The sequence below is a fragment of the Hyla sarda genome, chromosome 4, assembly GCF_029499605.1.
Source record: "Hyla sarda isolate aHylSar1 chromosome 4, aHylSar1.hap1, whole genome shotgun sequence".
In the NCBI taxonomy this organism is placed as follows: Eukaryota; Metazoa; Chordata; class Amphibia; order Anura; family Hylidae; genus Hyla; species Hyla sarda.
Window position 1 is genome coordinate 29,721,332 of NC_079192.1, and position 144,179 is coordinate 29,865,510.

The following is a 144,179-nucleotide window of genomic DNA, read 5'->3' on the forward strand; positions in this document are numbered from 1 at the left end:
GAGGTGCAAAGTGAAACAATACATTAGTGGGCATACGTTGCCCGTAGGTAGTGGTGCTCACCTTGTGTGAGTGGAAAACATGCATATCAACCCACAAATAGGGTTATAAACACATACACTGGAGGCAGCTGCTGGGCCCAGGGTGCAGGAGAAAGAATCGGCCCGTCCTGGCTTAAGACGTGGAAGAATAGAAGCAAAATACTCTTTAGAGAAGGTGCTGCTGGTGTAGATGGGAATGACCAGGCCAGAGAAGGATTTATCAACCAAAGCTGGACCAATTTATTGGAAGAGAAAAAAGGGAGTAACAAACAGGATAACGCGTTTCGGGGGACAGCGCTCCCTTCTTCAGATCAGTGATCTGAAGAAGGGGGCACTGTCCTCCGAAATGAGTTATCCTGTTTGTTACTGCTTTTTTTTCCCCCCAATAAATTGGTCCAGCTTTGGTTGATAAATCCTTCTCTGGCCTGGTCATTCCCATCTACACCAGACACAAGCAGCGCCTTCTCCAAAGGGTATTTTACTTCTATTCTTCCACGTTATTAGAATAAGTATGTGAAAGCCTTTAGCAGAAGACCAGCTTGTCCTATTCTTCTATACAGACCTGCTATAACTCATGTTCATGGACATTATTGCTTAAATGGGTTTTCCGAAGAAAAAATATCCATTGGCGGGGTGCCCACGCTGAACTGACAACTGGGTCAGAAGCACCTAGCGCTGTAGTCTGTGCAGTGGCTCCGCCAGGGTACTTCAGCCTCAGCTCCTATTCACTCCAATGGTAGCTGAGGCTACAGTGCCCTGGTGCCGCCACTAAATAGGTTTTAGCTCCATTCTGGGTGTACTACCGATCAACTATTGATGACCTATCTGTCAGTCAGGACCAGGGACAGACCGATGACTTTCCATTCCCGGCCCAAGTTCTAACTAGGATTACACTAAAACAATGTAACCATTTAAAGTACATATTAGATCACTGTGTTAATGGTCCCTGTCAGTGTTTCATGCTGCATGTGGTACGGGCAGCATGAAAATAGTATCTGTTCCCTTGTTTAGGAAAACATTTGTGACACTGCATTCCAGGACCCCATATTTTCCTCACCGGTGACGTGTGTGGGCCTGTCTTTGGTGGGACGACCTGTAATTTTCATTAATGCTCTATTGTGTTTAAACTGGAAAACAAGTCTGTCTTGTTTCTACTGTAGCTTATATGCAGACCTTCATAGTACTAGAAAACAGAGTCTGGAATATTTGGTCCTGTAGTCTTACTCCATGTTTACTCGATTTTTTACCTACCAAATGTAAGTTAAAAGGGTTATCCAGCGAAAACCAACTTATCCCCTATACACTGGATAGTGGATAAGTACCGTATTTTTCGCCGTATAAGACGCACTTTTTCTTCCCCAAAACTGGGGGGAAAAAGTCGGTGTGTCTTATACGACGAATACACCCCTATCGCGGCGGTCCCTGCGGCCATCAAAGGCCGGGACCCGCGGCTAATACAGGACATGACCGATCGCGGTGATGCCCTGTATTAACCCTTCAGACGCGGCGATCAAAGCTGACCGCCGCGTCTGAAGGGAAAGTGACACTAACCTGGCTGTTCAGTCGGGCGGTTCGGGACCGCCGTGATTTCAACCCGGCGGTCCTGAACAGCCCGACTGAATAGCCGGGTTAGTGCTTACAGGACACCGGGAGGGACCTTAATTGCCTCCTCGGTGTCTTCTCCGTTCAGGGATCCCCTGTATGGCCGGCGCTCTCCTTCCTCGTCATCACGTTGTCGCGTACGTGCGTCGGCGTGCGTAACGACGTGATGACGGCGACGGAGAGCGAGGATACCCGGCCGGCAGCAGAGACGTTCCGGAGCGTCGGGGACACGGCGACAGCGATGGAGCGACATCCAGGGCAGCGGTGACGGGTCCGGAGCGGCGGGGACACGTGACTATTACCTCCTATGCAGTGGTCTTCAATCTGTGGACCTCCAGATGTTGCAAAACTACAACTCCCAGCATGCCCGGACAGCCAACGGCTGTCCGGGCATGCTGGGAGTTGTAGTTTTGCAACATCTGGAGGTCCGCAGGTTGAAGACCACTATTGTGTTCAAAATCTTTATTTTTTTTAGATTTTGCCCCTAAAAATTGGGTGCGTCTTATACGCCGGTGCGTCCTATAGGGCGAAAAATACGGTAGCTGATCGCTGGGGGACCCCCTGCCATCTCTGGAACAGGACCCTGGCAGTGAGGAGCGTGTGTGGTAGACAGCACGTACTCCTCGCTGAGAGCCGGGACCCGTTCTGGTGATCGGCACCCCCTGTGGAAAGGAGATAAGTTAGTTTTGGCTGGACAACCCCTTTAACAAAAACTGATGACAGATTGTTCTGCATAAGAGCTGAACCTACTTCGTATAGCAAAAGACAGTTTACATTAAAAAAAGAAGAGCAAAGTAGAATAGTTTTTATAAATTTGAAATCATGAGGGAGAACATTATCTGTAATATGAAAAGAACATTTTGTTTACAATAAACATTTATTTGCTTTTCTAATTAAAGTGATAGTGTTTTCATTATTTGGGGGGTGTATATATATATATATATATATATATATATATATATATATATATATATATTATAGAAAGAACATTGTAAGAACCCAAAGGGTTAACCATCATCCCTGAGAGTGTTTGTTTATCTGGTTGCTGTGGCTATGCCTAGCTCTGGGCTGGTCGGCTGACCTTGTTAGTTCACCTTTGTGTTGCCTATTTAAACCTGCAGTCTGCTTTCAGGCCTTGCCTGTGAAAGAGCTCGCGCAAGTAACTAGCGTTTATTATCTGTATTCCTGATCTTCCAGTATTTGTGATTTTCTGGCTTGGCTTCTTGACTCTTATCTGTTTTTGCGACAAGGCACTTCTGATAAGTCCTGGTATTGACTCTGGTAGTTGACTGTGACTTATTATGTGTGTTTGTTTAGATATTATTTCTGTTAGTCTGTGTGCTTCCTTACTGTATCCTGACCTGTGTCTGTATTGTAGTTTTTTTTTTGTTGACAGTGACTTTCATCACATATTCAGGGAGGGACTGTCACTATGGTTGTCGATCCGCTATTTAGGGCGGATTGGCAAGTAGGCAGGGCTAGAGGGAGTGGGTGAGATCAGTACTGCACTCCTTCCCTTACATGACAAACATTATCCGTGATATGGAGGAGAACATTATCTGTGATGGAGGAGAACATAATCTATGTGATGGAGGAGAACATAATCTGTGATAGGGAAGAATATTATCTGTGATGGAGGAGAATACGATCTGTGATATGGGGGGGGGAGAAAGTACTATCTGTGATATGCGGGAGAGAACACTAATAGGAATCGGATAAATAAATGTCAGGACAGATCTGAGAGAACAGAAACCATAAACTACTGTAATACCAACAAATGGAGCGCGGCCACAACCAAACTAAACAGACCTTTTTCCTGCAGCGCCCCTAGAGACAGAAATGCATATTGCTCTACTTATTACTCTAATTGTATTCTCTGTATTTGAATGGTGTTCCAGGATTTGCTTGTCTTAAAGGGGTACTCCGGTGAAAAACTTTTTTATTTTTTTTATTTAAATCAACTAGTGCCAGAACAGATTTGTAAATTACTTCTTCAATTAAAAAATCTTAATCCTTCCTGTACTTATTAGCTGCTGAATACTATAGCGGAAATTCTTTTCTTTTTGAAACACAGAGCACAGTGCTCTCTGCTGACATCTCTGTCCATTTTAGGAACTGTCCAGAACAGCATATGTTTGCTCTGGGGATTTCCTTTTACTCTGGACAGTTCCTAAAATGGAGAGAGATGTCAGCAGAGAGCACTGTGCTCATGATGTCAGCAGACAGCTCTATGTTTCAAACGGAAAAGAATTTCCACTGTAGTATTCAGCAGCTAATAAGTACAGGAAGGATTAAGATTTTTTAATTGAAGTAATTTACAAATCTGTTTAACTTTCTGGCACCAGTTGATAAAAAAAAAAGAAAAAGTTTTTCACCGGAGTACCCCTTTAAGACTGGAGAACTTGCAAAGATTTTTCAGATGTTCCATAAGAGAGGTGGGACTGATCTGTAAGGAAAGAATAGTTTAAAGAGAGGTATTAAGGCAAGACTTAATATTTTAGAATTTTTTGGTATTCAAATGAGGTAATCTGCACCTACAAAGCAGCTCCAAAAGGTGTCATCTGCAAGCTTCCCAAACTATGGTTCCCTTTCAACATTTATTTGCAGATTGACAAAGGATCCTTGAGGTCGGAAATAGAGATGAGCGAACTTACAGTAAATTCGATTCGTCACGAACTTCTCGGCTCGGCAGTTGATGACTTTTCCTGCATGAATTAGTTCAGCTTTCAGGTGCTCCGGTGGCTGGAAAAGGTGGATACAGTCCTAGGAAAGAGTCTCCTAGGACTGTATCCACCTTTTCCAGCCCACGGGAGCACCTGAAAGCTGAACTAATTTATGCAGGAAAAGTCATCAACTACCGAGCCGAGAAGTTCATGACGAATCGAATTTACTGTAAGTTCGCTCATCTCTAGTCGGAAACATCATTTGCTTACTTTGTGCTATTTTACGATTTAAATAACTATGATAGTGTATGTGATATTATAGCTAGGTGTATACGTTAGTATGTAGACCTTGCTGTGTCTGCACATCAATCGGCATCCCCCTTGGGGTGACAGTACTCCCTCTCTGGTCCACCACTATTTTTAGCAGCATCTGGAAAGCTAATAGAGCATCCGTCTCTCCCAACGCATTCCAGTCTAACCAGTGAAACCTGCTAAAAACTTGCCAGGCGCGCTCGGCATGCAAAAGGAATTCCCGTAAATCAGGATGTAGCATCTCTAGTGTCTGCGGGAATCACGTAAACTACAAAGAGGAGAGACAATGCTTTGTATTAGCGATGTCAGACCAGTCAGGAAGCCAAACCTTCACCTCCCGTTGTCTTTAGAACAACTTCTAATATATCAATAAAGAGTTGTCCATAGTCTAAAGTGTAAATTGTCCAGTATTATATTCATTATATTTGGGTGACAGTGTTTATTGGGGTTCATTTTATACAATATTAGAGGGATGCTTCACCATGACGATATTGTTGGTATTAGGGATCAACCGATATCATTTTTTTAGGGCCGATAATCGGTGGAGGTTAGGGCCGATAGCCGATAACTTAGCCGATAACTTATACCGGAATATCGGTATATTTATCCCACCGCGACACCGCTGCAGATCATTGATTTAAAGCGGGTGCTTTAAATCAATGCACTGCAGTGGCTTTTGCGGTGCCATAGGCCGCCGCCGCCACCGCCACCACCCGCTTCTCTCCCCCTACCTGTCAGGGTGGTCCGGGCCATCCTTCCTTCCTGTAGTGTCCGGCGGCATTCCGGGTGGAGGGTGAACCGGTCCGGGCTGTCCTTCTCCGGGGGTCATCTTCTCCACTCCGGGCAGGCTCCGGCCTAGTAACGCAGCATAGACGCCGCTGCGCAGTGACGCCCGTGCGCAGCGACGCACCTGACATCACGGCGTAGCGGCGTCTATGCAGCGTACTAGGCCGGAGCCTGCCCGGAGTGGAGAAGAGGACCCCCGGAGAAGAAGGACAGCCCGGACCGGTTCACCCTCCACCCGGAATGCCGCCGGACACTACGGGATGGATGGCCCGAACCACCCCCATTACGGGTAAGTTTAATTTTTTTTATTGACTCGGAGGGTGGGGGAGGGGCCCGACTGGTATAGCGGTATGGGCAAAAATCCATACCATGGGAGAAAAAAAACGGTATCCCGTTCATACCGGTATACTGCCCAGGATTACGGTGGGGGGTGCGACGCGGTGTGGTGGGTCGGGGGGGGGGGGGCGGTCACGGTGTGGGGGGCGGGGCATTATCGGCTTATCGGCAAGGTAATTGCCGATACCGATAATGCCCAAAATCGTGATTGTCGGCCGATAATATCGGCCATACCGATAATCGGTCGATCCCTAGTTGGTATATATTTGCCAAAAACAGAAAAGTCCTAGATGGTTTAGAAAAGAAAACTTTCCTGTGATAAAGACCTCAGATGCTTGTAGAGGTGTGAGGGCAATCTGTCTACGTCAGCGGTCTTCAAACTGTGGCCCTCCAGATGTTGCAAAACTACAACTCCCAGCATACCCGGACAGCCAACGGCTGTCCGGGTATGCTGGGAGTTGTAGTTTTGCAACATCTGGAGGGCCACAGTTTGAAGACCACTGGTCTACGTGATGTTGTGAATGCTGGAGAACTATGATGACGCACAGGAAATATCCGATGGTGAATACAAGATGTCACCTGGGAAAATTTCCTTTCTTGTCTCCCCAGCTTTCAGGACATGAGCAGAAATGCTAAAAAAAAAAAAACTAATAATGTCTTTAAATGGGGTACTACAGGCAACTAAACCCTCTGCCCATCCTTTCCCTCTCATCAACCTATTTAATTGTCTATATATAATTTATTAGCTTTATAGAGCAGTTCCCCCTCTTTGGTCATCACTTACATACATGAAGTGAGGAAAGGACATCATCCAGCCACCCACTATGTCTCTGTCCAAATCCCTCTCTGAAAGCAGCCCCCACCCTCCTGAGATAGACATATCATGTGGTTTCTGCCCTGCACTGATGAGTCGTGCTCTCTTTAGTGCTGTGAACTGGGAGGTGTGTTCGGCCTCAGCCAATCAGACACTGAAACTCTCTCTACTGCTCAAAACAGGAGGGTGGGGGCTGCTCTCAGAGAGTGAGCTGGCTGGCAAAGCAGAGCTGCAATGATTTCTGGGAGATGTAGACAAGAGGAGGGAAGAATGACAAATAATTTCAAGCTGCCAGAGAGGACAACAGAGCTGGAGGAGCCATGCATATCAGGCTGGATGTTTACAGGGGACATATTCAGGTAGCGTGGTGGCTTTGGAGCTTTCGAGTACGACCCATATACAAAGAGAAAGTACACAACATGCTAATGGGAAAAGGTTAAAGGGGTACTCCGGTGCTTACACATCTTATCCCCTATCCAAAGGATAGGGGATAAGATGCCTGATCGCGGGAGTCCCGCAGCCTGGGACGCCCGGATCATGCAAGGGGCACCCCGTTTGTAATCAGTCCGTGTTCGCTCCGGGTCTGATTACGGTCGACCGCATGGCCGGCGTCATATGACGTCACGCTCTGCTCCTCAATGCAAGCTTACGGGAGGGGGTGTGATAGCTATCACGCCCCCTCCCATAGGTTTGCATTGAGGGGCGGAGCGTGACATCACACAGGGGCGTGATTTAAGAGTACCCCTTTAAAGATGCTGCGCTTACACGGTATTGAAAAGAGGAGAGGAGGTAGGGTGAGTTGTAGACGGGAGAAGGGAGTAGAAATGAAGGAGAGAGCTGACTGGGGGGTGAGAGTAAAACAAGAAATTAAGTCCCGAACTATTACCCAACTTTTTACAAACCAGGCACAAAGAATGAGAGAGGGATATTACATCCTAAAGCAGAAATATAAAAATCATACACAAAAAATAAATGAGATGGTAAATAGTTAACAGATTAGACAGTGAAGGCTAGCTAGTAAATGGGATCCATCGGGACCCGTTGTGCCCCGTCCCAAAAACGTCCGTTAAAGGCTAAGAAAAAAATAAGAGCCTAATGGCCGTTTAAGGGCTGGGTACAACGATAGTGTGAAAGTAGCCTAAGGGTGGAACTGGGGGTTTGGTGCCCAGAGTAGGAGGAGTGATGCGGACATAATTTTAGGGCAGGTGAGCCAGATATGGGATAACATTCCCAGTTCGGTGTTGCACCGCCAACAGAGGTTATTGCTCATTAGATTAAGGAGGATGTGTGATACCACCTAGTTAGGAGCAGGGGCAGACTGACAACACTCAGGGCCCCCAGAACATAAAAAGCAAGGGCCCCCTGTGAGGCTTCGCCACTGGTCACACTTCTGCCATGCCTCTATTCCACCTAAATCCCTCCTCCACCCCTACACACAAAATAAACTAAAATGTATATATATAGTGGGGCAAAAAAGTATTTAGTCATCCACCAATGGTCAGTGGGCAATCATGCTTTGGGGCTGTTTTTCTGCTAAGGGACCAAGATGACTGATCCGTGTAAAGGAAAGAATGAATGGGGCCATGTATCATGACATTTTGAGTGAAAACCTCCTTCCATCAACAAGGGCATTGAAGATGAAACGTGGCTGGGTCATTCAGCATGACAATGATCCCAAACACACCGCCCGGGCAATGAAGGAGTGGCTTCATAAGAAGCATTTCAAGGTCCTGGAGTGGCCTAGCCAGTCTCCAGATCTCAACCCCATAGAAAACCTTTAGAGGAAGTTGAGTCTGTGTTGCCCAGCGACAGCCCCAAAACATCACTGCTCTAGAGGAGATCTGCATGGAGGAATGGGCCAAAATATCAGCAACAGTGTGTGAAAACCTTGTGAAGACTTATAGAAAACGTTTGACCTCTGTCATTGCCAACAAAGGGTATATAACAAAGTATTGAGATGAACTTTTATTTTTTACCAAATACTTATTTTCCACCATAATTTGCAAATAAATGTTGTTGGATTTTTTGTCTCATTCTGTCTCTCATAGTTGAGGTTATAACCTATGATGTAAATTACAGCCTCTCTCATCTTTTTAAGTGGGAGAACTTGTACAATTGTTGGCTGACTAAATACTTTTTTGCCCCACTGTATGCAACACTTTATAATCATTCGGGAGGCTCACCGTGGACCTGGAAGGGCCGGCTAAGCAGAAAGGTATTTGACCCACATGGTGAAAAGGTGGGGTAGAGGTGTTGGCCACATCATGACCCCACCGCCATCTTATGTCCTTCTGTAGATGTAGGAAAACTACAACTCTCAGCATGGCCAGACTGGGTTTGCTGGGAGTTGTAGTTTTGCAACATCTAGAGGCACCTTGGTTGTAAAATACACTGCACTGAAAGGCTTCCAAGGCAGTGTTCCACAACCAGGGTGCCTTCAGGTGTTGTAAAACTACAACTCCCAGCAGGCCCAGACAGCCAAAGGCTGTTTGAGAATGCCTAGAGTTGTAGTTTTGCAACAGCTTGAAGTGCACTAGTTGGGGAACGCTGCCTTAGAAGCCTTCCCAGGCAGTGTATCACAACCAGGTCTATCACACAGTGGACACCAGTAGAGTCCATTGAGTTTCTGTCGATTTACTAGGAAAAATAGAGCAGCATGTTGCTAAATTCTTTCTACTTTTTATATGTAATCTGTACCGTAGTATTGTACTATTGAAGCTTCTAAGGTATGAACAGAGCCTTGATGTAAAGATGGCGTCATAAGGCACCATTGTGATCACCAGCGATAGGGTGGTCAATCTACCACTGTTTAGATCTACGTCCGACATTTATCATTGTATTTAGACTGCTTTTTTGTGTCTACAAAAGGCACAAGCAGGGTTCATTTGCACCTTTTTTTTTGCAACTTTTGGTTTACACATTTCTGCTGATTTTGAGTTGCAATACACTGATGTTGGCAATACACATGATAGTGAAGGGTTTTATGAACTGTGAAAAGGCGCAAAAAAGGCACAAAGCCACTGCAAAGTCTCTAAATCTACACCAGCCCAGACTTAGCTTAGCTTTTTGGTGTATGTGAAGAGATAAATTTCAGAAAACGTGACCTGCACAAAATTTATCAATTGCTCTGCGACCATTTGATACATTTGGTGCTCCTACACATTACCGGCACACACAAAAAAGGTGTAGAAAAATGCTTCACTTACACCTACAATGATAAATGCTTCACTTACACCTACAATGATAAATGCTTCACTTACACCTAACATTGATTAATGCTTCACTTACACCTACAATGATAAATGCTTCACTTACACCTACAATGATAAATGCTTCACTGACACCTACAATGATAAATGCTTCACTTACACCTACAATGATAAATGCTTCACTGACACCTACAATGATAAATGCTTCACTGACACCTACAATGATAAATGCTTCACTGACACCTACAATGATAAATGCTTCACTGACACCTACAATGATAAATGCTTCACTTACACCTACAATGATAAATGCTTCACTTACACCTACAATGATAAATGGCGGCCTATACATCAGGAAGAATTGAGGATTTATATATTGTGTCAAATCTGAAATATAAACTTTCTCCTATGGAGAGTAAATTGATGGATTATAATCTCACAGACAGGAATTTGTGCCCACACTAATGGCTATTGATTAAATAACAATACAGTGGTCCCTCAACATACGATGGTAATCCGTTCCAAATGGACCATCGTTTGTTGAAACCATCGTATGTTGAGGGATTCGAGCAATGTAAAGTATAGGACAGTGGTCTCCAACCTGCAGACCTCCAGATGTTGCAAAACTACAACTCCCAGCATGCCCGGACAGCCAACGGCTCTCCGGGCATGCTGGGAGTTGTAGTTTTTGGCTGTCCGGGCATGCTGGGAGTTGTAGTTTTGCAACATCTGTAGGTCCGCAGGTTGAAGACCACTGGTAGAGGAAGTTGTACTCACCTGTCCCCGCCGCTCCGGACCCGTCACCGCTGCCCTGGATGTCGCCCTCCATCGCTGTCGCCGCGTCCTGGGGTGTCGCCGACGCTCCGGCAAGGACTCTGCTTCCCCGTCATTCTCGCTCTCCGTCGCCACCATCACGTCGTTACGCACGCCGCTCCTATTGGATGACGGGACGGTGTGCGCAGCGAAGTGATGACGGCGATGGAGAGCGCCGAAGATGCAGAGGATCCAGAAGAGGATGTGCCGGAGCCCCGAGGACAGGTAAGTGATCATCAGCGGACCACACGGGGCACCGTAAACGGCTATCCGGTGGTAGCTGAAGCAGTCTGCGCTGCCGGATAGCCGTTTATGCGATGGCCCCGACATACAAAAGCATCGTATGTTGATGCTGCCTCTGAGAGGCCATTGCATGTTGAAATGATCGTACGTCGGGGCCATCGTACGTCTGGGGGGGGGGGGTCACTGTATAACAATTTTATTAAGTTGAATGGTTTGAGAATTTTTAGATGTTATTGGAATTGATAGCCGATTAGGCATGAAGTACTGTTAGCCTGACCACAGTATAACCAGGGCCCTCAGTAAGAACCAAGGTAAACACAGACATATATATGACCCTTTATGGAAGAGATACCGGATGGCGCTACTATGAGCAAAGAACATTTAAAATATGGGACGTTTTGGCAGGAGAATGGGATGGAGAAGTTTACTGTAGTCCAGAATTTGAAAAAAAAAAGGGAAATATCATAGATATGCAGCGATCTTGTAATTCCTTAAGAAGTAATAAATCTACATGTGGTGTGGAGAGACAGACAAAGGAATTGGAGCTGCTGAGAGCCAGAGATGCACCTGGGACACAGAGAGACAAATGGATGTAACTAGTCATGGAAGAATGGTCAGAATGGAGATCAACAATCGGAAAGAATGAAGAACCTGAACAACAGGCACAAAGGGATCGTAAACAGACATGTTGTACTAGACGACAGACATGGGGAGGAAGCCATATCAGGAAAAGGAGGGATCAGGGAGATCTCTGCTGGTGGGGACGTTCGTAATTCTCTCTACTGCGCACATAGAAGCTGTTGTCACAGGGGCGGACTGACAACACTCAGGGCCCCCGGACCAAATAAAGTAAGGGCCCATGCAAGACTCGGCACCTGGCCACAGCTCTACCATGCCCATATCCCACCCAAATCCCTCCTCATGCCCCACCCCTACACACAAAATAAAAATATATATATTTGTTATATATATAACATATTTACATAGGTAAGATAATTTTCCATGACTAATACTACCGGTATAAAAGGAGGAAATATATACCATCCCACAATGACTGGATAGTACCGCCATACTGTACTGAATGAAACCATTGTACACAGGCTAGTATTCCCCCATACAGTGTCCATATAGCGGTAGATATCAGCTATACACAGATCTGTATACCAGTCTATATACAGGACCAGGGCAGCCATCAGAAATGTTGGGGCCCCTTACACAGCTCAAGGCCTGCCTCTCCTCTGCTCGCTATTCCCATTATCTATGAAAAAAAATATTTGATACTGTTACTGACCAAATCCTGTATACTGAGACCAATATCACTAATAATACCAGTATGCAAGGAGGAATATTATCACCATACATATTACCATCATGCTGTTACTGACCATATCCTGTATACTGAGACCAATATTACCAATAACACCAGTTTACAAGGACGAATATTATCACCATACATATTACCATCATGCTGTTACTGACCATATCCTGTATACTGAGACCAATATTACCAATAATACCAATTTACAATAAGGAATATTATCACCATACATATTACCATCACTGTTAGACCAAATCCTGTATACTGAGACCAATATTACCAATAATACCAGTTTATAAGGACGAATATTATCACCATACATATTACCATCATACTGTTAGACCAAATTAGAGATGAGCGAACGTACAGTAAATTCGATTCGTCACGAACTTCTCGGCTCGGCAGTTGATGAATTTCCTGCATAAATTAGTTCAGCTTTCCGGTGCTCCGATGGGCTGGAAAAGGTGGATACAGTCCTAGGAGACTCTTTCCTAGGAATGTATCCACCTTTTCCAGCCCACTGGAGCACCTGAAGGCTGAACTAATTTACGCAGGAAAAGTCATCAACTGCCGAGCCGAGAAGTTCGTGACGAATCGAATTTACTGTAAGTTCGCTCATCTCTAGACCAAATCCTGTATACTGAGACCAATATTACCAATTACAAGGACGATTATTATCACCATACATATTACCATCATGCTGTTACTGACCAAATCCTGTATACTGAGACCAATATCACCAATAATACCAGTATACAAGGACAAATATTATCACCATACATATTACCATCATACTGTTACTGACCAAATGCTGTATAATGACTAATATTAACAATACTGCCAGTATACAAGTGAGAATAATACTTCTACACCATGACCACTACCATTATCACCAAATAGAGGTAGATTTATCAAAACTTGTCCAGAGGAAAAGTTGCTGAGTTGCCCATAGCAACCAATCAGATCGCTACTTTCATTTCTCAGAGGCCTTTTCAAAAAAATGAAAGTAGCGATCTGATTGGTTGCTATGGGCAACTCAGCAACTTTTCCTCTGGACAGGTTTTGATAAATCTCGCCCATAATGACTGTATAAAAGCCACTGAATATAAACCAATATCCCCCCCATACACACAAGTGCTGTAGACTGTTTAAAGGGGTACTCCACTGCCCCAGCGTTCGGAACCTTTAGTTCCGATCGCTCGGTGCGGGCTGCGGGGTCATGATGTCATGGCCACGCCCCTTGTGCCATCATACCATGCCCCCTCAATGCAAGTCTATGGGAGGGGCGTGACAGCCACCACATCCACTCCCATGGACTTACATTAAGGGGGAGTGGTGTGATGTCAAAGGGGTGTGGCCGTGACATCATGACCCCACAGCCCGCACCCAGCGATCCGAACTAAAGGCTCCAAAGGCTGGGGCAGTGGAGTACCTCTTTAACCCCTTAATGATGAAGTTATGATCCTCCTTACCTTTAAAAAATCATAACTCTTTCAATTTTGCACCTAAAAATCCATATGATGGCTTATTTTTTGCGCCACCAATTCTACTTTGTAATGATATCAGTCATTTTACCCAAATATCTACGGCGAAATGGAAAAAAAATCATTGTGAGACAAAATTGAAAAGAAAACCGCCATTTTGTAACTTTTGTCGCACTTCTGGAAAAAATCATAACTACATGCAGGAAAATGTATACGTTTGAAATTGTCATCTTCTGACCCCTATAACTTTTTTATTTTTCCGTGTATGGGGCGGTATGAGGGCTTTTTTGCGCCGTGATCTGAAGTTTTTAGCGGTATGATTTTTGCATTGATAGGACTTATTGATCAATAATATGATATAAAAAGTGACCAAAAATACGCTATTTTGGACTTTGGAATTTTTTTGCGCGTACGCCATTGACCGTGCCGTTTAATTAATGATATATTTTTATATTTCGGACATTTCCGCACACGGCGATACCACATATGTTTATTTTTATTTACACTTTTTTTTTTTATTGGAAAAGGGGGTGATTCAAACTTTTATTAGGGAAGGGGTTAAATGATCTTTATTCACTTTTTTTTGGCAGTGTTATAGCTCCCATAGGGACCTATAACACTGCACACACTGATCTCTTATACTGATCATTGTTATCCCATAGGGACCTATAACACTGCACACACTGATCTCTTATAGTGATCATTGTTATCCCATAGGGACCTATAACACTGCACACACTGATCTCTTATACTGATCATTGTTATCCCATAGGGACCTATAACACTGCACACACTGATCATCATTGATCACTGGTTTCTCATAAGAAACCACTGATCGATGATTCTGCCGCTTGACTGCTCATGCCTGGATCTCAGGCACTGAGCAGTCATTCGGCGATCGGACAGTGAGGAGGCAGGTAGGGATCCTCCGGCTGTCATGTAAGCTGTTCAGGATGCCGCGATTTTGCCGCGGTGATCCCGAACAGCTCCCTGAGCTAGCCGGCATGGTTTTACTTTCACTTTCGACGCAGCGTTTAACTTTGAATGCCACGTCTAAAGGGTTAATAGCGCGCGGCACTGCGATCAGTGCTGCGCGCTATTAGCCACGGGTCCCGGCCGTTGTTAGAGGTCGGACCCGGCCGTGGCCCCGCATTATAGATCGGAAGCGGACTCATAAGGTACCGGTACGTCATGGGTCCTTAAGAGGTTAAGTGATTACAGTGCAGTGTTACATTTACTGACTCACAGGAAGAGTCTTCTTGGAGCCGGTCTCTTTCCTTTTCTTCTCTGTCTTCTTCCAACCATGACTCGTATTCACAGAATCTGCCAGACAGCAAACATATTAGGTACCAGACTTTTTCAGCACATTCCCCACCTGTTCCCTGCCCTAAATGCCCATAATAATTCCTCCCTTGCTGCCCTGCATAATATAAGGGAGTAAGTATGTGTGTTGGGGAAAGGGTAGGGGGATTGGGTGGTTGGTAGGTAATTTCCCATCCCCTATTAGGTAGTGCCCCTAATAGGTAGGTATGGGAAGGTAGAAGCCCCCATTAGGTCGGTAATGCCCCCAGTAGGTAGTAGGAAATGCCCCTATTAGGTAGGTAGTAGATAATGCCCTCAGTGGGTAGGTTGTAGGTTATGCCCCCTGTAGGTAGTATAATGTCCCCAATTAGATTGTAGGTAATGCCTCCAACAGGTTGGCAGTAGGTAATGCCCCCAACAGATAGGCAGTCGGTAATGCCTCCAGTAGGTGGTAGATAATGATAGAGGTAGATAGTGCCCCCCAGGTAGGTAAGGCCTCCAGTACGTAATGCCCCCAGTAGATAGTGCCCCTCCCCAAGGTAGGTAATGTAGGTAGTTCCCTCAGTAGTTACTGCCGCAGGTAGGTAACGCCCTCAGTAGATGGTACCCTAGGTAGGTCCTGCCTCCATTAGGTAGTTCCCTCAGGCAGGTATTGCCCCCAGGTATGTAATAGTGGCTACCCCTGGCAGCCCCTTTGCAGATTTTAGAGAGCCAGCAGGTTTATGTTGATTTGCTTGTACTCTGGACAGTTCCTGAGACAGACAGACAGGTGTCAGCAGAGGACACTGTGGTCAGACTGAAAAGAACAACCTAACTTCAGCAGCTGACAACTATTGGAAGGATTAAGATTTTTTTTATAGAAGTCATTTACAAATCAGTTTAACTTTCTGGAGCCAGTTGATATGAAAAAAATTGTTTTTCACTGGAGTACCCCTTTAAACAATGGTCACTAATGGTTTGACAGACCCCCCAGTAACTTACACTGTGTTCACACTACGGTCAGATGTTTCGAGCCTCTATGGATAGAATGTGGCTGCATTGTTTATGTCACAATGACAAGGACAAAGCCCATTATAACACAACAGGGTCTATTCTAATGCACTTGTTACAGTCACTTTTTTTTTTTAAAACTCAGTCTGACTTTAAAAATAAAAGCATAACACTAGTCCGCCCCTATAATTATTGATTTTATGTGTACCCTAAAAATCTGCCATGGAGAATTACATTTACTTGCCTGAAACTTATGTTTCCATTTAAACCATTTGCAGCACAGTATCCATCCCTTAAAACGTATACATGCATGTTATACGTGGTGTCCCGTACCTTGTTTGGGGTAGAGTATTTTTTTTCATTAGGGTACGTTCACACGTACGCAGATTTGATGCGCAGGATTTTCTGCTGCAGATTTCAATGTAAACTAAATGACTGATCACAGCTTCTAATCTGCAGCTACAAATCCTGCGCATCAAATCTGAGAAGGATCCTGTATGTGTGAACGTACCCTCCTTAAATAGTAGCTCCCACCATCTTTTTTTTTTTTTTTTTTTTCTTTTTTCTGTCCCTGCCTATTACCCATCTATCCCTAACCCCCTCCCTGCCTTTAATTTTTTTTTTTTTACATATTAAAAATGCCTTTTGTCTGCCTGGCAGTGTGCTCACTATCAGACAGACTTCTCCAGCAGGCACGACGTCACCGATCCCTGCTGGGGCCGACTTCTGCCCCTTAGGGAGCAGGATGTGCACGGCGATCAGATACTGTTTTCAGCTATACAGTGTACCTCCAGCTGTTCCACCACTACAACTCCCAGCTTGCCCTGACATCTATTGTCAGGGCATGCTGGGAGTTGTAGTGGGGAAACAACTGGAGGCAGACTGTATAGCTGAAAACAGTATCTGATCGCCATGCACATCCTGCTCCCCCGAGCCCCGCCACGCAACACCCCCTCCCCCCCTGCCCGCAAAAGAATAAAGTGCATAACAGTCCTAGCGCAGATGCTGCGCATGGCATTTTGCCTCTCACCGGTAGTCGGGGCCGGCGTGCAAGGCCAGGGAGCCTGCGGGCATCCTCTTCATTCCAAGCGCTCGCTCCCGTCTGTCTGATTGACAGGTAGGGAGCGAGCGCAGCCTGACTGAATTCGGACCGATGCCCGTCCAGCATCAGTCTTAATTCAAGCATGACGCCAGGCTGCAGTCGGCCACTAGGAGGGAGACCCCTAGTGGCCTGTTTTTAAATGTAAATTAAACTATTTTAATGGAAAAAAAAAATAATGAATGTATATTAGAGATATGTTGTAGTAAGCAAGTACTACTACACATCGAAAAAAAAAAAGGTTTGGTGACAGTGCCCATTTAAAGCACCAGAGTCCACGATAAAAAAATTAAATAAATCTATTGCCGGAATACCCCTTTAACATCAACGTGCTGCTAGCACATTGCCAAACCTGCTCTCTGCTCCACAAAGCATACATGCTGCCTTATTTTATATGCTTATTTTTATATGCTCCAGTATTTTATATGGTGTGGACTTACTTGTCCCCAGAAACTGAGGTGGCACTAAATTGTCGGCATAAAACGGGGAAAGAATCCTTTCTCCATCTCTTCCCTCCATACATATTAGATCTTAAAAGGGTACTCCGGTGAATTATTATTTATTTTTTCAATCAACTGGTGTCAGAACGTTAAACAGATTTCTAAATTACTTCTATTTGAAAGTCTTACTCCTTCCAGTACTTATCAGCTGCCGTATGCTCCAGAGGAAGTTCTTTTCTTTTAAAATGTATTTTCTGTCTGACCACAGTGCTCTCTGCTGACACCTCTGTCCAGGTCAGGAATTGTCCAGAGCAGCATAGGTTTGCTACGGGTATTTGCTCCTACTCTGGACAGTTCCTAACATGTACAGAGGTGTCAGCAGAGAGCACTGTGGTCAGACAGAAAAGAAATTTAAAAAGAAAAGAACTTCCTGTGGAGCATACAGCAACTGATAAGTACTGGAAGGATGAAATTTTTTATTTTTTTTTAAATAGAAGTGATTTACAAATCTGTTTAATGTTCTGGCACCAGTTGATTTTAAGAAGAAAAAAAATAGTTTTTCACCGGAGTACCCCTTTAAGGTGGAAAACTCCCTTTAGGGGCTGTAGAGGATCAATGTATATGTCATTCTAAGCCTCTGACATCGATGAATTCCAGAGATAGAAGGATTTGGGCTATTGTTCAGATATGTGAAATATTCAGACGGAGCAGCGGCCAATTACATCCGGGCACTGCCCACACTGAACATCTGTAAAGAATGATAGAGATGCTGGCGCCGTGGACCACGACCAGATCAGGCTGCAACACAGGGAAAATACTTAAAAAGACCTCATTTTAATACTTGTTCCTCAAAACGTAATAAAAAAACAACAACAGTTACTTAACAAATCACATGGGAAAATGCCACACCATCTTTAAAGCCACCCGCGCGTCCTCTGCACCAAGCTCACGCTACCAGGTTCAATGGCAAAGATGGAGCCCATTGTGTGGGGGTCCTATAGTGCACATGGGAAGCTGGTCCGAAACGTGTCATTCCTTCAGGTAGAAGTGCATTTTGTCATGTATTGTCTTGCGGTCGGGGTTGAGTCTCTTCAGAATCTGCGCGAGTACATTTACAGTCTGCTCGCTGCTGAGACCGGTCTTCTTGGTTTGGAATTTTTTCAGTAAGTCCTTGGTCGTCATGGGTTTGCGGGTCAGATACCTTCTAACCGCCTCTTCGGTCAACTGAATGTCCCTGTGAGAAGAAGGTGCAAGGGGGATTATATATCTATATTTTTAATATTTACATGCAGACTTTTGGTTATATAGAACAGTGGTCTCAAACTGTGACCCTCCAGATGTTGCAAAACTTCAACTCCCAGCATGCCCGGACAGCCGTTGGCTGTCCGGGCATGCTGGGAGTTGAAGTTTTGCAGCATCTGGAAGGCCACAGTTTTAGACCACTGATATAGAAGGCCACAGTTTGAGACCACTGATATAGGTGTGGATGTAAGGAATTCCCCTGAGGAAGTTCAACAGAGCGAAACATGTAGGGGTTCGGCGCACAATATGCTAAGGCTTGTTATGTGACTGGTACTGGGATTTTTATCGCTATTTCTACCCCTCAGTCTAGTTACCTGCTTCTAATGTGTAATATCGTATAAAGTGGTCCCTCAACATACGATGGTAATTCGTTCCAAATGAACCATCGTTTGTTGAAACCATCGTATGCTGAGGGATCCGTGCAATGAAAAGAATAAGAAGTTATACTCGCCTTTCCCCGCCGCTTGGACCGTCACCGCTGCCCTGGATGTCACCCTCCATCGGTGTCACGGCGTCCCCGCTGCTTCGGACCGTTTCTGCTGGCTGGGAACATCGCTCTCCATCACCGTCATCACGTCGCTCCTATCGGATGACGGGACGGCGTGCGCGGCGACGTGATGACGACGACAGAGCGACGGCGATGCAGGGGATCCCGAAGAGAACGGTCTCGAACGTCGGGGACATGTAAGTGATCGTCACTGGACCACACAGGGCACCATAAACGGCTATCCGGCGGCAGCTGAAGCAGTCTGTGCTGCCGGATAGCAGTTTATGCGATGGCCCCGACATACAAAAGCATTGTATGTTGATGCTGCCTTCAACATGCGATGGCCACTGAGAGGCCATCGTATGTTGAAATTATCGTATGTCGGGGCCATCGTAGGTCGGGGGGGGGGGGTCACTGTACTATGCTACCTGCTGTTACTATTATGAGTGGGTTATTTTGGATATATTGAACATTATAAGTTGTTACCTTGCTAGCCTTACAGTCTGTGTTTACTACAGGGATTGTCAATTATACAATTATTTTTATGACCCTTTAATTGATATTTTTTCTGTCAAATAAAGATTGAATTGTTTTTCTACCTATTTGTAGTGATAGTGTTTCCTTCCTTTTTTGGGGGGTTTATTATCTCTATTTGGACACTATTGTATTTATATTTTTCCTTGCAGTTGGGATTTCCCTGCAAGATGTCTTTTTGAGTATATACCACTGATCTAGAACAGCAAAGCCCATTATTAGAGAATAATGTAGAGCTTCCAGTGTATGCCTTGTGCTTACCTGTTTTAGCAGATGTGGCAGGCTTGTGGTTTAAACTATATATATATATATATATATATATATTTATATTTCGGAACAGAAAGGGGGAAACCACCTTGGGCTAGAAGAAGGAGGCCGAAAAACCACCTTATCCTGATAAAGGACCTAGAAGAGAGAACGACGAGAGCCGCCAGCTCGGAGACCCTCCTAATGGAGGTAATGGGATGAGGAAGGCGACCTTCCACGAAAGGATGCAAAGAGAGGCATTCCGGGGAGGTTCGAATGGAGCCTCCCTCAAGGTGCTAAGCACCAGGTTGAGATCCCAAGGAAGAGTGGGAGACTTGAATGCTCTGCAGGAAGGTGCGGACGTGAGAATTGGAAGCCAACGGCCGCTGAAACATAATAGAAAGAGCCGACACTTGACCTTTAAGATAGCTGAGTGCCAAGCACTGATCCAGACTGGATTGCAAAAAGGCAAGAAGGCGCGGAAAGGAAAAAACGACTGGGGAGAGGGACTGAGCCTCTCACCACTGGAAATAAGCCTGCCAAGTGCGGTGGTAAATCCTAGTGGAGGAAGACTTCTGAGCCCGAAGCATGGTGCGAATCACCACGGAAGAAAACCCCCAAGCTCTCAAAACCGCGGTTTCAACCGCTACGTTGTCAAATGCAGCGACAGTAAACTGGGGTGGCAGAGAGGACCCTGGGAGAGAAGATCAGGGCGAACTGGAAGACGCAGTGGTACCACACGCACCTGGGCCAGTCTGGAGCCACCAAAATGCCGGGAACGCCCTACGCCTTGAGTTTCCTCAGAACCCTGGGCAGGAGAGGGAGAGGCGGAAAGAGGTAAGGGAGACGGAAGGACGGCCACAGGATGACAAGCCAGAGACACGAAGAGATCCATATCCGGGGTACCCCATAGATAACAGATCTGCGCAAACTCCTCTGGATAGAGAGCGCACTTCCCTGGATCTGCAGAGGAGTGGCTGAGAAAGTCCGCTTCCCAATTCTCCACACCTGGAATGTGGATAGCGGAGAAGGCGGGAACTTGAGTCTTAACCCAGAGCAGAATCTTGGAGACCTCCTCCATCGCCGAGTGACTGCGCGTGCCACCCTGGTGGTTGATATATGCCGCAGCCGTGTCGTTGTCCGATTGGACACGAACCGGACGACCCTTTAGGAGGATCTCCTAGTTGAGGAGGCAAATAAAGATGGCATGGAGCTCCAGAAGATTGATGGGAAGGTGAGCCTCCTGAGGGGACCAGCGACCCTGGACCGCCAGGTCCTGAAACACACCTCCCCAACCCTGGAGACCCGCATCGGTCGTGAGGACCTGCCAGTGGAGGGGAAGAAACGACTGCCCCTGGAGAAGGAGGAGAGAGTGGAGCCACCCCAGAAGGGACCGATGAACGGAGGGGGGCAGAAGAATCCGGCGATCCAGAGTAGACGTCGACTTGTCCCACCGGGCCAAGATGGCCAGCTGGAGAGGGTGATAGCGGAACTGGGCGAAAGGGACCGCCTCTATGGCCGCCACCATCCGGCCCAGTACCTCCATGCAGAAGCGAATCAGAAGAGAGGGGCGTCGTAGGTGATGGACACCCTCCTGCAGGGAGTGCCGCTTGTCCAACGGAAGACTAACACGGGCGGCTGCCGTGTCAAAAAGGAGACCCAGAAAGACAAGAGACTGGGAGGGAGACATGTTGGACTTTTCCAGGTTGATCACGCAACTGAAGGCGGACAGAGTCTGTACCGTGAGATGAAGGTTCTCCAAGTTTTGGGACCAGGACAGAGCTTTGATCAAAAGATCGTCCAGGTAAGGGAGGACAAAGATCCCCCAGGCCCGAAGGATGGCAATCACCGCAGCCATGACTTTGGTGAAAACCCTGGGAAACGTAGCTAGGCTAAAAGGAAGGGCCACGAACTGAAAGTGACCCGCAGGGACAGCGAAGCGGAGGAAACGCTGATGGGCAGGGAAAATAGGGATGTGCAGATAGGCATCCTGGATATCCACTGAAGAAAGGAACTCCCCTGATCCAGAGAGTGGAGGGACTCCATGCGAAAATGATGTAGCCGCAAATGAAAAATTAAAGGCCGTGCATCGGGCTGACTCCAAAGCCGCCGAACAGAGGAAGTCCCTGGCCTGAGAGAGCTGACGAGCGAGGTCTGCCAAGACCTCCCAAGGGGCGCCTGACAGGATGCCCTGCCGCAGCTGAGAAGCCCAAACCAAAACTGCCTTGGACACCCAAGTGGAAGCGAAGGTGGGTAGCAAGGACAACCCTGCCGCTTCAAAAGGCAAATTTCACCAAGTTCTCGGTCTTCTTGTCTGCCAGATCCTTAAAGGATGCTGCTTCTGGCAGCGGCAGGGTAGTAGATTTGGACAGACAAGCAACTGGAGGATCTACGGCAGGTGGTGCTGTCCACTTGAAAACCAGATCCGGAGGAAAGGGAAACCGAGCTTGAATCTTCCTAGATCTCTGGAAACGTTTGTCTGGATGCTTCCAAGCCACGTCCAGTAAGGCGTCAAATTCAGCATGAGAACAAAGCCTTGGGGGAATGCCAAGAACGGCAAAAAGAAACTTCAGGATCAGGATCCGAAGTTCTTGGATCCTCCAGATGAAAAGTGTCCCTGCTGGCTGACACCAAGCTGTCCAACATATCAGACACGGCAGAGTGGTCCTCATGATCGAGGTGGATTCTGACCCGTCATCTGCTACTTCCCCAGGAGAGTGGGAGCATGCGGTGGTAGCCTTAGACTGGGGCGTGTGAGACCTAGATCGAGGAGTCGGGGACCTGGGATGGTCACCGTGGGAGCGGCCCCTAGAGTGGGGGCACTGCCGGTTAGGAGAGGAGCGTGACCTATGGGAAGAACATCAATCCCAAACACGAGACTCTGGAGAAGAGCTGGTGGAAGGAGAGTGACACTCTCACCCTAATCTGCCATACTCGCCTAAGAGGTCTTCAGCCAGCTATGGTCAGGTCACCTGCATCATGTCAGGCTAAGACAGCGGGACGAGCAGGGAAGGTAGGGGGACCCGGACCAAAGGTACAATCCCAGGCGCTGGCGGGAAGGGGTTAACTGTGCATACTCTATTCCCCTTGCCCCTTAGCTGCATATGGGGGAACAGGAAGCACCATGCTCCTGAACCCCCACCTACAAAAAATAGAAAATAAAAACGAGAAAAGAACCTACAACAGGCCCTAACCATAAAATAAAAAAAGAAGACCAGGTCTGGAGAGCTCCAGACCTGTGTCTGCCTCCTACTGACACTAAGCTAAAAACTGATTAGCTCAGGGTCAGTAGACAGGGTATATCCTACCAACTTTCTTTTGTATGCCTAGTGTCCGCCTCCTAGTGGCAGCAAAATATACCCACGGTCTCTGTGTCCCCCCAATGGAGCTGACCGAGAAAGCACATTTTTTTGGAGCAGTTTTGGGGAAATCATGGCCAAAAAAACCTGTAAAAATGAAATGTGTGAACACAGCCTCAGGGAAGGTGTATAACTACTATATATCCTGATCCCACAGAGAAAGCAGCAGCAGTATACAGATAGAGCTGGAGGCGAGGTATATAACTACTATATATCCTGTCCCTATGGAGATAGCAGCAGCAGTATACAGATAGAGCTGGAGAGGAGGTGTTGTACTGCCCCCTTTGGCAAGTATCACAGCTTGTAAATGCTTTTTGTAGCCAGCCAAGAGTCTTTCAATTCTTGTTTGAGGTATCTTTGCCCATTCTTCCTTACAAAAGTCTTCCAGTTCTTTGAGATTTCTGGGCTGTCTGTCACGCACTGCTCTTTTAAGGTCTATCCATAGATTTTCAATTATGTTGAGGTCAGGAGATTGTGAAGGCCATGGAAAAACCTTCAGTGGACTTCGAGGTGTGTTTAGGATCATTATCCATTTGTAGAAGCCATCCTCTCTTTAACTTCAGATTTTTCACAGATGGCATCAAGTTAGCATCCAAAATGTGTTGAAATTTTATTGAATCCATTTTTCCTTCTACTCGTGAGATGTTCCCTGTGCAACTGGCTGCAATACAACCCCAAAGCATGATTGATCCACCCCCATGATTAACAGTTGGACAGAGGTTCTTTTCATTAAATTCTGTTCCCCTTCTTCTCCAAACGTACCTTTGCTCATTCCGGCCAAAAAGTTCAATTTTAACCTCATCAGTCCACAGAACTTGTTTCCAAAATGCATCAGGCTTGTCTATATGTTCATTTGCAAAGTTCAGACGCTGATTTTTGTGGTGAGGACGTAGAAGAGGTTTTCTTCTGATGACTCTTCCATGAAGACCATATTTGTACAAGTATCTCTTTATAGTGGAATAGTGTACCACAACTCCAGTGTCTGTCAGATCTTTCTGGAGGGATTGTGTAGTCAAATGTGGGTTTTGAATTGTTTTTCTCACTATCCTGCAAGCTGTTCTGTCTGATATTTTTCTTGGTCTTCCAGATCTTGCTTTAACTTCCACTGTTCCTGACGACTGCCATTTCTTAATTACATTCCAAACAGAGGATATTGACATCTGAAAACATTTTGCTATCTTCTTATAGGCTTCTCCAGCTTTGTGAGTGTCAACTATTTTCAGTTTCAGATTTCTAGACAACTGCTTAGAAGAACCCATGGTGCTGATTGTTGGGGGCAAGGTCAGATGAGTCTGGGCATTTAAAACCTCTGATATTGACATCACCTGGTCTTCCCAGATGATGATTGAGAACAATCCATGACACTGGCAGGTCTCAGCTTTGCAAAGGGGGCAGTGCATGCTATAAATTCTGCAGGGTGCCCAAACTTTTGCAGACACCATTTTTTTTTCCTGTTATTTTGAAAGTGTAAATGATGGAAATAAAATTTACCTTTAGTTGACATATTATAAGAATGTCTAATCTGTAATTTGATGCCTTTTGGAGATTTTTCCATCTTTCCTTGGCTTCTTTATGCACATTAATAACATTTTTTACCTGGGGTGCCCAAACTTTTGATCCCCACTGTATATCCTGATCCCATAGAGATAGTAGCAGTATAGAGATAGAGCTGGAGGGGAAGCGTACTACTATATATTCTGATCCCATAGAGATAGCAGCAGCATAGAGATAGAGCTGGAGAGGTAGTGTATAACTACTATATATCCTGATCCCATAGAGATAGCAGCAGTATACGGATCTGGTTGGGGAGGAGGCTGTAAGCTGCCAAGAGAGCTCTGAAGTTATCTGAGCCAGGCCTGACCACTTCCTCTGACACATTTAACACTGATTTTCTGATTTTCAGACTGGTGATCAAGTGACCCAGGTACAGTAATTAAATGCATGGATTCAGCTGTGCTGGAAAGAAACAAATTTATAGGCATATAGATGCATTTATAGGCATCTACAGAAATGCCCCCCCCCCCCCTTCCCTATACCAGCGTTTCCCAACCAGGGTGCCTCCAGGGGTTGGGGTTGCAAAACTAGAACTCCCAGCATGCCTGGACAGCCAAAGGCTGTCCAGGCATGCTGGGAATTGTAGTTTTGCAACATCTGGAGGCACCCTGGTTGGGAAACCCTGTCCCATATAGTACCAGATATGGCTTGCCGGGAAGGAAGATGTAATGATTCACAGGTCACACTGCCAAGGGGTCATATTCGCAAGACCCCCAATACATAGAATGGAATGTAGCCACAGAGTGCTGCCTAGCTCCTTTGGGAATGGGGCAGATGCACACTGCACTATAATGGCACTTACCCACTGCAGGGAGTGGACTTTCCAGACTGGGGCTGCGGGGTTGATTTTCCCGATGTATTCTGCGGTCCAGAATCCATCTTTAAACGTTTTGCCGCTGGAGTATGACTGGCAGCACCACGTTTGCCTGGTGGCAAAGCAAATACAATGTTACTGATAAACGTTGACGCTGGTTAGGAGGACGTATGGACAGACGACCCATCAACCACCGCACCTTGCTCCAGTTTATTGGCTGCAGCCCTGAGGGTATTAGACGTGTTCCCCGCGTCAGGAGAGGGGGTGCCGGGTCTGCTATTGGCACGGGAGCTGTTGTTGGAGCCGCCTTTCTTATCCTTCTTTGGAGGAGTCTTCTTTTTCTACAAAAGATCAAATGAGACTTAAAGGGGTATTCCGGCTTTATACATCTTATCCCCTATCCCGATCTCTGTGCAACTCCCAGCATAGTGTGGCGGGCGCAGCCTCTGAGACGGGGACTTCACGCCCCCTCCCATAGACATGAGTGGAGGGGGTGTGATGTGACGTCACTAGGGGGCGTGACCGTGGTGTGACGTCACTAGGGGGCGTGGCCGTGATGTCACGTCCATGTATCGGAGGCATAGCCCGGCACAGAATGCCAGGAGCTGCACCAAGATCGCGGGGTTCCCCAGCGGCGGGACCCCTGTGATCATACATCTTATCCCCTATGCTTTGGATAGGGGATAAGATGTATAAAGCCGAAATACCCCTTTACGTTTCCAGAATAGAATCACAGGAAATCCATTTTATTAGGATCCTGTTCATGTTCAGCTGCTTATATTCCTTCTTACCTGCATAAAAAGAGCAGAGGAAGCCTCTCCATCTATATCACTGTCCTCAGAGGTCTCAGACTCTTCACTGCTGTCTACAGGGAGAAAACAAAGAGAAATTACCTGTATATCATTGTTAGTTTGGGTGTTTTCATCTCCTTATGTCACATGTGTCTGTGATGACCACCACTAGAAGTGTCTCCAGGCCCCAGAGGGTAGCACAATGGAAACATGGATGTCTCTGAATTACAGCGGGAGCTTCCCTGTCCTGCATCCTATTAAAGTGCATCTGTCACATGATATATACCGTATTTTTCGCCCTATAGAACGCACCGGCGTATATGACGCACCCAATTTATAGGTGCAAAATCTAAAAAAAAAAAGAAAGATTTTGAACCCAATAGTGGTCTTCAACCTGCGGACCTCCAGATGTTGCAAAACTACAACTCCCAGCATGCCCGGACAGCCGTTTGCTGTCCGGGCATGCTGGGAGTTGTAGTTTTGCAACATCTGGAGGTCCGCAGGTTGAAGACCACTGCATAGGAGGTAATACTCACATGTCCCCGCCGCTCCGGACCGTCTCTGCTGCCGGCCGGGTATCCTCGCTCTCCATTGCCGCCATCACGTCGTTACGCACGCCGACGCACGTACGCAACGACATGACGACGAGGAAGGAGAGCGCCGGCCATACAGGGGATCCCTGAACTGAGAAGACACCGAGGAGGCAGGTAAGGTCCCTCCCGGTGTCCTGTAAGCACTAATCGCGGTGGTCCCGAACAGCCGGGTTAGTGTCACTTTCCCTTCAGACGCGGCGGTCAGCTTTGATCGCTGCGTCTGAAGGGTTAATACAGGGCATCACCGCGATCAGTGATGTCCTGTATTAGCCGCGGGTCCCGGCCGTTGATTGCCGCAGGGACCGCTGCGATAGGTGTGTATTCGCCATATAAGACGCACCAACTTATATAGCGAAAAATACGGTAATTGTTAAACAGGGTTACCATGTATATGCCAGGCACACCATTTTGAGTAGAATTGATTGCTTTAATACCATTTGAAATTATTTTTTTTACTTCTATAGTTCAGGAGTGTCAGAGAGGCCCAGGATCTACAATGCACCAGGGCCGCATTGTCTCTGTCAGTTGACGTCATGCTAATTCCTGTATGTGATTAACACATAGGACTTGCCTGCGCATGAGCAGTCAATGTGTATTACAGCGCATGCACGGTGAGTGTACATGGCAATAGCTATAGGGGCAGGTGGCACGTGTAGGGAGACAAAGCTGTCACACTATGGTCTGGAAGCAAACAAGCTCTCTGCCTCTAGCTATTACAATCACACACTGGAGATGGTGTGACGTCAGTGGAAAGGCGTTGCAGCCCCGGGGCATAGCCGACCCCTGGCAACGCCTTTCTGACACTGTCCGATCCAAAAACTTTTTATTTGTTGTTACTGATGAAAGTTAAAGACCTTTTGTAATATGGTTTTTTTGAACATTTAATGAAGAAAACGGCCCATGAAAATCCCACCACTAGGGGTCCCCATACCTGTTGGGACACTAATCAGTCCTGCAGCAGCATCAAGCTTGTCCATGAGTCATGGACAAGGCTGCATGAGCAGACACACTAATCACCTCCCACCACCACAAGGAGGGACAAGCCCCCTCCCACCACACACCTATCACCTCCCACCACCACAAGGGAGGGACACGCCCCCTCCCCCCACACACCAATCACCTCCCACCACCACAAGGGAGGAACACGCCCCCTCCCCCCACACACCAATCACCTCCCACCACCACAAGGAGGGACATGCCCTCTCCCCCACACACCAATCATCTCCCACCACCACAAGGAGGGACACGCCCTCTCCCCCCACACCACCACAAGGAAGGGACAGACCCCCTCCCACCACACACCAATAAACTCCCACCACCACAATGGAGGGACATGCCCCCTCCCACCACCACAATGGAGGGACATGCCCCCTCCCACCACCACAAGGAGGGACATGCCCCCTCCCACCACCACAAGGAAGGGACACGCCCCCTCCCACCACACACCAATCACCTCCCACCACCACAATGGAGGGACATGCCCCCTCCTACCACACACCAATCACCTCCCACCACCACAAGGGAGGACACGCCCCCTCCCACCACACACCAATCACCTCCCACCACAAGGGAGGACACACCCCCTCCCACCACACACCAATCACCTCCCACCACCACAAGGGACATCACCTCCCACCACAAGGGACAGACACACCCCCTCCCACCACCACAAGGGAAAGACACGCCCTCTCCCACCACAAGGGACGGACACGCCCCCTCCCACCACACACACTCATCACCTCCCACCACCACAAGGAACGGACACGCCTTCTCCCTACCAAACACCAATCACCTCCCAGCACAAGTGACGTACATGCCCACTCATACCAAACACCAATCGCCTCCCACCACCACAAGGGATGGACACGCCCCTTCCCATCACACACCAATCACCTCCCACCACCACAAAGGAGGGACACGCCCCCTTCCCTTCTAACACTGTGAGCTAATGAAGAGAGGGATTTTTATAATCAATACTGCTTGGCTCGTTTAACAATCATATATCATGTTAGATGCACTTTAACGTGGCCAAGTAAGGAGACGCACAGTGAGACACCATCCAAATCAGACTAGTCCCACCCTCACTCGTGTCTTAAGGCCATTCTGACCATTGAAGAAATGCTGTTTCACACGAGGCAGGAAAGTTGCCATGGAAAAATCCAGAAGCTTGTCAAATATCCTGCACCTGAAATACATGTTGGGCATCGGTTGGTCGGCTCATGAAATGTCCCATCTGACTGAAATACGTGAACTGTCCCATCTGACTGAAATACGTGAACTGTCCCATCTGACTGAAATACGTGAACTGTCCCATCTGACTGAAATACGTGAACTGTCCCATCTGACTGAAATACGTGAACTGTCCCATCTGACATGCAGCAGGTGAAATAGAGAGAATCATCGAAGAAACATAGTCCACCTCTCTTCTTCTTCCGTTCCTGGGGTGTAGGTGCTTTCTTCTCTTCCTCCTCCTCTTCCTCTACCTTCTCCTCCTCACTCTCCTCACTGCTCTCACTTCCTTCATCGATGCCTATAAGACATTTGGGAATTGCAAAGTCTCAGATCTTACAAAAGGTCAAGTCGTGTGTAAAGAAAATATAAAATATGCAAAGCTGTGAATAGCAGCTGGATTCCAGCAGTGCAGCAGAAATCTCATTGCCTGTATGGGCAATTGCTCCATTTATTTTGTTAAGTCTCCCCCCCCCCCCCCCCAATGAGCTGGCACACAATACTGGAGAAGCTTAAAGGGGTACTCCACTGCCCCAGTGTCCGGAACGTTTAGTTCAGAATGCTGGGTGCGGGGGGTCATGACATCACACCCCCTCAATTACAAGTCTATGGGAGGGGGCGTGACGGACGTCACGCCCCCTCCCATAGACTTGCATTAAGGGGGCGTGGTGTGACGTAACGACCCCGCAGCCCATACCCAGCATTCGGAACTAAATGTTCCAGACACGGGGGCAGTGGAGTACCCCTTTAAGTAGAAAATAAATTCAGACGTCCTCTCTAAAGCGTCACATAGGAATACATTCTTAATTTCTTACCTTTTGGATGCTCATCCTCCTTCACAGGTTTTGGTTTCCCAGGAAGTTCTTCATCTGAGCTACAGGTGGAAATATCATCATCAATCATCATGATCAATCATCAATCATTATGATCAATCATCAATCATCATGATCAATCATCAAGATCAATCATCAATCATCATGATCAATCATCAATCATCATGATCAATCCATCATGATCAATCCATCATCATCATCCTCATCAATATCAATCATCCTCATCAATATCAATCATCATCCATCCATCATCATCCATCCATCATCATCCATCCATCATCATCATCATCATCATCATCATCATCAATCCATCATCATCATCAATCCATCATCATCATCAATCCATCATCATCATCATCATCATCATCAATCCATCATCATCATCATCATCAATCCATCATCATCATCAATCCATCATCATCATCATCATCATCAATCCATCATCATCATCATCATCATCAATCCATCATCATCATCATCATCATCATCAATCCATCATCATCATCATCATCAATCCATCATCATCATCATCATCAATCCATCATCATCATCATCATCAATCCATCATCATCATCATCATCAATCCATCATCATCATCATCAATCCATCATCCATCATCATCAATCATCCATCATCATCAATCATCCATCATCATCAATCATCCATCATCATCATCCATCCATCATCATCATCATCCATCCATCATCATCATCATCCATCCATCATCATCCATCATCATCATCATCATCCATCCATCAATCATCATCCATCCATCATCATCCTCCATCCATCATCATCCTCCATCCATCATCATCCTCCATCCATCATCATCCTCCATCCATCATCATCCTCCATCCATCATCATCCTCCATCCATCATCATCCTCCATCCATCATCATCCTCCATCCATCATCATCCTCCATCCATCATCATCCTCCATCCATCATCATCCTCCATCCATCCATCATCCTCCATCCATCCATCATCATCATCCTCCATCCATCATCATCCTCCATCCATCATCATCTGGTATCTCCTGTCGATGTCTCCTGTACCATTACCTGCTCTCATCAGACATATAATCCACCTCCTGGCCCTCAAAGTCTCCATCGTCGCTGTCCTCTATAGCCTCATCATCAGACTTAGATCCTTTTTTCTTCTTCTTCTTCTGAGCAGTTTTCTTTTGTGCCTTGGGCCGACCCTCTTCTAGAAACAGAACCACAAAACAAAGAAACAAAGGGGTTATCCAGGAAAAAAACATTCTGGCTCCAGAAAGTTAAACAGATTTGTAAATTACTTCTATTAAAAAAAATCCTAATCCTTTCAGTACTTGTGAGCTGCTGAATTTGAGTTCTTTTCTGTCTAAGTGCGCTCTGATGACACGTGTCTCGGGAACTGTTCAGAGTAGAAAAAAATCCCCATAGAAAACTTCTACTCTGTGCAGTTCCCGAGACAGGCAGAGATGTCAGCAGAGAGCACTGTTGCTAAACAGAAAAGAACAACTCAACTTTAGCAGCTGATAATTATTGGAAGGATTAAAATGTTTTAATAGAAGTAATTTACAAATCTGTTTAACTTTCTGGAGCCAGTTGCTATAAAAAAAAAAAATAAAAAAAGTTTTTTCCTGGAATACCCGTTTAACCCCTTGGGGACGTGAGGGTTTTTCCCTTTTTGCACTTTGTTTTTTTCCTCCTTACCTTTTAAAAATCAGAACCCTTTCAATTTTCCACCTAAAAATCCATATGATGCCTTATTTTTTGCACCAATTCTACTTTGTAATGATATCAGTCATTTTACCCAAAAATCTATGGCAAAATGGAGAAAAAGAAAATCATTGTGCGACAAAATTGAAGAAAAATGTAATTTTTGGGGGCTTCGGTTTCTACACAGTACATTTTTGGGTAAAAATTACACTTTATTCTGTAGGTACCATTTTTGTATTGATCAGACTTTTTCATCGCTTTTTATTCATTTTTTTTAGGATATAAAAAGTGACCAAAAAGACGCTATTTTGGAGTTTGGAATTTTTTTGTGTGAACGCCATTGACCGTGAAGTTTAATTAACGATATATTTTTATAATTTGGACATTTCCGCATGCGGCGAAACCACACGTTTATTTTTATTTAAAATTTATTTATTTTTTTTATGGGAAAAGGGGGGGTGATTCAAATTTATTAGGGAAGGGGTTAAATGATCTTTATTCACTTTTTTTTTGCAGTGTTATAGCTCCCATAGGGACCTATAACACTGCACACACTGATCTTCATCATTGATCACTGGTTTCTCATAGGAAACCATTGATCGATGATTCTGCCGCTTGACTGCTCATGCCTGGATCTCAGGCACTGAGCAGTCATTCGGCGATCGGACACCAGGAGGCAGGTAGGGACCCTCCTGCTGTGTCACAGCTGTTCGGGATGCCGCAATTTCGCCGCGGCGATCCCGAACAGCCCACTGAGCTAACAAGCATTAGTTTACTTTCACTTTAGACGCGGCGTTCAACTTTGAACACCGCGTCTAAAGGGTTAATAGCGCACGGCACCACCATCAGTGCGGCGCGCTATTATCCACGGGCTCCTGGCCGTTGTTAGAGGCCGGGCTCGACCCGCTATCATTCGGGGGAAACGGCGTGGCCCCGCGTTATAGAAAGGGAGTGGGCGAAAGGTGCACAGGTACGCCCTTGGTCCCCCAGTCTTATCATCCAGCTGTCCAAAGTGACAGGAACCTCAGCAGAACCTGTGCATAGTATTACATCAGTGGTCTCCAACTGTGGCCCTCCAGCTGTTTCCAAACTTCAACTCCCAGCAGGCCTGGACAGCCAACGGTAATGCAGAGAGTTGAAGTTTGGCAACATCTGGAGGGCCACAGTTTGAGACCACTGTATTACATGATTCAACAGGTATTATTCAGTGCATCATCCTGGGAGGCTGTAGTGCAACCTGGATCTAACACGAGAAACTTCAAAAGGAAGTCCTGCTCCTTGTCAGCAGACATGTGCATCTGATAAGACCCCCACCCTCCACTCACCCCCCACCTTCTCCACACTCACCCCCGCCTTCTCCACACTCACCCCCCACCTTCTCCACACTCACCCCCCACCTTCTCCACACTCACCCCCCACCTTCTCCACACTCACCCCCCACCTTCTCCACACTCACCCCCCACCTTCTCCACACTCACCCCCCACCTTCTCCACTCACCCCCCACCTTCTCCACTCACCCCCATCTTCTCCACTCACCCCCACCTTCTCCACTCACCCCCCACCTTCTCCACTCACCCCCCACCTTCTCCACACTCACCCCCCACCTTCTCCACACTCACCCCCCACCTTCTCCACTCACCCCCCACCTTCTCCACTCACCCCCCACCTTCTCCACACTCACCCCCACCTTCTCCACACTCACCCCCCACCTTCTCCACTCACCCCCACCTTCTCCACTCACCCCCCACCTTCTCCACTCACCCCCCACCTTCTCCACACTCACCCCCACCTTCTCCACACTCACCCCCCACCTTCTCCACTCACCCCCCACCTTCTCCACTCACCCCCCACCTTCTCCACTCACCCCCACCTTCTCCACTCACCCCCCACCTTCTCCACACTCACCCCCACCTTCTCCACACTCACCCCCACCTTCTCCACACTCACCCCCACCTTCTCCACACTCACCCCCACCTTCTCCACACTCACCCCCCACCTTCTCCACACTCACCCCCCACCTTCTCCACACTCACCCCCCACCTTCTCCACACTCACCCCCACCTTCTCCACACTCACCCCCCACCTTCTCCACTCACCCCCCACCTTCTCCACTCACCCCCCACCTTCTCCACTCACCCCCCACCTTCTCCACACTCACCCCCACCTTCTCCACACTCACCCCCCACCTTCTCCACTCACCCCCCACCTTCTCCACTCACCCCCCACCTTCTCCACTCACCCCCCACCTTCTCCACTCACCCCCCACCTTCTCCACACTCACCCCCCACCTTCTCCACTCTCACCCCCCACCTTCTCCACTCTCACCCCCCACCTTCTCCACTCTCACCCCCCACCTTCTCCACTCTCACCCCCCACCTTCTCCACTCACCCCCCACCTTCTCCACTCACCCCCCACCTTCTCCACTCACCCCCCACCTTCTCCACTCACCCCCACCTTCTCCACTCACCCCCATCTTCTCCACTCTCCTCGCTCTCGCTGGAACTCATTTCTAAATCGTCTTCGAGGTCGTGAATCTTCAGGTCGTTTTTCTTCTTTTTCTTACTCTTCCCACCTTTCTCTTGTTTGCCTCCACCCTCCTCTTCCTCGTCATCTAGTCCTTGGTCCTTCAGGCGACGCTGCTGCATGATGCTGAAGTGGTTGAGGATTTTGTTTCGTCTGCAGAAAGTGAATAGGTTATAATAAGAAGGTGGCTGATATGTGTAACACACATGGGTGGTAATATGGAGGGACATGTTTAGGATTATAGAAGGTTTTCTGTAGTCCTGATATTAGAGATCTAACACTACAGTCAACCCTCTTTCCTCCCTGGCTGATACCAGTAGACCAGTGTTTCCCAACCAGGGTACCTCCAGCTGTTGCAAAACTACAACTCCCAGCATGCCCAGACAGCCAAAGGCTGTCTGGGCATGCTGAGAGTTGTAGTTTTGCAACAGCTGGAGGCACCCTGGCTGGGAAACACTGCAGTAAACAATACAGTGGTCCCTCAACATACAATGGTAATCCGTTCCAAATGGACCATTGCTTGTTGAAACCATCGTATGTTGAGGGATCCGTGCAATGTAAAGTTTAGGACAGTGGTCTACAACCTGCGGACCTCCAGATGTTGCAAAACTACAACACCCAGCATGATGGGAGTTGTAGTTTTGCAACATCTGGAGGTCCGCAGGTTGAAGACCACTGGTATTTAAGGTTATACTCACGTGTCCCCGCCGCTCCGGTCCATCACCGCTGCGCTGGATGTCGCCTTCCATTGCTGTCGCCGCGTCCCCGACGCTCCGGCAAGGCCTCTGCTTCCCCGGCATCCTCGCTCTCCGTCGCCGCCATCACGTCACTACGCACGCCGCTCCTATTGGACGATGGGACGGCGTGCGCAGCGACGTGATGACGACGATGGAGAGCGCCGACGATGCAGGGGATCCCGAAGAGGACGCGGCCGGAGCCCCGAGGACAGGTAAGTGATCGTCAGCGGACCACACGGGGCACCGTAATCGGCTATCCGGTGTCAGCTGAAGCAGTCTGCACTGCCGGATAGCCATTTATGCGATGGCCCCGACATACAAAAGCATCGTATGTTGATGCTGCCTCTGAGAGGTCATCGTATGTTGAAATGATCGTATGTCGGGGGGGGTCACTGTAGACTCTTGTAACTGGAGCTGTTGTGTTGCGAGGATAAGGAGCCATCATCCTTTGCATTCATTACATAGGAGCAGTGATATGTTCTCTGTAGGTTCCATCCTCTCTCACCTTTCCCATTCTTGCTCGGCCTCCTCAGCGGTCAGGGTGCGATGTTTGGCCACCGGAGTAAAGTTGTACCAGTTGGAAACTGGAAAAGCTTCAAATGCTCCATCTGGACACTGGGTGAAGATGAAGTAAGAGGCGTTCTCCGTCACTCCGCCTTTCTTCACACCTTTAAACCTGTTGGAGGAGAAGACGTTAAAGGGGCACTCCCGTGGAAAACCTTTTTTTTTTTTTTTTTTTTTTTTTTTTTTTTTTTTTTTTTTAAATCAACTGGTGCCAGAAAGTTAAACAGATTTGTTAAGGATTTTATTATAAACACAATGGAGAGGCTCCTGTCTATCTGACAATCACCGAGGACCCGAGCAACCCAACACACACCTATACCCACGGTGTATAAAAATAGGATCAATATGGAAAAAATAAATGGGGCTCAAGGGTCAAAGATATCTGGTTTAAGTTGATTGGTATTTATTAATATAAAATGCAAAAAAGAAGAAGAACTAAATAGGGATGTACAGGGCCCTTGTACCTCCCTAATTAATTAAATAACAATAAAAATAAAAATAAAATATGATAATCCCAATATAAAAACTAAAAATAATAACAACTATAAAATTGATATGCAATTTGAGCCTGTAATATCAATATAGAGATCTTCTGATCTTGAGGAACAGCACAGTATAAAAGTTCATTCAACAACTCTTGTTTCCAGAAATCTTCAATATAAAAAAGATAAAATGTATCCGCTACAAATATTCAATTGATGCGGTGGTGCTGTATCCATCCAAACCTTGGCAACAGCACCACCGCATCAATTGAATATTTGTAGCGGATACATTTTATCTTTTTTATATTGAAGATTTCTGGAAACAAGAGTTGTTGAATGAACTTTTATACTGTGCTGTTCCTCAAGATCAGAAGATCTCTATATTGATATTACAGGCTCAAATTGCATATCAATTTTATAGTTGTTATTATTTTTAGTTTTTATATTGGGATTATCATATTTTATTTTTATTTTTATTGTTATTTAATTAATTAGGGAGGTACAAGGGCCCTGTACATCCCTATTTAGTTCTTCTTCTTTTTTGCATTTTATATTAATAAATACCAATCAACTTAAACCAGATATCTTTGACCCTTGAGCCCCATTTATTTTTTCCAGATTTGTTAAGGACTTCTATTAAAAAATCTCAATCCTTCCAGTACTTTTTAGGGGCTGTATACTACAGAGGAAATGCTTTTCTTTTTAGATTTCTCCGACATCATGACCACAGTGCTCTCTGCTGACATCTCTATCCATTTTAGAAACTGTTCAGAGCAGGATAAAATCCCCATAGCAAACATATGCTGCTCTGGACAGTTCCTAAAATGGACAGCAGAGGTCAGCAGAGAGCACTGTGGTCATGACATCAGAGAAATCTAAAAAGTAAAGAATTTCCTCTGTAGTATGCAGCCCCTAAAAAGTACTGGAAGGATAGAGATTTTTTTTTTATAGAAGTAATTTACAAATCGGTTTAACTTTCTGGCACCAGTTGATCTAAAAAAAATAAATAAATAAATAAAAAAAACGTTTACCACGGGAGTACCCCTTTAAATGGTATTCCAGGCAAAAACTTTTTTTTATATATCAACTGGCTCCGGAAAGTTAAACAGATTTGTAAATTACTTCTATTAAAAAATCTTAATCCTTCCAATAGTTATTAGCTTCTGAAGTTTTCTATCTAACTGCTCAATGATGATGTCACGTCCCAGGAGCTGTGCATGATGGGAAAATATCCCCATAGGAACTGCACAGCTCCTGGGACGTGAGTCATCAGAGAGCAGTTAGACAGAAAACAACAACTCAACTTCAGAAGCTAATAACTATTGGAAGGATTAAGATTTTTTTAATAGAAGTAATTTACAAATCTGTTTAACTTTCCGGAGCCAGTTGATATAGAAAAAAAAGTTTTGGCCTGGAATACCCCCTTTAAACAGATTTGTTAATTACTTCTATTAAAAAAATCTTAATCCTTTCAGTACTTTGAGCTTCTGAAGTTAAGGTTGTTCTTTTCTGTCTAAGTGCTCTCTGATGACACGTGTCTTAGGAACCGCCCAGTTTAGAAGCAAATCCCCATAGCAAACCTCTTCTAAACTGGGCGGTTCCCGAGACGGGTGTCATCAGAGAGCACTTAGACAGAAAAGAACAACCTTAACTTCAGAAGCTCATAAGTACTGAAAGGATTAAGATTTTACAAATCTGTTTAACTTTCCGGAGCCAGTTGATATATATGAAAAAAAGTTTTTGCCTGGAATACCCCTTTAAGTATATACACGGCCTACAGCAATGGTCTCCAACCTGCGGACCTCCAGATGTTGCAAAACTACAACTCCCAGCATGCCCGGACAGCCAACGGCTGTCCGGGCATGCTGGGAGTTGTAGTTTTGCAACATCTGGAGGTCCGCAGGTTGGAGACCACTGGCCTACAGATTCCTGACCCCGGCGTTCCCTTCCACGTCACTCACTTGCGCCCGGCTTTGCCATTAACCCTTAGCATCCAGGGTTGGTCTTCATTCTTGAACTCTTTCAGCACAATGCCGTACTTCCGCCTCCTGGACTCCTCTTTCTGCTTGCGATTATATTCGCTCCCAGCCCCGGAGTCTGGCATTTCCTCATCCTGATACATCTTCTTGGCGCTCAGATCCCGCTCCATACGTGCCTGGTGGAAAGGCGGATTAAATAAAATAAATAAATAAAATGTATAACATTTAAAGAGATGCCCCGTGTTGGCTGAGTAACCCTACAGTAAATGATTCCCATCCTTGGTCAGGATCCAGCCATATTGTGCACATGAGAGGATGTCTGCCGAACAGCTGTGTTCTTACCGAAAACAACCTGATCCACCCCTGACCCTAGAGGAAATGCACTTCCAAGAACCGCGGTTACTAAAGCGGGAACCTCTTCCCACACGCCACATGCACGCCCCCGCGCCGTCTGTCTGGCAGCTGCACCGGTGTGTAGTCATCATACAGAGGAGAGCCCTGCTCTACCCTCAGTCTCATTCCCCATAAAAGGTCTTAACCCAATGGGGAAATTTGGTGTACAGGTACGCTCTTGCCTCCTGGGCCTTAACACACCAGGGTATACCTCTTTGCCCTTAAAGGGGTACTCCACTGGAAAACATTTTTTTAAATCAACTGGTGCCAGAAAGTTAAAGGGAACCAATCATCAGATTTTACCCTATATAATGCTTGGCAAAGTGTTATATAGGGTAAAATTTTTATTTTCGCCATTCCCGGGGGACGCTCCTGCCCCCAGGGATGGTGAAGATATGAAGTTATAAACTAGTCACCGCCGTAAGTAGTCACCTGGGCGGGGAGCTCTTCTCACCTACTCCCGTTCTTCTGCCGGGAGCGACGCCCCCTCCGCTTGATTGATGGGCAGCGTCATCGTTCCGCTCACTGAACAGACGGAGCAGAGCGATGACGCGGCCCATCAATCAAGCGGAGGGGGCGTCGCTCCCGGCAGAAGAACGGGAGTAGATGAGAAGAGCTCCCCCGCCCAGGTGACTACTTACGGCGGCGGCGGTGACTAGATTATAACTTCATATCTTCACCATCCCTGGGGGCAGGAGCGTCCCCCGGGAATGGCGAAAATAAAGATTTTACCCTATGTACCGCTTTACCAAGCATTATAGAGGGTAAAATCTGATGATTGGTTCCCTTTAAACAGATTTGTAAATTACTTCTATTAAAAAAATCTTATTCCTTCCAGTACCTATCAGCTGCTGTATGATCCACAGGAAGTTCTTTTCTTTTTGAATTTCATTTCTGTCTGACCACAGTGCTCTCTGCTGACACCTCTGTCCATTTTAGGAACTGTCCAGAGTAAAATTGGTTTTCTATGGGGATAAAATGGACAGAGGTGTCCAACAGAGAGCACTGTGGTTAGGCAGAAAGGAAAAAAAAAAAAAAAAAGAACTTCCTGTGGATCATACCGCAGCTGATAAGTACTGGAAGGAATAAGATTTTTTTTTAATAGAAGTAATTTACAAATCTGTTTAACTTTCTGGCACCAGTTGATTTAAAAAATATATATTTTCCAGTGGAGTACCCCTTTAAGCGTTAAGTAACTTTGAAGCAAGTGCAGAAGCTGCGATTGCTTCATTGCGGTGAGTATCGGCTACTATCAGCAGCTGGACACACATTAATGATAGGCAGCAGGTATTCCGTGTTTAAAAGGGGGAGGGGGGTTACATGGGAACTAGTGGCAGGCGGGGGCCTCTGGTCTAATAGGTTGTCTGTAGTGCTGACTAGCAATTGCACTATAGAATATTAGGAGAGGGGGAAAAAAAAAAAAAATAAAGCATGAAGTTTAAAATTTTTTTAAATCAAATGATTAAGGCTGCAAGATTTCGGGAAAATTGGCGATTGCGATTATGAAGGTAAATATTGCGATTTCGATATGTGATTGTGATATAATAAACAAATGGTGAAATCCCTCCTATTTCATGCCCAATCCCCTCATTTCATATAGCCAAAATAAAATGGGGGGGATTGGCGTACTCCAATGTAGTAAAACTTATCCCCAATCCAAAGGATAGAAGATACATTTTAGATAACAGGGATTACGACCACTGGGACCCCCCGCGTCGTCCTGCACAGCACCCCGGTGATCCCCAGGAAGGGGACGTGCCGACCCGCGCAGGAAGTGGTGATCAACACGCCCACTCTATGTAGTTCTATGGGATACATGGAGGGGTGGGTCAGCAGCCGCTTTGTGTAGAAACCGGCACGGCCCCCTTTCCCCTGCAGGAGGACGCGGGAGTCCCAGCGGTCGTACTCCCCGTGATCTAAAACTTATAAAAGTTTTACTGCACTGTCCCCTTCTGACTAGAGATGAGTGAATTTACAGTAAATTCGATTCATCACGAACTTCTCGGCTCGGCAGTTGATGACTTTTCCTGCATAAATTAGTTCAGCCTTCAGGTGCTCCGATGGGCTGGAAAAGGTGGATACAGTCCTAGGAAAGAGACTTTTCCAGCCCACGGGATCACCTGAAAGCTGAACTAATTTATGCAGGAAAAGTCATCAACTACCGAGCCAAGAAGTTCGTGACGAATCAAATTTACTGTAAATTCGCTCATCTCTACTTCTGACCCTTAAAACTTTCCTATTTTTCCATGTACAGGGCTGTAAGTGGGGTTATTTTTTGCGCTGTGATCTGTATTTTTTATTGGCACCATTTCTGTTTTGATGGAACTTTTTGATTACTTTCTATTTTTTCTCTGCTATATGAAGTGACCAAAAACCAGCAATTCTGGACTTTTTTTTTTCTTATATTCACGCCATTGTACGTGCGGTTTCATTAACATTATATTTTAATAACTCGGACATTTATGCATGCGGCGATACCACGTGTATATTTTTGTTTATTTTATTTGAAAAACGTGGGAAACCTTTCACATTTATTACCTTTTTATTTAATTTTTTTCCACAAATTTTTTTTAGTCCCCATGGAGCAGTGTTTAGACACAGTGTAAATAAATCTCCAATCCCCTTCAGGAGGGGAAACCCCCCCCTTTTCCGGGGAACAATGCCCTAACTTATAACCCAATTAAAATTTAACTTTTATTGTGATTTATTAAAATAACATGGAAAACGTGAAAATCAAATGTGGTGATTTTAAAACTATCAGGAAATACAGGGTGTCTTCTAATAATGGCCCACTAGGTGGTGCTACAATTTAAGTTATGGAGTTCTCCTTTTCCCCTATGCCGGTTCACTACCGTTACATAGTCACTCCACACTTAAACACAGCCTGTATTCCTGTCTAAAAAGTGTATAGATGCTCTAACGTTTCGTTTGTGACCAAACTTCTTCAGAGAGCTGCCTAATCTGCTGAGCCAACTTCACACACCTGCCGAACGGCTGCGTCGTATACATTTGGCAGCCTGTCATGGAAGGGTTAAGTCCCCTCCTCCCAACGCTGAGCACTGCTGGGAGCAGAGACAGTGACAAGCAGGCTGGAGGGGTCGGACCGAGCCGCACGGTAGCTGAGCCTGCCGCTGTCCAGCCTCTTCAGCGTGCATCTTACGGTTTCTTCCAGTGCTGTGGAGTCGGACAAAATTTTGGGTATCTGGAGCATTGGTCTTTATTCTTACAGTAGAGAAGTCATTAATTATAACTTTTTGTTAAATGGTACATTTAAACTTGCTTATTTTTTTTTATTTTTTTTTTACTCCAATCTAAATTTAGTAGAAGTCGGAGTTGGTGCATTGTTTGCCGACTCCGACTAAATTTAGATTGGAATAAAAAAAAAAAAGCAAGTTTAAATGTCCCATTTAACAAAAAGTTATAATTAATGACTTCTCTACTGTAAGAATAAAGACCAATGCATGCAGTGCCTCACGTAACTGCAAAATTAACACGTTAAGTGACCGTGACAAAGCTTTTCATGTGGTTCACTATATGGCACGCAACGCACAATTAGGAGCGGCAATACTTATACTTTCCATAGTGTTGTGTTCTGCTGTTACAGGGAACCCATGGATAACCTAGCCTCTCACTGATAAGTAAATACGTTTTTTGCAGGACTAGAGACACTTGTATAAGTGAAGGGAATGGAGGGTCAATAGTTCAAGACTGAAGCTGTAAACCATTGGAAAAACTGCTGCCATTCAGCTAAGGCTATAAAAACTTGTAAACTCCGATTGTTAGCTTAAACTTTAAACATGACTATGGGATTCTACTAGGGAAATCATGTTTTATAATAAATGCCCCTTCCTGGATCCTCCCACTGCCCTATCTTCAGCAGCAGATCAGCACACAAAAAGGAGAAGGCAGCAGCTTCTGCCCAACTACCTCTCTCTGCTAGAAGAGCTTAGAAGAACTTGGTGGAACAGCTTCTTGGATTCAACTGTAAGTGTTTATAAATACATTCGCATATTAATACAGAGGAGTCGGGAGTACAAAAAACTGTGGAACATTTATCCACCGACCCCACAGCCCTGGTTTCTTCTTCGATTTCGCCCTTTCTTTTGAAAGGGGGAAATCGCATGATCGCAATTAACATTTTTCATATTTTCTCTGTTTTGTTTAATGCTGCGAGACTGTCAGAAAGCTGCAAAGTTTCCCTAAGCTCCTGCTTAGTACCTGGTTCCATGTAGAGAAGTCAACTTTATCCGCTGCATTGAACGCCATAAGGTTGTATCTTTTACTGGGGTTCCTGGGAAAGACAGAATTATCCAAACAATACATTAGACAGGGTTTATACTTTAGATAAGTGCCATGTTCTTACACAACATCCCACTACATCTTGCTCTGCTCTCTGAGGCCAGGATTATCCTAGAAGGCTGCCAACATCTTATTTCCAACCTCTAGGGGGCACCACTTCAGTATAATGCAAAAACATTCTTTTAAAGGAAATCTGTCACCAGTGTCATCTGCACTAACCTGTGGGCACTGACAGATGGTGGAGGTGACACTGATGACAACAGTTCTCACCTTGTCCCGTTCCGTGGCGGGGATCTTCGGTAATCTCCTCCGTCAGCTCCGGGCACCCGGCATGGGCGGAGCTTAGTGATGTCACCGCTGCTGTTCTCTCACAGCAGGACCCAGCAGGGAGCAGCAGCAGTGACGTCACTTAGCTCCGCCCGTGCCCCAAAGCGGGTGCTGGGACTGGAGCTAACGGAGGAAGTTACCAGAGATCCCAGCCAAGGTGAGAACCATTGCCATCAGTGTCACTTACCTGTCGGTACCCACAGGTTAGTGCAGGTGACACTGGTGACAGATTTCCTTTAAGACATTATTAGAATATGCCCCAGTGGGGTCAGACTGCTGCGACCTTCACCCATTGCTTGAATAGAGTGGCAAGGATGTTACAGCATTGGGGCACAATATGGGTAAACATGAGCCAAAGGGGCACTAGGCTTTTCTAGTACCGCTGCCACTGCAGTCAGACCCATACCTGTGTACATACTAGTGCCCTCAATAGGGGTTATTTCAAGGTTATAACTTATCACCTATCCATAGAAGAGATGCTGAGTATCTCATTGGTGGGGGTCTGACCAATGGGACCCCTACTCATCACAATAGCAAAGGTCCCCTGCCCCCCCCCCAGGTGAATGAGGTGACAGTGTGCACGCTCAGGCTCTACTGCTTTTCACTCTCGATGTAGGACTAGGAACTACAGCATCTCTGTGTATAGGTGATAACGCCTTTTAAAGGGGTACTCCGGCGCTATGCTTGATGGCTGGGGTCCCCCGTGATCTTTCACGCCGCACCCCGTTAGAATCAGTCCCCGGAGCGTGAACACTCCAGGTCTGATTACTGGTGATCACGGGGACGGAGCATAGTGATGTCATGGCCCTGCCCCCTCAATGCAAGCCTATGGGAGGGGGCGTGACAGCTGTCACGCCCCCTCCCATAGTCTTGCATTGAGGGGGCGGGGCGTGATGTCACACGGGGACGGAGCCGTGACGTCACTATGCTCCGTCCCGGTTGTCGAGATGGACTCAGTCTGAGGACTTCCAGCGGTTCCGGAAGCCGCTAAACGTGGGTGCTGCATGGTAGATCCCGGGGGTCCCCAGCAGCGGGACCCCCGGCGATCTGACATCTTATCCTCTATCCTTTGGATAGGGGATAAGATGTCTAGGGGCGGAGTACCCCTTTAAGTAGAAAAATAGCTTTATGGAGAAAATATATGCATCTTACTGCTGCCTGAACAAGGGCCATATACAGTACTGTGCTCAGTACATCCCATGTTAGGGAGCCATAATATTTTCATTTAAAATGCTGCTGCCATCTAAAGGTGAAGATCGGTACTGCCGAGACTGAAATCCAATTTCCAGGGATATTTTGCTAGAGATCTAGAGGATACCAAAACATACATGACCCCCATGTGAGCACTTACCTGGGTACACGTACGACATATTCAGTGACAGACTGCCCGCCGCCTGCCTGACTGCTGCCACCCTGTAACATATCAAGCAAAAGGGTCACCCCATAGGAAAGAAAATCCTATGAAAGCATCTTGTACACTGAGCGGACACTCACCAGAGACGTCATGGCCAGAAAGAGAACAACAAGGTCATCAGATGCCTGAAAGACAAATATTCCCAAACATCAGGAATACATGGAGAGACCCCCTGTAGGTATTACAGGGGGTCTACTGAGGTCTGGTGTTATTCAGGAGGATGTTAGGGTCTGGGGCAGAGGTCTCCAACCTGCGGACCTCCAGTTGTTGCAAAACTACAACTCCCAGCATTTCCGGACAGCCAACGGCTGTCCGGGAATGCTGGGAGTTGTAGTTTTGCAACAGCTGGAGGCACCCCTGGTTGAAAAACACTGACCTATACTATATACTACTATATAGTCCATGCTGGGAGTTGTAGTTTTCCTTTGGGGCAGCTGCTGAACCATAGGCTGTATCAGGGCATGCTGGGAGTTGTAGTTTTGCAACATCTGGAGGTCCGCAGGTTGAAGACCACAGGTCTGGTGGGTATTAAAGGGGGTCTGGTGAGGTTTGAGGTGATAAAGGAGGATGTTGGGTCTGGTAGGTATTACAGGGCAGTGTAGGGGTCTAGGGGGTATAACAGAAGGTCTGGTGAGGTTTAGGGTCATACAGGAAGATGGAGGGTATTACAGGGGTCTGGCGATATTTGGGATCATACAGGGAGATGTTGGGTCTGGTGGGTATTACAGGGGGTCTGATGAGGTTTGGGGTGATACAGGAGGATGCTGGGTCTGGAAGGTATTACAGGACAGTGTAGGGGTCTGGTGGGTATTAAAGGGGGTCTGGTGAGGTTTGGGGTCATAGTGTGGGATGTTGGTGTCTGGTAAGTATTACAGGGGGGTCTGGTGAAGTTTGGGGTCATACAGGGGGATGTTGGGGCTGGTAGATATTACAAGGGGGTCTGATGGGTATTGCAGGCAGGTCTGGTAAGGTTTGGAGTCATACAGTGGGATGTTGGGTCTGGTAAGTTTTACAGGGGGTCTGGTGATGTTTGGGGTCATACAGGGAGATGTTGGGTCTGATGGGTATTACAGGGGGTCTGGTGAGGTTTGGGATCATACAGGGGGATGGTGGGTATTACAGGGGGTCTGGTGAGGTTTGGGGGTCATACAAGGGGATGTTGGTGGATGGTAGGTATTACAGGGGGTCTGGTGAGGTTTGGGGTCATACAGGGGATGTTGGGTCTGATGGGTATTACAGGGGGTCTGGTGATGTTTGGGATCATACAAGGGGATGTTGGGGATGGTAGGTATTGCAGGGGGTGTGGTGATATTTGGGATCATACAAGGGGATGTTGGGGGATGGTAGGTATTACAGGGGGTCTGGTGATGTTTGGGGTCATACAGGGAGATGTTGGGTCTGATGGGTATTACAGGGGGTCTGGTGAGGTTTGGGATCATACAGGGGGATGTTGGGGGATGATAGGTATTACAGGGGGTCTGGTAAGGTTTGGAGTCAAACAGTGGGATGTTTGGTCAGGTAAGTATTACAGGGGGTCTGGTGAGGTTTGGGATCATACAGGGGATGTTGGGGGATGGGAGGTATTACAGGGGGTCTGGTGAGGTTTGGGGGTCATACAAGGGGATGTTGGGGGATGGCAGGTATTACTGGGGGTCTGGTGAGGTTTAGGGGTCATACAAGGGGATGTTGGGGGATGGTAGGTATTACAGGGGGTCTGGTGAGGTTGGGGGGTCATACAAGGGGATGTTGGGGGATGGTAGGTATTACAGGGGGTCTGGTGAGGTTGGGGGGTCATACAAGAGGATGTTGGGGGATGGCAGGTATTACAGGGGGTCTGGTGAGGTTTAGGGGTCATACAAGGGGATGTTGGGGGATGGTAGGTATTACAGGGGGTCTGGTGAGGTTGGGGGGTCATACAAGGGGATGTTGGGGGATGGCAAGTATTACAGGGGGTCTGGTGAGGTTTAGGGGTCATACAAGGGGATGTTGGGGGATGGTAGGTATTACAGGGGGTCTGGTGAGGTTGGGGGGTCATACAAGGGGATGTTGGGGGATGGCAAGTATTACAGGGGGTCTGGTGAGGTTTAGGGGTCATACAAGGGGATGTGTGGGGATGGTAGGTATTACAGGGGGGTCTAGTGATATTTGGGATCATACAGGGGGATGTTGGGGGATGGTAGGTATTACAGGGGGTCTAGTGATATTTGGGATCATACAAGGGGATGTTGGGGGATGGTAGGTATTACAGGGGGGTCTAGTGATATTTGGGATCATACAGGGGGATGGTAGGTATTACAGGGGGTCTAGTGATATTTGGGATCATACAAGGGGATGTTGGGGGATGGTAGGTATTACAGGGGGGTCTAGTGATATTTGGGATCATACAAGGGGATGTTGGGGGATGGTAAGTATTACAGGGCGTCTGGTGAGGTTTGGGGTCATACAGGAGGATTTTGGGGTCTGATGGGTATTGCATATGGGTCTAGTGATGTTTGGTCAGGTAAGTATCACAGGGGGTCTGATGAAGTTTGGGATCATACAAGGGGATGGCAGGTATTACAGGGGGTTTGGGGTCATATACAGGATGATATCGGGGTCTCCTTGTTATTACGGGGGTCCGGGCTCATACTCGGGGTGTACCCGGGCAGCCGGACCCCAGTGACGGGGCGCACACACATGTCACAATAAGGTTTTCTCACCAGCTCACTGATAATCCTCGACTTCCTGTCCACAGCCGACCACTTCCGGGTTATCTCAGTCAAGAACCTGCGTTTGCGTTGACGTCAAGCTGCGTGCTATTTTTGTTGTGGCCATTTTGAGCGGCCATGCTTGTTGAGGGCGTTTCCAGACAGGATGCCCTCATGAGTTGTAACCGCTAGATGGCGCCACACTGTGATCAGATCTAGATTTCATAACCAATATAGCGATATCACTGTTGACAGATCTACTTTATTCCGTGTATTGTGGAGGAGCCATCAGCAGGTGACTATGTCAGTGAAGACCAGTGTTTCCCAACCAGGGTCCCTCCAGCTGTTGCAAGCAAAACTACAACTCCTAGCATGCATATTTGTGAGGCGAAAAAAAAATTAAATAAAAAAAAAATTTGTTTTTACTCTGTTCACTTTCTATGAAAGTGTATGGGGCCCGTTTTTTGGGGTTTGTTTTTGCGCCACAACTTGTATTTTTGATCTCTACCATTTTGGCATTAATTTTGATCTCTTTTTCTTACATTTTATTGGGGGATGTGACAAAAAATAAATAAAATGCCATTTGGTATTTTTCTTTTGCTTATTTTATTTTTGTTGCGGTTTCATTAACATAATTTTTCAATGGAAAAATTGTGATTTCAAGTTTTATTATGGGTTAATTTTTATTTCTAAATACACTTTTGGACTTTTTCTTCACTTTTTTAAGTCACCGTAGGAGACTTGAATGAGCAATCATGTGATTGCTGATACAGATCAATGCAATATGTACGTACTGCACTGAGCTACAAGTCCCAAAAGCCACAGGGGCTTAAGAAAAGGCCCGGGCGCCATGACAACAGAGCTGGCAGGCCGGCGATCCGGACTACTGCACCCCCAACGTCATATGTAATGACCGCTTAAATGTCGTCAATTGCTGCACGCTGGCTATTAGAGATGTTGTTCTGAGCATGACTACCCTCTCTCCTTGTTCTTAAAGGGGTATTCCAGGATTAGTTTTATTTGACTATGGTACAGGGGCTGTAAAGTTAGTGTAGTTGATAATATAGCGTCTGTAACATTGTTTAATTGTGGTCTCGCAATTCTTCTGTGATATTTGCCTCAGTTTTTTGTCTCAGGTTTTCCCAGGTTGCAGTGCGGCCCAAGACATCACATCACTAGTCAGTTGTTCAGAGGGAGCCTGCCTTTACTTCAATGGGTGGAGCAACCTCTGGATGGGAGGAATATCATTCAGCAAGGAATTGTAGTTTTGCAACAGCTGGAGGCACCCTGGTTAGAAAACACTGGACTATTGTATAGAGGGGAGCACATGTACATTGCTCAAAAAAATAAAGGGAACCCTTAAACAACACAATGTAACTCCAAGTCACTGACACTTCTGTGAAATCCCACTGTCCACTCAGGAAGAACACTGATTGACAATCAATGTCACATGATGTTGTGCAAATGGAACAGACAACAGGTGGAAATTATAGGCAATTAGCAACCCCCAATAAAGTAGTGGTTCTGCAGGTGGTGATCACAGACCACTTCTCATTTCCTATGCTTCTTGGCTGATGTTTTGGTCACTTTTTAATGCTGGCGGTGCTTTCACTCTAGTGGTAACATGAGATGGAGTCTACAACCCACACAAGTGGTCAGGTAGTGCAGCTCATCCAGGATGGCACATCAATGCGATCTGTGGCAAGAAGGTTTGCTGTGTCTGTCAGCGTATTGTCCAGAGCATGGAGGTGCTACCAGGAGACAGGCAGTACATCAGGAGACTTGGAGGAGGCCGTAGGAGGGCAACAACTCAGCAGCAGGACCACTACCTCCACCTTTGTGAAAGGAGGAGCACTGCCAGAGCCCTGCAAAATTACCTCCAGCAGGCCATAAATGTGAAAGTGTGTACACTCAAATGATCAGAAACAGACTCCATGAGGGTGGTATGAGGGGCCGACATCCACAGGTGGGGGTTGTGCTTACAGCCCAACACTGTGCAGGACGTTTGGCATTTGCCAGAGAACACCAAGATTGGCAAATTCGCCACTGGTGCCCTGTGCTCTTCATAGATGAAAGCAGGTTCACACTGAGCACATGTGACACGTGAGAGAGTCTGGAGACGCCGTGGAGAACGTTCTGCTGCCTGCAACATCCTCCAGCATGACCGGTTTGGTGGTGGGTCAGTAATGATGTGGGGTGGCATTTCTTTGTGGGCCGCACAGCCCTCCATGTGCTTGCCAGAGGTAGCCTGACTGCCAATAGGTACTGAGATGAGATCCTCAGACCCCTTGTGAGACCATATGCTGGTGCGGTTGACCCTGGGTTCCTAATACAAGACAATGTTAGACCTCATGTGGCTGGAGTGTGTCAGCAGTTTCTGCAAGAAGAAGGCATTGATGCTATGGACTGGCCCGCCCATTCCCCAGACCTGAATCCGATTGAGCACATCTGGGACATCATGTCTCGCTCCATCCACCACAGACTGTCCAGGAGTTGGCAGATGCTCTAGTCCAGGTCTGGGAGGACATCCCTCAGGAGACCATCCCCCACCTCATCAGGAGCATGCCCAGGCATTGTAGGGAGGTCATACGGGCACGTGGAGGCCACACACACTACTGAGCCTCATTGTGACTTGTTTTAAGGACATTACATAAAGTTGGATCAGCCTGTAGTGTGATTTTCCACTTTGATTTTGAGTCTGACTCCATATCCAGACCTCCATGGGTTGATATATTTGATTTCCATTGATAATTTTTGTGTGATTTTGTTGTCATCATATTCAACTATGTAAAGACGAAAGTATTTCATACGATTAGTTCATTCATTCAGATCTACGATGTGTTATCTTAGTGTTCCCTTTATTTTTTTGAGCAGTGCATGTTTCAATGGGTGGGGTGGCTGATGTGTGGGAGGGAGAAAAGTGACCTCACACTTACAAAGAATCATGGGACTTGCAGTTGGAGGGAGGAAACTCCAACAGGAAATAGCCAGTTCACAAAAAGATAGCCTCAGCTTTGTAGTAAGTTAACAACATAGCCATTTTGCACCAAGACAGGCACAGATCCTTCCTAAGCATGTCCATTAGTGTCTGGTAGGTGAGTACTAAAATCACCTTTTAGTGAATAACCTTTAAAGGGGTTCTCCGGAGCTTACACATCTTATCCCCTATCCAAAGGATAGAGGATAAGATGCCTAATCGAGGGAGTCCCGCCGCTGGGGACCCCCTGGATCATGCATGCGGCATCCCGTTTGTAATCAGTCCCCGGAGCGTGTTCGCTTCGGGTCTGATTACCGACGACCACAAGGCCGGCGGGGTGTGATGTCACGCCTCCACCCCCGTGTGACGTCACACTCCGCCCCTCAATGCAAGCCTACGGGAGGGGGCGTGACAGCTAACACACCCCCTCACATAGGCTTGCATTGAGGGGCGGAGCGTGATGTCACACGGGGGTGGAGGCGTGACGTCACACCCCGCCGGCCTTGTGGTCGTCGGTAATCAGACCTGGAACGAACACGCTCCGGGGACTGATTACAAACGGGGTGCCGCGTGCATGATCCAGGGGGTCCCCAGCGGCAGGACTCCCTCGATTAGGCATCTTATCCTCTATCCTTTGGATAGGGGATAAGATGTGTAAGCTCCGGAGTACCCCTTTAACCCCTTAAGGACCAGGCCAATTTTATTTTTGCATTTTTGTTTTTTCCTCCTCGCCTTCTAAAAACTCCTTTATATTTCCATCCACAGACCCATATAGGGGCTTGTTTATTGCGTCACCAATTGTACTTGTAATGACATCAATCATTTTACCATAAAATTTACGGCGCAACCAAAAAAATATTATTTATGTGGGGAAATTGCAAAGAATACCGCAATCTAGCAAATTTTGGAAGGTATCGTTTGCACGCTGTTCATGACATTTTCATAATTCTGTGGGTCAGTACGATTAAATTGATACCCGTGATTACATACTTTTCTATTATTGTACGACTTTAAAAAAAATCTCAAACTTTTTAAAGAAAATTTGTATGTTTACAATTGCCATATTTTGACCACTTATAACTTTCACATTTTTCCATATACGGGTTGGGACAAAGGTTAATTTTTTGCGCCGTGGTCTGTATTTTTATTTGGTACTACTTTTGCTTATATTTCAATTTTTGATCACTTTTTTTAAAAAATGAAATATGCAATTTTGGCCTTTTTCCGCTGTTCACCGTACAGGATCTTTCACATTATATTTTCATAGTTTGGACATTTATGCACGCGGCGATACCAAATATGTAATTTTTTAATGCTTTTTTTTGGGAATAAAATAGGAAAAAGGGGCCATTAAAATTTTTATTTGGGGTGGGGCTTTTTCACTTTTTTTTTTTTTTTTTTTTTTTTACACTTTTAAAGTCCCCATAGGGCAGTGTTTCTCAAGCGCGGTCCTCAAGTACCCCCATAAGGTCATGTTTTCAGGATTTCCTTAGTCTTACACAGGGGATATAATTATGGTCAGTGGATCAGGCATCACCACAGTTATATCACCTGTGAAAGACTAAGGAAATCCTGAACCTGTTGGGGGGTCTTGAGGACCGCGCATGAGAAACACTGCCATAGAAGACTATTTATAGCAATCATTAGATTACATATCCTGAACAGTGATATGCATAGGACATAGCACTGATCAATATTATCAGTGATCTTCCTCTCTCTCTGCTCGATGTCAGACTAGAGCAGAAGACCCTGGGATGACAGTCAGAGCAGGTGAGGGGACCTCCGGCCTCAATGTTGGATGATCGGATGCCCGTGACAGCGCCGCGGGCGATCCGATCATCCATTTAAATGCCGACGTTGCCGCAGGTGCCGTGATCCGTATTGATCAAGGCATCTGAGGGGTTAATTTTGCACATCAGAGTGATTGCTGATACCATTACAGGCGGGTCCCTGGCTGCTAACAGCTTCCAGGACCTGCCGTGCATGACATGAGCACCATTCCAGCGCTCGCGTCATGTACAGGACATAAATGTACGCACCGGGACATATATATATATATATCCGTTGTCCTTAAGGGGTTGACATCGCTCTTAATGTGATTCATAGTCTCCCATCAATATTGTATCATTTCTGGTCCCCAGCATGGCTCCCAATCTCATTCCTGGTCACGAGTGGCTTCCCTTCTTATTCCTAGTTACATGCATTACTCTCATCTCATTCTTAGACTCAGCATGGTTTCCTATCTTATTTTTGGTCCTGATTAGGGATTGACCGATTATCGGTTTGGCCAATATTATCAGCCGATATTCACGATTTTGGACATTATGGGTAATTACCCAACATGACTTACCACTCACATCTCACCCTCCCAGTGCAGCACGCTGTACCCTCCATCTCTGGAACTGAAAATGCTATTTCTTGTGGGGGATGCAGCGCTGTACAGATCTGTATCCAGAAGATTCAGAGGGCATACAGTCCAGTGTTTAGGCTTTCTTTCAAAAGGCATCCCCGCCATGAAAAAACATTTACTCCAAAAGGTGGTCTTCGTTCTGATAAAAAGGAGGTCAGTTTATAAATGCTGTGCTCAGTATCATGTCCGCCATTACCAGAGGGTCCCGGGCTGCTGATAGAAGACAGGACCTGCCATGAATGAAGCCAGTTCAGCTTCTGTGCTCGCTTCATGTAGAAGACGTAAATGTATGTCCTGGTGTGTTAAGTACCAGCACATCACGACGTACATTTATGTCCACTGTCCTTAACCCCTTAAAGGGGTACTCTGCCCCTAGACATCTTATCCCCTATCCAAAGGATAGGGGATGTCAGATCGCCGCAGTCCCGCTGCTGGGGAGCCCGGGGATCCCCGCTGCGGCACCCCGCTATCATTACTGCGCAGAGCGAGTTCGCTCTGTGTGTAATGACGGGCAGTACAGGGGTCGGAGCATCGTTACCTCACACCTCCGCCCCCTCATGACGTCACAGCACGCCCCTTTCAATACAAGTCTATGGGAGGGGGCGTGGCGGTTGTCACGCCCCCTCCCATAGACTTGCATTAAGGGGACGGGCCGTGATGTCATGAGGGGCGGAGCCATGACACAACGATGCTCCGTCCCCTGTATCGCCCGTCATTACACACGATGCTCCGTCCCCTGTATCGCCCGTCATTACACACACTGTGCTGTAATGATAGCGCAGTGCCGCAGCGGGGATCCCAGGGTCTCCAGCAGCAGGACTGCGGCGATTTGACATCTCATCCCCTATCCTTTGGATAGGGGATAAGATGTCTAGGGGCGGAGTACCCCTTTAAGGACCAGGCCCATTTTATTTTTGCATTTTCGTTTTAAAAATCATAACTTTTATATTTCCATCCACAGACCCATATGAGGGCTTGTTTTTTGCGGCACCAATTGTACTTTGTAATTACATCACTCATTTTACCATAAAATGTTCAGCGCAACTAAACAAATGTTATTTATGTGGGAAAATTAGCAAATTATGGAAGGTTTTGTTTTCACGCTGTACACTTTCCGGTAAAAATGACAGGTTCTCTTTATTCTGTGGGTCAATACGATTAAAATGATCCCCATGTTATATGCTTTTCTATAATTGTACCGCTTAAAAAAAATCTCAAACCATTTAAACAAAATTAGTATGTTTGACATTGCCCTATTTTGACCACCTATAACTTTCTCATTTTTCCGTATATGGGGCGATATGAGGGCTCATTTTCTGAGCCATAATCTGTAGTTTTTATCAGTACCACTTTTGCTTAGGTTTTACTTTATATATAAAAAAATTTGGAATAAAATGTGACAAAAAAGGAGCAATTTTGGACTTTTTTTTACGTTTACTCCATTCCCCGTACGGGATAATTAACAATATATTTTAATAGTTCAGACTTTTACACACGCGGCGATACCAAATATTTGTATTAATTTTTTTAACGCTTTTTTGGGGGTAAAATGGGAAAAACGGACGATTTACTTTTTTATTGGGGGAGGGGATTTTTCACATTTTTTTACTTTTTTTATTTAACTTTTTTTTTTTTTTACACTTTTTATGTCCCCATAGGGGACTATTTCTAGCAATCAGTTGATTGCTAATACTGTGTAGTGCTATCCATAATTGTAAGCGCTGCGGAATCTGTAGGCGCTATATAAATAAATAAAATAAAAATAGGACACAGCACTGCTCAGTATTATCGTGATCTTCTGCTCTGCTCGATCTCAGACCAGAGCAGAAGACCCCGGGAGACGGCCGGAGCCATGTGGGGGACCTCCGGCCGCCATGCTGGATGATCGAATCCCCGTGGCAGCGCTGCAGGCGATCCGATCATCCATTCAAAGTCTGATCTGTATTGATCACGGCATCTGAGGGGTTAATGGCGGACATCCGCGCGATCGCGAATGTCCGCCATTAACGGCGGGTCCCTGGCTGCTGATAGCAGCCGGGACCTGCCACGCATGACACGAGCACCGCTCTGTACGTCATGGTGCGTTAAGTAACACGTCACCATGACGTACATTTACGTCCATTGTCGTTAAGAGGCTAAAGGGGTACTCCACTGCCCCAGCGTCCGGAACATTTTGTTCTGAACGCTTGGTGCAGTCAGCGAGGGTCGTGACGTCATGCACACGCCCCCAAGTGACATCACGCCACACCCCCTCAATGAAAGTCTATGGGAGGGGGCGTGGCGGCTGCCACGCCCCCTCCCATAGACTTGCATTGAGGGAGCGTGGTGTGACATCACTTGAAGGCGTGGCCGTGATGTCACCACCCCCGTAGCCCGCACCCAGCGTTCAGAATAAAATGTTTCGGACGCTGGAGCAGTGGAGTACCCCTTTAGGGGCTTAACAACACCGCTGTTACACTAATATGAGCCAGAGGCGGCTGATAACAGAGAACAATAGACGCGATTTAGCAGCAAGCTGTAAAAGATGGAAGTACCGGATATGTTCATATTCTTGGTGTGAGGTGTTTGGGTTGTCTCTGTAATGAAGAGACAAAGCTTATGGATGACATGAAACTAGTATATAGTATATACAACCAGACAACACTCTGCAGACTTAGAACACACTCCCTCCCCATCCCAGACCCTATATACAGCTTATACAGAGGCTACACCTCCGCCTCAGAGCTGGAGTCCGAGTAGTCAGCGACTAGGCCCGATGTAGGGGTGGGGGGATGCAGGGTGTTGCTGGTGACAGTCCATGTCTTATTGTCCCCCGGCTGCCCACATCCCCCATTGCTGTTACCGGCTGTTGCCTCCTCTGCCGTCTCTCTCTTGCCGTCTGACTGAATTCCGTCTTTAGAAGACCGTCGCACTACGCCGAGGGCTATGGCGGATGTCCCGAGGGTCGGCGGAGGTTTGGGTCGGATGATTAGGTTTTTTATTGTCTTTTTGTCACCTGCGGGGGAGAACCAGGAGCGGCTGATGATCTCCAAGCGCTTCTGCTGCTGCTTCTTGTCGTAGGCTGTAATAGGATAAACCATAAATGGGGTCAGGAAAGAATCAAAACCCCTTTTGCACAGGTCTCCACCCAGCTTTCCCATAATGACATCAGTAAATACAGAAATGGAAAGATTCACATTTAGGTTTCTGGTAAAGTTGGGTGACAACTAGTGTGGGAAAAGTAATGCCAGCCATATTACTAGTCACCCACCTTTTCCTGTAGAGATATTACTAGTCACCCACCTTTTCCCATAGAGATATTACTAGTCATATATATTCTAATGGGAATAACACGAGGCACCGGCTGCCAACTCTATTGTCCTTAGCTGGGAGGATAGTGTCATTCCTATACAGGTCTGGTTATATGGATTACACCGCCGAACAACCACAGCACAGAGACCCCCAGAGACACATGAGAAGTAACTTATACAGTCATGGCCGTAAATGTTGGCCCCCCCTGAAATCTTTCTAGAAAATGAAGTATTTCTCACAGAAAAGGATTGCAGTAACACATGTTTTCTATACACACACGTTTATTCCCTTTGTTTGTATTGGAACTAAACCAAAAAAAAGGAGGAAAAAAAGAAAATTGGAAATAATGTCACCAAACTCCAAAAATGGTCTGGACAAAATAATTGGCACCCTTAACTTAATATTTGGTTGCACACCCTTTGGAAAAAATAACAGAAATTAGTCACTTCCTATAACCATCAATAAGCTTCTTACACCTCTCAGCCGGAATGTTGGACTCTTCCTTTACAAACTGCTCCAGGTCTCTTATTGGAAGGCGTCTTTTCCCAACAGCAATTATAAGATCTCTCCACAGGTGATCAATGGGATTTAGATCTGGACTCATTGCTGCCACTTCAGAACTCTCCAGCGCTTTGTTGTCATCCATTTCTGGGGCTTTATGACGTATGTTTGGGGTCATTGTCCTGCTGGAAGACCCAAGATCTCGGACACAAACCCAGCTTTCTGACACTGGGCTGTACAGGGCGACCCAAAATCCATTGGTAATCCTCAGATTTCATGATGCCTTGTACACATTCAAGGCCCCCAGTGCCAGAGGCAGCAAAACAACCCAAAACATCACTGACCTCCACCATATTTCACTGTAGGTACTGTGTTCTTTTCTTTGTAGGCCTCATTCCGTTTTTGGTAAACAGTAGAATGATGTGATTTACCAAAAAGCTCTATCTTGGTCTCATCTGTCCACAAGATGTTTTCCCAGAAGGATTTTGGTTACTCAAGTTCATTTTGGCAAAATGTGGTCTTGCTATTTTCTGTCTCTGTGTCAGCAGAGGGGTCCTCCTGGGTCTCCTCCATAGCGGGGTCCTCCTGGGTCTCCTCCATAGCGGGGTCCTCCTGGATCTCCTCCATAGTGGGGTCCTCCTGGGTCTCCTCCATAGTGGGGTCCTCCTGGGTCTCCTCCATAGTGGGGTCCTCCTGGGTCTCCTCCATAGTGGGGTCCTCCTGGGTCTCCTCCATAGTGGGGTCCTCCCGGGTCTCCTCCATAGTGGGGTCCTCCCGGGTCTCCTCCATAGCATTTCATTTCATTTAAATGTCGATGGATAGTTTGTGCTGACACTGATGCTCCCTGAGCCTGCAGGACAGCTTGAATATCTTTGGAACTTGTTTGGGGCTGCTTATCCACCATCCGGACTATCCTGCTTTGACACCTTTCAACAATTTATCTCTTCCGCCCACGCCCAGGGAGATTAGCTACAGGGCCATGGGTTGCAAACTTCTTGATAATGTTGCGCACTGTGGACAAAGGCAAATCTAGATCTCTAGAGATGGACTTGTAACCTTGAGATTGTTGATATTTTTCCACAATTTTGGTTCTCAAGTCCTCGGACAGTTCTCTTCTCCTCTTTCTGTTGTCCATGATTAGTGTGGCACACACAGACACACAATGCAAAGGCTAAGTGAACTTCTCTCCTTTTTTTATCTGCTTTCAGGTGTGATTTTTATATTACCCACACCTGTTACTTGCCCCAGGTGAGTTTAACCTCTTAAGGACCCAGGACGTTTGGGTACGTCCTGGGTCCCGGTCCTGCGATATAACGGTGACCCCGCATCATATCGCGGCGGGCTCTGCGTCATAGTGAAGCCGGGACCCGCCTCTAATAATGCGCGGCACTGATCGCAGTGCGGCGCGCTATTAACCCTTTAGATGCGCGCTCAAAGCTGAGCCGCGCGGCTAAAAACTAAAGTGGAAGTAGCCGGTTAGCTCAGGGAGCTGTTCGGGATCGCCGCGGTATAATCGGGGCATCCCGAACAGCTGTAGCACAGGAGGAAGTCTTCTTACCTTCCCTCCTGCAGTCCGATCGCCGAATGAGATCCAGGCTTGAGCAATCAATCACCGAAAACCCTGATTGATCCATTCCTATGGAGATGGATCAGAGTAAAAGATCAGTTAATGCAATGTTATAGCCCCCCCCCCCTGGGGGCTATAATATGGCATAAGAAAAGTGTAAAAAAAAAAAAAACATTAACCCTTTCAATGATCCCTTCCCCTAATAAAAGTTTGAATCACCCGGCATTTCCAAGAATAAAAAAAACACAGTGTAAATAAAAATAAAAATATGTGGTATCGCCGTGTGCGGAAATGTCCGAATTATAAAAATATACCGCTTTTTAAACCGCACATTCAATGGCGTACGCGCAAAAAAATTCCAAAGTCCAAAATAGCGTATTTTTATCACTTTTTATACCACAAAAAAAGTGAATAAAAAGTGATCAAAAAGTCCGATCAAAACAAAAATCATACCGTTAAAAACTTCAGATCACGGCGCAAAAAATGAGCCCCCATAGCGCCCTTAACACAGACAAATAAAAAAGTTATAGGGGTCAGAAGATGACCATTTTAAACGTATAAATTTTCCTGCATGTATTCATGATTTTTTTCTCAAGTACGACAAAATCAAACCTATATAAGTAGGGGATCATTTTAACCGTATGGACCTACAGAATAAAGATAAGGTGTCATTTTTGCTGAAAAATGTACTGCGTAAAAACGGAAGCCCCCAAAACTTACAAAATAGTGTTTTTTCATCAATTTTGTCGCACAATGATTTTTTTTCCCCGTTTCACCGTAGATTTTTGGGTAAAATGACTAATGTCATTACAAAGTAGAATTAGTGACGCAAAAAATAAGCCATGAAATAGAATTTTAGATGAAAATTTTAAAGAGAGTTATGATTTTTTTAAAGTTAAAGGAGGAAAAATTGAAAATGAAAAAAAAAAAAAACGGAAAAAGCCCGGGTCCTTAAGGGGTTAAAGGAGCATCACAGGCTTGAAACAATCTTATTTTTCCACAATTTTCAAAGGGTGTCAATAATTTTGTCCAGCCCATTTTTGGAGTTTGGTGACATTATGTCCAATTTGCTTTTTTTCCCTCCTTTTTTGGTTTAGTTCCAATACACACAAAGGGAATAAACATATGTATAGAAAACATGTGTTACTGCAATCCTTTTCTGTGAGAAATACTTCATTTTCTAGAAAAATTTCAGGGGTGCCAACATTTACGGCCATGACTGTAGCTGGAGGTAAGGATCCAAAACATGTGTTTGTGGGATACAGATAAGGGCACAACCCCAGGACCCATAGTCTGACCAGAGATACTGTATCTAAGCTGATAGTTGGACCAGGTCGTAGATGTTCATCCCCTCACACTGTACCCCGGTTCCCCTCTTTTCCAGCTTACACTCCAGACTGCGATACTTGAGCAGAGCTGCCAGCTTCTTATCCTCCTCGACCTCCGGTAGAAGCTTCAGGTCCAGCGACGTCTTCTTCAGCAGAGCCTGGTCTCGCTCCTCCTCCTCCCGAATCTGCTTTTTCTCTTCCTATGGTGAAACAACGGCATAAGAATAAGGACGCATGCGTGCCACGTTTTGTCAATCCAATGACCCCCATTGGAGTCATATAGGTCAGTGTTTTGCAAACAGTGTGTCTCCAGCTGTTGCAAAACTACAATTCCCAGCATGCCCGGACAGCCTTCGGCTGGGAGTTGTAGTTTTGCAACAGCTGGAGACACACTGTTTGCAAAACACTGACCTAGGTGACTCCAAAGGGGTCATTGGATTGACAAAACGCCTTACCCGCACGGAGTCATTAGGTCAGTGTTTTGCAAGCAGTGTGTCTCCAGCTGTTGCAAAACTACAACTCCCAGCATGCCCGGACAGCCGAAGGCTGGGAGTTGTAGTTTTGCAAACAGTGTGTCTCCAGCTGTTGCAAAACTACAACTCCCAGCATGCCCGGACAGCCGAAGGCTGGGAGTTGTAGTTTTGCAAACAGTGTGTCTCCAGCTGTTGCAAAACTACAACTCCCAGCATGCCCGGACAGCCGAAGGCTGTCCGTGCATGCTGGGAGTTGTAATTTTGAAACAGCTGGAGACACACTGTTTGCAAAACACTGACCTAGGTGACGCCAATGGGGGCATGCTGGGAGTTGTAGTTTTGCAACAGCTGGAGACACACTGCTTGCAAAACACTGACCTAATGACTAAGTTCGGGTAAGGCATTTTGTCAATCCAATGACCCCATTGGCGTCACCTAGGTCAGTGTTTTGCAAACAGTGTGTCTCCAGCTGTTTCAAAATTACAACTCCCAGCATGCCCGGACAGCCTTCGGCTGTCCGGGCATGCTGGGAGTTGTAGTTTTGCAACAACTCGAGACACACTGCTTGCAAAACACTGACCTAATGACTCAATTCGGGTAAGGCTGTGGGTAAGGCGTTTTGTCAATCCAATGACCCCATTGGAGTCACCTAGGTCAGTGTTTTGCAAACAGTGTGTCTCCAGCTGTTGCAAAACTCGTCTGTCCGGGCATGCTGGGAGTTGTAGTTTTGCAACAGCTGGAGACACACTGCTTGCAAAACACTGACCTAATGACTCAGTTCGGGTAAGGCTGCATTCCCACCACGTTTTTGCAATACAGTTCCCGTATACGTCTTCAATATGAAAACCATACGGAACCGTATTGAAAACCGTATGCATTGACTCTTCATTGAAAAACGTATGCCAGACGATGCAGCTGTTTTTGTGCTTTTTGCATCTTGTACGGTATTGTCCGTTTTTTTTCCCCTGTACCCAAAACCGTAGCTTACTACGGTTTTTTGGTCCGGGTGAAAAACCGTATTGAAACCGTATGCGGTAGAGCTGGCCGGTATATACTGGTTGATACTGAATACCGGTGTGTTTTTGTCTTACGATATGAATTTTTCACATACCGCAATACCGTTTCCATGGCAACCATCTCTAATGTGCGATGGCATAGAGAAACGTCCAGCCGCACAGCGTCTCTAGGAAGTGAAGTCCGAGCCGCACTGAACTGACTGAGGAGCTGGGAGGGGACTACAAATCCCGGCGGGCACGTGACTTTTGGGCGGGCGCGGGAAAATCGAGAAGAACTGCGGAGACATGGAGGAGAGTTAACGGGCGGCCGGACCAAGACCCAGGGTACCATGGTGTGGACCCCCAACCACAAATTAGGGATCGACTGATTATCGGTATGGCCGATATTATCGGCCGATAATCACGATTTTGGGCATTATCGGTATCGGCAATTACCTTGCCGATAAGCCGATAATGCCCCGCCCCCCCCCGCACCGCGACCGTCACCCGTACCACCGCACCGCTCCGGCCCCATTGCCTCCCCCATCCCCAGTTTTATAATTACCTGTTTCCCGGGGCCGTGCTACTTCTTGCTCCTGCTGCGTCCTGCGTTACGCTGTGCGCAGTGAAGTGACGTGCGCGACGTGACGTCACCGTCAGTGCGCACAGTGACAGTTCAGGAGGACGCCACCGGAGCCAGATGTAGAGTGGACCCCGGGAACAGGTAATTATAAAACTGGGGATGGGGGAGGCAATGGGGCCGGGGCGGTGCGGCAGGTTGGGGGGGCTCGCGGTGCGGCGGGTCGGTGGCGGTGATAGGTCTCAGGACCCCCGGACCGGCAGGGGGAGAGAAGCGGGCGGTGGCGGCGGCGTTCTATGGCACCACAAAAGCCACTGCAGTGCATTGATTTAAAGTGCCCGCTTGAAATCAATGATCTGCAGCGGTGTCGCGGGGGGATATATAGCCGATAACTTATAACGGAATATCGGTATAAGTTATCGGCCCTAACCTCCACCGATTATCGGTATCGGCCCTAAAAAACTGATATTGGTCGATCCCTACCACAAATACCGTAAAATACAGTGAAACCGCCATAATTTAGAGAAAAAAACCTTGATATACATTTTTGGTCATACCGCCCAGCTCTAGTACGCGGTTCCTTTAACACTTTGTATGTGCATGCGGTTCCATCTAGTTTGCACAATATGGTTTTTGAGTTTGCACCGGCGCAGTGTACACCGGATGGAATGAAGTTAAAAACATATACTTTTTTTATTTTTTAAACGCATGCAACCGGACAACATTATTAAAACCATATATGGGTTAAAGGGGTACTCCGGTGAAAAACTTTTTTTTTTTTAAATCAACTGGTGCCAGTAAGTTAAACAGATTTGTAAATTAGTTCTATTAAAAAAATCTTAATCCTTCCTGTACTAATTAGCTGCTGAATACTACAGTGGAAATTCTTTTCCGTTTGAAACACAAAGCTCTCTGCTGACATCATGACCACAGTGCTCTCTGCTGACATCTCTGTCCATTTTATGAACTGTCCAGGGTAAAAGGAAATCCCCATAGCAAACATATGCTGTTCTGGACAGTTCCTAAAAATGCACAGAGATGTCAGCAGAGAGCACTGTGCTCGTGATGTCAGCAGAGAGCTCTGTGTTTCAAAAAGAAAAGAATTTCCGCTGTAGTATTCAGCAGCTAATAAGTACAGGAAGGATTAAGATTTTTTTAATAGAAGTAATTTACAAATCTGTTTAACTTTCTGGCACCAGTTGATTTAAATAAAAAAAAAAAGTTTTTCACCGGAGTACCCCTTTAAAATATGTAGTCACGTTTAGTCTGTTTTTCATCAAAAACCTGATACGTGGGAAGAGTATTGCATAAACGTGGTGTGAATGCCGCCTTACTCACCCTAAACTTGCCGCGCAGGAGGCTGTTGAGGGCGAAGTCGTCCTTCCACGCGCTCTGAGCCTCTTGCAGCTCGGACAGCGATGGCGCCGCCTTCTGGAGCTTCTCTTTATCTTTGACTCCGTGTTCCAGCCGAAACATAGAATCTGTCTCCAGTTTCTGCTTCTCTTCATGTTCTTGGGGGTGAAAATAACAGGTGAATACACCCCAATATCTGCTGCTGCCCCCCCATTCCTCTCCAGTGGGCATAACCTCTGACCTGTAGTAAGTATTTGCTCGTTGTCTGCCATGTCCCAGCGCTCCTCCTTCCTTTGTGCTCCGCTCACGATCACGTAGTCACATGACGCAGGGTCCGTCTGCATCTCAATGTAATTCACACATAAGTGACACTTCATCCTGAACCTGGGAAAGTGAGAAGAGAAAGGCACATTGTCATTATTAGTATAAGGTCATTAAAGGGGTAGTCCCGCAATTACCGTATTTTTCGCCGTATAAGACGCACTTTTTCTCCCCCAAAACTGGGGGGGGGGGGAATAGTCAGTGCGTCTTATACGGCGAATACACCCCTATCGCGGCGGTCCCTGCGGCCATCAACGGCCAGGACCCGCGGCTAATACAGGACATCACCGATCGCGGTGATGCCCTGTATTAACCCTTCAGACGCGGCAATCAAAGCTGACCGCCGCGTCTGAAGGGAAAGTGACACTAACCCGGCTGTTCAGTCGGGCTGTTAGGGACCGCCGCGATTTCACCGCGCCGGTCCCGAACAGCCCGACTGAATAGCCGGGTTAGTACTTACAGGACACTGGGAGGGACCTTACCTGCCTCCTCGGTGTCTTCTCCGTTCAGGGATCCCCTGTATGGCCGGCGCTCTCCTTCCTCGTCATCACGTTGTTGCATACGTGCGTCGGCGTGTGTAACGACGTGATGGCGGCGACGGAGAGCGAGGATACCCGGCCGGCAGCAGAGACGTTCCGGAGCGACGGGGACACGGCGACAGCGATGGAAAAAATCTTATCCCATATCCAAAGGATAGGCGATAAGATGTCTAATCGCGGGGGTCCCGCCGCTGGAGACCCATGCAATCTCTGCTGTTCCGTGCTGGCGACTACAGCCACCAAACCCCCTCCATTCATGTCTATGGGAGGAGACGTGATAGGAGATGTACTAGCCGTCACGCCCCCTCCCATAGACATGAATAGAGGGGTGTGGCGTGACGTGATAAGACATCTTATTCCTTACCCTTTGGATGGGGATAAGATGTTTTCCGGCGGATTACCCCTTTAAGTATAATTAAAGGAGAGCTGTGTTTTTTTTGACTGTGCCATTGTGTTTACAAAGAGAAGGGCACTTCTTGGTGCAAATTCACATAACTACATGCTCTGCCTCAGGGTGTCTCCAGCTGTTGCAAAACTACAACTCCCAGCATGCCCGGAGTAGTAATTTTGCAGCAGCTGCAGGCACACTGGTTGGGAAACACTGATCTAGACAATCGCTCACAATGCAATGTATTAGTAATTACAGTATCTATATACTGGGGGGTTCTGTCCATCCAGATGAGGGTCCCCAGTGGCGATTGTGTTCAGTGAAGGGCCCCAGCTTGGCATGAGGAGATTATTACCTGTAAATAGGAGTGGTGTAATAATTGCCGACCTTCTTCTTCTCTGCGTTATATCGGACGCCTGAAATAGAAAGGAATAGTCAGAACTGACAACCAAGATAGAGAGAACGGCGAAAAGAAGAAAAGGTAATAATTATAGTGAACCTGTCATCAACAAAAACCTTTTATATAATGTAGATGATACCATTATATGTATATTTGTCATATACATTGGTAAAAAAAATATGTGTATATTTTTGTCCCTGCAGCTATTGCCTGTGTGTGTCTCTGTGAGAAGACCAAATACAGGAAGGGAGGGTGGACAAGCGGGGCTCTGTACACCGAGGACAAGCGGGGCTCTGTACACCGAGGACAAGTGGGGCTCTGTACGCCGAGGACGAGCGGGGCTCTGTACGCCGAGGACGAGCGGGGCTCTGTACACCGAGGACGAGCGGGGCTCTGTACACCGAGGACGAGCGGGGCTCTGTACACCGAGGACGAGCGGGGCTCTGTACACCGAGGACGAGCGGGGCTCTGTACACCGAACTTCCTGTATTAGGACTCGTCATAGAGACATACAGGCAATAGCTGCAGGAACAGCATTTTTTCACCCAATGCACTTAAAATCCTCATTTCGGATTCTACTACGTATATTCCAAAACTATTAATTTATTGGAGATTTTGAGTTCCCCATTGAACTCAGTGGAGAAAACACACACTAAGATCCACAGCGAACATTAATTTGCTATAGATCCGAAATCCACACCACAGGTCAATTTATGTACTAATATTGTGGGGATTTTATTCATTTATATTTATAATATCATTATTACTACATTGTTTACAATTATTACAATTTTATTTTATTTTTTTACCCAGCATGCGAATGAGATTCCTACCAATCCCATGCACTTTTCTGTTAGCATAGTCTTGTTGTGTAAACATATCCTAAACAGTCCAAGGAGAGATACAGTCCTGAACTCCAGGGAAGAAATATTACGTTATTTTGTGTTTTAGACACATTTTACACCCATGTAAAAGTTATGAAAATGGAGACAAAAAGATGTACTGGATTTATAATAGACACGTGCCGCGGTAATGACTGTGCCCCAGGCAGACAGATAATGCCGCTATCATGCCAACCAAGTATTACAAGATATTATGTAGCAGGAGCAATAAGGAACGGCACATGTCAGACCAGGCATCGCTCTGTAGTCCGGCTGGGGCCATGATGTTATCTTGCTAGAGATTACAAGACTTTGTCAGAGTCTCTTACCCATTCCTATGTGATTCTTGCAGCCGTCACACCAGATGTTATACGGCATCTCAAACCTGTGGAATAGCGGAGAGAAGCTTGTGAATCCACAATGATCCTCATTACCCCACAGACAGCTCCTTGGTAGAGATACATGTCTGACTATGCAGGCCCGGGGTACTATGAGAAGTAAAGATGAACAGACTGAATACATAGAACAAATGTTATTTTCACCATAAGTAGTGATGGCTTAGAAAAAGGTAGGTGAGACCCCACTGATCGCAAGATCATATAGTCCTCCGAGTATATCGTCCCACAGCGCTGCTCCTGACCTGTCTCTATAATACTACATGCAAATGGAGCTCATCTGCAGTAACTGCAAACCCCAACAGGGGGTGCTGCAGTCCCGTCATTCTAGTGGTCATGTGGGTGACATCAGTTGTTCCCCATAGAGAAGCAAGTTAAAGGAGTAGTCCAGGATTGAAAAAGTTATCCCCTATCCTAAGGATAGGGGATAAGTTTCAGATTGCGGGGGGTCCGACTGCTGGGATCCCCCGCGATCTCCAATACGGGGCCCCGGCAGTCTGCAGGAAGGGGCGTTTCGACCCCCCGCACGAAGCGGCAGCTGACACGCCCCCTCAATACAATTCTATGGCAGAGCCGGAGCGCTTCCTTCAGCAATCTCTGCCTCAGCGCTGTATTGAGGGGGCGTGTCGGCCGCGGCTTCGTGAGTTGGTCAACATACACTATCTGGCCATAGGGCCGGGTACAGGAGATCACGGGGGATCCCAGCGGTCGGACGCCCCGCTAGCTGAAACTTATCCCCTATCCTTAGTATAGAGGATACGTTTTCCAATCCTGGACTACTCCTTTAAGGCTCCTCTAGGAATATGCCATCACCTTCTATGGTGGGAAACTGGCACTACTCCCTGTATTGTACTTCTAGTAATTAAAGGGTTATCCTCTTATCAATGCATTGTCTATGGGAGTGCTGGAGATGCCGGAGTATAGCATTCGTGTATCTCCGGCACTCCTATAGACAATGGAGACATGGAGCACGTGCCAACCCCACTACCCCAGGCAGTGAGGAAAGTCAGGGCCCCGTTCTGAAGATCAGACACTAATCCCCCTACCCCGCAGATAGGAGATATGTTTTTAATCCAGTGTTTTCCAATCAGTGAGCCTCCAGCTGTTGCAAGACTATAACTCCCAGCAGGCCAGGACATGCCGGAAGTTGCAGTTTTGCAACAGCTGGAGGCTCACTAGTTGGGAAGTACTTCTTTAAGTTCTGGAAAACCCCTATAACGTCATATCCACAGATGTTAGTCCCACCTTAGGGAAGAACTGTGGTCTAGTCATGTGATGTCATCAGAGAGCGGAGCAGAATTATGTTCCTACTCTGGGGGGAGGGGGAATCTAGCTGACTGTCTCCCCCCCCCCTTACCTGATGATGAGGATGCCCTGGGACAGCTTCCGGGCCCGCTCCCGCAGTGGGTGACTTTTCCTGTAGCCGTTGAGGGAGCCATGCTGCAAGATATAAGAATAACCTGTGTGAGAGTCGCCCGCACATAACACTACACCAGGGCGGCGCTATATATGTGTAATGGAGGACACCATGGCCGCTGACACCTTGGTACATTGCAGTCGCACTCACCTTGGCCGGGTCGAAGTCCGGAGGATAATACTTGTTGGTTCCTTTTCTCTCACCCTGGAGGAAGACAAAAGACATTTACGTTGTTATTAAAAGGGGTTATCCAGGAAAAAAAATAAATGTATGTATATATATATATATATATATATATATATATATATATATATCTCAACTGGCTCCAGAAAGTTAAACAGATTTGTAAATTACTTCTATTAAAAAAAAAAATCTTAATCCTTTCAGTACTTATGAGCTGCTGAAGTTGAGTTGTTCTTTTCTGTCTAAGTGCTCTCTGATGACACCTGTCTCGGGAACTGTCCAGAGTAGAAGCAAATCCCCATAGCAAACCTATTCTATTCTGTGCAGTTCCCGAGACAAGCAGAGATGTCAGCAGAGAGCACTGTTGCCAGACAGAAAAGAACAACTCAACTTCAGCAGCTGATAATTATTAGAAGGATTGAGATTTTTTAATAGAAGTAATTTACAGATTTGTTTAACTTTCTGGAGTCAGTTGATATATAAAAAGATTTTTTTTCCCTGGAATACCCCCTTTAAGTGTCCTGGGGGAGACAAGTCATACTCCATCTGTTCCCCTTTTCTACTGCAGTGATCCCTAACTTTTTGCACCCCAGCTGCTGCAAAACTACAACTCCTATCATGCCCTGACAGCCGAAGGCTGTCAGGGCATGATGGGAGTTGTAGTGTTGCAGCAGCTGGGGAGCCACTGTTGGGGTTCACTGCCTAGCTGTGCTTTATCTTAAGAACTACAAGTCACAGAAACATGCATTGCCTCCTGCCCTGGACTTCTGCATCAGCGGAGGCACTACAAGTCCCAGAAACCTCCATAACCCCTGACAACTTGTAGTATCAGCTCCGAGGACCTATGCTTCTCCATTTATTGTGGAACTACAGTGGTTATTAAGTGCCCTTATATCCCCACCAGTGGTGGAACTACAACTCTCAGCAAAAACCTACTTCCCGAGCCACAGACTTGCACTTTTTTTTTTTTTTTTTATCGTCGGACTACAAGTGTCAGCACAACTTAGCCCCCCCTCCCCCCCCCCCCCCCGGCACTACAAGTCCCATAAACTCCTGAACAGCAGTTGAACTACAAGACCCAGCAGCCTACGTCTCTCTTTATTGTGGAACAATTAACAGTACGCCTGACTGCAGAGGAACTACAAGTGCCAGCAACCTTTAGCAGAGCAGCTATCATGAAGTCACAGGTGTCCTCATGCCTACTAGCTAGGACTTGTAGTTCCACCATAAGCACTACAAGTCACATCTGTTTTACATGGGACTAAATCTCTCGGCATCACCGAGGGCACTACAAGACCCAGCAATCAATGTCTGAGTCTCTTTTAGAAATAGAGGAACCCCAGCGAGCTCCATAACCCCTGACATCTTGTAGGACTGGGGCTTTTCCATACATTGTGGAACTACAAGCCCCAGCAGTGTGTAGTATGCGCCTATACATAAAAGCTGGGACTTGTAGTTCCACCATAAGCACAGCCAAGGGGCTTTACTATCCCACTCACCATCCTTGCACAGTGTCAGCCCCAGACGTGTCCTCCTCTCCTCCAAGCCTGTGTTATGGTTGTGTGACTGTGCGACAAAAAAAAAAAAACAATCTTTGTCCTCATCTGCCCGTGTACAATGTAATGTTCCGCCAATAGCAGGCGGTCTACAAGAAAATGGCCGCCGCGCCGTAACACTATGACGGGAGCTGGAGACACACAGTGTACCACGTGATGCGTAAAGCTACTTCCTGGATAGTCATGTGACCTAACGGTGTCTCTCTAGGGTCAAAACTCCTTTTGCGTTTTCTTTCTATGATTTATATGGGTGTTCCTAAACATGTAGTCCCCCCAGCTGATGCAAAACTACAACTCCTAGCTTGCTCGGGTTTTGCAACAGTTAAGATATTATATATATATATATATATATATATATATATATATATATATATATACGGTATATATATACACATACACACATTTTATTTATTAATATATATATATATATATATATAAAGATACACACACACACACATTTTATTAATATATATATATATATATATACACACACACGCATTTTATTAATATATAGATATATATATATATATATATATATATATATATACACACACACATTTTATTTATTAATATATATATATATATATATATATATATATATATATGTATATATATATATATATAGTCCAGTGATGCAAAAAGCAAAATCATAGGTAGTTGCAGTATCTTGTAATGCAACTGCCGATGATTTTGCTTTATATTTACATATACACACACATTTTATTTCTTTATATATATATATATATATATATATATATATATATATACACACACACACATTTTATTTATTAATTTCTTTAGTTATTTTAATGATTTTGATTAAAATGGATGAAATTTAATTTTTTTTTATCTGTCCACTAGTTGGCGCTGTGTGATAACATTTTCTTATGTCAGTGTTTCACAACCGAGGTACCTCCAGCTGTTGCAAAACTACAACTCCCAGCAAGCTGGGAATTGTAGTTTTGCAACAGCTGGAAGCACCCTATTGACAAGCATTGTAAATAATCAATAAATAAATAAGTTGGTGTTTTATCGTAGACAGGAAATAAATACGGTCAGGCTGTTCTTGTCTCCGCTGATTTCCCTCAATGGAGATAAGACGGTTATCAATAAGATGTCTGTGATATGCCGCACCCTGCACAAGGGCGCCACCATTTTTAGGGCTCCCCCTACTGTCAGCTTGCGTTATGTAGAAACTGTTAAGTGTTTTTAAGGATAACCCCATTAAATTATGCATTTTCTGGCTCTAAATACATGGTTTTTATGGAGTTTAACCCCTTAAGGAATAAGGACCACAGATTTTTTCATTTTTGCACTTTCGTATTTTCTAAAAATCAGAACGCTTTCAATTTTGCACCTACAGAGTCATACGAGGGCTTGTTTTTTGCGCCACCAATTGTACTTTGTTGTGACAGCAATCATTTCACCCCAAAATTTATTGTGAAACCAGAAAAAAATTATGTGTGCGGCAAAACTGGGAAAAAAAAGCTATTTTGTAACTTTTGGGGGGGGGGGTGCTTCTAAATTCTACTCAGAGCAATTTTTGGTAAAAATGACACCATATATTTATTCTGTAGGTTCATACGGTTACAATGATAGCCAATTTATATAGGTTTTATTTCATTTGACTACTTTAAAAAAAATTATAACTACATGCACCAAAATTAGTATGTGTAAAATTGTCATCTTCTGACCCCTATAAATATGACCCGACACATGCTATCTGGCCAGAGACCCGGGGTCCCAGCAGTCGCCCCCCGCCATCTCAAACTTTTCCTCGATCTATAGCATAAGGGATAGGTTTTCCAATCCTGGACTATTCCTTTAACCCCTTAAGGACCAGGTTTTTTTTTCTGTTTTTGCACTTTGATTTTTTCCTCCTTACTTTTAAAAAATCATAACTCTTTCAATTTTGCACCAAAAAATCCATATAATGGCTTATTTTTGTGCCACCAATTCTACTTTGTACTGACATCAGTCATTTTACCCAAAAATTTACGATGAAATGGAAAAAAAAATTCATTGTGCGACAAAATTTAAGAAAAAACGCCATTTTGTAACTTTTGGGGGCTTCCGTTTCTACACAGTACATTTTTTGGTAAAAATGACACATCTTTATTCTGTAGGTCCATACGATTAAAATGATTCCCTACTTATATAGATTTGATTTTGTCGGACTTCTGGAAAAAAAAAATCATAACTACATGCAGGAAAATGTATACGTTTAAAATTGTCATCTTCTGACCCCTATAACTTTTTTATTTTTCTGTGTATGGGGCGGTATGAGGGCTCATTGTTTGCAACATGATCTGAAGTTTTTAGCGGTACCATTTTTGTATTGATCGGAATTTTTGATCGCTTTTTATACATTTTTTCATTATATAAAAAGTGACCAAAAATACGCTATTTTGGACTTTGGAATTTCTTTGCGCGTACGCCATTGGCCATGCAGCTTAATTAATTATATATTTTTATATTTATTTCGGACATTTCCGCATGCGGCGATACCACATATTTTTTATTTACACAGTTTTTTTTTTCTAATGGGAAAAGGGGGTGATTCAAACTTTTATTAGGGAAGGGGTTAAATGATTGCAAGGTTATAGCTCCTATAGATTTGATGATCTTTTATTTTGTTAGAAATCCTTCATAAATGACTCCATTATAAAAACTGCACCCCTCAAAGTATTCAAAATGACATTCAGTAAGTGTGTTAACCCTTTAGGTGTTTCACAGGAATAGCAGCAAGCGGTAGGAGAAAAGTCAAATCCTCGATTTTTTTACACTAGCTACTACACTAATGTTGTTGTTGCCCCAAATTTTTCATTTTTACAAGGGGTTAATGGAGAAAATGTACCACAAAATTTGTGACCCAATTTCTCCCGATTCTGGAAATACCCCATATGTGGACGTAAATGTTGTGCGGGCGAACTACAGGGCTCAGGCGGGAAGGAGGAACTTTGGGATTCTGGAGAGAGGATTTGGCAGGAATAGAAGTTGGGGGCCATGTCGCCTTTATACAGCCCCCCATGCTGCCAGAACAGCAGAAACCCCCACATGTGACCCCATTTTGTAAACTACAACCCTCACGGAATGTAACAAAGGGTACAGTGAGCATTTATACCCCACTGATGTATGACAGATTTTTGGAACAGTGGGCTGTACATATGAAAAATAAAAATTTTCATTTTCATGGACCACTGTTCAAAAAATCTGTCATACATCAGTGGGGTGTAAATGTTCACTGTACCCTTTGTTACATTCCGTGAGGGTGTAGTTTCCAAAATGGGGTCACATGTGAGTGTTTAGGTTTTTTTTGCATTTTTGTCCGAACCGCTGTAACTATCAGCCACCCTTGTGCAAATCACCAATTTAAAGGGGCACTCCGGTGAAAACCTTTTTTCTTTTAAATCAACTGGTAGCAGAAAGTTAAACATATTTGTAAATTACTTCTATTAAAAAATCTTCCTGTACTTATTAGCTGCTGAATACTACAGAGGAAATTCTTTTCTTTTTGGAATGCTCTCTGATGACATCACGAGCACAGTTCTCTCTGCTGACGCTATTATAATAATAATAATGCTTTATTTATTATTGTCCTTAGTTGGATTTGAACCCAAATCCCCAGCACTGCAAGGCAGCAGTGCTAACCACTGATCCACCATGCTGCCCTTAGCATACATCTGCTATGCATGGTTGCTAAAATAGACAGAGATGTCAGCAGAGAGCACTGTGCGCGTGATGTCATCAGTGTTCCAAAAATAAAGGCATTTCCTCTGTAGCATTCAGCAGCTAATAAGTACTGGAAGGATTAAGATTTTTTAATAGAAGTAATTTACAAATATGTTTAACTTTCTGCCACCAGTTGATTTAACCCCTTAAGGACCCAGCCGAAATATACCTTAAGGACCCGGCCATTTTTTGAACATCTGACCACTGTCACTTTAAGCATTAATAACTCTGGGATGCTTTTACCTTTCATTCTGATTCCGAGATTGTTTTTTCGTGACATATTCTACTTTATGTTAGTGGTAAAATTTTGTCGATACTTGCATCATTTCTTGGTGAAAAATTCCAAAATTTGATGAAAAAATTGAAAATTTTGCATTTTTTTAACTTTGAAGCTCACTGCTTGTAAGGAAAATGGATATTCCAAATAAATTATATATTGATTCACATATACAATATGTCCACTTTATGTTTGCATCATACAATTGACGTGTTTTTACTTTTGGAAGACATCAGAGGGCTTCAAAGTTCAGCAGCAATTTTCCAATTTTTCACAAAATTTTCAAAATCGGAATTTTTCAGGGACCAGTTCAGTTTTGAAGTGGATTTGAAGGGCCTTCATATTAGAAATACCCCACAAATGACCCCATTATAAAAACTGCACCCCTCAAAGTATTCAAAATGACATTCAGTAAGTGTGTTAACCCTTTAGGTGTTTCACAGGAATAGCAGCAAAGTGAAGGAGAAAATTCAAAATCTTCATTTTTTACACTCGAATGTTCTTGTAGACCCAGTTTTTGAATTTTTACAAGGGGTAATAGATGAAAAATCCCCCCAAAATTTGTAACCCAATTTCTCTCGAGTAAGGAAATACCTCATATGTGTATGTCAAGTGTTCGGCGGGTGCACTAGAGGGCTCAGAAGGGAAGGAGCGACAATAGGATTTTGGAGAGGGAATTTTGCTGAAATGGTTTTTGGGGGGCATGTCACATTTAGGAAGCCCCTATGGTTCCAGAACAGCAGAAAACCCCAACATGGCATACCATTTTGGAAACTAGACCCCTCAAGGCACGTAACAAGGGGTCCAGTGAGCCTTAACACCCCACAGGTGTTTGACGACTTTTCGTTAAAGTCGGATGTGTAAATGAAAAAAAAATTTTTTCACTAAAGTGCAGTTTTTCCCCCAAATTTACCATTTTTACAAAGGGTAATGGGAGAAAATGCCCCCCCAAATTTGTAACCCCATCTCTTCTGAGTATGGAAATACCCCATGTTAGGATGTAAAATGCTTTGCGGGCAAACTACAATGCTCAGAAGAGAAGAAGTCACATTTGGCTTTTTGAAAGCAACTTTTGCTGAAATGGTTTTTTGGGGGCATGTCGCATTTAGGAAGCCCCTGTGGTGCCAGAACAGCAAAAAAATACCCACATGGCATACTATTTTGGAAACTACACCCCTCAAGGAACGTAACAAGGGGTCCGCTGAGCCTTAACACCCCACAGGTGTTTGACGACTTTTCGTTAAAGTTGGATGTGTAAATGAAAACATTTTTTTTTTACTAAAATGCAGTTTTTCCCCAAAATTTTACATTTTTACAAGGAGTAATAGGAGAAAATGACCCCCAAAATGTGTAACCCCATTTCTTCTGAGTATGGAAATACCCCATGTTAGGACGTAAAATGCTCTGCTGGCGAACTACAATGCTCAGAAGAGGAGGAGCGCCATTGAGCTTTTGGAAAGATAATTAGTTTGGAATGGTAGTCAGGGGCCATGTGCGTTTACAAAGCCCCCCGTGGTGCCAGAACAGTGGACCCCCCCCACATGTGACCCCATTTTGGAAACTACACCCCTCACAGAATTTAATAAGGGGTGCAGTGAGTATTTACACCCCACAGAACTTTGGAACAGTGGGCTGTGCAAATGAAAAAGTTTATTTTTCATTTTTACGGACCACTGTTCCAAAAATCTGTCAGACATCTGTGGGGCGTAAATTCTCAATGTACCCCTTATTACATTACGTGAGGGGTGTAGTTTCCAAAATGGGGTCACATGTGTCGGGGGTCCATTGTTCTGGCACTATGGGGGCTTTGTAAACACATGTGGCCTTCAATTCTGGACAAATTTCTCTTCTCTTCTGAGCATTGTAGTTCGCCCGCAGAGCACTTTAAATTCACATATGGGGTATGTTCTTACTCAGAAGAGATGGGTTTACAAATTTGGGGGGGCTTTTTTCCTATTTACCGATGTGAAAATGAAAAATTTAGGGTAACACCAGCATTTTAGTGAAAAAATATAATTTTTTTCATTTTCCCATCCAACTTTAATGAAAATTCGTCAAACACCTGTGGGGTGTTCAGGCTCACTATACCTCTTGTCATGTTCGGTGAGGGGTGTAGTTTCCAAAATGGGGTCACATGTGGGTATTTTTTTTTTTTGCGTTTGTCAGAACCGCTGTAAAATCAGCCACCCCTGTGCAAATCACCAATTTAGGCCTCAAATGTACATGGTGCACTCTCACTCCTGAGCCTTGTTGTGTGCCCGCAGAGCATTTTACGCCCACATCTGGGGTATTTCTGTACTCAGGAGAAATTGCGTTACAAATTTTGGGGGTCTTTTTTTCCTTTTACCGCTTGTGGAAATAAAAAGTATGGGGCAACACCAGCATGTTAGTGTAAAAAAAAAAAAAAAATTTACACTAACAGGCTGGTGTAGCCCCCAACTTTTCCTTTTCACAAGCGGTAAAAGGGGAAAAAAAAGCCCCCCAAAATTTGTAGTGTAATTTCTTCCGAGTACGGAGATACCCCATATGTGGCCCTAAACTGTTTCCTTGAAATACGACAGGGCTCCGAAGTAAGAGAGCACCATGCGCATTTGAGGACTAAATTAGGGATTGCATAGGGGTGGACATAGGGGTATTCTACGCCAGTGATTCCCAAACAGGGTGCCTCCAGCTGTTGCTAAACTCCCAGCATGCCTGGACAGTCAGTGGCTGTCCAGAAATGCTGGGAGTTGTTGTTTTGCAACAGCTGGAGGCTCCGTTTTGGAAACCCTGCCGTACAAGACGTTTTAAATTGTTTATTGGGGGGGGACAGTGTAAGGGGTGTATATGTAGTGTTTTACCCTTTATTATGTGTAGTGTAGTGTTTTTAGGGTACATTCACACTGGCGGGTTACGGTGAATTTCCCGCTAGGAGTTTGCACTGCGGCAAGCAGCCCAAACTTGAAGCAGGAAATTTACTGTAAACCCGCCTATGTGAATGTACCCTGTACGTTCACATGGGGGGGGGGGCAAACCTCCAGCTGTTTCAAAACTACAACTCCCAGCATGTACTGACAGACCGTGCATGCTGGGAGTTGTAGTTTTGCAACAGCTGGAGGCACACTGGTTGGAAAACCTTCAGTTAGGTTCTGTTACCTAACAATATTTTCCAACCAGTGTGCCTCCAGCTGTTGCAAAACTACAACTCCCAGCATGTACTAATCACCGAAGGGCATGCTGGGAGATGTAGTTATGCAATAGCTGGAGGTACCCAACTACAACTCCCAGCATGCCGAGACAGCTGTTTGCTTTCTGGGCATGCTGGGAATTGCAGTTTTGCAACATCTGGAGAGCTACAGTTTTTAGACCACTGCACAGTGATCTCCAAACTGTGGACCTCCAGATGTTGCAAAACTACAACTCCCAGCATGTCCAGACAACAAACAGCTATGTGGGCATGCTAGGAGTTGTAGTTTTGCAACATCTGGAGGGATATAGTTTAGAGACCACTGTATAGTGGTCTCAAACTGCAGCCCTCCAGCTGTTGCAAAACTACATATTCCAGCATGCCCAAACAGCTGTCTGGGCATGCTGGGAGTTGTAGTTTTGCAACATCTGGAGGGCTACAGTTAGAGACCACGGTCTCAGACTGTAGCCCTCCAAATCTACTTACCGGCTTCCGTAGGATCCCGGCAGCCGTCCTCTTCAGACGCACGTGACGCCGGCCGCCGATCAACGTCGCCGCAGCCTCCGGACGGGTAAGTGGACGTCGGCGCCCGGTCCCCTTCGGTTCCCTGTCCTGCCCCGCCTATTGTGGGAGGGCAGGACGGGGAAAACGAAAGTTAACCCCCCCGCCCCCGGTCTGCTATTGGTCGTCGCCTCTGACGATCAATAGCAGGGATAGGAGGGGTGGCAACCCTGCCACCTCACTCCTATGCCTACAGGGGGATCGTGGGTGTCTTAGACAACCGCGATCCCCCTTCTATTCTGGGTCACCGGGTCACAATAGACCCGTATGACCCGGAATCGGCGCAAATCGCAAGTGTGAATTCACTTGCGATTTGCGCCGATCGCCGACGGGGGGGGGTCTGATGACCCCCCCCTCGGCATTTGCACGGGGTGCCTGCTGATTGATATGAGCAGTCACCCCGGCCCGGTCCCCGCCCGGCGCGCGGCGGGGGACCGAAATTCCCACGGGCGTATGGATACGCCCTGGGTCCTTAAGTACCAGGACGTCAAGGCGTATCCATACGCCCTAGGTCCTTAAGTGGTTAAAAGAAAAAAAGATTTTCACCGGAGTACCCCTTTAAGCCTCAAATGTACATGGTGCGCTCTCACTTCCATATGTGGCACTAAACTGTTACCTTGAAATACGACAGGGCTCCAGAGCTCCATGCATATTTGAGGCCTAAATTAGGGATTTGCATAGGGGCGGACCAAAAATAGCCTACAGCAGTATTTCTCAAACAGGGTGCCTCCAGCTGTTGCAGAACTACAATTCCCAGCATGCCTGGACAGTCAATGGCAGTTTAGCCATTCTGGGAGCTGTAGTTTTGCAACAGCTGGAGGCTCCGTGTAGAAAACAGTGCCAAGCGATTCGTTTTGGGGGTAACTGTGTAAGGGTGTGTGTGTATATGTGGCGTTTTACTCTTTATTTTGTGTTAGTGTGGTGTAGGTGTAGTGTACGTGCGCATGGTCGAGTTTATGGGTTTCTCGCTACAAGTATGAGCCATGGAGGATTTTCCGCAACTCAAACACTAAGTTGGAAACTTACTGTAAACCCACCTTTGTGCTCTAGCTGTTGCATAACTACAAATCCCAGCATGCCCTGACAGCCAAAGGGCATGCAAAGAGTTGTAGTTATGCAACAGCTGGAGGCAACTAACTACAACTCCCAGCATGCCCTTTGGCTTTCCGTGCATGCTGGGAGTGGTAGTTATGCAACAGCTAGAGGCAGGGGTGGACTGACAACTCATGGGGCCCCCAAGCAATAGAGAATCATGGCGGCCCCATACGTGTCGACACCAGGCCGTTTAGCATCATCAACCAATGAGGATGCTGATGATGTCCTGCATTAACCTTTTAGATGCAACAATCAAAGTTAATCGCAGCATCTAAAATGGGAAAAACCTCATCGCAGCATCTAAAATGGGAAAAACCTCCTCCTCCTCGCCAGCTCACTGGGTTGATCAGGACCACCGCAAGACTGAGCCTCCTCTCTGTCCAATTGGCGCTCCAATTGTGTAGGCAGCATGTAGTAATGGAGCGCCGATTACACTGATCAATGCTGTGCTACTTACCAGGTCCTGTCGCTTTGGCCACATATAACACACTGCCAAAGCATTATATATGGTAAAATCTACTGCTTGCTTCACTTTGAACAAAACCCCTTGTTATCCACATTTTAATTGCACAAATTTTCTTACACACAAAAATATAATAAATGACTCGGACAAGTCAAGGAATGGTAAAACATTTGCAGTTTATTATAATGTATATGTATGTACGTATAGGAGAGATAAGCGAACTTACAGTAAATTCGATTCGTCACGAACTTCTTGGCTCGGCAGTTGATGACTTTTCCTGCATAAATTAGTTCAGCTTTCCGGTGCTCCGGTGGGCTGGAAAAGGTGGATACAGTCCTAGGAAAGAGTCTCCTAGGACTGTATCCCCCTTTTCCAGCCCACGGGAGCACCGGAAAGCTGAACTAATTTATGCAGGATAAGTCATCAACTGCCGAGCCGAGAAGTTCGTGACGAATCAAATTTACTGTAAGTTCGCTCATCTCTATTCGCAACCCCGCGATGTATCGTGTAACTTTCATTTTTAAATCCCCCGCGGGGAGCCCTGAATGGACGGTACCGAGGAGCCAATCAGGGCTCCTGCTGGGGGGATTTAAAAATGAACATTGTGAGTAGCAGGGGGCCATATGTATATTAAAAGCGCTGCAGGGGGGTGGGGGGTAGGCAAGATATATAGCACTGCAGGGGGGGGCAGACATATAGCCTATATATCTAGCTCCCCAGTGCTTTTATAATATACCCCCCGCCGGTACATTTATAAATATATACCCTCCGCAGCGCATGTATAATATACCCAGCGCAGCTATATACATAGATGTGAAAATCTATATGTGAAAAGCATTCTAGCAGCCGGCTGGCCCAAATCTGCTGATAGAAATACTTTTCATACATAGCACTGCGGCGGCATATGTATATAGTTGTGCTGTGGGGTGGGGGGGGGGGGCAGATAATGCTATATGTCTGCACCCCCCAGCACTTCTATATACATATACCCCTGCAGCACTATGAATGAAAAGTATATCTATTAGCAGCGCATAGTGCCAGCAGCCGGCAGGGGTCATATCTTTATTAAAGGGGTTCTCCACCATAAGGTGATTTTAGTATGTACCTGGCAGACAGTAATGGACATGCTTAGGAAGGATCTGCGCTTGTCATGGGCTAAATGACTATGTTGTGAGATTACCATAATACTGTGGCTAGCTTTTTGTGAACTTGTATTTCCTGTTTGACTTAAGTTTTTTTGACTACAAATACCACAATGCCATTTTCCTCCCTCTCACACATCAGCCACCCCACCCATTGAAACAAAAGACCTGTGGTTTTCAATCAGGGTGCCTACAGACGTTGCATTAGTTGCAGATTGATCTCTCTCCCACCAAGCGATCCCTCCACCCATTGAAGCAGACAGGCTCCCTGTCATCAGCTGACTAGTGATGTCAGGTCTCGGCCGCATTGCAAGCTGGGAAAAATCTGAGACAACAGTCATTCCTGGACGTCCTACGGCAGCACAGTATGGGTTAAAGTCTGTCCCCCTGAACTTGCCAGAAGAGATAATTAGCATAATAAAAACATTTGCATAATTAATTAGTGCAATTAACCGGAACCTCCCAGTGTATAAGTAACCCCCACAGACAACAGACCACAGAGTTTTTTCTTCTGCTTCCAGAAGGATTTTAGTATATTCAAGGATTCCAGGACATCTGAGGGGAGACTGTGAAGTTCCCCTTATCAGCGACCCCTCTGTGGACTACTGTGAAGTATCTTGGGGTCTGCTGTACACTACCGGCGCTGTGAAGTCCCGTGTGTGTTATGTATTATTTTACCTGGTCTGGATGGCGAAGCGCGGTAATCTGGAGGCTGCCATAACTATCAGGTAAGTGAAGCAGTCCTCATGCGGCAGGGGCAGCATGCGCGCGGCCATCTTAGGACTCCCGGAAGTATCGGGTAAACACTGCTCCCTCGTGCGTACGGCGTTCCGGAAGTGCGTCACGCAGGGGGGCGGTGCTAAGATTGCCCGGCAATAACATCTATATCTTGAGTGTCTCCGGTGCATTCCGGTGCTGAGGCACGGACCAGGGCAGCAGGACTACCTGAGAGCTAAAAGTAGGTAAATTAGTCAGCTCTATGCAGACTCTGTGAAGTGTCTATTTTGATATAAAAGAGAGAGTTACTGTGAAGCACTCAGTCTCTATTTTTAAAGTACATAGGGTATCTGTGAAGTACTCTATGTTAGTTCGTTTTTTTGGTTGATTCCAAATCTTTTACAATAATTATTGACCTATACTTATGTTAATGACTTATGGTACCTATGTTCATTATCTAGTGTCAGACGTAACTCCTCGAGGCAAACGGTCTAGAAAGGCGAGGCACAGAGTATGTGGCTCATGTTCACAGCCGTTGCCGGAGGAAATCGAAGGAGATTTATGCTCTCATTGTTCCCTGCAGTCTCAGCCGGAGGAGGAGGAGGATCAAAGATTTGGCAATGAGGCAAGTGCTTTTTTCTCTTGGTTCAAAAATCGTATATCTTCCTTAATCCCTGATGACGCGCCACCTTCTAAAAAACGGAGGATTCAGCGCAGGGCAGTCTCCCCTTCTGATTCAGAGAATGCAGCATCCTCTTCTTCTGTGGATTCTCAGGAATCACCAGAGGATTTTTATATTTTTCACAAGGACAATATGCACGATTTAATTAAATCAGTCAAACATGTCCTAGAGTCTGACCGCTCTGTGGAAGGTAAACCTCCGCGTGAAGGTTTATACTACTTCCCAGTTTCCAATGACAGGGTGTTACCTTCTCACCCAGCTGTGTCTAAATGGTTCAAATCAAACTGGGAAAAACCCGAGAAACGCGTAGACGTGGGTTCCCGTTTTAAATCGGTCTACAGATTATTTTCAGAAGCTACTTCCTCATGGTTTTATCCACCAAAATTGGATTTGCCTGTGGCAAAACTAGTTAAAAAATCATATTTTCCCTCTGAAGAATCTTCATTGTTATCCAATCCTATGGATAAAAAGGCAGACGCCCTTGCAAAAAAAGCATATTCCACGTCTGCAGCGGTATCCAAGATAGCAATGGCATCTCTACCAGTGGCGAGGGCACTTAGGGTCTGGTTAAGTCAACTTACCAAGGATCTGCAAGAGGGAGTTTCCAGACAGGATATTCTCCAGAAAATACCAATTATGAAAACTGCCACAGAATTTTTGTGCGATGCGCCATTGGACACCCTACGGCTTGCATCATTAAATATGGCTGAATGTAATTCCATAAGGAGATCCTTATGGATAAAACAGTGGTCCAAAGGGGACGTTGCAGCTAAATGTCATCTATGCTCTTTGCCATTCTCTCCTGAATCTCTCTTTGGTCCCAACCTTAAAGGTATATTGAAAGACATGAATGATGACAATGATGCCTTTCCGGGGACTCAAAAAAAGGAACCGGCGAAGGGTCGGCAGAATTGGAGACGATCTCCAAAGAGTTTCAGGAGAAACTACCAGGCTGGCGGTTACAATAAGTCAAGATTCTCAAGACAAAAGAGGAATCCAACTTATCAACAAGCCGCTAAGTACAAGGCGCCACCTAAAAAGAAAGAATTATGACGCCACGTTAACATCCCTGAAAGTTGGAGGAAGATTAAGGCATTATTTTCCGGCATGGGCAGTAACAACAAAGGACAGATGGGTCCTTTCAGTTATAAGATCCGGCTACAAACTAGAGCTCCTAGAAACCCCGCCTGTAAAATTCTTCCTCAACAACAGTCAAGACCCACATGTTCTCCCTCTGGTTCTTCAATTTTTTGCAAAAGAAGCCATAGAGTGGGTACCTTCTCAGGAGCACTTTGCAGGAGTCTATTCCAGAATTTTTTCAGTACCCAAGTCAAGCGGCGGATGGCGCCTAGTAATCGACTTGACTTATCTGAACAAGTTTCTAATGAAGAAACATTTCAAGATGGAAAACATAAGATCCGTAATGCCCATCTTGGATCAAGGGGACTTCATGTCAACATTGGATCTATCGGACGCCTACCTGCACATACCGATTCATCACCTCTTCAGGAAATATCTGAGATTTGCGTTGCAAATGGGAGAAGAAATTTGGCACTTCCAATTTACATGTCTACCATTCGGTCTCAGCTCCGCCCCAAGAGTCTTCACGAAGATGGTGGTGGTTCTCTCAGCGGCACTACGTCTACAGGGAATCATGGTAATACCATACCTGGACGACTGGTGGCTGAAGGCGGCGACAGAGCAGGCGCTGAAATGTCAAGTCACCAGGACAATAGAGTTCTTGAAGATCCACGGTTTCATTCTAAACGAGAAAAAGTCCCACCTTGCTCCCACTCAAAAAATTATATTTCTAGGTTTCGTGATAGATTCAGTACTCATGAAAATTTCCATTTCCCGGGCAAGGGAATTAAAGATAAGGGGCCAATTGAAAGTTCTGTTGAAGAACAGGAAGGTGACAATTCGACAAGCCATGAAGATTTTAGGCAGTCTCACATCCTCCATAGATGCAGTCCAATGGGCGAAGGCACATATTCGAGGTCTACAGTCGAAGATTCTGTCTGCATGGGACCGGTCACAGACATCGCTAGAGGAATCGATTTGGATTTCAACAGAGCTTTGCCAAGACCTACGGTGGTGGTTGGACCCGACCAGGTTTGCAAGGGGAAAATCTTTGCTTCCAGCCCCTCAAGTAACATTAACTACGGATGCGTCTGCTCATGGTTGGGGAGCCTATCTTGGTCACCGGTGGATTCAAGGTCAATGGTCAGACTTGGATCAGAGGCTGTCTTCAAATATGAAGGAGTTAAAAGCAGTGTACCTAGCACTACTTCACTTCTCCCCTTACTTGACAAACAAAGAAGTCCTCATAAGGTCGGACAATCTACCTGCAGTGTTCTACGTGAACAAGCAAGGGGGGACCAGGTGTCCTTCACTGATTCAGCTTTGTGCAAAAATTTTTCTTTGGGCAGAAGGCAAAGTCAGAGACCTTACAGCAGTCTACCTGAAAGGATCTCTCAATGTAAGAGCAGACCTTCTCAGCCGAGAAGCACTACTCCCAGGAGAATGGGAACTGAATCAAAAGATCTTCGAACAAGTGATACGGAAGTTCGGGTGCCCGGAGATAGATGTCTTTGCGACGAAACAGAACACCAAGCTCAAAGTGTTTTGCTCCCTGTCCAGGACAGATCATCCTTACCAATTGGACGGTCTCTCGATATCATGGAAAAACAAGTTTATATATGCATTTCCTCCTCCAGCTCTGATCCAGAGGACGTTGTGGAAAGTCAAAAGAGAATCTCCTCAGGCAATCTTGATTCTTCCATTTTGGCCAAGGAGAGCGTGGTTCTCTCTGGTCATGAGTCTATCTCAGAACCAGTTTTGGCAGCTTCCAAAAAGAAAGAACCTTCTAAGTCAGAAGGGTATGTTGCATCAGAATCTAGAGATGCTCAATCTTTCGGCATGGAAGGTGACCTCTCTATCCTGAAAGCAGAGGGTCTTACAGATGAAGTCATCACAACATTAGGAAATTCAAGTAAACCCGGCACCAGAAGGTGCTATGCTAGAATATGGAAACTATTCAAGTCTCATTATTCAAATCCAGAAGTTCCTGTATCTGTTATTCTGAATTTTCTTCAACAAGGTTTGGACAAAGGATTGAAGTTATCTACTTTAAAGGTCCAGTTTGCAGCCATAAATTTTTTTCTTTCTGGCAAATTTTCTAAGGACCCATTAATAAGGAGGTTTTTTAAAGGGGTCAATAATATGTACCCTAAGGTCAGTACCCCTATTCCTTCTTGGGACCTGTCGGTTGTGCTTAGAAGCCTAGCTGAAGATCCTTTTGAACCCTTAGATTCTGTAAGCTTAAAGTTTCTCACATGGAAAACATGTTTTTTAGTCGCTATTGCGTCAGCTAGACGGGTCAGTGAGATCCAAGCATTGTCCTGCCGAGAGCCATATTTACGTGATATGGGGGATGCGTTAATTCTTCGAACGTTACCAGGCTTCATACCTAAAGTTCGGTCTACGCTTAATTTACAGCAAGAAATTATTCTTCCAGCTCTGTCGGAAGACACGGAGGTATCAAAAATTGATGTAAGAAGATCTGTTCTACAATATATCTCAAGGACTGCATCCTTTAGATGTTCAGAGCATTTATTTATCCAATTTGGAGGGACATCTAAAGGCTCTAAAGCAGCAAAATCGACAATTTCCAATTGGATCAAGAACACGATCAATTTTTGTTTCCAAAAGGTTGGTTTAGATCCACCTAAAGACCTCAAGGCTCATTCTACTAGAGGAACCGCAACCTCTTGGGCAGAAGCTTCCTATGTGCCACTTCAGGAAATATGCAGAGCCGCTACTTGGGCAACACCTTCAACTTTCATACGCCATTACCGTCTTGACATCTCAGGTAGTTCGGCCTTAGGCAAAACAGTGCTTGAAGAAGCATTTAAGAAATAATGCCCACCCTTTGTTATTTTCTTGCTACCTAAATCCCATACTGTGCTGCCGTAGGACGTCCAGGAATGAATAAAATTTTGTCTTACCTGAAAATTTCAATTCCTGGAGTCCGTAGGCAGCACAAGGTTCCCACCCTAATAAATAAGCATGCTATAAACTACTCTGTGGTCTGTTGTCTGTGGGGGTTACTTATACACTGGGAGGTTCCGGTTAATTGCACTAATTAATTATGCAAATGTTTTTATTATGCTAATTATCTCTTCTGGCAAGTTCAGGGGGACAGACTTTAACCCATACTGTGCTGCCTACGGACTCCAGGAATTGAAATTTTCAGGTAAGACAAAATTTTATTCATTTTGTATGTTGGTAAAAATAAATATTGGGGTGAAAATCACAGAAGAATTGTGAGAAAACCGTCACACACAGGTACAGACACTATATTATGAACTACACTAACTTTACAGCCCCTGTAGCATAGTCAAATAAAAAAAAATTCCTGGAATACCCCTTTAATGCGCTGCAGAGGGCATATTATAAATGCACTGGGGGGCTAGATATATAGGCTATATGTCTACCCCCCCCGCAGCGCTATATATCTTGCCCCCCCACAGCGCTTTTAATATACATATGGCCCTCGCTGCCACTCACAATGTTCATTTTAAAAACCCCACCAGGAGCCCTCAATGGCTCCACAGTACCGGCCATTCAGGGCTCCCCGCGGGGGATTTAAAAATGAAAGTTAAAACACACGATACATCGCAGGGTTGCGGATCATGCCGCTCTCTCCCCTGCTTAATAACTTCTGTTCGCATCGGCTCTCAGAAGTGAGACCCGGTGCGATCAATCCCTCAGCCCCTGTACTGAGGGATTGATGTACAAGATGGAAAACATAAGATCCGTAATGCCCATCTTGGATCAAGGGGACTTCATGTCAACATTGGATCTATCGGACGCCTACCTGCACATACCGATTCATCACCTCTTCAGGAAATATCTGAGATTTGCGTTGCAAATGGGAGAAGAAATTTGGCACTTCCAATTTACATGTCTACCATTCGGTCTCAGCTCCGCCCCAAGAGTCTTCACGAAGATGGTGGTGGTTCTCTCAGCGGCACTACGTCTACAGGGAATCATGGTAATACCATACCTGGACGACTGGTGGCTGAAGGCGGCGACAGAGCAGGCGCTGAAATGTCAAGTCACCAGGACAATAGAGTTCTTGAAGATCCACGGTTTCATTCTAAACGAGAAAAAGTCCCACCTTGCTCCCACTCAAAAAATTATATTTCTAGGGTTCGTGATAGATTCAGTACTCATGAAAATTTCCATTTCCCGGGCAAGGGAATTAAAGATAAGGGGCCAATTGAAAGTTCTGTTGAAGAACAGGAAGGTGACAATTCGACAAGCCATGAAGATTTTAGGCAGTCTCACATCCTCCATAGATGCAGTCCAATGGGCGAAGGCACATATTCGAGGTCTACAGTCGAAGATTCTGTCTGCATGGGACCGGTCACAGACATCGCTAGAGGAATCGATTTGGATTTCAACAGAGCTTTGCCAAGACCTACGGTGGTGGTTGGACCCGACCAGGTTTGCAAGGGGAAAATCTTTGCTTCCAGCCCCTCAAGTAACATTAACTACGGATGCGTCTGCTCATGGTTGGGGAGCCTATCTTGGTCACCGGTGGATTCAAGGTCAATGGTCAGACTTGGATCAGAGGCTGTCTTCAAATATGAAGGAGTTAAAAGCAGTGTACCTAGCACTACTTCACTTCTCCCCTTACTTGACAAACAAAGAAGTCCTCATAAGGTCGGACAATCTACCTGCAGTGTTCTACGTGAACAAGCAAGGGGGGACCAGGTGTCCTTCACTGATTCAGCTTTGTGCAAAAATTTTTCTTTGGGCAGAAGGCAAAGTCAGAGACCTTACAGCAGTCTACCTGAAAGGATCTCTCAATGTAAGAGCAGACCTTCTCAGCCGAGAAGCACTACTCCCAGGAGAATGGGAACTGAATCAAAAGATCTTCGAACAAGTGATACGGAAGTTCGGGTGCCCGGAGATAGATGTCTTTGCGACGAAACAGAACACCAAGCTCAAAGTGTTTTGCTCCCTGTCCAGGACAGATCATCCTTACCAATTGGACGGTCTCTCGATATCATGGAAAAACAAGTTTATATATGCATTTCCTCCTCCAGCTCTGATCCAGAGGACGTTGTGGAAAGTCAAAAGAGAATCTCCTCAGGCAATCTTGATTCTTCCATTTTGGCCAAGGAGAGCGTGGTTCTCTCTGGTCATGAGTCTATCTCAGAACCAGTTTTGGCAGCTTCCAAAAAGAAAGAACCTTCTAAGTCAGAAGGGTATGTTGCATCAGAATCTAGAGATGCTCAATCTTTCGGCATGGAAGGTGACCTCTCTATCCTGAAAGCAGAGGGTCTTACAGATGAAGTCATCACAACATTAGGAAATTCAAGTAAACCCGGCACCAGAAGGTGCTATGCTAGAATATGGAAACTATTCAAGTCTCATTATTCAAATCCAGAAGTTCCTGTATCTGTTATTCTGAATTTTCTTCAACAAGGTTTGGACAAAGGATTGAAGTTATCTACTTTAACCCCTTAAGGACACATGACGTTCTCATACGTCTCCATTTCCGAGTCCTTAAGGACACATGACGTATGAGAACGTCATGTGTTTTACCGGCCCCCCGCAACCATCTGGAGCGGAGCCGGTCCCCGATGCCTGCTGAAATCGTTCAGCAGGCATCGGGGCATATCGCCCAGGGGGGTCATTATGACCCCCCATGTCGGCGATGGCCGCAGATCGCTGGACAATTCAGTCCAGCGATCTGCGGCGGATTCCGGGTCAATCGGGTCTCCAGTGACCCGATGACCCGGAATTATTGGCTGATCGGGGCCGTCAGAGACGGCCCCGATCAGCCAGAGCCAGCAGGGGTGAGGTGGCACTGGTGCCACCTCACGATCGCCCTGATTCGTCGGCCGGATTACCGGCCGACCAATCAGGGCGCCTGCTGCGGGTGTCACTCCCGCAACCCGCTCCGCCCCTCTTCCGGAGGACGTGAGCGGGTGCGGGACGTGCACCCCCGGTGCTGGGGACCCCGATCCCCGGCGTCCCTGTTGGGATCGGGGCCCCAGGAGCGACGGCCGCGGCGGAGACGACGAGGGACTGACCTGTGCGGCTGGATCGTTGGAGGTGAGTGACAGCCTCCTGCTGTTGCTTAGCAACAGCTCCCAGCATGCAAAAAGGGCATGCTGGGAGCTGTAGTTATGCAACAGCAGGAGGCAGACCACCACAACTCCCAGCATGCCCTTATGGGCATGCTGGGACTTGTAGTTTTGCAACAGCTGGAGGCACATTCTTTCTATGGAAAAGTGTACCTTCAGCTGTTGTGTAACTACAACTCCCAGCTTGCACAATCAGCTAAAGTGCATGCTGGGAGTTGTAGTGGTGCATCTGTTGGTTGCATAACTACAACTCCCAGCATGCCCGTTGGCTGTCGGTGACTGCTGAGAGTTGTAGTTTTGCAACAGCTGAAGGCACACTGAGTTAAGTAGTAAACCAGTGTATCTCCAGCTGTTGCATAACTACAATCCCCAGCATCCCCAGCCAAAGTAGTATGCCTCCGGCTGTTGCATAACTACAACACCCAGCATGCCCTTCCGCTGTCCGTACATGCTGGGGGTTGTAGCTTTTGCAACAGCTGAAGGCACACTGGTTGCAAAACACTGAGTTTGTTACCAAACTCGGTGTTTCACAACCAGTGTGCCTCCAGCTGTTGCAAAACTACAACTCCCAGCATGCACTGATAGACCGTACATGCTGGGAGTTGTAGTTTTGCAACAGCTGGATGTCCCCCCCCCAATGTGAACGTACAGGGTACACTCACATGGGCGGAGGATTACAGTTAGTATCCGGCTGCAAGTTTGAGGTGCGGCAAAATTTCTGCCGCAGCTCATACTGCCAGCGAGAAACTACTGTGAACCCCCCGCCCGTGTGACTGTACCCTAAAAACACTACACTACACTAACACAAAATAAAATAAAAAGTAAAAAACACTACATATACACATACCCCTACACAGCCCCCCTCCCCAATAAAAATAAAAAACGTCTGGTACGCCACTGTTTCCAGAACAGAGCCTCCAGCGGTTGCAAAACTACAACTCCCAGCATGCACTGATAGACTGTACATGCTGGGAGTTGTAGTTTTGCAACAGCTGGATGTTCCCCCCCCAATGTGAACGTACAGGGTACACTCACATGGGCGGAGGATTACAGTAAGTATCCGGCTGCAAGTTTGAGCTGCGTCAAATTTTCTGCCGTAGCTCAAACTGCCAGCGAGAAACTACTGTGAACCCCCGCCCGTGCGACTGTACCCTAAAAACACTACACTAACACAAAATAAAATAAAAAGTAAAAAACACTACATATACACATACCCCTATACAACCCCCCTCCCCAATAAAAATGAAAAACGTCTGGTACGCCACTGTTTCCAAAACGGAGCCTCCAGCTGTTGCAAAACAACTACTCCCAGTATTGCCAGATAGCCGTTGACTGTCCAGGCATGCTGGGAGTTTTACAACAGCTGGAGGCCCCCTGTTTGGGAATCACTGGCGTAGAATACCCCAATGTCCACCCCTATGCAAGTCCCTAATTTAGGCCTCAAATGCGCATGGCGCTCTCACTTTGGAGCCCTGTCGTATTTCAAGGCAACAGTTTAGGGCCACATATGGGGTATCGCCGTACTCGGGAGAAATTGGGCTTCAAATTTTGGGGGGTATTTTCTGCTATTACCCTTTTAAAAAATGTAAAATTTTTGGGAAAACAAGCATTTTAGGTAAAAAAAATATATATTTTTTTACATATGCAAAAGTCGTGAAACACCTGTAGGGTATTAAGGTTCAAATTACCCCTTGTTACGTTCCCCGAGGGGTCTAGTTTCCAAAATGGTATGCCATGTGTTTTTTTTTTTTGCTGTCCTGGCACCATAGGGGCTTCCTAAATGCGGCATGCCCCCAGAGCAAAATTCGCTTTCAAAAAGCCAAATGTGACTCCTTCTCTTCTGAGACCTGTAGTGCGCCAGCAGAGCACTTTTCACACCCATATGGGGTGTTTTCTGAATCGGGAGAAATTGGGCTTCAAATTTTGGGGGGTATTTTCTGCTATTACCCTTTTTAAAATTGTAAAAATTTTGGGAAACCAAGCATTTTAGGTAAAAAAAAAATATATTTTTTTACATATGCAAAAGTCGTGAAACACCTGTAGGGTATTAAGGTTCACATTACCCCTTGTTACGTTCCCCGAGGGGTCTAGTTTCCAAAATGGTATGCCATGTGTTTTTTTTTTGCTGTTCTGGCACCATAGGGGCTTCCTAAATGCGGCATGCCCCCAGAGCAAAATTTGCTTTCAAAAAGCCAAATGTTACTCCTTCTCTTCTGAGACCTGTAGTGCGCCAGCAGAGCACTTTTCACCCCCATATGGGGTGTTTTCTGAATCGGGAGAAATTGGGCTTCAAATTTTGGGGGGTATTTTCCGCTATTACCCTTTTTAAAAATGTAAACATTTTGGGAAAACAAGCATTTTAGGTAAAAAATAATTTTTTTTTTTACATATGCAAAAGTCGTGAAACACCTGTAGGGCATTAAGGTTCACGTTACCCCTTGTTACGTTCCCCGAGGGGTCTAGTTTCCAAAATGGTATGCCATGTGTTTTTTTTTTGCTGTTCTGGCACCATAGGGGCTTCCTAAATGCGGCATGCCCCCAGAGCAAAATTTGCTTTCAAAAAGCCAAATGTGACTCCTTCTCTTCTGAGACCTGTAGTGCGCCAGCAGAGCACTTTTCACCCCCATATGGGGTGTTTTCTGTATCGGGAGAAATTGGGCTTCAAATTTTGGGGGGTATTTTCTGCTATTACCCTTTTTAAAAATGTAAAATTTTTGGGAAACCAAGCATTTTAGGTAAAAAAAATATATATTTTTTTTACATATGCAAAAGTCGTGAATCACCTGTAGGGTATTAAGGTTCACTTTACCCCTTGTTACGTTCCCTGAGGGGTCTAGTTTCCAAAATGGTATGCCATGTGTTTTTTTTTTGCTGTCCTGGCACCATAGGGGCTTCCTAAATGCGGCATGCCCCCCAAAAACCATTTGTCGCTCCTTCCCTTCTGAGCCCTCTACTGCGCCCGCCGAACAATTAACATAGACATATGAGGTATGTGCTTACTCGAGAGAAATTGGGTTTCAAATACAAGTAAAAATTTTTTCCTTTTTATCCCTTGCAAAAATTCAAAAATTGGGTCTACAAGAACATGCGAGTGTAAAAAATGAAGATTTTGAATTTTCTCCTTCACTTTGCTGCTATTCCTGTGAAACACCTAAAGGGTTAATACACTTACTGAATGTTTTTTTGAATACTTTAGGGGGTGTAGTTTTCATAATGGGGTGTTTTATGGGGTATTTCTAATATGAAGACCCTTCAAATCCACTTCAAAACTGAACTGGTCCCTGAAAAATAGTGAGTTTGAAAATTTTGTGAAAAATTTCAAAATTGCTACTGAACTTTGAAGCCCTCTGGTGTCTTCCAAAAGTAAAAACTCATAAATTTTATGATGCAAACATAAAGTAGACATATTGTATATGTGAACCCAAAAAAAATATATTTTGAATATCCATTTTCCTTACAAGCAGAGAGCTTCAAAGTTAGAAAAATGCAAAATTTTCATTTTTTTCATCAAATTTTGGGATTTTTCACCAAGAAAGGATGCAAGTTACCATAAAATTTTACCACTAAGTTAAAGTAGAATATGTCACGAAAAAACAATCTCGGAATCAGAATGATAACTAAAAGCATTCCAGAGTTATTAATGTTTAAAGTGACAGTGGTCAGAATTGCAAAAAATGCTCCGGTCCTTAAGGTATAAAATGGCCTGGTCCTTAAGGGGTTAAAGGTCCAGTTTGCAGCCATAAATTTTTTTCTTTCTGGCAAATTTTCTAAGGACCCATTAATAAGGAGGTTTTTTAAAGGGGTCAATAATATGTACCCTAAGGTCAGTACCCCTATTCCTTCTTGGGACCTGTCGGTTGTGCTTAGAAGCCTAGCTGAAGATCCTTTTGAACCCTTAGATTCTGTAAGCTTAAAGTTTCTCACATGGAAAACATGTTTTTTAGTCGCTATTGCGTCAGCTAGACGGGTCAGTGAGATCCAAGCATTGTCCTGCCGAGAGCCATATTTACGTGATATGGGGGATGCGTTAATTCTTCGAACGTTACCAGGCTTCATACCTAAAGTTCGGTCTACGCTTAATTTACAGCAAGAAATTATTCTTCCAGCTCTGTCGGAAGACACGGAGGTATCAAAAATTGATGTAAGAAGATCTGTTCTACAATATATCTCAAGGACTGCATCCTTTAGATGTTCAGAGCATTTATTTATCCAATTTGGAGGGACATCTAAAGGCTCTAAAGCAGCAAAATCGACAATTTCCAATTGGATCAAGAACACGATCAATTTTTGTTTCCAAAAGGTTGGTTTAGATCCACCTAAAGACCTCAAGGCTCATTCTACTAGAGGAACCGCAACCTCTTGGGCAGAAGCTTCCTATGTGCCACTTCAGGAAATATGCAGAGCCGCTACTTGGGCAACACCTTCAACTTTCATACGCCATTACCGTCTTGACATCTCAGGTAGTTCGGCCTTAGGCAAAACAGTGCTTGAAGAAGCATTTAAGAAATAATGCCCACCCTTTGTTATTTTCTTGCTACCTAAATCCCATACTGTGCTGCCGTAGGACGTCCAGGAATGAATAAAATTTTGTCTTACCTGAAAATTTCAATTCCTGGAGTCCGTAGGCAGCACAAGGTTCCCACCCTAATAAATAAGCATGCTATAAACTACTCTGTGGTCTGTTGTCTGTGGGGGTTACTTATACACTGGGAGGTTCCGGTTAATTGCACTAATTAATTATGCAAATGTTTTTATTATGCTAATTATCTCTTCTGGCAAGTTCAGGGGGACAGACTTTAACCCATACTGTGCTGCCTACGGACTCCAGGAATTGAAATTTTCAGGTAAGACAAAATTTTATTCATTTTGTATGTTGGTAAAAATAAATATTGGGGTGAAAATCACAGAAGAATTGTGAGAAAACCGTCACACACAGGTACAGACACTATATTATGAACTACACTAACTTTACAGCCCCTGTAGCATAGTCAAATAAAAAAAAATTCCTGGAATACCCCTTTAATGCGCTGCAGAGGGCATATTATAAATGCACTGGGGGGCTAGATATATAGGCTATATGTCTACCCCCCCCGCAGCGCTATATATCTTGCCCCCCCACAGCGCTTTTAATATACATATGGCCCTCGCTGCCACTCACAATGTTCATTTTAAAAACCCCACCAGGAGCCCTCAATGGCTCCACAGTACCGGCCATTCAGGGCTCCCCGCGGGGGATTTAAAAATGAAAGTTAAAACACACGATACATCGCAGGGTTGCGGATCATGCCGCTCTCTCCCCTGCTTAATAACTTCTGTTCGCATCGGCTCTCAGAAGTGAGACCCGGTGCGATCAATCCCTCAGCCCCTGTACTACTACCCTGTACAGACTTTGTTCCATGATGGGGGTAGTCGCACAAACACTAATGTAGCCTCCCCAGCTGTCTGCAGACTGCCACAGCCAGGGAATTACTACTCCCATCATGGAAACAAGTCTTTTCCATAATGGGAGTAGTAGTAGTCCCTCAGCACTGCAGGAGTCTGCTGATGTCACCTCTTCTGAGCATGCTCAGAAGTAATACCGGATAATCAAAAAATCCCGTTTAACATCCGTTATTAAGGCTTTTCTAATGGACGTTTATAAGGGATCTTTTAATGGATGAATGTTATAGTGTGAAAGCAGCCTTACCTGAGGGATTTTACTATAAGGTTTATAAAAATGGCGGCTCTCCCTGATGAAAAGTCAAGGGCACTTCATCGGTCAGCTTTACTATTACTGTGTGGCGGGTTATATTTATTTCCCCCAACCAGAGAAATGTAGAGAGGGATGTATAAAGGGATGTATAGAGGAAGAAGGATGCAACTTCCCCCGCTCTTCCTCTACGCAGGTTTTGATACATCTCCTCTAGTATATTCAATGCGGCGTCTGCACAGGAACATTGTTATTCATAAAGGACCATCTATAGAAGGAGAGAGACACAAATACAGTTACACTCTGCAGCTCTTCTAATCATAGTTTTAGTCTGGGCCCCTGAACGCTAGCCCAACCTTAAAATAAAGAAAGTTGCAGGCAGTGGCGGGGCCCCCTCAGACCAGGTGCCACTAGCTGTTGTATAACTACAACTCCCAGCATGCCCTTTGGCTGTGCATGCTGGGAGTTGCACCAATGCAACAGCAGGAGACACACAGGCCTCACCTTATGCTGCTGCTGGACACAACGCCACCGGCCTGGACTCCGCCACCATCGGCCAGCAGGAGCTGCAATTGGTCTCTGGTCTTGGCTGACCTATCACGGCGATACTCTACAGCAGCAGTGCTGGTCAAGGGTGATTGGTGCTGTCTTGGACTCCTCCTGGCAGTACCCCAACCCCTCCCCATCTACATACTGCTGCTGCAAGCTCTATGAGATCAGGCTATATAGTAGTTATACACCTCCCACTCCAGCTCTATCTGTATACTGCTGCTATCTCTGTTGAATCAGGATATGTAGTAGTTATACACCTCCCGTTCAGCTGTATCTGTGTATACTGTTGCTCTATGGGGGGGGGGGACTGGGGAACAGGACAAAAGGAAGGGGGGGGGGGGGCAATTATGACAATGCTACATTTATACACTGCCTTTCTCCTTATACACCAGAGGAATATTATCACCATAGATAATACCATCGTACTGTTACTGATCAAATCCTGTATACTGAGACCAATATTACCATTATACAAGGAAGAAATACTCCCCCCACACAGTGTGACCATCTAGTGTTAGAGAAAAGCTCTATACAGGCTCTGCAGACCATATAAGTGATTACAGTGCAGTTATATCAGGTGACTTCTTCTCTGATCGGAGTCGTTCACTTTCCTTTCTCTTCTCCCTCCGGCCCAGACCATCATGATGATTTCTTCCAGCCACATTCCGTCTCCACAGAACCTGACAAAAATGTTAGGCTTCACACTTTCCAGAACCTATAGTGCTCCAAACCGTAATAACAACCCCCTTGGTGTCTCGCACAGTCAAGTGAATAGACATGTGGGTTGGGAAAGAGTAGGTTGTTTCCCCCCCATATTAAATTAGATTGTTCGCTCCAATAGGCAGACAGGTCCCTTTACATGGTTTCCCCCATTATGGAAGTGCCCCAAATAGGTAGGTTTCTTGTAGATAGGTTTCCATATAGATAGCTGCCTTCTGTAGGTAGTTACTATTTGTATGCAGTAGCAGCCCCCTAAAAGTATGGGCTATTCTCTGTAGATAGGTCCCATTGAAGATAGTAGCCCCCTGTATATATTAGTAACAGCTAACAATATATAGTAATAGCAGCACCCTCAGGTGGTAGTAGTAGCAGCCCCCTTTAGGCAGTAATAGCCGCTTTATCTAGTAAAAGCAGTAGCCCCCTTTAGCTCATAAAAGCAGTAGCCCATAAAAGCAGTAGCCCATAAAAGCAGTAGCCCCCTTTAGCTCATAAAAGCAGTAGCCCCCTTTAGCTCATAAAAGCAGTAGCCCATAAAAGCGGTAGCCCCTTTAGCTCATAAAAGCAGCAGCCCCTTTAGCTCATTAAAAGCAGCAGCCCCTTTAGCTCATTAAAAGCAGCAGCCCCTTTAGCTCATTAAAAGCAGTAGCCCCCTTTAGCTCATTAAAAGCAGTAGCCCCCTTTAGCTCATTAAAAGCAGCAGCAGTAAACCCCTTTAGGTAGTAGTAAAAGCAGTAGAGCCCTTTAGGTAGTAGTACTACAAAGTAATGTTGGGGGGGGGCCCCCTTTAGCGATATCCCTGCAATAAAAATGCATAATTTTACAGCAATTTTGAAAAATCACATCTAGAAAAATGCAGTAAAAACGCCACATGTGAACATAGCCTGATAACTTCAAATCGTCATACAGACATGCCAATTGTGATTATACTTCAAATCACTCGTCTCACGTCGATATTTCTCTAAAACAATGCACTTTAAGGGTGCATTCCCACCTGGCGTAATTTGCTGCTGCGTATATTTTCCTACCCATTGACTTCAATGGGAAAATAAAATACGCAGCAGCAAATACGCCAGGTGGGAACGTACCCTAAATAAGAAAAACACATCAAAATTGCACATAATGTGAACTGACCGCAAATGAGTCTCAGCTGCTGATTAGATAACCAGGTGCAGTGATGAGAATCCATATCTCTCTCTCTCTCTCTGCAAAGCCAGAGGATTCCTGGGAAATGTAGGCAACAATAGGAAATCCTTTCTGTGATTCCATGTGCAATGAATATGGCTGAATACTAGAGATGAGCGAACTTACAGTAAATTCGATTCGTCACGAACTTCTCCGCTCGGCAGTTGATGACTTTTCCTGCATAAATTAGTTCAGCTTTCAGGTGCTCCGGTGGGCTGGAAAAGGTGGATACATTCCTAGGACACTCTTTCCTAGGACTGTATCCACCTTTTCCAGCCCACCGGAGCACCGGAAAGCTGAACCAATTTATGCAGGAAAAGTCATCAACTGCCGATTCGAGAAGTTCTTGACGAATCGAATTTACTGTAAGTTCGCTCATCTCTACTGAATACCCAATGCCTGCCACAACAGGTAAGCACAAGGCATACACAAGAACCTCTATGTTATTCTCTAATCGCAGCCTATGCTGCTCTATATAAGCAAAACTAAAATAAATAGTAAATTCAGCTCTGGGTGTGACTAGAGAAATGTTTTCCCCAAACCCAGGGGTCCCTCCAGCTATTGCTAAAACTACAACTCCCAGCATGCCCGGACAGCCGAAGGCTGTCCGGGCATGCTGGGAGTTGTAGTTTTGCAACTGGACTTATAAGGTTGGGACTTCATATAGAAGAAATTTTTGTTTTAACTCTGAAAATAAGTCTTTTATTTAAAAAATGTTCATACAAATATTGCTGATGCAATAAAATATTTCTATAGGTGTCGGATCCCGTATTGTGACTCTTTATTATGGGAGATGGATTACGTTTCCAGTGATTACGGAGGGGCCCCGCCATTGTAGTGACTCATGCAGGTAGTGTGACCGGAGGATTGTTTGGGGGGGGGGGGGTCAGGTTTGTCGTATTCTTTTCCCTGCTCGGGTGGCATAGGATACGCCAGTATGGGCACAGCTTGGTAAGCTATGGATGCCCATCACTGGCATCACTTTACTATATGAAGTAATTACAATTAGAAGCTCCCTCACTGATTAGAACATTCAATGCCAAGCTTCCCCCCCCACCCCCACCGCTGAATGGAATGTTCCAGTCAGATGGCATAATGCTATCGGATGTAACGTGAAGGGCATCCTATCAATGGTGTCCACGTGAGGCCGATCACCACTTCTTCTTGTGCTCATCCATGGAGACCCCGCCGGGGCCCAGGGCCACCACCAGCAGCAGCCCCCCCATGACAGACAGGGTCTGGAAGAAGTCGTACTTCAGGAAGTCGTGCATGGGGCGGTACGAGGGTATAGTCCAGAAGGCGTTCTGAAGAACATTGATGATCATGAGCCACAGGACCAGGGTCAGAGCTGCCAGCTTAGTCTTATAGCCGATGGCAACCAGGATGATGAGGGTCAGGCCAAAGATGTCTTGGAAGATCTAAAGAAGAGATAAGGGCAAGGATTACATAGTGCAACATGGCCCCGACTAAATCCAATACACAGTGCCCACCTCCTAGGGTACCCAGTGCTCATCTCCAACCACCAATACAATACACATACAGTGCCCACCTCCTCCCACCAATACAATATACATACAGTGCCCACCTCCTCCACCAATACAATACACATACAGTGCCCACCTCCTACCACCAATACTATACACATACAGTGCCCACCTCCTACCACCAATACAATATACATACAGTGCCCACCTCCTCCACCAATACAATATACATACAGTGCCCACCTCCTCCACCAATACAATACACATACAGTGCCCACCTCCTCCACCAATACAATATACATACAGTGCTCATCTCCAACCACCAATACAATATACATACAGTGCCCACCACCTCCACCAATACAATATACATACAGTGCCCACCTCCTCCACCAATACAATACACATACAGTGCCCACCTCCTACCACCAATACAATATACATACAGTGCCCACCTCCTCCACCAATACAATATACATACAGTGCCCACCTCCAACCACCAATACAATATACATACAGTGCCCACCTCCTACCACCAATACAATACACATACAGTGCCCACCTCCTACCACCAATACAATACACATACAGTGCCCACCTCCTCCACCAATACAATATACATACAGTGCCCACCTCCTACCACCAATACAATATACATACAGTGCCCACCTCCTCCCACCAATACAATATACATACAGTGCCCACCTCCTCCACCAATACAATATACATACAGTGCCCACCTCCTAGGGTACCCAGTGCTCATCTCCAACCACCAATACAATACACATACAGTGCCCACCTCCAACCACCAATACAATATACATACAGTGCCCACCTCCTCCACCAATACAATATACATACAGTGCCCACCTCCTACCACCAATACAATATACATACAGTGCCCACCTCCTCCACCAATACAATATACATACAGTGCCCACCTCCTCCACCAATACAATATACATACAGTGCCCACCTCCTCCACCAATACAATATACATACAGTGCCCACCTCCTCCACCAATACAATATACATACAGTGCCCACCTCCTCCACCAATACAATATACATACAGTGCCCACCTCCTCCACCAATACAATATGCATACAGTGCCCACCACCTCCACCAATACAATACACATACAGTGCCCACCTCCTCCACCAATACAATACACATACAGTGCCCACCTCCTCCACCAATACAATACACATACAGTGCCCACCTCCTCCACCAATACAATATACATACAGTGCCCACCACCTCCACCAATACAATATACATACAGTGCCCACCACCTCCACCAATACAATATACATACAGTGCCCACCACCTCCACCAATACAATATACATACAGTGCCCACCTCCTACCACCAATACAATATACATACAGTGCCCACCTCCTACCACCAATACAATATACATACAGTGCCCACCTCCTACCACCAATACAATATACATACAGTGCCCACCTCCTCCACCAATACAATATACATACAGTGCCCACCTCCTCCACCAATACAATATGCATACAGTGCCCACCTCCTCCACCAATACAATATACATACAGTGCCCACCTCCTACCACCAATACAATATACATACAGTGCCCACCTCCTCCACCAATACAATATACATACAGTGCCCACCTCCTCCACCAATACAATACACATACAGTGCCCACCTCCTCCCACCAATACAATACACATACAGTGCCCACCTCCTCCCACCAATACAATATACATACAGTGCCCACCTCCTCCACCAATACAATACACATACAGTGCCCACCTCCTCCACCAATACAATACACATACAGTGCCCACCTCCTCCACCAATACAATACACATACAGTGCCCACCTCCTCCCACCAATACAATACACATACAGTGCCCACCTCCTCCCACCAATACAATATACATACAGTGCCCACCTCCTCCACCAATACAATACACATACAGTGCCACCTCCTCCCACCAATACAATATACATACAGTGCCCACCTCCTCCACCAATACAATATACAATATACATACAGTGCCCACCTCCTACCACCAATACAATATACATACAGTGCCCACCACCCCCACCAATACAATATACATACAGTGCCCACCTCCTCCACCAATACAATATATATACAGTGCCCACCTCCTCCACCAATACAATATATATACAGTGCCCACCTCCTCCCACCAATACAATACACATACAGTGCCCACCTCCTCCACCAATACAATATACATACAGTGCCCACCTCCTCCACCAATACAATACACATAAAGTGCCCACCTCCTACCACCAATACAATACACATACAGTGCCCACCTCCTCCACCAATACAATACACATACAGTGCCCACCTCCTCCACCAATACAATATACATACAGTGCCCACCTCCTACCACCAATACAATATACATACAGTGCCCACCTCCTCCACCAATACAATGTACATACAGTGCCCACCTCCTCCACCAATACAATGTACATACAGTGCCCACCTCCTCCACCAATACAATGTACATACAGTGCCCACCTCCTCCACCAATACAATGTACATACAGTGCCCACCTCCTCCACCAATACAATACACATACAGTGCCCACCTCCTACCACCAATACAATATACATACAGTGCCCACCACCTCCACCAATACAATATACATACAGTGCCCACCTCCTCCCACCAATACAATATACATACAGTGCCCACCTCCTCCCACCAATACAATATACATACAGTGCCCACCTCCTCCACCAATACAATATACATACAGTGCCCACCTCCTCCCACCAATACAATACACATACAGTGCCACCTCCTCCCACCAATACAATATACATACAGTGCCCACCTCCTCCACCAATACAATATACAATATACATACAGTGCCCACCTCCTACCACCAATACAATACACATACAGTGCCCACCTCCTACCACCAATACAATACACATACAGTGCCCACCTCCTACCACCAATACAATGTACATACAGTGCCCACCTCCTACCACCAATACAATGTACATACAGTGCCCACCTCCTACCACCAATACAATGTACATACAGTGCCCACCTCCTCCACCATGTGCGACTTTTTAATAATGCTGTCAACAGTTTTGTAAGCCAAGTCAGGGCTGGTGTAGATTTGCGCCTAATTAAGCACAGTTGCGACCAAAGATGCAACAAACTGAAAAGTCACATATGATAAATTCCTGACCACTGCAGGATATCCCCTGAATCCATGACTTGGTATGTTCGCTTAGAAAAACCTTCTAAAGCAAAAGTAGCAATGAAAAGTCTCAAAACAGCAAGTGAGACAAATGTACACCACAAAACCAGGGTAAAACCAATTATAAATTCCCCCCACGTTGCCCACTTCTTAGTGTATCCAGTGCCCATTTCCTACCACCAATACACTACACATACAGTGTCCACCTCCTAGGATACCGAGTGCCCAACACCTTTCTAATGCCCAAACCATGCCAACATACTGAACACCTTCATCATCCACCAATACATTGATCATCCAGCACCCGTCCATGCACCCAGCATCACCTCCCATTTATACTCTGTGCACCCAACCCTTACACCACACATCCACAGACATTACCTGTCACGATCCTTAGGTAACTACATACACTCCTCAAAATCATGTGCCCCCCCCCTCCGCACCACCACCACCAGCACACCATTACTTACAGAGAAAAAGCTGGCACTAAAGCGCAACAGGGTCATGAACATGAGGATAAGCAGCACACGACCGCCCAGCTGCATATACTGACGGGGTGATGTGTCGCCTACAGTGGGCACACCAGCAAACATACTCTTGCCTTCAGAGCGGGACTCTGCCAGGAGCAGCAGAAGACCCCCACCCAGGGCCATGTTCCTGGAGGAAAGAGAATGATAAGATGAGACGCGAGCTGGTAACAAGACCTGGCATAATGTGACTAAAGCAGTTGTGCCCATACACACTGACCATCAACAGCCAATAAAAACGTATCCCCTTATCCACAGAATAGGGAATAAGTGTCTGATGGAAAGGGGGTCCGAACTCTCGGACCCCTGCAATCTCTAGGACAGGGACTTATGCAATGTCTATGAGAGCGTCAGAGATACCCAAAACCTGCACTTCTGGCGCGCTGACCCACCTTTCCACTCTGGGGAGAGTTGGGTCCCCATTCTACAAATAGACATTTGTCCCCTATTCTGTGGTTTTTCTAGTTTTAAGGGGCAGGAGTACCCCTTTAGGGTCTATTCACACATACAGTATTCTGCGCACATTTGATGTAAACTAAATTACTGAACACAGATTCAAATCCTGCCGATCAAATCTGCCGAGAATACTGTACTTGTGAATAGACCCTTAAAGTTTATAGTTTACTGGTTAAAGGGGTACTCCGTTGAAAACATGACAGGGGTGCCGCAGCAGAGATTGTGGGTGATAATGGGGATGTTCACTTGTGTCCACTTATACTCACAGGACAGATCTTAAAGGGGTACTCCGCTGAAAACATCTTATCCCCTATCAAAAGGATAGGGGATAAGATATAAGATTGTGGGGGTCCCGCCACTGGGGACCCCCACAATCTAACATCTTATCCCATATCCTTTGGATAGAGGATAAGATGTTTTCAGCGGAGTACCCCTTTAAGATCTGTCCTGTGAGTAGAAGTGGACACAAGTGAACATCCCCATTATACCTCACATACAATGAATACTGACCTCATGAGGAACTTTACGTCCCAAAGGATGTTGTAGACAATGGTCTGAAAAAGAGAAGAAACGTTCTTTATAGGGTTAATCCAGTATGAGATCTACAAGATATAGGGGGAGATTTATCAAAACCTGTGCAGGGGGAAGTTGCTGCATTGCCCATAGCAACCAATCAGATCGCTGCTTTCATTTTTAACAAGTCCTCTGCAAAATGAAAGAAGCGATCTGATTGGTTGCTATGGGCAACTCCGCAACTTTTCCTCTGGACAGGTTTCGATAAATCTCCCCCTAATAATCATTACAGAATGAAACATAACATCTTTCTATTATACCATTTCCAAAAGACCTGCTTGCTGTCAATGACTGGAAACCTTCTGATGTTACAACTCATGGTCTCCCGCCTGCCGCCCTCTAACCGTTGCAAAAACTACAACTCCCAGAATGCCCAGACAGCCGTTGGCTGTCTGGGCATGCTGGGAGTTGTAGTTTTTGCAGCATCTTAAGGGTACGTTCAGACGAGTGGATTTACAGCGTATTTTACGCTTCGGATCCGCCACTGAAGGACCGCTGTATGCTGCCTTTACAAGTGCCTGCTCGGAGCGGCAATACGCCGCTACGTGCAGACACACTGAAGCGATGAGCGAGTTGCCGCGCATGCGCGGTGTACTTGCACACATCGCGGCCGCTCCCCCCTGCTCTATGAGCTAGGCCGAGAGCTGCAGCGATGTGAGGGTATACTGCGCATGCGCACGGCGACTCGCACATCGCAGTGTGTCTGCTCGTAGCGGCGTATTGCCGCTCTGAGCAGGCACATGTAAAGGCAGCATACAGCGGTCCTTCAGCGGCGGATCCGCAGCGAAATCCACCCTGTAAATCCGCTCGTCTGAACGTACCCTAAGGGTCAAAGTTTGGAGACCACCAATGTTCGGGTCAAAGTTTGGAGACCACCAGTGTTCGGGTCAAAGTTTGGAGACCACCAGTGTTAGGGTCAAAGTTTGGAGACCACCAGTGTTCCGCAACCAGTGGCTCTCCAGCAGTTGCCTTTGACTGTCAGTCCATGCTGGGAGTTATAGTTTTGCTGGTTTAGGTTGATATATTTAACACATTGTTCCGCGCCCGCTGCTGTTTAAAACAGGGGTCCTCAGGAAGCAGCAGCAGGGGGATTATGGAATAAAGGTGCCCTGTGAGAGGAGGTGTTGGGGGGGGGGGGGGGTAGACTGTGTCCCATTTTTTTCTTAGGAGTTCTTTATACTCATGATCACATATTGCAGCTGATCATATGGATTACAATGATGTCAGGGGGCTATAGGATAACTACAATACCTCCTAACCCCCACTAGGTGGCACTGTGGTCCTGTACTTATGGTCTTAGCCCAGGATTCTTATACTGCAGTGGGAGGGGCAGAAGCATCATGTCGTGAACAGTCACTTGTACGCTGACCTGCAAGATTCCCAGCGGCGATCATGCCAAGATAGCGTGGGGGTAATATGAGCGTGATATGCCACAGACTGGAGGGAGAGGGGGGGGGGTGCATTACATAAAGGACAATAGCAATCAATAATGTGAATAGACACTGCAGTCTGTGCTGCCACAACATGGGTGCCGAGCGCCGCTCACCTGCAATACGATGATGATGAAGAGGCCCAGGCAGGCGTACGGCACGAACTTCCTCAGCAGGACCAGGACGCAGCCCACTAAACACAGACATAGAGCATTATCATCACCCCAGGGGAGGGTGCTGCAGGGGGGGGGGGGGAGGCACACAACAGTATGGGGGTCTCACCCAGTTGTCCCAGCATGTTTATAAGGACAAAGACAGTAGCCAGGAACATCCCGCAGCCCCAGGACATGCTGATGTAGTCCCGCTGCTCGTTCCACTGCAGCCACATGCGCAGGCCGTCCTCCAGGAAGGTGCTGATCAGACACAGATGAGCCAAGTGCGGGAGAAAGCGCTTCGTCACGCGGAGGAACTGCGAACAGAAAACGGGTAGAGTGTCAGCTCTGCGGCACAAGGATCCTGCCGTAATCAACCGTTCCAACCATTACTATAAAACTAACACCACACTGGGGGGAGAAAAGGGGGTGTGCAGCGCGTATTTAGATTTTACGTATGGCGTTAGCGCTGCGTCATTTTACTCATACAATGGGCATCGCGCAGCTGGTGGTGCCATAGAGCTGGTCAGATCCTGTTCCGGTGTCCTATGATGTTATAAGGGGAACCCATACTGAAGTGCGCCTAACTGATCTGAGGGCATGTGGGCCTCTGCCAACTGATGGTGCCCGCAGCTAAGTGCACTACCGTGATTATTATGGGGGTGAAGCTCATGTACAATAAGGGGGGGGGGGGGGGGGGTATGCATCAACTTGGTAGCCTCAGACCCCGGGCCCTATGATGTTGTAGGACAGTGGTCTCCAACCTGCGGACATCCAGATGTTGCAAAACTACAATTCCCAGCATGCCCGGACAGCCAACGGCTGTCCGGGCATGCTGGGAGTTGCAGTTTTGAAACATCTGGAGGTCCGCAGGTTGAAGACCACTGTTATAAGGGGAGCTCCTGCTGGGGTGTGCCCAACTGATCTGAGGGCATTATAGACTGCACCCCCGATGGTGCCCGCAGCTACCTGCACTGCCATTTTTTTGTTATGGTGGTGAAGCCCATGTACAATAAGGGAGGAGGGGTGTTAAAAAAAAAATAAAAAAACCTGGCATGGATCTGTAAAATCTCACGAAAGTTGTGCTTTATTTTGGGCAAATTTTTTTTAGTGTGTGTGTGTGTGTGTGTGTGTGTGTGTGGTTAGCAGACGCACTGAATGTATCACAGGTGACCAATAGCAATTAATAGATTGATATGAATACTGTTTAGTGTTATGTATAGGCATAAACAGTTATCAGTGATATCAGGGATCTACTTCTCTGGTCTGCCAAAAGGCAGACTATACAGGCAGAACCCAGAAGAGCGGAACGGACGGAGCAGGTGAGCAGAGCGCCGTCGGCCACGTTTACTTACCAGATCCCCTGCGATCACTTTGCGGGTGGTCTGATCAGTTTATCTAAGCTCCACAGATGCTTTAGATCAGTGGTTCTCAACCTGGGGTACAAGTACCCCAGGGGTACTTAGCAGTTCTCCAGGGGGTACTTTAAAAACAATCAGTAATGGCAGCCACAGCCACTGGTTACTGGTCTGGACCACTTTGAAAGAAATGGTAGGATGATGTCACTGCACAGAGGAGCGGAGCAGGAGGACAGCAAAGGGAAAGGCACAGGCACTGGGTTGCTGTGGGCAGTAACTACCATCAGATTTGTTGCTCCACTGTCCCTGCAGACCGGGGACCTACTGCTATGAGCCATAGGAATAGGTCCCCAGAACGGAGGAGCAGTGGAGCATCAAAGCGGGACAGTATGGCGGCCTACAACTATATATATGGGCAGTTTGGGGGCCTACAGCTATATTTGGGGGCACAGAGGGGGCCTAACAACTTTATGGGGACACAAAGCGGGTACTATTACTGTGTGTGACAATAAACATGGGGAGTTTGTAATAGGGATCGACCGATATCGGATTATTATCGGGGCATTATCGGCAAGGTAATTTCTGATACCAATAACGGCCAAAATTGTGAATATCGTTCGATAATATCGGCCAAACCGATAATCGGTCGATCCCTAGTTTGTAAATAGGTGGTGGGTATTGTACTGCAGAAAGAAGCCTAAAATGTTTGTTTGGTTCTGTGGAGACGTCTTGTATGGGTGAAGTCTTAAAGGGGTATTCCAGGATTTTTTTTTATTTGACTATGCTACAGGGGCTGTAAAGTTAGTGTAGTCCATAATATAGTGTCTGTACCTGTGTGTGACGGTTTTCTCACAATTCTTCTGTGATTTTCACCCCAATATTTATTTTTACCAGCATACAAAATGACTGTTGTCTCGGATTTTTCCCAGCTTGCAATGCAGCCGAGACCTGACCTCACTAGTCAGCTGATGACAGGGAGCCTGTCTGCTTCAATCGGTAGGAGAGAGATCAATCTGCAACTAATGCAACAGCTGTAGGCACCCTGATTGAAAACCACAGGTCTTTTGAATGGATGCAGCTCATTAATGTTTCAATGGGTGGTTGTGGCTGATGTGTGGGAGGGAGGAAAATGGAATTATGGGATTTGTAGGCAAAAGAGAAAACTCAAACAGGAAATACCAGTTCACAAAAAGCATAGCCACAGTGTTATGGTAATCTCACAACATAGCCATTTAGCCCCAAGACAAGCGCAGATCCTTCCTAAGCATGTCCATTACTGTCTGCCAGGTACGTACTAAAATCACCTTATGGTGGAGAACCCCTTTAATGGCGGTCTGGGCCAGATAATGAAAAAAAGAAAAGTAAACAACTCCAGTTAGAGAAGACGTCACCTGTAAATTGGGGGACTGGGGAGATAGGGAGAGGAACAGGGGCCAGTTCTAGAGTAAAGTAACGCATATGAATTCTACTATAATCATTACAAAATGTCTCTAATATGGGGGTACAATTTTTTGGGAATGGGCTGTCAAGGGGTACTCAGGCAAAAAAGGTTGAGAACCACTGGTAGATACCATGATCAGTACTGATCACAGCATCTAAAGAGTGAATGGCGGACATCAGTGCAGATTGCTGACGTCCGCCTTGAACTTGCTGCCGCTCAGGACGTCATTGTACGTGAAGTACTAGGGCACCGGGACGTACATTAAGTTTTATAACACCGACACTAAGTAATCCCTGCGCAGCGTGGTAAATGTGTGGCATGGTTATAGTGCAGGCTCAGAAAGCGGGCGCAATGTACAATGGGTTGGAACCTCTAATCCAGTGTTTCCCATGCAGGGTGCCCTCCAGCTGTTGCGAAACTACAATTTACAGCATGCTCGGACAGCCGTTGGCTGTCCGAGCATGCTGGAAATTGTAGTTTTGCAACAGCTGGAGGCACCCTGGGATGGGAAACACTGGTGTAAGTGCAGACAACATAAAAATTCCCCCTGCTGTGTGTGAGACTGAGGTTATACAGGACACAAGTCCCTATTGAGTAAACCTCGTGCAAATATCAGGAGATTATCGTAATCTAGTGTATGCCTAAAAGCGCCGATGCCAGGAAGCGCTGCCAGCTGAGCAGATCATTATTTGTAGGTTACATTACTACAACTTGTGCAAATATTTAGGAGAGGAAAGAACTGAATAAACCTGGGGCTCTCACAAATGCGAAAATCAGAGCTGATGGTTCAAAAATCATGTATAGCATGCAGTTTCAGTGAGTCACCACTTGGTGGCGCTGCAGTGCTCATGTTACAGAACTCTATCATACACCTGGTAAGACAATTATAGAAGGACAGGTCAAAGATTTTATATATAATCAGTGCAGGATAAGTAATGTAATGTATGTACACAGTGACCTCACCAGCAGAATAGTGAGTACAGCTCTGGAGTATAATACACGATATAACTCAGGATCAGTACAGGATAAGTAATGTAATGTATATACACAGTGACCTCACCAGCAGAATAGTGAGTACAGCTCTGGGGTATAATACAGGATATAACTCAGGATCAGTACAGGATAAGTAATGTAATGTATGTACACAGTGACCTCACCAGCAGAATAGTGAGTACAGCTCTGGAGTATAATATAGGATATAACTCAGGATCAGTACAGGATAAGTAATGTAATGTATGTACACAGTGACCTCACCAGCAGAATACTGAGTACAGCTCTGGAGTATAATACAGGATATAACTCAGGATCAGTGCAGGATAAGTAATGTAATATATGTACACAGTGACCTCACCAGCAGAATAGTGAGTACAGCTCTGGGGTATAATACAGGATATAACTCAGGATCAGTACAGGATAAGTAATGTAATGTATGTACACAGTGACCTCACCAGCAGAATAGTGAGTACAGCTCTGGAGTATAATATAGGATATAACTCAGGATCAGTACAGGATAAGTAATGTAATGTATGTACACAGTGACCTCACCAGCAGAATAGTGAGTACAGCTCTGGAGTATAATACAGGATATAACTCAGGATCAGTGCAGGATAAGTAATGTAATGTATGTACACAGTGACCTCACCAGCAGAATAGTGAGTACAGCTCTGGGGTATAATACAGGATATAACTCAGGATCAGTACAGGATAAGTAATGTAATGTATGTACACAGTGACCTCACCAGCAGAATAGTGAGTACAGCTCTGGAGTATAATACAGGATATAACTCAGGATCAGTATACAGGTCAATTATTGTGGACAAATTCTAAAAAAAATTAAACCTTTCTTCTGATACTATTAATAGAGGCGGGTAAGGACATGATAAGTAGAAATCATACCCCTGCTTGATTCTGACAGGGATCTGCTACTTCCTCCCGGCAGCGAGTGAACGGTGAATGATAATAATTACTGATAATCATTCAGCTGGAACTGACAGAATCAATACACGTCATGAAGGAGAAAGCGATGGAGGATGGACGGTATATTCCAGGACATTACAGATCAGCTAGTCCAATGTGTCTCAACCTTCTGCAGCCAAGTACCATCTTCTTAACAAAATATACTCAAAGCTAAGATGGTACACTGTGCTGCCTCATAAAAGCACGGCATGATGACAGTCCCAATACCCCCTGGGGATAGGCACATACTTCTTGGGTTCAAACACTTAAAAATCTGTAAGCTAGCCCCATACCCCCTGAGGATGCAGTGGATATGGCGAAACACGTTAGAGGGAATGGCAAATTTGTACTAGCTATGAGTTCAGTGTGTTATAGGTGTATTCTGCAGGAACATCATAGATACAGTAGAATACATAATTGCAGTGCACAATGGTGTATATCTACTGCCAATTCCCATTTCTGTAAACCTTGTAGAGTTTTAAATGATGTATTATAGAGATCCTAGGTATATAAAAGTCTTATGCTTGCTCCTATATCCCCTTTTAAAGAGTTTCCCAACACTGCCCTAGTGACTGGATGAACTGAAGGCCTTGTGGACAGCAGGCAATATGACCTATGCACAAGGTTACACGGTTTCCCACCAACGTATAGTAACATATGTTCCAGCAGAAGCTTTGACCCCCATATCTTTATTACACAACGTGCCAAAGGGGCAATGCCTTAATTTAAAGGGCTTCTCTGGGCACCACTTTCTGGATAGGCCATCAATATCTAGAAATACCATACACAGCTGTTTGCCATTACTGTGGCACCCACAGAAAGCACCATACACTGTATCATGACTATGCATAGAAAAGGGGGAGCCAGCACCATATTCTTGAAGTCCCTGAGGAGCAGTGACCTATCAAGAAACATCGTCTGTTCTTTACCACTCTTCAGACGCCAACAAAATGGTACAGGGGAATTGAAAAAAAGTACAAAACTCCCTCCCCCTCTCCTTCAGCACCTAGACTGAGGAAGGTAGACAGGCGAGGAGGAAGGTAGACAGGCGAGGTCTAATTTTCAGTAGCCAGACAAGCTGCTTGCTTTCACCAGATTCCTCATGTTAGCTCCCTCTGCTGGTTAACAGTGGGAGATGTGACAAGTTATTTCATTAATTCATTAATTTCATTAAGTTATTTCCCAAAAAAAATATAAAAAAATTTAATAAAAATAAAAGTGAAAAAATGATTTAAACTCCAAAAAAAAATTCATAATAATAATTACATTTGGTGACACATTACCTTTAAAAGGGGTACTCCGGTGCTCCAGCGCTCTGAACATTTTGTTCAGAACACTCTGTGCCAGAGGCCGTGATTGTGACATCATGCCACGCCCCTTGTGATGTCATACCACGCCCCCTCCATTTATCTCTAAGGACACGCCCTCTCCCATAGACATGAATGGAGGTGGCATCACCAGTGGTGTGGATTTAATGTCACGACCACTGCCACAGGAACCTCGCATTTGTTTAGAACGCCGGGTGCTGCGGGAGAATGCGGGAGGCCCCAGTGATGGGACCCCCGCGATCAGATCTTTAGCCCTATCCTTTGCATAGGGGATAAGATGTTTAGCAGTGGAGCACCCCTTTAATGGAAACTAAGCTGCAGTACCCAGCACGGCCACTACACAATGTACGGTGCTGTCTGCTTCCTGTGCATGTTTACTGTGTATAGAGGCAAATAGCCGGGTGTCAGACCCCCCGATCACATACTGATGGCCTATCCTGAGGACACGTTACAGCGCAACCATGTTTATTTACATTAGACACAGTGATTTAAAGGGGTTATCCAGGAAAAAACTTTTTTTTATATATCAACTGGCTCCAGAAAGTTAAACAGATTTGTAAATTAAGATTAAATGGTGGATGTCTGGTATCAATAATAGAGAAAACAAAATTGGTATATAAAATGGTATTTAATATGTATTAAATAGTGCGTTCCCGCAGGGCCCTACGGTGGCGCATAAATGGTTAAAAGATAATAAATATAAAAATGCAACAAGTTGTTACACTACAGAGCGAACATGTGTAGTACTAATAACACTCTTAATAACAAATGTATCTATTATGGCTGCCAGCCGTATAATGATACACTGGATGATACTGTAACATATAACATACACTGATCAGAATGGTAGTAGGTTCAAAGCAGATTAGTAGTGCCCCTTCATCAGTGGTGTATAACAGCTATACACCACTGAGGAAGGGGCACTACTAATCTGCTTTGAACCCCGAAACGCGTTTGGTGACTGTGATTGAGCCTTATATATTGGTCTAGTTCACACTACAGTTGCGGTTATACAAGCACTGATCGGACAGTTCCTCTCTGGAGAGACTCTACTTATCATCCACTTACTACATGGTCTTGCATTCAAATCCATCTGCTGAACCGGTGCAGAGCCCTCCACCATTGGAATAATACTTCTATCTGCACGCATTATTGACATTTAACGTCATTCAGTACTAACAAGCCTCCCGCACAAGGTCAGCTGACCTGCCATCAGCTGACCTGCTAAGTCAGACGCCAAGAGACAACTCGCGGGTGAGAGCGGCTGTATACTATGCAATCAACACTCCGCCCCGGCTAGAGTACACCTGACGCCAAGGGACAGCTCGCCGGTGAGAGTGGCTGCACATCCTGCGACCATCACGCCGCCCCGGCTAGAGCGCATCTGTCCATCGCCCATCTGTTCACCAGCGGTGCGGTGAGTGGCACAATTGTGCCAGCGATCATATTTTGATTTGCAGGCCATTTGGTTGTGGAGTGGAGAAACCGGTAACAGCGATCTCGCTTCAATACCCACTATACAAACTGATCTGTATGTCATAATTATTACAGCATATGATTCTATCACAGGACATTGTTTCAGGACAATCGTAGGATTTATTTTACAGGACACAACTTCACCATCTATAGGACTGTCCTCTTTACCATTCACAGAAATTTTGTACATTTATTTATTTTTTTGATATCAAGCTATTTCCTTTCCAGGAGGAACGTTCCTATTTTATTTTTGTGCACATCATTCTGATCAGTGTATGTTATATATGTTACAGTATCATCCAGTGTATCATTATACGGCTGGCAGCCATAATAGATACATTTGTTATTAAGAGTGTTATTATTAGTACTACACATGTTCGCTCTGTAGTGTAACAACTTGTTGTTGCATTTTTATATTTATTATCTTTTAACCATTTGTGCGCCACCGCAGGGCCCTGCGGGAACGCACTATTTAATACATATTAAATACCATTTTATATACCAATTTTGTTTTCTCTATTATTGATACCAGACATCCACCATTTCATCTTTTTGATATTGAGCTGAGGACTAATATCCCATTTCTATCACTTTTTTATATCTCTCTGTGGGGGAGAGCTTTTAGTTAACCTCGCTCATTTTTTGTGGTTGAGCTACACATATCTGTATATCCAGATTTGTGAATTACTTCTATTAAAAAATCTTAATCCTTTCAGTACTTAGGAGCTTCTGAAGTTTAGGTTGTTCTTTTCTGTCTAAGTGCTCTCTGATGACACGTGCCTCGGGAACAGCCCAGTTTAGAAGAGGTTTGCTATGGGGATTTGCTTCTAAACTGGGCGTTTCCCGAGACACGTGTCATCAGAGAGCACTTACACAGAAAAGAACAACCTTAACTTCAGAATCTCCTAAGTACTGAAAGGATTAAGATTTTTTAATAGAAGTAATTTACAAATCTGTTTAACTTTCTGGAACCAGTTGATATATAAAAAAAAGTTTTTTCCTGGAATACCCCTTTAGGGTCATATAACCCCTAATGTGGCCACAAAAAGCCACGTAACCCCAGCCTTAAATTAGTAATCCAGGAGTGGAAAACCAGAGCTACACCTGTCCCCAGGCAGTGTGTGGTATAACAAATTGGCTCCATTCACTTCAATGGAACCGAGCTGCAATACAACACACAACCAGAGGACAGGAGTAGCGCTGTTTATCAAAGAAATAAGCTGTTTTTCAAATCCTGGATAACCACTCTAAATGGGTTATCTACTAATAGAAGATAAAAGCTGCTTTCTTCAAAGAACAGCGCCACCCCTGTCCTCAGGTTGTGTGTTGTATAGCAGCTTGCTCCATTGATGTTAAAGGGGTACTCCACCCCTAGACATCTTATCCCCTATCCAAAGGATAGGGAATAAGATGTCTGATTGCGAGGGTCCTGCCGCTGGGGACCCCCGCGTTCTCGGCTGCGGCACCCCGCTGTCATCACTGCACAGAGCGAACTCGCTCACGGCCCACCCCTTTAATGCAAGTCTATGGATAGGAGATAAGATGTCTAGGGGCGGAGTACCCCTTTACCCCTTAAGGACTGAGCGATTTCACGTTTTTGCATTTTCGTTTTTTCCTCCTTGCCTTTAAAAAATCATAACCCTTTCAATTTTGCACCTAAAAACCTGTATTATGGCTTATTTTTTGCGCCACCAATTCTACTTTACAGTGACATCAGTCATTTTACTGAAAAATCCACAGCGAAACGGAAAAAAAAATTTGAAGAAAAAATGCCATTTTGTAAATTTTGGGGGCTTCCGTTTCTACATAGTACATTTTTCGGTAAAATTGACACCTTGTTATTCTGTAGGTCCATACGGTTAAAATGATACCCTACTTATATAGGTTTGATTTTGTCGTACTTCTGGAAAAAATCATAACTACATGCAGGAAAATTAATACGTTTAAAATTGTCATCTTCTGACCCCTATAACTTTTTAATTTTTCTGTGTTAAGGGCGGTATGAGGGCTCATTTTTTGCGCCGTGGTCTGAAGTTTTTAGCGGTACCATTTTTGTTCTGATCAGACTTTTTGATCACTTTTTTGTGGTATAAAAAGTGATAAAAAATCCGCTATTTTGGACTTTGGAATTTTTTTGAACGTACGCCATTGAACGTGTGGTTTTAAAAGTGGTATATTTTTATGATTCGGACATTTACGCACGCGGTGATACCACATATGTTTATTTTTATTTACACTGTTTTATTTTGTTACTAGGAAATGCCGAGTGATTTAAACTTTTAATTCAGAAGGGAATACCTGAAAGGGTTAACTTTTTTTTTTTACACTTTTTTTTTGCGAGCTCATAGCTCCAATAGGGATCTATGAGCTTGCAATGGCTGATTGCATACACAGATTGTTGCCTTGACGTTGCATGGCAACAAGCTGTGTAATCGGCGGTTGATTGCTCCAGCCTGTAACTCAGGCATGGAGCAATCAATCAGAGCCAGGATGCCGACGGAAGAAAGTAGGGACTTTCTTCTCTCCGGGTAGCTGATCGGGGCATCACGATTTTATCGCTATGACCCCGATCAGCCCGACTGAGCAACCGGGAAGCATTAACTTTCACTTTCGATGCGGCGCTCAGCTTTGAGCGCTGCATCGGAAGGGTTAATAGCGTGTGGACGAACGATCGCTGCCGCGCGCTATTAGCCACGGGTCCCGGCTGTGAACAGGTGCCGGGACCATCCCGCTATGATACGGGGTCCCGCCGGGATCCCGCGTTATAGACAGGGACCGGACTTAGGACGTACTCATACGTCTTAAGTCCTTCAGGGGTTAAAGGAAAACAGTCATCCTGTTCACCCACGCTAAACTCAATACACTGGGTCACAGTGTGGGTGAACAGGAGACCGCTGAGGGGTGAATGCGTTAAATACCTACCTGTAGTCCAAGGTTGTGTCCCTCCAAAGATCCTCTTCTATCCCTGCTGAATTGCGCACAGAAGTTTGGCCCGCCGGGTGAATTTGAATATTCATTCGCGCTGGTCACGTGAGCGCTCAGTAGGCACAAACTCTCATGTGACCAGCGCCAATGTATATTCAAATTCACCCGGCGGGCCAAACTTCTGTGCGCAATTCAGCAGAGATAGAAGAGGATCATTGGAGGGACACAACCTTGGACTACAGGTAGGTATTTAACGCATTCACCCCTCATCGGTCTCCTGTTCACCCACACTGTGACCCAGTGTATTGAGTTTAGCGTGGGTGAACAGGATGACCGGTTTCCTTTAAAGGACATCCGCAGTGAAAAACTTTCATCGGCTAATGCGCATGTCGTGGAGCTCATTGAGCTCGACGGACACCCCCCCCCCATACAGCTCTATGGGAGAGGCACGAACGCTGCATCCCCGCCTCTCCCATAGAACTACATTGAGGAGGCGTGTCGGCCGAGGTGTCGTCATGCTGCTGCCGGCGCGGCCCCATGCAGGAGATCGCAGGTTGTCCAAGCATTCGAACCCCCCGCTATCAGACACTTATCCCCTATCCTGTGGATAGGGGATAAGTTCATTGTACTGCAGATTTCCTTTAAGGGAGCCAAGCTGTTATACCACACACAACCTGAGTACAGCTGTGGCGCTCTTTTTCTATTCCTGGATAACCCCTTTAATTACAGGTTATCCCGCTTCCGAGACCTCTAGCGATCATCTGTTATCTGTGCGAGAACCCACCAGCAGGTGTTTCGGTGTTTCCCAACCAGGGTGCCTCCAGGTGTTGCAAAACTACAACTCCCAGCATGCCCGGACAGCCAAAGGCTGTCCGGGCATGCTGGGAGCTGTAGTTTTGCAACATCTGGAGGCACCTTGGTTGCGAAACACTGAGGTGTTTAATTCCTCAGCAGCGCCACCACAGGAGAAAAGAAGCATTACACAGTTCCTGATAAATTCCCTGTGTTCTTGGTATATTCCATGAACGTCCCGGGTACTCCGCCGACAGATGAGGTCCCCCCCCAACCTGTGACTCGCCATCTATTGCAAACCTACAACTCCCATCATGCCCTGGGAGTTGTAGACTTGCAACAGCTGGAGAGCCGCAGGATGAGGACGGCCCTGATGGGCGACAGGTTATATGGCCAACAATAATAACATTAGAATAAAGCACGAGGATGATCCATAAGGGTATATGGACGCCTTTGACCAAATGCCTCTCTTTTTGGCGCGCCCATCTTCTTGTTCCATTGGTGAATGTGTAAAACTTCATACATATGTTCCGCCAAAAAAAATGGCGCACTCAATATATAGCAAAACGACAGCCTAGAGGTAATTTCTTGCCAAGGTGGCAGCTGTTACCATGACAACAGCAGGGATGCTGCTTTGACTGTGGTCATTGGACACTTCCAGTAAAAGTGGCAGTGTGATAGCATAAGGCCAGCATGGGAAGATCTCATCCTGTGACCAATGGATTATTTTGGCTCTAGTGGAACTACAAGTCCCATAGTGTCTGGTAACTTTGCCACAGGTTGGCTGAAGAACAAGTTATAGCCCTGGCTGCCAATAACTGGGCTGTCATATGCCCCACTCCAATCAATCCCTCCCTGCGCCCCTCTTCCAATACCACATGGTTTCTTCCATGCACCAAGAATGTACCTAGCGGAACGTACCAACACCTGTCACAGGTAGGAAAACATGGACTGTACCATGTCTCGGATAAGGAGGGTCTGGTGCCCGCTGGGTGATCACACAGCAGCACCTCGGGGGGAGGTTATGCAGCAGGGATCATGGCGGAGGGTCGTTACCTGGTCAGCCAGCTCCTCGGCTTTTCCCATCAGATCCGCGGGCGCCATCTCCTCCTGTGCTCTCAGTGAGCCCGTCCGTCTAGCAAGCAGGCTGGCACTGGCGATAGGGGGGGCGTGACCCCGATGCGTGACGTCATCTTCGACTCCCCCTCTGCTATTGGTGGATACCTGGCGATCGACGGAGTCACGTTTCTTTTTCCGCCAATAGCTGCGTCCCAACTCACTGCTTCGCCGTGTTGTGCAATACGAGTGGAAATCGGGAGGCGTCCATAATAAGTAAGGGCGGCCTGCCCTCACTGTCAACGTGGACAGAAATACAGTCTGGGGGAGAGTTCATAGAGAGGGAGACGCGGGCTGAGAAGACAGGAGACGCGTAGTGTGTACATGTACATGTGTATAAACGCTGGGTATTGGGGGGAAAGGCTGAAGTGTGACTGTACTGCAGTGTTTCCCAACCAGGGAGCCTCCAGTAGTTGCAAAACTACAACTCCCAGCATGCCCGGACAGCCAAAGGCTGTCCGGGCATGCTGGGAGTTGTAGTTTTGCAATAACTGGAGATGCCCTGATTGGAAAACATTGATCTAAACCCTCCCCTGCAATATTCCAACCTACCATGTGTCAACTGTACAGTATATACATCCCTGATATAGTCATGTGACTGGCATCAGGTGTATGTGGGCACCATGGAGGAGGGGATTTATCAAAATCTGTGTAAAGAGTGGAGTAGTTTCCCATAGCAACCAATCAGATCGCTTCTTTCATGTTATAGAGGCCTTTATAAAGAACATAAATGAGTATAGTAGTTAGCCTCCCTCTGTGCCCACGTATAGTACTAGCAGGGATGTGGGAATTGTATCGCCCCGGGACATGCAGTTATGGGTGCCGGGCAGGTGAATTCTTCAGGCATTTAGCCCTGCTTCTGTTAGCAGAATTCACATATAACGGGGCAATCATTCTGGCCCCGTCACTAAACTCCTATAGACTGCAGCCTATAGCGAGCTGCGCAGGACTGCGGCGTCCCAGCGTAGGCGCGTGCAATGACCTCACTCATCACGCGCACCTCCGTTAGGACCGAGGATGCAGTCCAGTAACATAACCGCCGCGCCAATGAGCCTGTTGGAGGGCACATGGGGACGGATGACAGGTAAATAGGGTGAAATAGAATGGCGCGGGGGGGTGAAATTTAATGGCACGGGGGGGGGAGGGTGAAATAGAATGGCACGGGGGGGGGTTGAAATAGAATGGCACGGGGGGGGGGGTGAAATAGAATGGCACAGGGGAGGGGGTGAAATAGAATGGCACAGGGGAGGGGGTGAAATAGAATGGGACAGGAGGGTGAAATAGAATGGCACGGGGGGGGGGGTGAAATAGAATGGCACGGGGGGGTGAAATAGAATGGCACAGGGGGGGTGAAATAGAATGGCACAGGGGGGGTGAAATAGAATGGCACAGGGGGGGTGAAATAGAATGGCACAGGGGAGGGGGTGAAATAGAATGGGACAGGGGGGTGAAATAGAATGGCACAGGGGGGTGAAATAGAATGGCACAGGGGGGGGTGAAATAGAATGGCACAGGGGGGGTGAAATAGAATGGCACAAGGGGGGGATAGAATGGGACAGGGGGGAAATAGAATGGCACAGGGGGGGTGAAATAGAATGGCACGGGGGGGTGAAATAGAATGGCACAAGGGGGGGGAATAGAATGGGACAGGGGGGGAAATAGAATGGCACAAGGGGGGGGAATAGAATGGGACAGGGGGGGAAATAGAATGGCACAGGGGGGGTGAAATAGAATGGCACAGACAGGGGGGGGCACAGGATGGTAGCAGCTTTTCTAATGCTGATACTGGTACCACATTGTGCATTGTCACGTGATGCATGCAATTGGCAGTATAGCAAGGAGTGTGTCACCAAACTATATAAGGGCGTCACTTTGAAAAGTTTGGAAAGCTCTGACTTAGGGAGTATAATTGTTTAAATTGGAGCCCTACCTGATGGGGGTGATATCTATCTGGGGGCCTGTCTACCTACTGGGGGAGCTCTACCTAATGGGGTCATTTCTATCTGGGGCTCTTTCTGGGAGCCCTACCTTTTTACCAGCTGGGGGGACATAAATATCTGGGGCCCTATTTACATACTAATGGAGCCCTACATGCCTGCCTACCTGATGAGGGGACATACCTACATGAAAGGGGGGGGGGACTACCTATTTATTGGGCAGACTTACTTATCAGGGGCCCTAATCCACCTAATGGGGTGAAATACTGGTCTGCCTATTAATTTTCTATTATTTATTTTATGTACCAGGACAAGTGAATCGTCATGAGGGACAAGAAGATTGTTCTCCCTTTTAGTCCCTTGGACAAGTATTTTTTTTTTTTTTACATTTCCACACCCCTGAGTATTCCTCCAAATTGCCCCAATACTGACCCAATATATTGATAGGCATCCATACTTCCCCATAAAGCAGTAGGCCTCCATACTGCCTCAATATCGTAGAAGGCCTTTATACTGTCCCTATATAGTAGTAGGTCTCCATACTTCCTCCATAAAGTAGCAGGCCTCCATATAGTAGAAGGCCTAATTACTTGGTCGCTTCATTGGGGGACACCAACAATGTTTTAGTTTTACTTTTAGCTGAGTCCCCCAATAAAGGCTGCGAGAAGGAGATTTTTCAGTGAGTACAAAAAATCTACTGACTGCCCCCATATAGTAGTAGGCCTCCATAATGTCCCTTTATAGTGATAGGCCTCCTTACTGCCCCAATATAGTAGTAGGTCTTCATACTGCCCCAATATAGTAGTAGGTCTTTATACTGCCCCTATATAGTAGTAGGTCTTTATACTGCCCCTATATAGTAGTAGGTCTTTATACTGCCCCTATATAGTAGTAGGTCTTTATACTGCCCCTATATAGTAGTAGGTCTTCATACTGCCCCTATATAGTAGTAGGTCTTCATACTGCCCCAATATAGTAGTAGGTCTTTATACTGCCCCTATATAGTAGTAGGTCTTTATACTGCCCCTATATAGTAGTAGGTCTTTATACTGCCCCTATATAGTAGTAGGTCTTTATACTGCCCCTATATAGTAGTAGGTCTTCATACTGCCCCAATATAGTAGTAGGTCTTTATACTGCCCCTATATAGTAGTAGGTCTTTATACTGCCCCTATATAGTAGTAGGTCTTTATACTGCCCCAATATAGTAGTAGGTCTTTATACTGCCCCTATATAGTAGTAGGTCTTTATACTGCCCCTATATAGTAGTAGGTCTTTATACTGCCCCTATATAGTAGTAGGTCTTTATACTGCCCCTATATAGTAGTAGGTCTTTATTCTGCCCCTATATAGTAGTAGGTCTTTATACTGCCCCTATATAGTAGTAGGTCTTTATACTGCCCCTATATAGTAGTAGGTCTTTATACTGCCCCTATATAGTAGTAGGCCTCCATACTGTACCTGTATAGTGATAGGCCTCCTTACTTCCCCTATATAGTAGTAGGTCTCAATACTGCTCCCATATAGTTATAGGCCTCGTTACAGACCCAATATGGTGAAATAGATCCTGGTTGTACCCAGTGAACATCTGCCCCCTTCCTGATTAGTTTATCAGAAGCAGTGCATGCGCCAGAAAGTTCAACACTGACAAGCTGACAGTTAGATGATACATTTTTTTATTAAAGGAAATTCCCAATAAAAAGATGCTAGAAAAAAAACCTGTGTGGAAACTTAGCCTTAGGGTCTATTCACACGGCAGAATTTCCACTTGTGGAATTCCACCTCAAATTAAAGTTGTACCCCAGTTCCTGATACGGACAGAGGTTTCAGCAGAGAGCACTGTGTCAGACTGAAAAGAACTTCAGAAAGAAATACAACTTCCTGTGGTGCATACAGCAGCTGATAAGTACTGGAAGAATTAAGATTTTTAAATAGAAGTAATTTACAAATCTGTTTAACTTTCTGGCACCAGTGGATTTTAATTTTTTTTTTTTCCAACTAAGTACCCCTTTAAAGCCCATAGACTTCTATGGGATTCCTCACTCCCATTCATACTTCTGAATTTCCGCTTGCGTGCCACGTGAAAAGACCCTTAAAGTTGTGCTACAGTATATTTGTATCTTATATGTAGTTGTCATGAATCCTTGGTAATACATATTAATATGTAATGTAAATTAAACCGCACGGTCTATGGCTTATGCGTACAAAAATAGCAAAGTCCAGAATAGCAAATTTTTTGTCACTTCATATACCATAAAAAATTTATAAAAAATGATCAAAAAGCCCAATCAAACAAAAATGGCCCTGATTAAAACTAAAGATCACAGCGCAAAAAAATTCCCTCATACATCCCTGTATACGAAAAATAAAAAAGTTTTAGGGGGTCAGGTAATTTTAAGCATACTAATATTCGTACAAAAAGTTATAAAATAAAACCTATATAAATTGGGTATAGTTGTAATATAATGTGAAAAATGCAAGGCATAGAAACAGAAGTCCCCAAAATTTCAAAATGGCGATTTTTTTAAATTTCAATTTCACCCTCCAAATAATTTACTTTTTGTTTTGTCATAGATTTTGTGGTAAAATTTATAAACAAGCCCTCATATGGGTATGTAGGTGGAAAATTAAAAGCGTTATGGTTATTAGAAGGCGAGGAGGAAAACACGAAAGTGCAAAAATTAAAAAATCCCTGTGCCCTTAAGGAGTTAACATGGGGGAAATTGGCCTTTTAAAAATGGAATGTTTTTGCCCTCTTGACAAGTCTTTGTTTTCTACTTTTAAGGTATGTTCATGCTCAGGAATTTACAGATTCACTAATTAGAATTGATGTTTCCACTGACCCATTCACACTATGGAATTTTCGAGGAGGAAAATTCACCCGCCAAAAGAATGAACATGGACTGCATTAATTGTGATAACTCATATCGGTGCGGTCCTAGCACCAAAGGATTTTGGTGGCAGCTGCTCACATGGAATCTCCAACCCAGAATATTTGTAGGCGGAGATTCTGTAGTGTGAACATACCTTTAGGGTACATTCACACATATATAATACTCTGTGGCTATCCTGAAGCAGAAAATCTGCAAGTAGATTTTCTGCAGACTCATTGAGGTCAATGCGTAGCAACGTAATCCCCAGAAAACCTGCAGCAAATTATGTACGTGTGAACATACACTTAAAGTGTAACCTCTACATCACACTATATCCCTAATGACCCCAGATCACATAGAAAGAATCACAACACCAATCATCATAGACATAATAGCTCCAACAGAAATCTATAACCTATATAGCCTCCAGTTACCATAAAACCAACAAAAAAACGGGGCTCGGGACATCTTATCGGTAAAAATTATGCCCCATATTCCAAGCGGAAGGCCCTAGTTCTTCAGCTACTAATTCCATCCAATATGCTATTACTGACATGAATATACAGTCAGACAAAATCCCACAGGACCTTTTGGATCTATTGGACACTACGCCTCGAGATGGGATTAGCCTCCCTTCGGGTAACTATAACAGCAGTGACACTTCTATTTTGGAGGATTCCCTCATTACAGTACATCGCGTCACACCTTCCCCCATTAAGTGTATGTCTGACTATCAGTACTTTACACCTACAGGTCCCTCTATTTCATTTACTGCCCTTACTACACATGGTACATCTGATTCAGACACATAGGCGTGCACACGGGGTGTGCCGGGTGTGCCTAATCCAGGGCGGTCCGAGGGCCCGGCCGGATTATGGGCCCACCGCCGCTACTGAGGATCCGGGACATTTGTCCCAGATCCCCAGCAGACAGCGCTGCCTTTTCCGGAATGTGCGATACACATCTGCAGCTTACACAGAGGAGACGTGACCTCCGCCCCCATGCAGCACACAGTACAGGCGCCGATGAGGTCACTCATCCGCACCTGTACTGTGGAGGGGAGATGACACGGGCCCCTGCTGAGGAGATCGCTGCGTGGGACATCAGGTGAGTATCTTTTTTTTTTTTATCTCTGCCTATACCTATGGGGGAGGGGGAGTAACCCTGCCTATACCTATGGGGAAAGTGGGGGGGGGATAACTCTGCCTATACCTATGGGGAAGGGAGAGACTCTGCCTATACCTATGGAGAAAGGGGGGGGGGACTCTGCCTATACCTATGGGATTGGGGAATGGGTAACTCTGACTATACCTATGGGGAAAGGGGGGGGGGTAACTCTGCCTATACCTATGGGGAAAAGGGGGTTTAACTCTGGCTATACCTATGGGAAATGGGGGGTTTAACTCTGCCTATACCTATGGGGAAAGGGGGGGGGGGACTCTGCTGCCTATACCTAAGGAGAAAGGGGGGTTAACTTTGTTCCTTTACCTATTGGGAAGGGGGGTTAACTCTCCTGCCTATACCTATGGGGAGGGGGGGGGGGTTAGGTCTGCTGCCTATACCTATGGGGAAGGGTGGGGGGCTAACTCTGCTGCGTATGTGTGTGTATATATATGTATATATGTATATATATATATGCACATACGCACGCGAGTGGCGTGAATTTATGCTTTAGGGTGCACGCGCCTATGTTCAGACAGCTCCCCCTCTTGTAACACTACTGCTTTTTTAGGCCTTCCCTCCACTATGCAGCTCCCACCATTACTAGTGCCCCCACTGGAGGTCCATCCATTGGAAACGGTACATTGTGCCACCATTGGGGACAAAAAGAAAAGACAGAGAAAGAGGGGATGCTGAGGAGGAAGGGCTAGAAGACAGAGGCAGGGGAAAAAGAAAATCTTCCAAAACATCTTCAGAAGAAGTAACCACAGTCAAAATCTTTCATTTGTCCACTTGCGTTCTAGATGAAATTGATCGTAGTATCCTTGAGAAAGGTTTATCATATTGCCCTACAGCCAAATCTGACAGCTTTAATTTATTTATGGACTTGAATAGTTTTATTAGAAAGCTGACAATTAAGCCTTTCTTTGCTATCAATGATAAAGAGGATCTAGCTAATAAAGAATGTGGGGAGGGGTCTACACCCAGAAATTCTAGATACACCCCCAATACATACAGGGGTCAAACCCAAGTCCACCTTATTTCCACTTCAATCTAGAGGGTGCTATATTAAAACTTTCTCTTCTCTGGTTAGCACTGAATTGGACAACTTATCCAAATCCAGAACTAAATATTCCATTAATTTAAGTAAGAAAGAAACCATGGCAGATAATGGTGATATTGTGATTAAATCTGCGGACAAGGGGGGAGGGATTGTTATTATGTATCGGGAGTATTACATCAAAGAGGCGTTCAGACTCCTTTCCAATAACAATTTCTACAAACTCTTCCCTTTAAATCCCACCATTGAATATACCAAGGATTTACATGCTCTGATTATGAATGGCTTCACTAATGGTGTTCTCAACAAAGCGGAAAGGGATTATCTTTTAGTCACTGAACCTGCATTACCTGTATTTTATTTTTTACCCAAGGTTCACAAATGTGAAAAGAATCCTCCGGGTCGACCTATAGTCTGGTGTCCCGGTACCGTATTGCATACCGTACCTAGTGTGGTAGTCCCCAAAGTCAGAGTAACTACGTAACTACGTATATTTAATATAATGTATAGTACTTACCTTGTTTAGCGTCGCAGGACCTTCGGTCATCTGACTATGTTAATAACCTCTATGGTATGTTGGAGGACCTTTGGAGGTCCTTGGGTCACATGTTACCCATAATCCTTTGTAATGGTGATTGACACAAGTATTGGACCAATTAGCACTAGTCCAGCCCCTGCTCATATAAGGGAGCTGTAGCCAATTATCGCTCTCTTGGGTTGCTGCTCTCGTGGATGCCAGACTAGCAGGATGGATCTGCGCAACTTGCAAAGACACGCTAGGCCTGAAAACCTACCGGCCTCAGCGGAACTAAACCGTGAGTTCTAAACTACTCCCCGCTAAAGCTAGCGTGACTACTGGAGAGCAACTAAATCCCCTAAATCCAGTGGAACAGCGAATATTATCCTAAAGACTCTAAATTGCTAAAGTCCCGGTTATGAAACTTGCATAAAATCTTCAGTAAAAGTTACAACTGTTTCAGTAAACTCTCCGGTTGTGGACATTCCATTATTATCTACCTCCCTATAGCTCTTGGGAAGGGTGGCGGTAGGACAAGCATTACTGAGGAGCCCTCACCCTGGTGTCATGAATAGAAAGGGTTAACAAGCACCCTTTAGTCACTGCACAGCTACACTCCCCATACCCTACTCCCCCAGGCTATCACATAGCTTTTTGGCGTCCTACGAACAGGATTCGGGTGCGTGCCTACAGCTGTTGCCACCAAGTAAAGTGTACTCCCCCTATGTAAAAGACTGTATTAATGTGTTACGAAGCACCATCCAAGAGTATGGAATTGTGTGTATGGTGCCGCGTGCAGAGAGCACACGCGAAAAGTAAAGGGGGAGGCGAAAATTTATTTGCTGCGACAATGTGTAAAGTGAGAAGTGAATGTATGCTACGATCCTCCGGTCCGGTCAGCGATGCTAGAGTTAACCCGCTGCCGGAAAAGCGCTCAAAGAAAGCCTGCGCTGCGCCACCACCCGCTCCTGGGCGTGGCTACCAAGTAAATGTGTTGCAGCCGAAAGGGAACGTAAATTCACTGCTGTTGTGTCCGGGGGGACCGGTAGTCGGGGCTGCACCGATGACGTCCTTCTGGCCGGCAGCCATTTTGAAGAAGCCCATTATAAAAGGAGCCCTGCACAGCGACCTCTTCAGTCTGCACAAAGGAGAGCCGTACAGACATGGCGGAGAGCAGCGTTCCACGTGGCGTGCGCACCAAGATGGCACCGGAACAAAGGAAAGTTGCGGCGGTCGCAGCCCAACTGTTCCACGATCTTGCCGATTGTCTGCAGTGGTTATCATTGGATGAAGAGGGGGCCTGCAATCTTCCCCCACTGCCCGATGATGATGACGACTGGCCGGATACCCCTCCAGGGGAAGTCGCTGGGACATCTGGAGCAGCTTCACCAGTGAGACTGTCCCCTCACCACCGGACATGGGGTTCGTAGGCGGAGATCCCGACGGATGAATCCTCTGTAAGTACACCATCAGAGGCTGCCTTCTCTTCCTCCACCAGCCCTGAGCCAGAAATACCCCTGTCCGCTTTGCAGAGTGCACGACCATGCTCACCAAAATTACCCCAATGGGTCTTTGGGGATGAACCTGATTTGATCCAGTACATGCATGATGTTCTTCAACCCCTGCCTGGGAAGCCCCTTCCACCGGTCCCTAAGGCAGAGGGAAAGGGCCCGTCATGAGGCTGAAATAGCCGACTTGATGGGAAAGTTAAAGGCTCGACACAGAGAACTTTATGCTCCTAAGCACGTTCATCTGCCTCATGATGAGAGGATCAAGAAAACACCAAAGAGCTGGAGGCTCTCTTCATCTGCATGTGGGATCATTCCTGAGAAGGGGAGAAGCCCTTGGAACGTCATAGGGCAACAGTGGCCAAGTTCGACAAGGTCAGAGGTTATGGTACCCTCATTGATTGCCACACCAGCTATACCATCCTCGTAAACCGGCGAGCTGTACAGAGGCCATATCTCCACAAAAAGTTCCATTCCTTGGAGGTGGGTGAGATAGTGGAATACACCCCTGTCCAGGGCCTGCGAGGAGAGTGGGCTGCCGCAGTCACCAGACCAGCCGCTCCAACCCAGCTTCCTTTCAAGTACTTTCCTTCTACTGATTGGGAGGTGGACCCCTTCCAGCTGAGGCCGAAATGGCCTGCTTCTGATGCCTCCACCTACGAACTCGAGGAGGAATTACTACAGCAGCAGCCACTTCCTTCTACCTTCAGCAAAGTACCCAGGCCTACTCCTATTAAGGAGGTTGGGCCTACCCAGCGGGTACCAACCAATGTACCTAGGCCTACTCCCGACGCGGAGGTTTGGCCTGCCCACCAGGTACCAACAAAAGTGCTGCGGCCCACTCCCGACGAGGAGGTGGGGCCGAATCAACCAGCACCAACTGTTAGTCTCAATCCTACAGTGTCACATACTACCCTTACTAATGTGGTGTGGGAGAGTCACATTAACTCTTTGCCTGATCGTGATCCTGAGAGGGGTAGAGGCTCCAGGCGAGGAGCAGGACGTCATCGTAAGAGTTTCTTCTGAACTGTGACACTTATCTTGTCTTAAAGTTTTTGTCTTCACAGACTGTCTGCAATGTTTAAGAAGTGTGCCTAGCAGGACTATGCTAAGACTGTTCAAGTTGAAACCGTAACCGTCAAGCTTTTGTGCCTGGTCCTTAGACCAAGAGACTCCTAGCGGTAGGAGATTCGTAAGTGTGTGCCCGGCTAATAGCTCTAGCCGTGAAATTTGGACTCTTAGTGCAGGTGGACTGCTGATCCTTGCACGTCTGTTTACATGTATATACCTCAATAGTAACGTGACATTCTTTGCTAAAATTGCACTTATCAGGTGAATGCACCTGAACCCTGTTGGAGTGTTTAATAAATATTTGTGCTAAGGTAGCTCAATGTAAATGGTTATTGTACACAGAAACATTAGCCTTGTAAACTTGTACATAAAAAAATGTAAATCATAGGTGTTGTAGTAGTTGCTAGTAGGTGGCTTTCTCAGCTCCTCAAAGGATAACATGTCTGTCACCCATCACTAACACCTTCTCAAAGGTCCACTCAGGGAAAACTACCCCTAAGGTATCAAGACTGACCTCTCACATAGTAATACACACATAGTACCTCAAAATAATCACTTAAGTGTACTTACCTCACTTAAATTTAGTACACCAAACAACAAAAAAAATCACCTCACACTCAAGTAAATGCTTTGGGAATTGTAGCTAATGTCATTTTCCAATGCCTGCCACTGTTATGTACACTAACTCTTCTCTCTCCTATGAGTGCGATATGCCCTGCCTGGCCAGTAGGTGCTCTTGCGAGCTAAAAATAATACACGTAATCAAAAGGTAACCTAGGTAAGGTTTGTCTGTTGTGTTCTAGGGATAAGAGCGTGTAGCCAATGGACCCTAGTAGCCAGTTTATTGGTAGAAAGCCTCAGGCAAGCCAGTAAAGGTTTCAGTGTACTAAACAGGTAACTAAAATGGCATAAATGTATAGTGTGATTCAAAATGTCTAGTAAGCTTTAAAAATGTTAAGTAGGATGTATCTCATGTAAATAATATCATCCTGGTACTAAATTCATGAACCAAACAATCCTGTTCATGAGTTTACCCAAGCAAATGTATGTACCTCGGAGAAAGTTAAGTAGCTTTATAATGTTATTAACCGACCTTCACTTCGTCCCTCTGTCTTAGGGGACAGACGTCGAGGCTGACTTATTTTAAGTAAGAGGGTTTGTGGTATCCCGGTACCGTATTGCATACCGTACCTAGTGTGGTGGACCCCAAAGTCAGAGTAACTACGCTCAGGTAGGGTCCCCCAGGTGGGACAGCCCCTAGTCGCCTCTCCTCTACTCTAATTCTACAATGTTGATACATGTACATACTTAATAATAACGTATATTTAATATAATGTATAGTACTTACCTTGTTTAGCGTTGCAGGACCTTCGGTCATGTGACTATGTTAATAACCTCTATGGTATGTTGGAGGACCTTTGGAGGTCCTTAGGTCACATGTTACCCATAATCCTTTGTAATGGTGATTGACACAAGTATTGGACCAATTAGCACTAGTCCAGCCCCTGCCCATATAAGGGAGCTGTAGCCAATTATCGCTCTCTTGGGTTGCTGATCTCGTGGATGCCGGACTAGCAGGACGGATCTGCGCAACTTTCAAAGACATGCTAGGCCTGAAAACCTACCTGCCTCAGCGGAACTAAACTGTGAGTTCTAAACTACTCCCCGCTATACAATAGTGTCTGGTATTAATTCCTTAACAACCAATTTGTCACATTATGTGGACCTGCTTCTACAAAAACATGTGGTTAATCTCAAATCCTTTTTAAATGACATCTCTGAGTTCATTAATAACATTGTGGATGTACCCTGGGAGGACCAATTTCTCTTGGTCACTATGGACATCTCATCTTTATACACCGTAATCGATCACGTGTTAGGTGTCAGTGTGGTTAGTCATTTCCTACATAGAGATAGCAACATGCCACAGGCCCAGAGAGAATTTGTTCTTAATGGAATTAGATTCATTCTGAAGTACTATTTCGAATTCCAACAACAAATTTATTCCTATCACACCGGCACTGCTATGGGCTCAAAAATGGCACCTAGTTTTGCCAACGTATTTGTGTGCCTATTTGAGTCTGTTGTCCACACACCCACTATTTACGTTCTGCCGCTTTTACAAGAGGTAGATAGATGATATTTTCTTTATATGGAATGGGAGTGTATCTGAACTTAATGAGTTTTTATCTGTTCTTAATGATAATCAATGAGGTCTTACTTTTTACTCTGTTTTTAAAAATAATGCAGTTTTTGGATGTAGTAGTATTCCATGATGACACTAAACGTTTATCCACTAGAAACATTTTTAAAGCAGTAGACAGTAATAGTTATCTTGATTTTAACAGTGTACATTTTAAGAAGTTGCTTACTAACATACCTTTTGGGCAGTTCAAAAGAATTTGCAGGAACTGCACTACACAGAGCAAGATTTATGGCTAAAAAATATCCCAAAAACTTCTTCTCTGAAAAGGGCAAAGAATCTCACCCAACAGGAATGCCTGGTCCCTAAGAAGGAGATAGCGCCTTCTCAGGGTGCTAAAAAAACTGAATTGTCAGGGAACTTCATCACAACCTACTCTCCAGAGAATGTGGCCATTCAGGGCATTTTAAACAAACACTGGCACATCCTTTTAAAAGACCCACACTTAAGCTCTCTGCTCCCCCCCTAAAACCAGGTACTACATTTCAGAGGGCACATGCACTTAAGAAGCAGACTTAAAGGAACCAAGATTACCACCCAGACTTTTTTAAAGGAGTAGTCCGACGTGCACTTTTCTTATTTTATCCGGTCCGGGCTGCAAAAAAAAAAAAAGAAAACAAACTTTCTCTTGCATGCCTACGTGCCCCCGGAGCTCCGGTTCAGGTGTTCGGTCGCCGGGCTATTTGCTTCTTACTTCCTGTTTGCCCGGCACGTCACACGGAACTTCAGCCTATCACCGGCCGAGGCGGGACATCGCTGCGGCCGGTGATAGGCTGAAGTTCCGTGTGACTTGCCGGGCTAACAGGAAGTAAGAAGCAAACAGCCCGAACACCTGTACCGGAGCTCCGGAGGCGTGTAGGCACGCAAGAGAAAGTTTGTTTTCTTTTTTTTTGCAGCCCGGACCGGATAAAATAAGAAAAGTGCACGCCGGACTACTCCTTTAACTGCTGTAGGCTGTTTTTAATGTGGTCATGCGAGGTGTAAATGCTGTGAATCTATTGTAAACCGAACAAAAAGTTTTGTCTCCACAGTGTCCAAGTAGGTTTTTAATATTAAATAATTTATAAATTGTACTACCCGGTTTGTTATCTACCTCCTAGAGTGCCCTTGTAGTCTACAATACTTGGGACGCAATACTCAGTGCATCAGAGATAGAATAAGCAAGCATTAAAGTAACACCAACTTCGGTTTCATGCTGCACAGTGTATCCAGACACTTGGTAAATCACCATCAATCGGATTTCAGTTGCATCAATATGATTGTGATTGAAAGCATTTCAAAGTATAATCCTCAACAATACAATATCTTGAGCAGGAGAGAGAATTTCTGGATATACAAACTCCAGATTCTGACACCACTGGGCCTGAACAATATGATTGAAAGGTCACTCTGAAATTCATTTATTCACGTTAATTGTTGCTGCTATTAGTGTTAGATTCTATCTTCTCTAATTTGGGTTTGATATACATGCAACTACCTTTTGTTCTAGTTCCAGTTACCTTTTATATATCCATAGGTGCATATTTATATCTTTTATACTATATTGTGGTTTTGCGCATACCTATCTATACATTTTTTCATAGTTCTTCGACATGTTAGGATGTGCTACCACTATATATATTGTTTATATTTTGCACACTTTGGGCCTCATTTACTAAGCCAAACACAGCTGTTTATATCAGGTTTTGTGGACTTTAGGCATACGCCTGTGCGACACTTTTTGCGACATGTTTGGGCAAAAAATAGTCTACATTCTCACAAATCACTCGGAGAGTTTGAGAAAACCCTATGAATGGGCGTGGCTTATTGAAAATGGGCGTAACCCAAAATTTTTCAAAAATCACTCAGTTATTTTGGTCCAAAACCCAACAAAAGAGCAGGGAAGAGAAAATTTTAACCCCTTAAGGACGCAGGGTTTTTCAGTTTTTGCATTTTCGTTTTTTCCTCCTTACCTTTTAAAAATCATAACCCTTTCAATTTTCCACCTAAAAATCCATAGAATGGCTTATTTTTGGCGTCACCAATTCTACTTTGCAGTGCCATTAGTAATTTTACCCAAAAATTCCATGGCGAAACGAAAAAAAAAATCATTGTGCGACAAAATCGAAGAAAAAACGCCATTTTGTAACTTTTGGGGGCATCCGTTTCTACATAGTGCATATTTCGGTAAAAATGACACCTTAGCTTTATTCTGTAGGTCCATACGGTTAAAATGGTACCCTACTTATATAGGTTTCATTTTGTCGTACTTCTGGAAAAAATCATAACTACATGCAGGAAAATGTATACATTTAAAAATGAGGGCTCATTTTTTGCGCCGTGTACTGAAGTTTTTATCGGTACCATTTTTGTTTTGATCAGACTTTTTGATCACTTTTTATTCATTTTTTAATGGTATGAAAAGTGACCAAAAATACGCTTTTTTGGACTTTTTTTTACGTGTACGCCATTGACTGTGCGGTTTAATTAACGATATATTTTTATAGATTGGACATTTATGCACGCGGCGATACCACATATGTTTATTTTTATTTAAACTGTTTTATTTTTTTATGGGAAAAGGGGGGGGATTCAAACTTTTATTAGGGAAGGGGTTAAATGACTTTATTAACAATTTTTTTTTCCTTTATTATTTGCAGTGTTATAGGTCCCATAGGGACCTATAACACTGCACCCACTGATCTCCTATGCTGATCACTGGCGTGTATTAACACGCCTGTGATCAGCATTATCGGCGCTTGACTGCTCCTACCTGGATCTCAGGCACGGAACAGTCATTCGTCGATCATACACCGAGGAGGCAGGTAAGGGCCCTCCCAGTGTCCTGTAAGCTGTTCGGGACACCACAATTTCACAGAGGTGGTCCCGAACAGTCCGACTGAGCAGCCGGGATACTTTCACTTTAGCTGACCGCCGCATCTGAAGGGTTAATACACGGCATCACCGCAATCGGTGATGTCCTGTATTAGCCGCGGCATATCGCAGGAGACGGCGGAGGACGTAAATATACGTCCTTCTTCATTAAGGGGTTAAAAACCCAACTGCCAGAGGTTGGTGCAATAAACAAGTAAAATGGTCGGTTTTTCCCCCCAGCATGGTTCTTATGGGCAATATGCATAAACTAGGGAAACCAAAATTAAAAAGACTGGTTCACAATCCTCTGATTGGAACTTATATTCCTGACTTGATATGATATATGGACAAATGTTAAATTTTTATGTGTGTGGAAAGGCAGTGCTTCTCAAATAGTGGGGGTGGGGGGGGGGGGGGTGGGCGCAAGGCTCCGTAAAGGGGGGCCCGACTCACGGCTGGATCTTACTTAAGGCCCTGGGTTGTCAGTGCCTGGGAGAGGGCTGCCTGGGAGAGGCGCTTTGAACTCCGGCGTGGCGCGCTGCTACGTTCAGACGTGAGGTCACGTCACCGGGGTGACGTGACCTCACGTCTAAGCGCAGCGGCCCACCTTGTCGGAGTTCACTGTGCCACCGAGCAGTGCGCCCGCCGCCCTGCTCTCTCGTAAAGAGCCCTGCTTGTTGTCAGTGTACAGAGCCCTGCTTGTCCTCAGTGTACAGAGCCCCGCTTGTTGTCAGTGTACAGAGCCCCGCTTGTTGTCAGTGTACAGAGCCCCGCTTGTTGTCAGTGTACAGAGCCCTGCTTGTTGTCAGTGTACATAGCCCCGCTTGTTGTCAGTGTAGAGAGCCCCGCTTGTTGTCAGTGTACAGAGCCCCGCTTGTTGTCAGTGTACAGAGCCCCGCTTGTTGTCAGTGTACAGAGCCCCGCTTGTTGTCAGTGTACAGAGCCCCGCTTGTTGTCAGTGTACAGAGCCCCGCTTGTTGTCAGTGTACAGAGCCCTGCTTGTTGTCAGTGTACAGAGCCCCGCTTGTTGTCAGTGTACAGAGCCCTGCTTGTTGTCATTGTACAGAGCCCTGCTTGTCCTCAGTGTACAGAGCCCTGCTTGTTGTCAGTGTACAGAGCCTCATATACGTTAATAAGGATACAGTGTTATGCAGAGGTGTACTTATAACAATTTTATAGACAAATTATACTATTTACAGTCGTGCGGGGGGTGCGAAATGTTTTCTTCTTCCTAGGGGGGGCATGACAGAAAATAATTGAGAAGCACTGGTGGAAAGGTAATGTGTGGAAATTTTACTGTTTACTTTGCTGTTTGCATTGTTACATGGTAGTAATTTCTAACTTAATCTGTGATTTTATTCAATATTTATTGCACAACTTTATTTGTAGGATTGCTGACATAATCCACTTTCAGCCTTTTCTTCCATCTGGTCTGTAGAATATTGTCGCTATGGCTCGCAGCCTCAGTGTCCAAAATGCATGCTCAAATGGTATTCCCAAATTGTGTAAACAAACAAGTGTGTTATTTCTTAAATAAAATCGCCATAATTTACAGAGCAGATTTTGCACCCAACTCAATTTCTCAGGAATTTGGCAAATGCTTTGAAAATGTCATGCTTTTGCATTGCTGGTTGTTGGGGTGGTGTCTCATGTCTCAGATTTTCACAGACCTGAAGAGCCACTGTTGTTTATTCCCACATTTTTTTGTACCTTCCAGTGTGGACAAAAAAAACCCTTGTGTGCCAAAAAAAATAAAAAAAATAAAGGGACACCGAGCGACATCTTAGTAAATAACACACAGAATAAGAAGACTAAAAAAAAAACTGACAAAAACCCTACAGGGCTATTATGCATGTTTTCACTATATGTGCATATATTTATTTTATCTATTTTTATATTATATATATATATATATATATATATATATATATTTGTTTTTACTTTGAGATATGCTAGGATATATTAACCTCTTAAGGACGCAGGGCGTACCTGTACGCCCTGCGCCTGGTCCCGGTGTTTAAAACGGGGTCACACCGCATCACACTGGATCGGTCCCAGCGGCTTATGATAGCCGGGATCCTGGGCTAATAGCGCCCGGCGCAGATAGTTGTGCCGTGCGCTATTAACCCTTCAGATGTGGCGATCAAAGTTGATCGCCGCGTCGAAAACAAAAGTAAAAGCTTCCTGTCAGCTGAGTCGGGCTAATCGGGACTATCCCGATAAAATCGCGATGTCCCGATCAGCTAGGATGCAAGCGGAGGTCCCCTTACCTTGCTCCATCGCGTCAGATCGGTGTTTAATTGCTCCAAGCCTGAGCTACAGGCTTGAACAATCAAGCCCCTATTACGCTGATCCATGCAAAGCTATGGCTTTGCAGGGATCAGGGTAAAAGATCAGTGTGTGCAGTGTTATAGCCCCCTATGGGAGCTATAACACTGCAAAAAAAAAAGTGATTTTTTTTTATAAAGGTCATTTAACCCCTTCCCTAATAAAAGTTTGAATCACACCCCTTTTCCCATAAAAAAAACTGTGTAAATAAAAATAAACATGTGGTATCGCCGCGTGCATAAATGTCTGAATTATAAAAATATATCGTCATATATGGTCAATGGCCTACACGCAAAAAAATTTGAAAGTCCAAAATAGCGTATTTTTGGTCACTTTTTATATCATAAAAAAATGAATAAAAAGCGATCAAAAAGTCAGATCCATGCAAAAATGGTAGCGATAAAAACTTTAGAACACGGCGCAAAAAAATAGCCTCCATACTGGCCCATATGCGGAAAAATAAAAAAGTTATAGGGGTCAGAAGATGAGAATTTTTAATGTATACATTTTCCTGAATGTAGTTATGATTTTTTTCGGAAGTACGACAAAATCAAATCTATATAAGTAGGGGATCATTTTAATTGTATGGACCTACAGAATAATGATAAGGTGTCAATTTTACTGAACAATGCACTGCGTAGAAACGGAAGCCCCCAAAATTTCTTCAATTTTGTCGCACAATGAATTTTTTTTCTGTTTTGCCGTGGATTTTTTGGTAAAATGACTAATGTCACTGCAAAGTAGAATTGGTGGCACAAAAAATAAGCCATAATATGGAATTTTATGTGCAAAATTGAAAGCGTTATGATTTTTAGAAGGTGATGTGGAAAAAATGAAAATGGAAAAATGGAAAAACGCTGAGTCCTTAAGGGGTTAATAATGCTAACTTATTTATTTATTATTATTTTCTATTAATATTTATTCTACCAACCATTTTAAACCTTATGAAAGGATGAATATCTCTATACTATTACTATATGGATCTTAAACGTATTATGGGTATTATTCCTATTAAGTCTATGGTGTATTATATACCATTTAATATAGATATTATGACCTCCCCAGTCCGTTCATATTATTGTCTTGAATAATCCACATATGCTTTCTTTCTCTTTTAGATATATTTAACATCTGTCTGCTGCATTGGCTGTACACCCTGTTCCAAATTATTATGCAAATACTATTTAAGTGTAATACAAGTATAGGGGAGTGGAGCTCACAAACACACAACACGAGGTTAACTGTGACCCTCTCACCCAGGAGGGGAAAAAAGTTTTTAGAGAAATGACTAAGAAAAATTCACAGTCCTCAGTGTTATATCCCGTAGGGGTATATGATGGAGATCAATGCAAGAATGTTGTGTATAAAAAGGAAAATATTTATTTTCTCTCCTCCAAAATTTGATCACTTAAATAAACATATAATATATAATATTTAACCCAGGGCCCTTGCGTGATAAAATAATATAACAATATAGACACAAACATTCATAAAAATATATAAAAATGCATATTCAAGGTGTCCACAAGAGGTTTGTGGATGTAATGTGAACTTCCACCTAGAAGGCAAACAGCTGGAGTAATCCACCTGAGAATAGATAGCTCAAGTCTATGGAGCAGAGTTTGGTCACTCAATGTCAATAACAGGTTATATCTATAGCAGGTTATAAAAATGAAGAATAGAGTCACAAGTTATCAGGAGTTGTCAAAGTGTCCAGTCCCGTATATATGACATCAAAGTGGATGAACCCCACCAGTATCCACTATTACACTCGCTATGTAGATGGACAAACCACAAGTCTATAGACAGGAACAATAGTTTTGGCACAGTTTTGGCATAGTGTGCCACTCACCGCTCCACGCCGGAGTTGCGGGTCCTGCTCTAACCAGCAGTAGTTGGTTCACAAACAGCCGCGCGACTCCCGGTGTCACCGATGTACCTCGCGGTGTCACCGATGTACCTCGCGTGTGCTGGTGAGCTTCCGGTAGCTGCGGTCAGCTGATTGCAGGTCAGCTGATCTGGAAGTGCCGTCAGATGGGAGAGTAATCGTTCTGTCAGATGGAAACGGCTTGTGGTTAGCGGTGACGGTCTCCAGTAGCAACGGACCTCAGTAGTGGAAAGCTGGAACTGGTGGGAGGATGTAAATTTCCTTTTTGGCCAGAACTCTGATAGAGCCGGTGGAGAGAGTAATTGGCTCTAGGCGTTTCAATTAGGCATCCAGAGTGGAAACGCACAATGTGAACAGCATTCATATGCTCAAAACAGTAGCTATAACAAATAGATTTCACCAAACGCGTTTTGGGGTATTGGAAATGAAGTCAGAACCCCTTCCTCAGTGGTGCAATCTACACTATTTAAGTGTAACAAAGATTTAAATATTTTGTTTTTCAGTGTAACTTATAGATGGCATTGTGTCTCTTTTGATCACTGAAAACAATCTCGGACACTTGTGATAATTAGATTGCCAGGTGAGCCCAATTTAAGGAAAAACTACTAAAGGTGGGTGTTCCACATAATTAAGCAGAGCACCATTTTCAAGAAATATGGGGAAGAAAAAGGATCTCTCTGCTGACAAAAAGAGTGAAATAGTTCAATGCCTTGGGCAAGGTATGAAAACGTTAGATATTTCACGAAAACTTAAGCGTGATCATTGCACTATTAAGAGATTTGTGGCTGATTCAGAGCACAGATGGGTTTGTGCAAATAAAGGCAATTTGAGAAATATTTCTGCCAGATCCATGCATCGGATCGAGAGAACAGCTGCTAAAATACCATTACATAGCAGCAAACAGATATTTGAAGATGCTGGTGCCTCTGGAGTCCCATGGACATCAAGGTGTAGAGTCCTCCAGAATCTTGCAACTATGCATAGACCTTCTATTCGGCCACCACTTACCAATGCTCACAAGCAGAAATGGCTGCATTGGGCAGAAAAATACATTGAAAGACTAATTTTCCAACAGTTCTGTTCACTGATGAGTGCTGTCCACCCCTAGATGGTCTAGATGGATGGAGTAGTGAATGGTTGGTGGACGGCCCCCCTGTTCCAACAAGGCTGCAACGTCAGCAAGGTGGTGGTGGAGTCATATTTCGGCCAAGAATCATGGGAAGAGAGCTGGTTGGCCCTTTTAGGGTCCCCCGAAGGTGTAAAGATGACCTCTGCAAAGTATGTGGACTTTCTGACAGACCACTTTCCTCCCTGGTACAGAAGAAAATACTATACTTTCCATTATAAAATCATCTTCATGCATGACAATGCACCATCTAATGCTGCAAAGAATACGGGATATGCAAAAGAATTACCTTCCCCGGCACAGCAGACCCCCTTTCATTATCAGCAGAGTACAGTTTGTCCCCTTACACCAAGACTTAAGTCATGCATTTAACTCCATCCTTCGACCTTGGAGGTCCCACATGGACCACGACAGCCCCCCCCCCGGGGACATTATGTCCATCCACTCCACCACATGCAGAATCCCCAGTATCAGGCAGTACGCAAGCCCTTCTGTTGAGGTGTCCTTGGTGACAACCTATTTTATCTGCCTTTCCAATGAAAGAAACCCCTACGAGCATTAGCTGTCTTAGCCTTCTTGGATTACCACCTCTCACTACTAGTTGGACAGCTCTCCCAGCTGTATCTATTGCCATTTCTGAGACTGAGCCCCTCTTGTCATCAACCAGCTAAATTGGTAACTGTGCTTGCGAGCTCAGAAGCAGAAGGTTTCCTTTTCTTGGAACCATTTCCAGCCCCAGTTATTTAAATGGTTCTCCTTCTTCAGTTTTCCACCCTCTATGTCTACCTAATCTTGCTATTCTCTATCCTGGTGAAGAGTCAGTGAAAAAGAAAAGTAAGAATTTACAGCACAGACTTTGAACTCCTCTTTATTACTCTACTTATGCACAAGCCACTTAGCAGCACACCCAGGGTGAGCAGCTCAGACTGAGCGTACATTTAGATCGACTGATTTCCATTGGCGGCTATTTTAACTGTTTCAATGCCACTGTCAATGCTGACAGCGGTCATTAAGGGGGGAAAAAACTATAAAAAGTGTGTTGTGCAACCAAAGGCATAACTCTCAGCAGGCTCATATGTATAAGAGTAGTGGTCATACAGGGTCATCAGCCGCAGCTGCTCCTCTCCCTGCTAAGCCTGTCAAAATCCAAATAAAATAAGAAACTGGTGCAAACTGGGATGTATAGGCACTACCAGAACTAAATGTGGATAATCCAACAAATAAAAACTTTGTTTTTTTGATTTATTTATGTTTTAATTTCCATTCAAGTCATCCCTGATGAAGGGGCTAGCCCAGAAACGCGTTCCATGAGGTTTATTGATTGAATCATCCACATTTGGTTGTGGTAGCCCCCTAAGCTCCCAGTTTGCCCCAGATGATTATTTTATTTCAATTAAATAGACAGTCAGTAATGGTGCTGAGGAGACAACTTTGGGTTTTCCCATATCTAATTTGATCTGGATTTACCATATGTCTGATTTCTGGGGTGTGGGGAAGTGCTTCTCACACCATAGAGGGATATTGCTCTAAAAAAAAATTATTTATAGGATATACGGTTATTTTTCTAGATTGAGGGATCCTTGTATAATCATGAACTGGATAACAAATCCCCAATAAAACCCTTTGTTCATATAATTTAATGATATTTTGAAAACCCCTGGCGCTGTGTAGGACGGGTTGTCAGCTGCTCCATCTTTTGTGTGGCACCCTTCCCTGTAGTCACTGCTGGCACTGTACTTGTTCCTGTGTAAACAGCTTGTTCCTTTATATAATGGGTGTGTGCATATGCCCTGGGGGTAGACAGCAAAGAGATGTGTCAGCCCGGGCTGGCAGAGACCACACAGGCTATGAGGCTCTACCACGTTACATCCGCGTCCGTCAGGTACACAAGGGGAACCTAAGCTCTGTTTTGTGTTCTTTGACTTTTAGACAGTGATCTGAAATAGATGTGTGTCTTAGAGATACTTTTGAGAGAACATGCAAATATTGCCCCCTATATTAGGTCAAGCAATTGGCCGTCGAACAAGAATTTATTTGCTCGTTGTTGAACGTAACCTTTTAACCGTTTAAACATCTTCATTCATGGGCCACACATCTTCCAATGTAATAGGGTATGGCATCCATCAATAATAGTAAAGGGCTTCATAAAAGATTCCTTAGAGAGAACCTAAAGTGCAGGGGAGAACTGTCTTCCATCTGGCAGGGTACATGGCTGGAATGTAACAAGGTTACATTGGAAACATCCTTCAAAGGCCACCTAAGGTGGTATTTATCCCCATCAATTACTTTTCACAATGTCAGGTTTCCACTTTAGGGATCCTTACACCATCTCTCCAAATCCCTCCATACGTATGAATGATTGGCTCAGCCAAACATTTATGTATTTGGAATGGTATGAAGAGGGGTAGGCTGCTGCCAGATTCCTCTGGTGGTGGCTTATCTCCCCAAGAACAAAAGGAGCAAGCAATTGAAATTCAACATACCCAATTCATCACAAAAGTCAAGAGGCCCCCAAACACTTCAGACACCAAGTCCCACCGATTTCAGGGAGTTGGACTTTTTTTTACTTATGTGTACCAGGACCTTAAAGAGTACCTGTCATCAACAAAAACTTTTAATATGTTGTTTATAATCATTAATGAAGACATATTGTAATATATCTTCATTAAAAAATATTAATATTTATACCAGTTTTTTCATTTTATACTTTTGGCCACTAGGGGTCACTCTTCTATGCCTGGTCTGCAAGCAGCATCCTATGCTTTTCATAGTAAGTATACAACTTTTAGGACTAATTCTGAAAGGGCTCTGGTCCTTCCACAGGAAGTTCAGTGCTCTCAGCTCAGGACTCGCTCCCAGCCTGTGAGCTACAAGCCTGCACATGCCTCTCATATAACAGCCAGTCACCTCCCCCCTGCTCTGTGTTCTCCCTGCCCCTCACCACACGTTATCTTATACATTGTATTATCTCGCTGCACTCCCTGCTCTGTGCCCCCCCCCCACTCCCCTGACATTCATCTTAATTACTGCCTCTGTAATTGCTCCCACGGCCCCTGGTTCTCAGCATTGACTTTTTAGTGCAGAGAGACACAGGAGAGAGAGAGACAGAGGCTGCCGTCCCTCCCCTGTACTTAGTCTGTATGCACACTGCAGAGCAGTGTTTCCCCACCAGGGTGCCTCCAGCTGTTGCAAAACTACAACTCCCAGCATGTCTGGACAGCTGTTGGCTGTCTGGGCATGCTGGGAGTTGTAGTTTTGCAACAGCTGGAGGTGCCCTGGTTGGGAAACACTGCTGCAGAGGGAGAGCAGCATACAGGAAGACTGGCAGAAGCAGAGTCCTGGCCAGGCTTCATGTGACATCATGCCTGCCGGGACCCGCCTCTTTCCACCCCTCAGAAAGACAGTGCTCCTGAGCTAATGAAGAGGGATAAAAAAAGGTATTTCCACAGCGTTTTAAACCTCAATAAACACAGGGATAGGCATAGTTAGAGTAAGGGACAGATGGGGAGGGGGATCAGGGAAATTTTAGATGATGACAGGTACTCTTTAACTTTTTCATTGTGTGCTATCTCCTGGTGATAGGCTACACACCTGATGGTCCTGCCCTCAGGCATAGAGACTTTGGATCTGGGTCTATTTTATTGGTACACTTAGTCACTGGCGATAACATAAAGACCCATAGAAGGCCCTCTTAAATAAAAGAATAGAGAACATGTCCTCAGATTTCTCGGAAATTAGTCTTCACACGCCCCCTGAGGAAGCCATTGCGAAACGTCCATAGGGGTAGGGGGTACGGTGCTCCTGAAGGCATGCATTATCCTTTTTTATTTTGTATCTGTGCTCATCAGTTTATGTTTGAATCCTTTTCTATGCCTTTTTGCTCCTTTTTAGCCTGGCCAGTCTATGGTATTATCCATTGGATGCCATGTCAGTTATCTCTATGCTATACCTTTTGTCTGACATGCACTTTATTGATATTTAAGCCATAACTGTATGCATTTAGCAGCAAAAACCCATTTCTGTGCACCTGTGTACTCCCAGTGCTTAAAGGGGTACTCCAGCCCTGAGACATCTTATCCCCTATCCAAAGGATAGGGGATAAGATGTCTCACCTCGGGGGTCCTGCCGCTGGGGACCCCCGCAATCTTGTATTCGCCACCCACCTGTTTGAGCTGCACGCCGCAGTGCCAGCTCACAAACAGCCGGGTGGCAACCACGGGGCTGGAGTATCCTGATGTCACGACTCCGTACCCATGAGATGTCACCCCCCGCCCCGCTATGCAAGTCTATGGGACCCATAGACTTGCAAAGCTTAGGCGGGGGGTGATATCACGCCCCCTCCCATAGACTTGCATAGCAGGGGCGGGGGGTGACATCACATGGGGGCGGAGTTGTGACGTCACGATACTCCGGCCCCGTGGTCGCCACCCGGCTGTTTGGGAGCTGGCACCGTGGCGTGCAGCTCAAACAGGTGGGTGGCAAATACAAGATTGCGGGGGTCCCCAGCGGCGGGACCCCCGTGGTGAGACATCTTATCCCCTATAAATAAATAAAGAACATGTCCTCAGACTCTCAGAAATTAGTCTCCCTCCTTTTTCTTGCTGCCAAGTAAACAATTGCTTATACATGGGAAAAAAACAATCCAGACTTTTGTGAGGTCAGGAGGCAACTAAATTGGTATACGTTAAATGAAAAATTGACATCCATCTGGCAGACCTTCATGGCATATTCCTGAGAGTCTGGACCGTGAGCGTAGACTGTGTCCTTCCTTATCAACACAGTAGAAATTTGCTTTAAAAAAAATAAAGCATAAAATAATAAATTCTACTGAATATAAACCACAGTTTTTGTCCCATAATTAATACTATAGGTGATCTACATTGAGGTGCGTCTTTCTATCTTGTAGGACATACCTTGGATTATTGTGATACTCTTGACTTGTACATTGTACACTTGTTAGTGCCAATAAATGTTATCAACAATAATTATAATATACATATATTTATATATTCAACTTTTTACGGTTTCTTTTTTCTTCTGTTCCCGGAATATGAAGGTTTATAGTTTGTCTGACAATTCACGGAATCGGTCAGGAGACTATCATGTGATGGGCGGGATTATACAGTCAGGGGTGTGAATGTTGTACATTCAGGGGCCTGTATATCTAAGGCTTCTTTCACACAGAAGTGTGACAGATGTCGGGGGAACCCGGGGGAAATAGGAGAAAAATTACTGCTTGTGCCGTCTTTTTCTTCCACTATTCCCATAAAAAAATAAGTAAAATAAAAAAACGTCACCCGGCGACCCCCATAATAGTAAATGGGAGCCAATGGGTCTTGTTGTTGCCTGTTGCTCCCCGTCACAAGAATGGCCGTTAAAGTCACAAAACAACTAAACAAAACTACAAACCCTCATATTTTAGGGAATGGGAGGAGATAAAAAAAAAAAAACTGTAAAAGGTGTGGGACCAGGGGGCCTTAAGCTGCTTAATGATAATGCAATCTTATTTTTTGGTTTTTGGCCACAGGTCCTCTTTAAATAAGCAACGCTAGACTTATACAAGCTGGTTATTGCTCGTATAGGGCAGATGTCTACCGCGTTTCTCCGAAAATAAGACCGGGTCTTATATTCATTTTAGTCACAAAAAACACACTAGGGCTTATTTTCAGGGTAAGGCTTATTTATTTACGGTATGTACATTGAACAACATCCATTGCCCCCCAACGTCCCCCCCCCCCCTGCCGGTTTATCAGCCCAGCGCTGCACCCCACATCGGGGGACTAATCGTATGTCACCCGCGAGCGCAGCTTCTCTCCCCCCCTCCCCCACCAAATAATTATCAGCCGCTGCGCTGTCCTGTGCCTGGGCTGCAAATATTAAAAAACAAACTTTAACTTACCTTCGTCCTCCGTTCCCCCGTTGCTAAGGAACCGGCCTCACTGTTCTCCACTGTTCTTGCTGCTTCCAGCGATGTCCCACCTCGGCCGATGACAGGCTGAGCCCACTAACATGTAATGACAATGCGCTCAGCCTATATAACTACTATAATACTGCTCCTATATACAAGAATTTAACTACTACAATACTGCTCTTATATACAAGAATATAACTACTATAATTCTGCTCCTATATACAAGAATATAACTACTACAATACTGCTCCTCTATACATGAATATAACTACTATAATACTGCTCTTATATACAAGAATATAACTACTATAAATATGACGGTTCAAGAGAAAGTAGAGAGACCGGTAATTGGTGCGCTGGTTCCTCACCACCCACTGTGTCCTTCCCAATAAAAGGCACCTGCCCCTTCCTGCCCTTGCCGGATCTTTGTGCCTTGTGCCTCTGAGAAAGCGTTCCCTTCTGTGATAGTTGCCGAACCCGTTGCTACCGTATTCTCGCCTGTGAACCCTTGCCACCTGCCCTGACCTCTGCTACGTCCGACTATGCCTTTCCCTGCTCCCTGTGTACTTCGCTATATCAGCTGCCAGAGAGGTCAAGCCACTATTGGGGGAACGACCTGGGGACTACCTACCGCAGCAAGTCCATCCCGCTTTGCGGCGGGCCCTGGGGAAGACCAGTAGTCCCTTAAACTCCGTTCCCCTAGTACGGCCCGTGCCATCGCCTCTCTGGTCTGGAGGATCCACTACCAGCCCTGCCGGTTCATGATAGTAAGATCCGGCCATGGATCCCGCTGATGTTCCCCTGCCAAGTCTAGCGGACCTCACCTCCATTGTGGCCCAGCAAGGTCAGCAGCTGGCCCAGTTGACCGCTATGATGCAACAACTCCTGCCTGCCTGTTCCTCCGTCTGCACCTGCTGCATCAACTCCGCCTGCAGTTGCCACTGGATCCAGAATCCGTTTGTCCCTACCAGACAAATACAACGGAGATCCTAGACTATGCCGAGGGTTCCTGTCTCAGTGCTCTCTTCACCTCGAGCTACTGTCAGACCAGTTTCCGTCTGAGTGAGCCAAGGTAGCCTTCATCCTCAGTCTACTCTCCAGGAGGGCCCTGGCCTGGGCTACACCGCTTTGGGACCGCGCTGATCCAGCCACCGCATCTGTCCAGAGTTTTTGTCAGGAGTTTCGTAGTGTTTTCGAGGAACCTGCCCGGGTTACCTCCACAGAGACTGCTTTGCTAAACTTGTCCCAAGGAAATTCTACCGTGGGTGACTATCCAGTTCCGCACCCTTGCTTCCGAGCTGAACTGGAACAATGAAGCTCTTTGTGCCACTTTTAAGAAGGGACTTAATTGTGACATTAAGGACGTCCTTGCTTCACGTGACCTGCCTACCACCCTGAGTGACCTCATCTTGTTAGCCACAAGGATCGATAAACGTTTATCCGAGAGACAAGAGGAACTCCATCTTGAGATGGAAAAAGCTCGTCCTAAACGCTGCCCT

At 45.4% G+C, this 144,179-nt stretch overlaps 3 protein-coding genes and 1 long non-coding RNA gene across 12 annotated transcripts in view; 1 reads left to right on the plus strand and 3 right to left on the minus strand.

Annotated features, from left to right (window-relative positions):
- Positions 1-18,252: 18,252 nt before the first annotated feature.
- GTF2F1 (general transcription factor IIF subunit 1) lies at positions 18,253-47,400 on the minus strand. The gene is made up of 14 exons (XM_056570292.1): positions 47,315-47,400; positions 44,696-44,740; positions 44,553-44,614; positions 42,794-42,866; positions 38,165-38,358; positions 35,663-35,833; positions 34,365-34,573; positions 31,254-31,398; positions 30,175-30,233; positions 29,550-29,660; positions 26,538-26,611; positions 25,946-26,087; positions 25,735-25,858; positions 18,253-18,684 (listed from the first exon to the last, which is right to left on the minus strand). The coding sequence occupies exons 2-14, from the start codon at positions 44,705-44,707 to the stop codon at positions 18,480-18,482; spliced, it is 1,581 nt and encodes a 526-aa protein (XP_056426267.1). The 5' UTR covers positions 44,708-44,740; positions 47,315-47,400; the 3' UTR covers positions 18,253-18,479.
- On the plus strand, positions 44,993-47,242 carry LOC130367690 (uncharacterized). The gene is made up of 3 exons (XR_008892143.1): positions 44,993-45,621; positions 45,789-46,133; positions 47,116-47,242. It is a non-coding gene; the product is annotated as an uncharacterized LOC130367690 (long non-coding RNA).
- A 7,725-nt stretch (positions 47,401-55,125) lies between the features above and the next one.
- Positions 55,126-68,975, minus strand: YJU2B (YJU2 splicing factor homolog B). Its single transcript, XM_056570302.1, has 9 exons — positions 68,801-68,975; positions 67,269-67,322; positions 67,059-67,141; positions 65,636-65,691; positions 64,381-64,441; positions 63,019-63,161; positions 62,763-62,935; positions 59,438-59,576; positions 55,126-55,750 (listed from the first exon to the last, which is right to left on the minus strand). Exons 1-9 carry the CDS (start codon positions 68,801-68,803, stop codon positions 55,395-55,397), a joined length of 1,068 nt encoding a protein of 355 aa, XP_056426277.1. The 5' UTR covers positions 68,804-68,975; the 3' UTR covers positions 55,126-55,394.
- Positions 68,976-96,689: 27,714 nt separating this feature from the next.
- LOC130367694 (surfeit locus protein 4-like) overlaps positions 96,690-144,179 on the minus strand; it is a 644,664-nt gene continuing 597,174 nt past the window's right edge. For 8 of the 9 annotated variants that reach the window (XM_056570310.1, XM_056570304.1, XM_056570309.1 and 5 more), the window contains 5 exons: positions 103,983-104,169; positions 103,817-103,893; positions 102,208-102,251; positions 101,185-101,371; positions 96,690-97,416 (listed from right to left, as the gene is read on the minus strand). In XM_056570310.1, the coding sequence (XP_056426285.1) occupies positions 97,150-97,416; positions 101,185-101,371; positions 102,208-102,251; positions 103,817-103,893; positions 103,983-104,088 (681 nt within the window). In that variant the 5' untranslated portion in view covers positions 104,089-104,169 and the 3' untranslated portion in view covers positions 96,690-97,149. Of the gene's footprint in view, positions 97,417-101,184; positions 101,372-102,207; positions 102,252-103,816; positions 103,894-103,982; positions 104,170-116,184; positions 116,316-144,179 lie in introns of those variants that run through there. The other variant, XM_056570303.1, reaches the window with a different exon arrangement.

Bases quoted from the DNA above. Each gene is read 5' to 3' on its own strand.
- YJU2B (XM_056570302.1), bottom strand. The intron at 65,692-67,058 runs GTAAGGGGGGGG...GCTATTCCACAG, and splicing joins CAGGGCATCCTCATCATCAG to GTTTGAGATGCCGTATAACA. The intron at 63,162-64,380 runs GTAATAATCTCC...TCACTTTCCCAG, and splicing joins TACACCACTCCTATTTACAG to GTTCAGGATGAAGTGTCACT.
- GTF2F1 (XM_056570292.1), bottom strand. The intron at 25,859-25,945 runs GTGCGGTGGTTG...CTTTGCCACCAG, and splicing joins AGCCAATAAACTGGAGCAAG to GCAAACGTGGTGCTGCCAGT. The intron at 18,685-25,734 runs GTAAGTGCCATT...TTCTTCTCACAG, and splicing joins AAGTCCACTCCCTGCAGTGG to GGACATTCAGTTGACCGAAG.